We start from the raw sequence: 144,179 nt of genomic DNA on the forward strand, positions 1-144,179 counted from the left end.
ACCAGAACACACTACAAGGATCGTATCTCATTATGATCCAGCTATCAAAATTATCATTTGAGATTGGTAGATGAGGCCAACCTGTAATGCCGGTAGTTCAGGGTCAGCCTGGCAGCCTGGGTTACATGGTAAACTGGAGACTAGCCTGAGCTATGTGAGACCCTATCTCAATATATATGTAAACATGGACTCTAGGTTCATAAATTTCCTTAGCAGGTGTTCCTCTGATGGGCCGATCTCATAGTCCTGGAGAGAGAATTCCATAGGCTGTGGGGCCTCACGACAGCTGTGATTATGTCTTCCCAGAGTTGCTGTAGTCCACATTGCTTATTGTATTGCCCTTTGCTTGGGGAAGCTATTCCCCAGGATGCCTGGGCTTTCTGCTGCGGTCCTGAGGCTGCGATGGAAAAGTAGGGCGTTGAGAACAAACGGTTTGTTTTGGGAACATATCTGCCCATTATGTCCCGGAATAAAATCGCTGATTTCTCAGATGCCATTTAGTGATCTTAAAGCGACATCAGTTTATTCAGAAGGACAGTTTTTAAACTGGGTCGTCCTCTCCTGGGCCCTGAATGACCCACCTGTCCTTAAACTCTGCCTCATACTCTTCCAGGCTGGAAAAGTAATCAAGAAAAGTGGAGGGGGACTGGAGACATTAGGGATTCACTACACTTGCCTGTTGCAAAAGCTTTGCTTTTTGTTTTTAATTCTCTAGAACACAGGATTACCCCATGCTTGGCTTGCTGGAGGCAGTCTAGCAACAGGATTGATCTAATTTGAGTTAATTGCCTGGCTTTTCAGAGCAATTTCTCTAGTGATTCTGTTGGCTCTGGGTTATCACACAGCACCTTAACTTTCAGGAACTGCTGCTCTGGAGCAAGAAATAACAGCTCAGTTTCCTTCACTAAATGTCAAGTGTGAAATGTAAGTTAATGTGTAAAACAGGGAATTTGACGTCAGTCATAAAAGCCACCCACAAACAGGTGGCAAATGACAAAAAAAAAAAAAAAAAAAAACCCAAAACATCTAAATCAACAAGAGATTTCCTAACCACAAGCAAACACCGCCTCTGACAGCTGACGACTAATCTGAGTGAGCCAAACTCGCTCACCTGATCCTGCTCGGGTTCAAAAGGCTCGGCTCTCCTTGGCACAACTCAGTCAGCCCCTGGGAACAAAGAAGGCGAACGAGAAAGAGATAGGAAAGGAAAGATGTGGCCACTCAAAGGTGGGAGAGAAAGTTTATTATAGCTGTGTGGGAGAGCGCAGTCAGAGGCAGGGACATCTGGGAGAGTCCAGAGTGGACATGACCCTGAGCCATGTCAGGAGAGGACGGGGGAGAGGAAGAGAGAGGGCAGAGAGGGGCACCAGGTGCAGCGGCAGCCAGGAGGCCCAAAGAGAGGAGATGAAAGAGCCAGGTAACCAAAATGGTTGGGTTATAGAGGGAAGGGCTGCCCAGCCCCTGGGCTTAGGGTCGGGGGTAGGGTAAGCCAGCCCGAAGGACCCCATAACAGGTAGGGACTGAGGGACCCAGGAGCAAGGTCCGCTTTGATATGTTACATAGGCACCTCAACCGGTTGTCCTGGGTTCGAAACCTATCAGAATGGAAGTCAGGCTGGGCAAGGTAGCACAGGCCCATAGTCCCAGCACTGAGGAGGGTGAGGACAGTGAGTCAGGAGTTCAAAGAAATCCTCATCTACTGAGTAAACAGAAGGCCAGTCTGAGCCGCGGGAAGCGGGGTCTTGGGGGTGGGGAGTCAGGGGAATGGGCCAGGAATTAGCTAGCTGCATAGCAAAACCTTTTAGCTAAATAAAAATGTGTAGCGTCAAATAACAAAGTTTATTCTGAAATATTCATTACAAGGAGAAAGAAAACATCACTTTAAAAAGCATTGTTGTGTATCGAGTGCAGAGTATCTTTGGGGTGTCCCAGTCACTCAGTAAACCACCTGTGAGGCACCCCAGGGCTCAGAGCACCTGGCCCTCTTAGCAGGCACATGTTGGTTTCTTCAGCACCTTTCATGAGGTCCACATTTGCAAGAAGACGAGGAAGAGACTCGAAACTCCCAAGAGTGGTTTCCTGTGTGAGGCCAGAGCACTCTTTGCTGTGTGTGCTTATGACAATTGTGTCATGTGTGAAGGAGCATTCTTTAAACGTTGTCTACTGAAGGTCTGTGTAAAATATCACAGTTACTCTTTCCTGCTCACACTACACTGAATGAGTCCACTGAAGCCAGACAAACATATAAAGAGCTGTAGGAAGGAGGGCTGCTTGTTTGTTCCCGGCTGCTCAGCCCTGAAATAATCACATAGAAATGGTATTAATTAAATCACTGTTTGGTTCATTAGCTCCAGCTTCTTATTGGCTAACTCTTACATCTTAATTTAACCATCTCCATTAATCTGTGCATCACCATGAGGGCGTGGCCTACCAGCAAAATTTCAGCATGTCTGACTCTGGCAGTGTCTCCATGGCGTCTCTCTGACTCTGCCTCCTTCCTCCCAGCGTTCAGTCTAGCTTTCCCTGCCTACCTAAGTTCTGCCCTGCTATAGGTCCAAAGCAGTTTCTTTATTCATTAATGGTAATCACAGCACACAGAGGGGACTCCCACATCAAAGAACTTTCTGAAAATACCTTTTGTGATTGGGTTGATCATTTCCAGTCCAGAGAGTGCCCCTACATATCAACATTGCTAGTCACTTTCATCGTGAGCAAAGATCTTTTTTAGTGGAGCAGGAAAAGATGGAATAGAGTCATTGGGCTTGTCAGCCCGTTCAGGGTGATGGGTTGTCCATCTCCTTCGCTAAGTAGACACGCTCAGAGCTAGGACAGGGCCACAGTGGTAGATGATGGACAGCCTCCTTTGATTTGGGTAAATTCTCATCATCCTGCAGCATGGACCTCACAGATTCTGTGTGAATGAATTGCTTTTTTCCTCATCCCCGAGTCTCTCCATGCAGGCTCTGCATCTTATGGCTTCCCTAGGTCTTTCATTTGCTCCTCTCTCTCTCCTCTTCCTCGCCTCTCCTCATCATCTTCCTAGACATCCTTGTGCAATCAGGGCTATGGGGAGCTGGGAAGCCTTGGGACTGGGACATACACAGAGAGCTCAGGCCCAGCCACCATGTCAGTGGCAGTGAGCTCTAGGAGGGGCAAAGTCTGTGCAGGCTCCTTCTGTGTCCACCTCTTGTCACCAGGTGCCAGTCGTGGGCGTCTGGGCTCTGGTCTGGTTGTTCTTTGGGGTGACTAACCCACATGCACCCTGGGCAGTGGTATAGAGACATCTCTTCTTAAATTATGGAAAATTCCCTTTTTTAGACTATTTTTCACATTAATTTATTTGTCGGGATGTGTAACATGAGGGCCTGCTTGTTGGGGTTTCTGTCCCACCTGGTCCCCCAGCCATTTAGTCCCAGAGAAAATCACACAGACATCTCCATAAGTTATAAACTGATTGGCTCATTATCTCAGGCTTTGTATTAGCTCTTATAACTTATATTAACCTATTCTAGTATATGTTAGCCACATGGCTTGGTACCTTTTTCGGCAGGTCAGGTCACATCTTCCTTCTTCTGTGTCTGGGCAGGACTGGGGAAGAGCTTCCTTCTTTCCAGAATTCTCCTGTTCTCATTGCCCCTCTCTACTTCCTGTCTGGTTGTCCCACCTATACTTCCTGCCTGGCTACTGGCCAATCAGCGTTTATGTAGACTATGATTGACAGGATACAGACAATTCTCCCTCACCAGGATGTGTGCCATCACGTGTGTTGAGGTCCGAGGACAATCTGTGGGAGTTGGTTCTCTCCTTCCACTGTGTGGGCTCCAGGAATGGAACTCAGATTGTCAGGCATAGGAACAAGTGCTTTTCTCTTCTGAGCCATCTTTCCAGCATTGAAACTTTATTTTATTTATTTATCTCTTTAGGAGCCATTTTTGGTATGCAGAGAAAAGCAGCCAGCCTTCCCAGCTACCCTGCTTTTCTTTTCCAGTTTCTCACTGGCAGCTTGCAGAAGTGTGACTCATTTCTTAGAGTGGATGAATCATAGCACATATTCTTTTAATCTTTTGGGATTTTGTTTATTTTTATTTTATGTGTGTAAGCTTTTGCCTGAAAATATGTCTGTGCAGCACATGCATGCGGTACTGATAGAGGCCAGAAGAGGACTTTGGATCCCCTGGACCTGGACTGTGACATGTGGTGCTGGGTATCAAACCCAGGTCCTCCGGAAGAGCGGCCAGTGCTCTTAGCTACTGAGCCATTTCCCCAGCCACATCCTCTTATTGAAGTCTCTAAAATGAAGTTTCTGTCCCATCCGGTACTGCAGCCGTTCAGTCTCAAACACACAGATGATTATACTAATTATAATCACGTTCCCAAACGGAATGACGTCCTCGGTCAACTGTTCAGACTTATGTGTATGCAGAGTGTCGTGCGTTCCTCTGTCTCGCACACTAGCTTTTGCTTCTTCGTCTGTTCATTTCCCAGGGCTGAGGATCAATCCCGGGGCCTTCTCTTGCTAACCAAGTGCAGTCTGCCTGGGCTGCTTCCCCAGACCTCATAATAACCACAACCAAAGTTTCCTTCCCTCTCCCTAGTGAGTCCGCAGAGAACAATGCCAGTGGTGGAATCTCTTGCAGTGCCCCAGAGAACCATCATGCCCAGCTCATGCTTTCTATCTCACAGATAAGGAAACCTTTAAAAGCAAATGGAAAGCAACTGGAAAACAGAGGCCATCCAAATCACCTACAGAAAGTAATTTTTCCAGACTAGCCTTGCTCTCCCAAGCTGTGTCCACCACTCTGCTGGGAGTCCCAGTCCTTTTCTGAGCTGTTGTGAGGACATCCTCAAACCTGGGAACTTTCCCTTCACTTTAGTACTGGACAGACTCTTGCAAAGAACTCAGAAGCGAATCAAATGAATGGGCACGGTGGCAGGCACCTGCAGTTCAGGGTTTGAAAAGTCTAGACAGGAAGATCATGTGAGCCCAGGACTCAGGAAACAGCTGAGGCTGCAAAGCAAGAACAGCTGCGGAATATTTGTTTACACCATAAAAATGTGTCTCTGCCTAAGGCACCTTCTGATTGCTTTAATAAGGTGCTAAATGGCCAATAGCAAGGCAGAAGAGAATAGGCAGGACTTCTGGGAAGAGAGAGAGAAATTGGGAGGAGGATTCTAGATGCATAATTTCACCAGCAGACTGGGAGCAAGTCGGATGTACCGTACTAAGAGGAGGTAACGAACCACATGGCAGAACATATATTTAAAAATGTGGGTTAAGTTATAAGAGCTCCTTGGGAAAAATCCTAAGCTTTCATAATTAATAAGAAATCTCCATATCATTGTGGGCTGGTGGTCCAAAGGGAGCCCAACAAGAAAGCTTGCTACAAGAAACCACCACCCAAGAATTCATTGATAAATTCACCGAAGAAAGATTTTTTTTCTTTAAAAGTGAATAGTTTTTGACAAACAGAAAGCTCCATCACTGCTCTTCGAACTTAAATTGTGTGTGTGTGTGTGTGTATGTGTGTGTTGGCACACTTGTGTTCAGAGTCCAGAGTAGCCATCAAATGTCCTGCTCCATCACTCCTTGCTTTATTCCCATGAGACGGATCTCTCACTAAACCTGAAGTTCTAAGTTGTGCCGGCAGAGAGCAAACCCAAGCAATCCTCCTGTCTCTGGCCCTCCTCCCGAGCTCTGGGATCGCAGGCACTTGCAGCCACACCCTGCGTTTACACGGGTCTTGGGGACCTGAACTCGCACCCTCACTGCTTCGCAGCAAGCGCCCTTTCCCATTCCTGGTCGTCTTTATAACTCTCCACCATCAAGACTGTGTCTGGTTCCAGTGGTCATGGCTTCAGGTACCCAAGCCAAAGCCTCTACACGCCTTGGCCACACAAAGGCTTCACAGAGTCGCCCAACGACTGAGTCCTCTAAAATCTTTGCAGACTCTGGATTATTCCGCTACCGTCTCTCTGTTTCACTTTGCACTTCCTGTGGGGTTTGTACCGTCACCTTGCCTGACTGCCTCAGAGACACCGAGCCGCATCTTCACCTCACCTCCTTCTCCACAGGCGCTCTTGAACCTAAGCTTGTTCCTTCACAGTGCTTTCTACTCTGGAGATGCTGCCGCCGGCCTTTGGAGGACTGGGGTTGAGCAGGGTTATTTCTCTATATTTATGGTTGTGAGCCCAGCCTTTAACGGCTGAGCCATCTCTCCAGCCCGAGCAGGGTTATTTCTCAGGCAGCCTCATAGCCTCCCCTGACCCTTCACCTGAAATCCAGACGTGACACGGGTGGGAACTGCTCTGAATCCGAGGCCTGCCTGCTGTTGGTTCCAGCTGGCTCCCCATCTCCAGGTTCTCCACGGGTTCGTTTTCAGATGTTTCTACTCTGCATTCGTTCAGCAAGAAGAACGGACATAATCCCGCCTGGCGGCTGCTTGGACACCTCTGACCATCACATCCAGCTGCAACATTTCATATGCTTTTCCCCCCAAATTTCAAGCTACCTTTCCCGTTCAGTGCTCTCCCTGGGAGCTGTTGCTTTGTGAGGGTTTTATTTATTTATTTAGCCTCACTGTGTAGCTCTGGCTGGCCTGGAACTCACTCTGTAGAACAGGCTGACCTCAAACTCACAGAATCCTCCTGGCTCAGCCTCCCAAGTGCTGGGATTAAAGGCACATGCCACCGTCTTGTAGTGGTTTGAATGAGAATGGCCCCCATAGGCTCATGTTTTGGGGTACTTTGTCCCCATGTGATGAGACTGTTTGGGAAGGATTCAGAGGTGTGGCCTTATTGGAGGAGGTCACTGAAGGTAGGCTTTGGGGTTTAAAGAGACGAAGCCATTTCCAGTGTGCTCTGCTTCTTCCTGTTTGTGGATCCACATTCGAGCTCTTAGCTACTGCTCCAGTGCCTGCCTGCTGCCTGCTGCCTGCTGCCTGCTGCCATGCTCGAACCCTCTGAAACTGTGACCCTCAAGTGTTTGCTAAGTTACCTGGTCATGGGGTCTCATCACAGCAACAGAAGAGTAACTAAGACAGAGGTTGTTGCTATGCTTTGTCTGAGACCCCCTACTCACTGGATTTACTGTCCCTGGGACCTCTGTCAAATCCGTCTGAATATGTTTAGGCTTTAATATCGCTATCAGCACATGCTGAAAAGGAGTTGCTTTTGCAGCGGTACCAAGAAGTAGGCTGTGTAGGGGGCAGTGGGATCACAAGACCTCTGTCCTCTATGCCTGGAGTGGGTTAGATACCAGGGGAGTGGGCCCCACTCTTCCTTACCTGTCTCATTTCCTTGCTCTTCTGCCATGTGATGGCAGAACCTGGAGATCCTGCACGGACACCTGACACCTGTTCTGGGCCTCCTGGGTTTATAAATTACCCAGCCAGGTTGGAGCGCAGCTGGAAAGGAACCGGGGGCACCTCGGATAGCTCAGGAAGGTAGCTGAGCAGGTAAAGGTACCTGCAGGTAAAGCCTGCTGAGTTCTATCACCACCTCCGGAACTCACATGATGGGAGAGGAGAAGTGACTTCTGCAAGTTGTCCTTTGAGCTCTACAAACCTGACGGGATTGCGTGTGCCCCCACCCCTACATACATACAGATGTAATCTTAAAAAAATCTTAAGGTTTCTGGCAAATTGAGGGCTCCCCTGCTCCATTCACTGTCTCACGAAGTGGTGCCTTCCCTTCGGCCACTTCCTGTGCCATTGCTTCTGCATCTATTTGGAGGGCCATGGAGTTTCAGCACAGAAATTGTTTGGTTTTGTTTTGAGTTCTGGAACTCTTACTGGGAAGCAAAGGCAAACCCCTCTCAGAAATCTGAAGTGCCTGCCAGAGCCTCCTGTAGTAACAGCCTTACCCTCGGGGGCGCAGCCTGCTCACCGCAGTCAGAGGTCTGCTGATAGCTGTGGTTCCTGCGAGCATTGTGGGCCTGTCCAATGCCTGTGGCCTCCCTTTTGCTGGTGGTCCTGACTGAAAGGGGAGGTGGGACCCCGGAAGTGCGTGGTAGCTGGGGTAGCTGTTCTCCAGGAGAGGTTTACCCTCAGAATTTCAGACTTTAGTCGTGAAAGCTGAAATCAGCCCGATAAATTTGGCTTAAGTGCTTTCCTCTACGTCTCTGAGTACAACAATTTGTCTACTGCATCTAATATGACTCTGATTTCTTTCACAAAGTGAAATCAAATAGGCCAATGCCACTCCTGGGGCCTCTGGAAGTCTCCTGAATCTTAATACTTGATGAGAGTATTAACTACACACGGGGGTTGAGAGGAGCGAGAAGCAGGTACTTAGTCTTCGATCGCATCATCATGCTTGCGTTGTAATGGATGCTAATGACAGATCCAAAGGCGCAGCCAGGGCTGGTGTCCTCTACCCTCTGGCCCATAACGAAGCCCGGAGTGTCCAGAGATGAGAGCTCTGTGGTCCTCGTGACTGCAAAATAAGCAATCTTTCCAGAAGATATTTTTCCAAGAACACAGAGATAACCTATAATTTGCAAAAGCCAAATTGATAAAATCACAGGCATGATTCAAGCTTCCTATAGCAAGATACACTGTGTGTGCACATATGCAAAACGACATATTAGCTATTTGTTTAAAATCTCTTTACCAGAGAGGGTTAGGTTCACTATTTTTCAGCACAGAGAAAATCACCTTCATTTGACGGCCAGAAATAACTCTGCTATGGCTCATGTGTCGTCCAGTGGTAGAACTCTTGCCTAGCATACACAAGGCTCTGCGCTTGGTCCCTAGTAGAACTAAAAAAAAAAAAAAAAAAAAAAATCGTCTGAAAATGTTCACATATGTGGTCTCCCAGTCTTTTATATGCATTTATGTATTTTTCGACTTTTAAGTGTGTCTCTTTCTGAGACTGTCTTCTCACGGGGCTACTCTTGAGCTCATGCTCTTGCACCAGTCTCCCCAGTGCTGGGATTATAAAGTCAGTACCTGTTGACGGAGACTGCTCATTCGTTCCTGGACGCCCAGATCAGAAATAAGTCCTCAAACTGTATTAATTACAACACTGCCAATCACTTAAGCGGACTTTTGGCTAACTCTTATATCTTCAATTAACCCATTTCAATTATTTTATATTTTACCACGAGGCTTGTGGTTTATCAGTATCAGTACACAGGCCTCTTTCTCCTCCAGCGACTAAATGCCTCTCCCTGACTCTGCCTACTCTCTCTCTCTCCATCTCTGTGCAGAATTCCTGCCCGGCTTTACTCTGTTAAGCCATTGGCTGAAAGCAGCCTAATACAAAATTATATACAATAAGAACAAATATCAAGTATAAAATTTTAGAATTACAACCAGCATAATGTCAAGCAGGAAACATGTGATAAATATTTCAATAATTATCCTATCCTAAGAAGTCTAAGTCTTGTATGAGTGGAAAGTAACTGTGACTACAGTGCACTTCCTGTTAACTTAGGTAAAATTATATCCTTCTGCAGTCTTTGATGGAGCTGAAGAATAGATAGTTAAAATTATAATTTTCCTTAGTTATGATAAAAGATAAAGTAGATATAAATACTGTAACCAATTCTTACTTGATACCTGTTTTGTTTTATGTAATTTTACTATGTTAAATTTTAAGCCTTCCTTTTTATTGAGACAGAAAAGGGGAGGTGATGGGGGATTCCCCTCTGTATGCTGTGAATACCATTGGTTAATAAAGAAGCCGTTTTGGGCCTGTGATAGGGTAGAGCAGAACTAGGCGGGGGGGGGGGAACTAAACTGAATACTGGGAGAAAGGAGGCGGAGTCAAGGAGAAGCCATGTAGCCCCTCTGGAGCTGGACAGAACTTTACCAGGTTAGCCACAGCCACGTGGCAATACACAGCTTACTAGAAATGGGTTTAATTAATATGCAAGAGCTAGCCAATAAGAAGCTAGAGCTGATGGACCAAGCAGTGATTTAAGTAATACAGTTTCTGTGTGGTTATTTCGGGGCTAGGCGCAGAAACGAACAAGTGGCTCTTAGTACAAGACATCTTTGTCATCTCTTAGTTTTGGAAGCTGCGGGCTCTGCACTTAATGTTCTCTCAGGTAATATTATATTCTGGGGTCTTTGATGGGGTTAAAAACTAGACAGTAATACTTACAGTTTTCCTTGTTAAAAAATTCAGAAGAGAAACACACAAAAGAGGTATAAAGTACTTAGTAAGGTTGAGAGATATAAAAGCTTGAGTTATTTATCTAAAAAAAAATTGTCAGACTAAAAAGATTTGGGTTGGTAATATGAGTTAGGATAGGATGTAAATTAGGTGCAAAACTTTTGACTCACCAAAATAGGATAAATAAAGTAATTTCTCCAAATTTGCCAAATACAAATGGGCTAGACATTATAAATGTAATTCTTACTTGATAATTGTTCTTATTATATATAGTCTTACTGGATTAGTGTTAAAACCTTTACTTTTATTTAGACAAAAGGGTAAATGTTGTGGAATATTTGTACATTGTGTGGAGACATATTGCTGTAATTGGTTTACTAAAGAGCTGAACAGCCCATAGCTAGGCAGGAGGTGTAGGTGGGACTTCTGGGCATCGAGAGAGGAAGTAGGAGACGAACCTAGGTGCAAAGGAGACGCAGACTGAGTTGGACACACAGAATGGGATAAAGGTAAAAGCCACATGGTAGAACACAGATTAATAAAATTAATATGGGTTGATTTAAGTTATAAGAATTAGTCAAAAACAAGCCTAAGCTAAAGGCCAAGCTTTCATAATTAATAAGTCTCTGAGTCATTATTTGGGAGCTGCCTAGCGGGACAGAGAAAGACTTGTTACAAGAACTCCTAGTCTGCCCTCTGGTTACGACAGTTTCAAGTCTGTCACATTAGCGTGTTGTTGGCTGTGGTGGTGCACGCCTTTAATCCCAGCACTTGGGAAGCAGAGGCAGGCAGTTCTTTATTAATTTGAATCCAGCCTGCTGATACCGAGTTCCAGGCAGTCCAGGACTACATAGTGAGGTCCTACCCCAGGGAGTGGGGGTGGGGGAAAGTCATGTGACTATGGTTAGAGTATGTAGCTAGCCTACCAGGACTGCACTCTTTCCCATCCTGAATAAGAGAGTCTTCAGGATGTGGTGTGCTGTAACGGCCAGTTCTATGATGCAGGAAGGTCATTGGTTAAATAAAAAAGAAACTGCTTGGCCCTCATTGGTTAGAAGATAGGTGGGAGGAGTAAACAGAACAGAACGCTGGGAGGAAGAGGAAGTGAGCTCAGACTCCACAGCTCTCCTCTCGGGAGCGGACGCCTCAGAGAGACGCCATGCTCCCAGCTACCAGGCAGATGCAAGCGATGAAGCTCCAACCCAGGATGGACATAGGCTAGAATCTTCCCGGTAAGCGCACCTAGGGGCACTACACAGATGATTAGAAATGGGCTAAATTAATATGTGAGAATTAGCCTAGAAGAGGCTAGATAGAAATGGGCCAAGCAGTGATTAAATGAATACAGTTTGTGTGTTGTTATTTCGGGCATAAGCTAGCCAGGCAGCCGGGGTGCTGGGGATGCAGCCCCGCCGCCCTTATTACTACAGTTCTTTTTATTGCTGACTAATATCCTGGTTGTTTTTTGTTTGTTTGTTCTTGTTGTCAACTTGATAACAAGCTAGAGTCAAATGGGAAAGAGAACCTCTACTGAGAAAACGCCTTCATCAGATTGTCCTAAAAGCAAGGGTGAGAGGCGTGCTCTTAATTGTTAATGATAAAGGAGGACCCAGCCAGCTGGGAAGGAGGCACCCCCTCCGCATGTGGTCCTGGGTATTATTAGAAAGCAGACCAAGCACTCCATGGGGAGAATCTAGTAACTATTACTCCGCCATGGCCTCAGCTTCAGTTCCTGCCTCCAGGTTCCTGTTTTGGTTTCTGCTGATGATAGTCTGTAGCCTGTAAGCCATACAATAAAATAAACTCTTTCCTCCCCAAGTTGCTTTTGGTCATGGTCTTTATACCAGAAATAGAAAACAGACTAAGACAATGAATATAACATTATATGAATACCTGGTAGTTTATTTACAGCTTGGAGGAGACTCTGATTGTCTCCAGCTTGGGTGGTTATGAGTAAAGCCGCCACAGATATTTGTGTGTAAAGTTTTGTGCCTGGGTGAGTTTTAGTTTCTCTGGGATTTCAATGCCTACACATGAGATCTCCAGGTCACATAATAAGTGCATGTGTAACCCTGTAAGAAACTACCATTCCGTTTTATGTTGTTTGCAACAGCGCATGAGATGGCCATGTTTCCCAACCATATCATCACTTGGCTGTCCACATTCTAATAAGTGCATAGAGGTATCTCATCAGGTTTAAAATAATTGTGATTAGCATATACTAATTATGAGGCGGGCGGGTTATTATGACACTCCCCTTTATCTCACAATGAATTCTGTTTGTATTTCTGTTATCTTGTGACGCTGATCCTCTTCTCTTGAGCTTACATACCCTCTGTACACCCTTTTTGAAAACGTTATCTGTTAAGTCTTCCACTTTAAAGACAGGGACTCACTATATAGCATTATAGCCCATATGCTGGCCTGAAGCTTGCAATCCTCCTGCCTCAGCTTCCCAATTGCTAATTCCTATAGAGTTTTAAAGTCCTTTATATATTCACCAGTTCTATATTGTTTAAAAATCCACATGTATTTTGCTCCAGTTTGTGTCTTAATTGTCTTCCATTGCTTTTCTGTTTGTGTGTTATCTGGGAGTGGAGCCCAGAACCTAGGACACACCAGGCTAGTGCTCTGCCGCTGTACCACGTTTCCAACAACAAACATACTAGGACACTAGGCTAGTGCTCTGCCACTGTACCACGTTTCCAACAACACACCAGGCTAGTGCTCTGCCACTGTACCACGTTTCCAACAACACACCAGGCTAGTGCTCTGCCACTGTACCACGTTTCCAACAACACACCAGGCTAGTGCTCTGCCACTGTACCATGTTTCCAACAACACACCAGGCTAGTGCTCTGCCACTGTACCATGTTTCCAACAACACACCAGGCTAGTGCTCTGCCACTGTACCATGTTTCCAACAACACACCAGGCTAGTGCTCTGCCACTGTACCATGTTTCCAGCCCTGACAACATTTGAGCAAAGCTGGGGTGGGAATGTGCGTGCTCTTCTGACAGGGTCTTCTATGATGGGGGTTTTCATTCTACTAATTCTCCTCCATGTACTTGTGACGCCTGAAGAGTAACATTCATTGCCAACTGTGGTGCCGTACTTACTCAGCAAACCCCTTTGTTGGCCATCTAAGTGATACTCAGAGCTAGATTTCTTTCACATTCAAAATGTTTCTCAAGAAGAGATCCTGAAAGCTAGAACTATTATCCTTTCAGATTATAGTTTCATAAAGCATTTAAATAATATGCAAACCACTCTCCAGAAGCTGGGGATCACACATCAGAGTGTGACATGAGTTGAATAGTGTCATTGGTTTTTGGTTTAAGTTAATGTTGGGGTGTGCATCTTGTTAGCTTATGTCCCCACGTGCATGTAGGTGCCTGTGAAGGGCAAACAGCACCAGACTGCCTGGAACTCTAGTTCCAAACTCATGTCCTCTGCAAGAACAACAAATGCTCTTAACTACTGAGCCGTCTCTCCAGACTGCTGACATTACCTTTTAACTTTGCTTTTTAAAAATATATATTTATTCATGTTTATGTGTGTGCATGCTTTGCCTGCATATGTATGTGGTACACTTTATGTGTGCCTGGTGCCAAAGAATGCCAGAAAAGAGTGAAGTTGCAGAGGGCTATGAGACACCATGTGGTGTGCTGGGAATTGAACCTGGGTCCTCTGCAGGAGCAACAAGTACTCTTAACTGCTGAACCATCTCTCCATCTGCCTTCACCTCATTTTTTATGGTACAGTCTCATGTATTTCAGGCTGGCCTCAGGCAAACACTCTTCCTGCCACCTGAACCACATGCACAAACTTTAACTTTGCTTTCCTGGTGTCTTTTCTGTATCTTATTGGTTGAAGTAATAAGGGCGGCGGCGGGGCTGCGTCCCCCACACCCCAGCCGCCTGCCCAGCTAGCTTATGCCCCGAAATAATTACACGGACTCTGTATTCTTTTAATCACTGCTTGGCCCATTCTCTTCTAGGCTAATTCTCACATATTAATTTAGCCCATTTCTAATCATCTGTGTATGGCACCCCAAGGTGCGCTTACCAGGAAGATTCTAGCCTATGTCCATCCTGGGTCGGACCTTCATCGCGTGTGTCTGCCAGGGAGCAGGGCATGGCGTCTCTGCTGAGGCGTCTGCTCCGGAGAGCAGAGCTGTGGAGTCTGACCTCACTTCCTCTTCCTCCCAGCATTTTGTTCTGTTTACTCCTCCCACCTATCCTCTAACCAATAAAATGGGCCAGGGCAGTGCCTTTATTAGCCAATGACCTTCCTCCATCAATTGGTCTTTTTAAAAGTATGCCCGTTTTAATTGCAGTAACACTCTGGATGAATGCTTGCTAAATACTTTTCCTTGTTTTGTCTTCTGTGCATTTTTTTCCTTGTGGCACTTGCCGAGGAACCCAGTTCCCTTTATCTGCAATGTGAAGGTCTCTGAGATTGCTGCTCTTATCACTGTGTTCTAATGATGGCCCACAGCAGCAGTGGAGTGTGGCTAATGTGGATATAAGGCCCTAAAATCAGCTCATTGGCTTTCAGTGTGCTGGGCAGCCACCCACGCTATGTGGTTGATGGAGGAAGGTCATTGGCTAATAAAGGAACTGCCCTGGCCCATTTTATTGGTTAGGACATAGGTAGGTGGAGTAAACAGATCAGAACGCTGGGAGGAAGAAGAAGTGAGGTCAGAGACTCGACCGCTTTCCTCTCGGGAGCAGACGCCTGAGAGAGACGCCATGCTCCTAGCTCCTGGGCAGAAGCATGCTAAGAAGCTCCGACCCAGGATGGACATAGGCTAGAATCTTCCCGGTAAGCGCACTTAGGGGCGCAACACAGATGATTAGAAATGGGCTAAATTAATATGTGAGAATTAGCCTAGAAGAGGTTAGATAGAAATGGGCCAAGTGATGTTTAAAAGAATACAGTGTCCGTGTAATTATTTCGGGGCATAAGCTAGCCGGGCAGGCGGCTGGGGTGTTGGGGACGCAGCCCTGCCGCTGCCCTTATTACTTCATGTGGTAGCACACATTGTCTCCGTCAGGGTTCTGTTGCTGTGAAGAGACTCCATGACCCTGGCGAGTCTAACAAAGGAAAGCACTTAACTAGGGCTTGCTCATGGTTTCAGAGGTATGGTTCATTGTTGTTACAGAGGGGAGCATGGCAGCACACAGGCAGACGGGGTAACTGAGAGTTCTATATGCAGATCCGAAGGCAGCAAGAAGTGAGAGAAAGGGCCACTGGATCTGACTTGGGCTTCCGAATCCTCAAAGCCCCTCCCAATGAGATACTTCCTCCAACAAGATCACATCTCCTAATCCACCTCAAGCAGCATCATGCCCTAATGGCCAAGCATTCAAATCTATGAGTCTCTGGGAACCACTCCCATTCAAACCACTCCACACAATGAACTTAAGAACCCTCTCAAGGGAGGATGTGGGGTGAAGGGAACACTCCTGCATTGCTGGTGGGAGTGCAAGCTATTACAGTCCCTTTGGATAACAGTGTGGTGATTTCTCAGAAAACTAGGAAACAACCTTCCCCAAGACCCAGCAATACCACTTTTGGGTATATAGCCAAAGGATGCTCAATCATACCACAAGGCTATATTCTCAACTATGTTCTTAACAGCATTGTTTGTCATAGCCAGAACCTGGAAAGAACCTAAATGCCCCTCAACCGAAGAATGGATAAGGAAAAAATGTGGCACATTTACACAATGGAGTACTACACAGCAGAAAAAGGCGACATCTTGAAATTTTCAGGCAAATGGATGGAGCTAGAAAACATCATTTTGAGTGAGGTAACCCAGACCCAGAAAGACAATTACCACATGTACTCACTCATAAATGGCTTTTAAACATAGAGCAAAGAAAACAAGCCTACAAATCACAATCCCAGAGAACTTAGACAACAATGAGGACACTAAGAAAGATTTACATAGTCTATATGGGAAGTAGAAAATAGAAAAAGACAAGAGTAAATAGGTCGTATGGGGGTCTCGGGGGAGGGTTGAAAGGGGAGGGGAGAGGCAGGGAGGGAAGCAGAGAAAAATGTAGAGCTCAATAAAAATCAATAATAAAAAATAAGATGAATCACTTAAAAATCAGTAAAAGTAGTCCCAGTCTGACATTGAGTGTTGGCATCAAATCAGTGGTCTGATAGTTTGAGATGCATCAAGAAAAAGATGGGACCAGGTGATGATAGTGTCTAAGCAGCACACAAAACTGAACATTTTCCAAAGCACAAATGATCAACAAACTCCATCCCTTGTAGGCTGCTGCTTTTGGACCAATCACAGTGGCAGCCTTGGGCTCTTCTGCCTTCCATTTGGATCAGATGTGGTACTTATCATCGGTGTTACTTACTGTAGCTGGGCAAATTCCAACACTCAGCCTCAGATTGGAGTAGACTTTTAAGTGGCATACGGTTTGTCTTATTAGTCAGTCAAAGGATAATAATGTCAGAACTCTTAAAAATTACACCTATTTCCTGACAAGAGCCCCTTAAAGAATTCCCCAAGACCGTGCAGCTCAGGCTCAAATCCCGAAAGCCATCTCTAAGAGCCCTTCTTCTGTCTGAAGCTGCAGCAACACAGTTCCAGGATGTTCCAGAAGGCTGGAGGGTCTTGAAGCTGGGGATCTTTCCTCAGTTACGCTGTTTCTCACAGGCATTTTGTCACAGAAATGTGAAACAGAACTAACACTAGGATCATTAAAAGTGTGCGCCACCGCGTCCCGCCCCATTAAAGATCTCATAACTTGACACCGACCTCTCTGGTCAGTGTTTATAGTTTATTTGTTCAAAGCCAGGTTTACTTCCAAGTTATACTATAGAGAATGGATTTTCTTTTACCAACAACTAGAAATTAGCAATTTGAGAGAATACATATTTATTCATGTTTTTAATGTGTGTGGGGGCTTGCTGTGGGATAATGGTCTGTACCTTGTCACTTGTATTTTAAATAAACACTGAATAGCCAGTAGGTAGGCAGGAAGTAGAGGCAGGGCAATGAAAACAGGAGAATTCTGGGAAAAGGAAAGAATCAGTCTACAGTCGTCACCCAGAAAGAGAGGAAGCCAGACACAGAGCAAGCAAGATGTGACTGCCTTGCTGAAAAAGGTACCAAGCCACGTGGCTAACACAGACAAGAATAATGGGTTAATGTAAGATATAAGAATTAATTAATAAGAAGCTTGAGCTATTAGGCCAACCAGTTTATAATTGATGTAGACCTCTGTGTGCTTCATTGGGACTGAACGGTTGAGGGATCAGGCAGGACAGAAACCTCTGGTCAACAAGGGGCATCACAGAAAATAAATGAAAACCAAAAGAAGCAGCTGTCCTTATGAGAATTCTGCTGTTAACAAGCACACTGTGTAGACGTAGGTAGTTAGGAAGGGTTTGATCCAACAAGAAGCAGCACACTGTGTAGATGTGGGTAGTTAGGAAGGGTTTGATCCAACAAGCAGCAGCACACTGTGTAGACGTGGGTAGTTAGGAAGGGTTTGATCCAACAAGCAGCAGCACACTGTGTAGATGTGAGTAGTTAGGAAAGGTTTGATCCAACAGCACACTGTGTAGATGTGGGTAGTTAGGAAGGGTTTGATCCAACAAGCAGCGGCACACTGTGTAGATGTGGGTAGTTAGGAAGGGTTTGATCCAACAAGCAGCAGCACACTGTGTAGACGTGGGTAGTTAGGAAGGGTTTGATCCAACAAGCAGCAGCACACTGTGTAGACGTGGGTAGTTAGGAAGGGTTTGATCCAACAGCATACTGTGTAGACATGGGTAGTTAGGAAGGGTTTGATCCAACAGCACACTGGGTAGACGTGGCTGTACATTGGGACAGCAATGAAGAAATGTGGCAGATTAGAGTTGATGGCTAGAGTTTATTAGGAAGATTTTTCTCGGTTGATAATCTTTCTGGTTAGAGAAAGTACTGGTTCTCTTTGCCAAATAATTCATCTCCTGCTTGCTACTGGTGTGTGTGTGTGTGTGCGTGTGTGTGTGTGTTGTGTGTTCTAGAGGTTGGACCTAGGACTGAACACTAACACATGCTAGGCAGCACTACACCACTAACCCTGACCCTGTCTTTTTTTGTCATTTGTTTTAACTTCTTAGGACACAGCCCATTAAGCTGCCCAAGCTGTCCCCGGAGCTCAAGGATCTGCAGCTTGGGCAGTTCTTGGACTTCTGGTCCTTATCCCAGCCTCCCAAGGAGACAGGGTTAAGGCCAAGCCCATCCGGCTCCACTCCTACTTCCATAAAGGGAAATCTCTATTCTGCTTAGACGAAAGAGGAAGATGGTCCCAGGCACACTAAGTCTCGGTTGCCTTTAACCCAGAATCGTCTTTCTGCCCAAATGGTATACTTGGGTATGATATTCTGATGACATACTCTGTCAGGAAATGAATGACAATCCGTTTTTGGTTTCTTTTTCCTCCTTCTAGAAAAATCTTGAAGATGCGTTCATTTACAGATGTGTAGCTAATAATATATATTGCACACTTCTTTCAACTGTAAGCTATTTTCTTATCAATTTACACTTGACACCTGAGGAGGATGATCAGATAATATGTGTGTGCCCCACGCACTATTTAGTCACTGGTCATCTGAAATCAGAACGTTTGACATGACATGGTTATCTGTACATTTACTTGCTAAATCTGGCCGTTCTAATCATACAATGGGAGAAACTTAGAAAAAATGGACGTCTAAATTATCTCAACAGAGAAAAGCGGTGAAAAGAGGAATTCTGGATTTTTATTTAACGGTGGTAAACTATACATAATAAAATTTATGCGTTTAACCGTTTTGAGTGCAAAGCTCGGATACTGCTATGTTGAATTGTGCAGCTACTACTTAATCGGTCCCACACATTTTCCATCATTCTGTACCGAAACTCCGTGTCCATTATTAGTAAAGTACCCTTCCCTTCCCTCAGCTTCTCCGAATTGACAACTGCAGTGTGCAGCATGGGAGAAAATCACATTCTTCAGGTTTTGCTCCATCCAGAGTTATCAGTAGTCTGAGGAAAAGAGCATCACCAACCGTGGGGACAACGCAGAGGAACTTTCCCTTTATCCTAGTTTCTAAGGCAACTCTTCACTCCAACAGTGTTCGCCAACCAGGAGCTCCCCAACCCTGGATCGACCCGCCCCGCCCCGTCCCCTGGTAACCTAGGGAACCGCGGGGGAAGCGTTACTCGGAGGAGACCGGATCCGGAAGTAGGGGTCTACCAATCAAAAGGCGGCCAGGCGCGGTGACGTGTCAAAATAAAGAAATAGGTGTTGGTGCTCGAGCTCTGCGTACGCCCTGTCAGCGCTCTGGGCCATCATTTGTCCCGAATCCCGATACCGTTTCTGTTCTCTAAGACTCCGTTTGCCGTTTTTGTTTTTCCCCTGTTTACTTTGCCCAGAGTATGACAGTGGCGGGGACTGGAGGGAAAAAAGCCCACACGTCACCGTGGGTTCAGCATGACGGAGTAGCCCAGGCCACCACCGTGGAAGCCGTTCTCCGTCCTAGACTTGCTTGCTCTGTGAAAGAGGGCAGGTTAAATACATCAGGAAAACTTCAGATTTTAGCGCTGAAAGTCTGCCACTCTAAATTCAGATCTAGAGCCTATGTCGTCCGGCCATCAGGACCGTGCAATTTCTAGTTAGCTTCGTCTTTGGTTCTCCAGGCCCGGGTTATAGAGGTGGAAATTGCAGACACCAGGCCCCTGCGCCCGTGGGAAGTGAGACAGCGAATAAACACATTCCCAAAATGGATTTTGTGGGGCACCGGTGGAATCGAGGAACAACCACTTAATTTCTCTCACACAAGTAGAAGCAGAGGAGACCCGCAGAGTGGCCTGGGGGTAGTTCTGAGCTTGGGGACCACCAAAGGACTCAGTCTACAATTCGGTAGCTCCGTGAACAGCATGTGGGCTATAGGGAATGAGGTTTGAGGCAAAGGTGCTGTTATCTGAGGTGGAATAGTAATGACAAGGTTGGGGCAGAAGCTGCGAAAGTGAAGGTCAAAGTTTGGTAGTGTCAGAAAAATAAGTAATGGGAAGTTTGGTAGTATCAGAAAAATACGTAAGCCCCCTTTTGTTGATGGACACAGCAGCTGCTTCTTTCCACAATGGAAGCCATCATGACCTGCCCAGCCCAAAGTTCAGTCTGGTGGTGTATTGGAGAGAGGGCGTGTGTGGACACACTTCACGGCTCCGTGTGTTGTAAAAATAATCAGTATCTCCCGGAAGAACTATATTCCTAGGTTTTTTCACTTCCTCGTTCCCACTCGGTTGGAAGAGCATCCTTTTGTTTTCTCCCTACTTTCCTTTCTCCCTGGCTCAACTCGCTGACTTCAAGGGTCGCACAGCTAGGTCGTAGCGCTCAGCCGGTGCTTTGCTGTTAGCTCTTTCTGGTTTGCGTCCGTGTCTTTCTACAGGGTGCTAGATCCATTGAAAGTCAGGTTGGTTATAAACCTTCCTTGGGGGGAAATATGTGCACACCCACAAGGATTTTGATAGTCCATGAATTTACCTGTTTTCTGAACCCGCCCTTTCTTAATCTTGGGGATTACGGTCATGCAGGGCTGCTAATGTTTGCTTTACACTCGAAAATGACGCACTTCGGGGAGGAGTTCGATTGAAGTCTAAAGCTCCACCGCGCGGGAGGAGACAAAGGCTTTTATGGGAAAATTATTTATTCCCTGAAAAATATTCGAACTTTCCCTCGTCCACCGACTCGGCCTCCACCAGAAGTACTTATTGGTTCATCAGTCCCTAGCCGAGCGCCCGAGAAGCGCCAGGTGGGACTCCAAAACCGGACCGTGAGAGCAAGAAGCGCGGAGCCGGAAGTCGCCCTAGCCGGAGAGCTGGAAACCCGGAACGCGGATCTCCTCCCTCGTCCCGCCCCGCCCGGAAACGGCCCGCTGCGCTGGCGGCGCCCGCACTGGGCATGTGCACGCGGCGCCGCGCATGCTCCGTGGAGGCCCGCTTCGGTTTCCGTCGCGGGGCCCGCGGCGTCTCGTAGCGCAACCGGAACTAGCCGTTGCGGGCCGGCCTTCTCCGCGCTTGGGCCTGCAGGTGATCTCCGAGCCCCCCCCCGGCCCCCTCCGCCCTCGTCGTCCCCCTCGGTTCGGCCGCCGTCCTCTCGCAGCCGCCGGCATGAGCGCCAGGCCGTCCGCGTCGCCGCCCGCGCCGGGCCCGCGGCTGTTGCTGCTGTCGCTGCTCCTGCTGGGGACGGTCCCGGGCCCGCACCCGGGCAGCGCCTTCTACCTGCCCGGCCTGGCGCCGGTCAACTTCTGCACCGAGGAGAAGAAGACCGACGAGTGCAAGGTGGGAAAGGCCCGGCGGGCCGCCCGCGGAGGGGGCGTAGCTGTGGGTGGGGTCGCGTTCCGGAGCGGCGGCGGGCGGGCAGGGGCCGTGCTTCCTCGGGGCCGCTTCCCAAAGGTGCGCTGAGCGCTCGGGCTACCCGTCCTCCTCGTCCCCGCCAGGTCTCAGGCACTGCTCCGGCGGCGAGCCGATCGCTCTTGGGCTGGCCTGCCCGCAGCTCCCGGGGTGACCTGCCGCCCGCCCCGTGGGGCGCTCCCAGCCGAGCGACTACTTAGAGTAACTTTTCCTTGTATGGCTTCCCGTGTCATTGTATTTTTCTGGAATTCCTGGTTACGACGATTTATTCTCTCTAGGACTTTGGTGTCTCACTTGAAGATTAGCAGTCGCTTACTTAACCTGTGGATCGTGACATCTCCTCTCATCAAAACTGCGTTAGTAAAGAGTAGTTATCAAGACGCTTAATTCCTGGCCTTTAAATGTTATTTTTAAAAATCTCTATAAACATATTTAAGAGATCCCAAGTGGGTTTCTCCGAGATAGTTTTAAATACTTTAAAGAGGCATACGGCGAAAGAATCTGTCTTGAAAGTATTGGCTTCGTAGAACATTGGCCTACAAGTTTTTCGGTTTACCAGCTGATAGCGGTTTTTATGTTATTAGGTGTAGAGCATCACAATATACCATTATTTCGTTAAGTTACTGAAACTTAACCATTTGCAGGATCGAGGCTCTCCTTGAAACCGTTCATTTTAACAGTTCAAATAATGGTTCAGAAAACGTTTACAGTCTGCAATTGGCTCATTTACTAACTTTTTAAAGCTGGTGTTTATTTTATGACTGTTAGCTTTACCGCAGTTGTGCGTTAGGGAGGCTGTTAAAGTTTTCACTGCATTTTGCTGTTTCTAGGTTTACATGTGTCCACTATGCAGTGTCACGTTGGCACAATCACATTAGTTTTCAAAAGAAACAAACCAACCTGTGGCTGTGAAAATGCCAATGAATCTGGTTAAGAGTGCTGGCTGTTCTACCAGAGGTCCTGGGTTCAGTTCCCAGCAAACCATCTGTGGTGAGATCTGATACCCTCTTGTGATCTGCAGGCATACGTGCAGATACAACTCAGGCTAACAGTCGGCAGTATTTAACTGTGGTACTCTGTCTCTGCCTGCTTGTGGAGAGTTCAGGCCCAAAGTGAGATCCAGTCTTGTAGGCACCCTAGGTTTTGTCTTTTAGATATCTCAGCAGCCCGCCTTTACAACCGCATACCCAGCCTGTGAGTGAGTGTGTGATGTCTTCATAGTGTCTCGGAGAGGAAAGTACCTTCCCAGCCTCTCCAGCCACCGCTGGAGAATAGAAGCTTATGAAGAGATTGATGAGGTCTGATGTGGAAGGTGTGTGTCCACGTCCCTAAAGAACAGACGAGGGAGCGTTTGGGATGAGATGAGTGTGAAGGAATTTATAGGTGGTCTGTAAGCTAAATGTTTTTTTTTTTTCTCTCACGAGGTCCTTAAGTATCTTTGTGGAAAGTTTTCAGGTCCTTTGAGATTTTTAGCTTTGATAGATGTGGGGATAAACTAGGCAAGACATCACATCCTGGATGTCGGAACTTCAGCTGTTGGCCAATAGGACCAAGGGCGTGTCGCTGGTCTCCCCCTGCTTGTCGGTGAGAATTTAAGCTTCTTCCCTTTTCTCTCACTGGGGAGGTATTCTGCATAGTGAAATTTTTATTACCTCAGTCAGGATGGCAGCTACTTGTTTTGAGTGCCCCTTTCCTCTCTTCCTGACAGATTCATTTCACAGCTGGGAGGCTGGGCAGCTAAGGGTTAGGTGCCCACAGAGTCAGCGTCTGGTGAGGTCTGTATGCAGGTGTCTTCATGTGGGAAGGATGAAAGAGCTTCTTTAGGCCTCTTCGAGAACACTAAACCTTGGTGGGCGTGCCCTGCCCAGACCTGGTTATCCCCTTCATAGTACCTTTACCTGAGGGTCTTCGTTTCAGTGCAGGAATTGGGACAAGAGAGCGGAAGGTTCAGACCATCCATCCTGTGTTTCTTAAGAGGACAGAGGGACTTATTTAAACATCAGAAGTGAACAGAGTAGCCTTTGATACTGTTCTCTTACATAATTCTGCTTTTTCTGCTCTGTAGCACAGGGACAGTCGTGTTTGCTTCTTATGTTTGACTGAGAGGAAGCATCGTCTTTGCACTGGATGTGTGCAGAGTGAGGCAGCTCTCGCCCTGTGGAGCACGTGCAGAATGGCTCTCCAGTCCTCGTCCTGCATTCTCTCAGGATGGATTTTGAGACTGAGGATGTGGATACTTTGTCGACTTAAAATTGTTGTATAAGCCTTGTGGCTGGGCACACCTTTAATCGCAGAGGCAGGGACAAGCTCATCTCTTGAGTTTAAGGCCAGTCTAGCTACATAAGGAGTCAGGGCCTCCAGGGCTGTGAAGAGAGACCTTGTCTCAACAACAACAGTTTTATGTTTAATTTCCTGGCAGAGAAACAGGAGTCCACTCAACATAAAATCCTGTTTATGCTACTCTAATTTCTGATTTATGATCTTAGCTTTCATGAATACTGAATTGTCCTGGTTTACCCTGTTTTAGCATAATGCCATTCCATGTGTGTACATTTAAATACCTGTGTGATCACGATGTGTGCATTCTTGTTTCTGTTAGAGATGGGAGCTTTTTATTAACTTATGCTGTCTGTGACTTCCTAACCATTTGTGCTTGTCAGGCATTTTGTTCAGTTTCAGTTTTTTATGTTGTAATTAGTTTGTTGAAATGTACTTAGCACGGATTAGTTGTGGGTTGTTTTTTGTCAAGATTTATTTTACCTTTAATTATGTGTGTTTGTGTGCAGATGCCTATGAGTGTGGGTGCCTGTGGAGGCCAAAAGTGTCAGATCCTCTGGAGCTGGAGTTACCATTAGTTGTAGCCCCCAGATGGGTGGGTACTGGGAATTGAACTCAGGACCTGTAGAAGAACAGTGCTGGACTCTTAACGACTGAGCCGTCTTCCCAGCTCCTATTTGTGTATTCTTAAATGTAACTTTTTCCCCCTGGTTTTTCGAGACAGGGTCTCTCTGTGTAGTCCTGGCTTTCTTGGAACTCACTTTGCCGACGAGGCTGGCTTCAAACTCATAGAGATCCGCCTGCCTCTGCCTCCCAAGTTCTGGGATTAGAGGCATGCACCACCACCGCCTGGCTGTAAATCTTATTTTTTAATTTTATTGTCTGTGTATGAGTGTTTTGCCTTCGTGTGTGTCTGTGTCATGTGCATGCTGTGTACCCAGGGAGTCTACATCAAATATCTTGGAACTGAAATTACAGACACTTGTTAGCGCCTTGTGGATGTTGGATAGAACCTGGACCTTCCAGAAGAGCAGCCGGTGGTCTTAAGTCATCTCGCCAGCCCCCTCCTAAGTGTGTGTCTTGTGTGCCTGTGTGTGTGACCACCTGAGGGGACAGGGCTCAGATCCCACTCGAGCTGGAGTACCGATGGTTGTGAGCCACTGACATGGGGACTGGGAACCAAACTCAGGTCTGGTCTTCTTCACGAACAGAATCCACTGTTAATATTTATTTCTGAGTTGTTGAAATGGGATTTTGCTTTCCTGACCTCAAGTACAAAATATTTCAGCTTTATCCTACCTACTGTTGGGATTACCAGGTACAGTTATACATTTAATAACTATAATACCTGAGATACCCTTGTGTGTATGGGGGTGTTAAGAATTGAACCCAGGGACTTGTATATACTAGCCGTGTGCTCTACCACTGGTCTATAGCCCCATTTCTGGAAACATTTTTCATGCGTGGCTTTTAGTGCCGTTGAGGCATCTGGTTTTCCTTCCTCACATCTGCGCCTTATTTTGTTAGTTTTAAGACCATAACAACAAAGGCCTGCACTATGGGTTCTGTTCCTGCAGCCTCTCTTCCATGGAGGGATAATTGGCTGTGTGATCAGAGCGAGTGCATCTGCACAGGGTGAGGTGTACAGTTCCCTGTAGCGAGCAGCATAGAGCCACACCTGATGGAGATGTATAATCAACTCCTATGGCTAAAGTTTGACTTATGCCTGATCACGCAATGATCATCAGCTGCTTGCATATGCGTGGGCCTATGGGCAGTGCCCACCTGGCAATCCGGGATTGGCAGCCCATGCCTACTTAAGGGCTGGGAGAGGTTTGCCAGAGAAAGAGAGAGAGGGAGAGGGACGGAGAGGGTGGGAGAAGGAGATGAATTGCTGTGAATAAAGTCCTGAAAACTGCTGCAAGAAGAGCTCCGGGTGTTGGCGTTTTTCCTTGCTGGTCGAGGGTGGACGTGACAAGTGGTGGCCCGTACGGGGAACCTCCAAACCTCTCTCCGTGGAGCCCAGAACTTGCTGCAGGGGGTGCAGCAGTAAGATTGAGGAATCGCAATAAATGCGGGTTTTATGCTCTCACCTGCAGAAAAGAGAGAGGTGGAGAGAGAGGAGAGAGAGAGGGGAGAGAGAGAGAAAGTGAATAAAGTCCTGGAATAAACTGCAGTGAGAAGAGCTCCGGTGTGTCGCGCGTCATCCTTGCTGGACGAGGTGGGGCGTGGCAGTGTTCCCACCGTTAGGAAAGTCTTGATTCAGGTAGCTGCTGTGTCTGGTAGCTGTGGACCAGTCTCAGTGGAGTGAGTGGCTGTGCTTGAAGGTGAGTGACAGTTCACCTTCATGCTTTAACTGTCAATATCTGGCTCCTTAATGTCAGTTCAGACCTAAGAACTAAAGTAGCACAAGCTCTCAAAACATTGGAGAGATCATATTCTTAGGGGAAAGAGTAAGGTTTGCTTTGGTGGCACACGCACATCTTTAATCCCAGCATTTGGGCAGCAGAGGCAGGCAGATCTCTGTGAGTTCCAGGCCAACCTGGTCTACATAATGAGCTCCAAGACTAAAGAGACCCTGCCTCCAAAAAAAAAGACACTTGCCAGTGAGCCTGACAATCTGATTCAATCTTTGGGATCTGGGTCCCACATGGAGGAGAAAACCTACCCCCAAAAGGTCTGCTCGCGCGCGCACACACACACACACACACACACACAGAAATTTAAAGAAGAAAAATTGAAATTCTTCCCTGTACTGTAAAGAACAATGACCAACTCTACCCCCTAGTGGCTAACAACAGCAAAGCTCAGATACCATTAGTTCAGCAACCCTGATAAAATGAAGGCTTTCCCAGTCATACTTTTAAACCTTCCTTTCTTGGAGTTATTTTTAGAAACTATAGATTGTTTCAGTTTAGTTGCCTTCAAACATGGAATGAGTCAGATTTAAGAAGGCAGGCCTGTGTGTTGCTCTGAGCAGAGCAGACTGTCTCTAGCATTTGACTGAAGTAGTATGAAGATTTTGAAGTACTGAAACAAAAATCAGTTTATGTGTGTATTTATTGTTTCAATTGGGTAGCATTTACTGACTGGCATTTGGTTTCATACCCTCGTAGTTTTCTCTGGAATAAAAGTGTGGATTCTTACCTTCTGGAAACCTAGGAGTGTGTGGGTGGTATTTCAGGATTGGCGTTGGGAAGACTCAGTTAGCCACAGTAAATAAACATTTTACCAGTTCTTCCTTCCAGATCTGTATAGCTAAGCGCACGAAACAAAGTCACGGGCATTTTGCCACATTACAGCAAAGTAAACCTGCATGTGTGCCCTCGCTGGCCTGTACTGCCCTCCTCACACCGGGGTTCTCCTCACACTGCCTGTTCTCAGTCTTCTTACACACATCTGCCACCTGGGCTTCTAGTAAGTTTTCTAGTTCCTGTGGCCACCGGATCCTTCCTTCTCTGTTGCTGTTAGGTAAACTGCTAGGGCGGGGGGTGAGGGGGTGGGGGGGACACTGCTTTCATCCTAGGATTGGCAGACAGGCAGGCAAAGCTGAGTTTGAGGCCAGCCAGGGCTGCACAGTGAGAGCTTAGCTTAAAAGAAAAAAAATTAAAAAGAAAGAACAATTTCCATAAAGGGCAGGCCTACTAGATGCCCTCTGCTAATAATGGTAATGACTGCCGTCGTAGCGTTTATGTATTCTGGACACAGAGTAACTTAGTCAGTCTCCATAACCATTCTGGGTTTTTAGATGGGGAACAATGGAAACTCAGTACTTAATTTAGTGATTATACACTTAATTCAGTTCACAGAGGCAATAGAGTTCAGCCAAAAAGCAGGTAAGCCCAGGACTGTCTGACGCCACAGCTCTGGCTTCTCACCACTCTGGGATGCCCTGTGCATTTTCCTTCTGTGCTGCTCTGCCTCCTAGGAACCAAGACTTCCAGAATTGATGTTAGTCCCCCCAAAAAAGTTATTTGTCTATGTAAAGAATTTCGAATTTTTTTTCTTTTTAGGGTATTTTTAGACAGGGTGTTGTATAGTCCAGGTTGGCTTTGTAATCCGAATGTCTGAGGCTGGCCTTGAACTCTTGACCTCCTGTCTCCACCTCCTGAGTGCTAGGACTAAGGTGTGCACACCACCTGCTCCACGGTCAGATGTATACTCCAGTCTTTGATACACTCTAAAATTGGAACTTTATTTTTCAGAGATATGAGGAAATAGCCTTGAGTAAGTAATAGATCAGCTTCCGTGAACAATAAAACACTCCCACCCTTTCTTGTAACCTGAGTTTCTACTTAACAACTTCCTACTAAGATTTTTTTTTTTTATCGTGTCTGCATTAAGACTTACATCAGTCCACTTCTCTAACATTAGGCAGTGAGATCTTGTGTGGCCTTCCCCATTGTATTTTAGACCCTTTTAATACTGCCTGGCTGATGGCTTTGATCCTTATACAGTGGTGCCTCCTCTCTGAGCGCCCTTTCTCCACTGTAAGTGTTAGGTGGAGCTGATGCAGTGGCAGTGAGAAGAAGCAGAATAAAGGCCAAAGCAAGAGCGCTTCAGCCTGACCGTGTGTCTCTAGCAGTAAAACAGATCTGACTGAAACAGAAAATAGAAACATGCACTGGGAAGGTGGATTTAGAAGGGACACCCCCGCACTCTAAATCAGATTTAAAAAAATTGCCATATAAATTTTTTCCCAGGGATTCATAGAAGATTTCTTTAAGTACAAGAGTAGAGTCATTCTTGCCAAACTTAATAAGAAAAGTTAAATATTTAGTCCCATTTTCCTTCCTGGATAAGTCTGTTTTGAAGACTTGATACCAGAAAAGAAAGGGCCCAATTCCCCAGCACAGCTTCCTAAAAGTGAACTCTTGGGAGTAGGTCTGAAATTAAGATGAACATTGGCTGATATTGCATAGGTCCAATGAATGAAGGCAGTATCTTCAGTGTGCCCTTGGCATTTGGGGTCGTTGTCGAACAGCAAGCTTTTCTCTTTTTTGAGACAGGGTACCACTCTGTAGCCCTGGCTGGCTTGGAACTAGCTGCACAGAACAGGCTGGCCTCCTGGCTGGGATTAGAGGTGTGCACCACCACGCTCCACCACAGTGGCTTTTCATACTATGTACAATATATATGACGTTTCCATTCGCGTATATATTTTGATCATATTCATCCCACCCATGCCCATATCCTAAATGCCACTCATAGTGCTTGCTGTTTTAATGATGAGAAAATTAAACCCCGCAGAGACTCGGTAACTCTCCCTAACAAATGCAAATATGTCAGCACTGTGTGCATGCACTGCCTACAGAGGCCAAAAGAGGGATTGGATTCCCCTGGAGCAGTAGTTACAGGTGGTTGTGAGCCGCTGAATAGGTGGTAGGAACTGAATCTGGTCCTCTGGAAGAGCAACCCGTGCTCTTAACCTCAGCCACCTCTCCAGCCCCCATAATTTATTTTTTTATATTAAAAATGACAAGTACCTCCCCTCATGAGCATGCAAATTTGCTTTCATTTTCAGTAATTGACATAATTATATTATACCAAATAATTGTTCTGTCAATTAATGTTTGATTTATAGTCTTATTTTCTGTACCCATTACTCACTCAGTATTGTGTAAAAACTTTATTGGCTATAGTCACAAGCAGAAAAGCTTAAGAAACCCACTGAATAGCTGAGATCTGATCAATGGCTGTGCAGAAGCAATGACCCAGCATGTACAGTCATTTCCGCTTGTACGGCTAGAGGATCTCCTACAGAAACCCAGGGTTATCCATACACTAGTGAATCTCTATCCAAGCTCAGGATGTTCAGACTAACAGACAACAAATATACATATTCATTTAATTTATAATTGCACGTCAGCTATGGAGCTATGGACCATCTTCTTTATGTACCATTTTCTTTTATTATCACCTCATTTAGTCTTTACATTCAAGGTCATTACTTGTCCAAGATCACATGTTTATTGAGACTGGACCTAAAGTCTTAAGACTTAATTGTTTAATGTGTGAGTATTGCCATGGGTACCTGCAGAGACCAGCAGGCAGGTGTGTGTCACCCGAGTGGTTCTAGGAACTGCACTCAGCTCCCCTGAAGGAGAGCTTGTGCTCCTGAGTCGTGTCTCCACAGCCGTCTGGTGCTGTGCTGTCCCAGACTAATCTCGTGCTTCTCATGTGCAGTGGTAAAATGAGCTTTGTCTCTAGGCGGAAGATTTGTGAGGAATACTGTTTTTATGGAAAACTCTTGATAATAACAGACTTTTTGTATCACAAAGCAGAACCAACACATACTGCATAGAGGCATTATCCATATCTTTCCTATGTGTACAATTTGAGGCTACTTTGCTAGATCATGAAAAGTTGACAGAGAAGGTAAATTTAATGGAGGATTTGCTATTAGATAAAAATGCCAAATGCATGGTTAGCAAAAACTAGTAAGATGCACATAATTTTCGAGAGTGGGACAAGAACCGGTGTGAACCTTAGTGAGCAGCAGAGTCAGATGCGTTGAGGTGGACACAATTGGTTTAAATGACACTGTTGTAGAAACAGAGGCTTTCCTGGCGGCTAGAGTTAGTGAAAGATGGACCCTGAGCCAGTGATCTCAGTGCTAAGGAGGTAGAGGAGGAGGAACGTGAATTCAGGATCAACTTTAGCTCAATGGCTGATGTGGGATCCCTCTGTATGTTGTGAATACCATTGGTTAATAAAGAAGCTGTTTTGGACCTGTGATAGGGTAGAACAGAGCTAGGTGGGGAATACAAAACTGAATGCCGGGAGAAAGAAGGTGGAGTCAGGAGAAGCCATGTAGCCCTGCCAGAGACAGACACCTAACCTTGCCGGTAAGCCACAGCCACGTGGTGATATACAGATTAATAAAAATGGATTAAATTAAGATGTAATAGTTAGCCAAAGGGAAGCTAGAGCTAATGGGCCAAGCAGTGATTTAATTAATACAATTTCTGTAGTTTCTTTGGGGCTGAGCAGCCTGGGACAAACAAGCAGCCCTCCTACAACACATAGCGAAACCCTAACTCAGAACCAAAAAAATGTAGTTTTAGAAGGAGCTAGGCCGGATGGTGGTGGTGCACACCATTAATCCCAGCACTTGAGAGGCAAAGGCAGAGGCAGGTGGATCTCTGTGAGCTCAAGGTCTGCCTGGTCTACAGAGCTAGTTCCAGAACAGCTAGGGCGGCTACACAGTAACCTTGTCTCAAAAAACAAAAACAAAGGAAGACTAGTAAACCTGATTTGTAAGGCTATTTTAAATTGGAATTTAGACAAGTATGGGTTTAAGGAAGTGGATAGCTGTAGAATGGTGGATATTTTTTCCCGTAAACCCCAGGACTGGCACCTGAAGCTAATTAGGGTGTTAAATATAGCAAGGAACATGCAGGAAATGTTTTAACTTATTGGTAATATTAGATCTATGATAAAAATGCCAATAAAGTTTGTAGTGTTAGAGCTGTAATGAATGTAATGCTAACAGGACAACTTCAGGGTGTGTGATCCCAAGCATCCTGAGGTTCAAGGTCATCCTTGGCCCTACAGATAGGTCAAGTCCAGTCTGGGCTACATGGGACCCTGCTCCAAAAACAAGTTATATGAGAGAGCAAGGTTGAGTCTGTTAAGTTTATTTGGACTAAATAAAGTAAATTAATTTGGTCTTGGACAAATTTAGAAAGAATATTTGAAAAGAAGCAACGTATACTTGAGGATGAGCATTTAGCTTTGGGTAGAACGCACAGGAGAAATGAGTCTCTTTGAAGAATTTCTACCCGGGGACAGAGAGAGGTTGCTCAAAAGGACCTTTGACCTTCTATTATACTAGGACACTTTGGTGTTTGGACCATGAAGTTTGCTGTAGTTGTGCTTGATGACACATCTGTTGAAAGTGTTGTGTGGGTGTAGCCGAGTCCTGGGAAAACCAGCTGGCATGGTAAAGGGGGCAGCTGAAAAGATTGCAGCCTTCCGGTTTTCGGGGTTTCCTCTAAAAATGAGGCTTACAGGGAAACGGAGTCCAGCGCAGCTCACTGCCTGTTGTCAAAAGGCTGGCTCTCAAGCGACAGGTTGTTTTTTACGCTTTTAGGTGGTTGAGGAGGAAAGAAGAAAATTATTTAGTAATTATTGAGAATCCCATGAACTTCTGTTTTTATTTTAAAGACCTTTCAGCTTACTGGACCTCAGGCATGGCCTCAGTTCCCAGTTGTCTGGGCTGCTTTTACACCACAGGGTAAAGCCAGTGGGTGCTACAGGCCCTAAACGGTTTTCTCTGTCTCTTTATAGGAAAGGTTTGAAGCCCTGGGATGGAGTAATAAAATGAGGGCTGTTTTTTTTGGAACAAGGCTCTGATGACTGGAGTGAAAATGTTAAGTATACAAAGAGATTATTTATATAAACGGCACCAAGCAGCTTGATATTCTATTACTTCTGCCCAATTTAGAAGCCATTGGCCTCCTATGGCCATTTAACTTTAACTAGCATTAAATACAAGTCAAGAATTCCATTTATTTAGCTCCAGTAACTGACCACATTCTAAGTGCCCAGTGGCCTCCATGGCCTGGAGGGTGTCACGTCCAACAGTGCAGATGGAGAACATTGGGTTCTGTTGGACACCGCTGCACAGTAGGATGCCCGCAGCTTTCATCTTGGGCATGCCATTGCTGAAGCTTCTCAAAAACTGCTAGGAAACGGGATTATCGTTCTCATTCTTCAAACGAGAAAACGTAGACACGAGAAAGGAACCTGCCTGTCCACCAGGTGGGTCAGAGTGAGGACTAAAGCCTTGGCAGCCTCGCTTCCCAAGACGAGGTTGGGAAAGGATACGCCTGATGATGATAGCATTGTAGGTCTGCAGGTTTTGAAACTGAAAACTTAGAAAGTCTCAGAGAAAGAAATCTGGAGTCATGTAGGAGAAATCTGGAGATCAGCCTGAATTAGATTTAGAGTCCTTCCTTTCTTTATTAGATGTTAGAGTATTTGAATTTAGGTTTGTCTTTATAGCTATGTTAGTAAAGAGTCTTTTAACCAAGTAAACCATCAGCTACAAGTTTTACCTTCACAGTGGTTGTGTGTGTTTGACTTTAATTACTCAAACATTCTGTGATGCTGAACTCTCACGTCCTGCCGTCTTGTTTGCTGATGACCATTGGCATATTTTTATGCAGAGAGACTTATATTGTGCGGCGGAAGCCAGTGTGGGCTTTTGAGTTGCTATTTTCTTAAGTATAGAGTTTGTCTGTGAAACTTGTTTACAAAGGTTAATACTGCCTTTAGGAGCTTAGCTGATGAACTCTCCACCTGTTTGTAGTGTCAGTCTTTTTTGTCTGTATCTTCTCATTCTGTTAGCACTGTTTAAAATACAAGATGAGTATTACCACCATTGTGCCCATAAGGAAACTGAAGCATCCGTGGGGAAACTGACTTGTTAAATAATTTGTCCCAGATTACACAGTTAAGCGATTGGACAAGGTTTGTAACCCAGGCCATCTGACCCACAGTCTATACTTAGATCTGCTCTGTTTTACTCTTCCCCTAATGACAGGGAGAGGCAAGCATGTTGAATTCAGGGACAGTCCTCAGAAGTTGATCTGGATAGTGAGCAAGCAGTTTTCCCTGCTGAGCTGTCTTGTGGGCCCTATTGGCCTGTTACATTGCACATTGCGTATCTTGTTTTGCCTTTTGGTAAGTGGGGGGTAGTAGAAAGTATTGAGTACTGGTGAAATTGGAACGGCAGTGTGGCTTTATGCCATTCTTGGCACCCTCTTGATCTCATCCACAGGTAGCCACAGCAGTCTTGACTCGATGAAGATATTTGTCTCAGTATTTGGTTAGCCCCCAAAGTGTTTCAGGACTCAGATGGCTTCCCGGGAAGCTACTCTATATCTAGGAGCAATTTTGAAAGCTGTAGTAGAAAGATGTTTTCTAAGAGGTTGAGTTAGCCTTTCTCCCTTTCCTTTGTGTTGAACGGGATCTGGTTACTAATTGTAGTGCGTCATTCTCCACTGATCGCAATGGTCCAGCAGCGTTAGACCGCGTGGTCATCTCCTGGCTGCTTAAGAATGCATATAATGCATGGGATTCTATTTACAGTGTGGTTAGTTGAGAAAATCTAACCACTGTGGCAGCATTTCTTGGGGAGAAATTGCTGCTTTGTTTTGTTTGAGACAAGGTTTCTCTGTAGCCCTGACTGTTCTAGAATTAACTTTATAGACCAGTTTGGCCTTGAATTTATAGTTGTACCTGCTCTGCCTCCCACGTTCTAGGATTAAAGGTGTGTGCTCAGCAAAAGTTTTTTTTCTTATGTTTGTTTATTTATTTGTTTGGTTGTTGAGACTAGCTCTGGTTGTTCTGGAACAGAAATTACTTTCTAAGAGGTACATTTTGTTTTTATTTAGGAGCTGTGCATACGTGTGTGCTTGTTCTCCAGAGGCTGGGAGAGGACGCCTCGTCCTTTAGAGCTGGATTGAGGCTGTGAGCTGAACTTCAGGTGCTGGGGACTGAACTCTGGTCCTTGGCAAGAGCACTGCACCCTCTTAACCCTCTCCTCTTCCCTAGAAATAAACTACTTCTGTGCTGTCAAATGAAGCTGCTGAATTTAGAGAGCAGACTTTTAAAACAACGAGACAAATGCTTTTTAAATATCTTATTTAACATTATAGAAAATTTAGAATTTAAAAAGCATTAGAAATACTGGAGACACATGAGTAAAAGTTACATAGGTTTGTTTGTTTTTGTTTTTGTTTTTTTGTTTTTTTTTTTGGTTTTTCAAGACAGGGTTTCTCTGTAGCTTTGGTGCCCGTCCCGGAACTAGCTCTTGTAGACCAGGCTGGCCTCGAACTCCCAGAGATCCACCTGCCTCTGCCTCCTGAGTGCTGGGATTACAGGCGTGCGCCTCCACCGCCTGGCTCATAGGTATGTTTTAAATGCATATAATTCATTAATCGAATATTTATGATAGAGTGGTTTAATGGTTGGAGCACTTGTGCTGTCTTCAGGGTTCATGCTCTAATCCTATGCTTCCTCATTCCAGGCTGAGATAGAGCTGTTTGTTAACCGACTTGACTCCGTGGAATCTGTTCTTCCTTATGAATATACAGCGTAAGTTTCCTGCTTGGTTTTTGTATAAACTTTCATGTGACGCGCCACAATTCTGTGTTTAGAGCTTTTAATTTCCCTACAGAAATAAGTTCATACTCATTTCCTAAATGCGGAGGGTCTAAAGATTTGGGTAGAAGTGGTGGAGACGGAGTCTCACTCGTTCTGGCTTCGAACTCTTGGCAAATCTCCTGTCTCAGCCTCTCAGATGTTGGGATTGCAAGAAAACACCACACCCAGCTCAGAACACTTTGAGGTAACACCTGCTGTTCTGGAGCTGGAGAGATGACTCAGCTCAGAGCACATGTGGTCCTCCAGAGGACCCGGGTTCAGCTCCAGCACTCACGCGGTGGCTCCAGGTGCAGAGGGTCCCCTACCTCTTGGGGCCTCCATGGGGACCTGCACACATGTGGGGGCAGCATGTGCACACACAGCAGCAAATTCTGCTTGAAGAACTGGACTGCTGTTCTTGTGTCGCTTTGTAGCATAACCGATGGATTTTCCTTTTTTACCTGATTATAAAAAATTAATTTTGTTCCTTTTAACTTTTTATTTATGTGTATGGGTGATTTGACTACCTGAATGTCTGTGCAGCACACGCATGCCTGGTTTGGGGGCAGAATTATGCATCAGGTGCTCTGGAAGTGGTGTTAGAGATGGAGATAAGTCACCATGTGGGTGCTGGGCTGGAGCCCATGTTCTGAGGAAGAGCCAAGCCCTAGCTCTACTCATTCTGTAGACAACAGAGATCCGCCAGCCTCTTGCCCCCCCCCCCAAGTGCCACAACATCTGGCTTCCTAGATATTTTTGAAGAGAATTCTGCTTCACATTGTCCTCAGAAAGAACCACTATTTTGTCTCTGAGACATCTTTTCCTCGGATTTTTAAATGTATATACCCATATTTGTATAGCTTATTTTAAGCAGGAGTGAGTTTGTTTGATTTGCACCTTTCTCAGCAGGGTTCTCCTTCATGTCAGTCAGTGTGCAGTCAGTTTGGTCTTTTTTGTAACTTGTAAGAATTATGTATAGCCCAGCTGCTTAGTTACTTATTTAAAGTTATTGCTTCTTATTATTTCATGTCTGGGTATGTTTGTGGTGTCAGTGTTCTCCATCCACCACTGCATGGCTTAGCTAATTACAATGAGGTGGTCAGGCTTGTGCATGATACTTTACCCAGTGAGCCATTTTCTGGCTTTCCAAGTTGTTTTATAAAATGTGCTGCATAAAAATGCCTGTAGTCATTGAACTGCTGTATTCCATGTTGGCTGTTACATAGTTCCTAGATTCTAAAGGAGTTAAAATTGCTCTGTTTCTCAGGCTGGAGAGATGGCTCCATGGTTAAGTGTACTGCCTGCTCTCCCAGAGGACCTGGGTTCAATTCCTAGTACCCACGTGGCAGCTCACAACCTGCCTGTAACTTCAGTTCCAGGGGATCCAACACCCTCACACAGACAATACAGCCAAAACACCGGTGCTTACAAAATAAAATCATAAAATTTTTTTCATGGCTCAAAGAGTTCTAAAGCACAATTTTTGCCACACAGAAAAGTGTTTGCCCAGTAATCTAAGTGTATGTAAAAAAGGAGTGCAGAAGCCGAGTTGAGTTGACAGCCTTCTTCACAGAGCCTTTGATGCCCTTGTCTGGTGTCTGTTTGTTAAGGCGTCGGCATGTCTTCTTCAGTCTTTGTTCCTGTTGGGAGCATTGACTGGGTCTGATCTCTGAAATGCATCCTCCTCTCAGTGGCCGGCTGTCCTGTCTCCATCGTGACGCCAGTGTCGACGTGGATACGGATGCCCTGCAGTTTCTGTGGCACATTGAAGCCCAGCATCACTAAGCTAGCTCGTAGTACATGGCCATTACAGAAGAGGCTGGGGTGACTGGATGCTGCTTTCACCAGTCTGAGGTCTCATAGTGAAGGGATGGGTGGTCGCCATATCTGGGTGAGGTAGTATAAATTGGTACATCTTCTGGAAGTGTCATCCTTAACATCCATTAAGAAGTTACAAGCTGAATGGTGGTGGAGCACACCTTTAATCCCAGGAATTGGGAGGCAGAGGCAGATGGTTCTCTGTGAGTTGAAGGCCAGCCTGGTCTACAGAGAGAGTTCTAGGACAGCCAGGGCTGCACAGAGAAACCTGTCTCAAAAAAAAAAAAAAATTTACAACAAAAGATTAATCCTGAAAAATAAAGCTATATTATAAATAATTTTATAATTTTGCAAGAATAAGCTACAATGTTTAATTTTTTTCAAATTCTTAGTTATATATAATACAGAGAGTTTCTGGATCTGGTGGGACCTGTGGTGTTTGGGGTACTCCTCGCTGAACGAGCTGATAAAATACAGGGTCATTCAAGATTGCGCAGAGGTGCTTACCTCGTGGTTATCTTGTTTAAATGTTAATGCTCTTTCCTCAGGTTTGATTTTTGCCAAGCATCGGAAGGAAAACGCCCATCTGAAAATCTTGGTCAGGTGTTATTTGGGGAAAGAATTGAACCTTCGCCATATAAGGTTTGTATTTAGTGTTAAATAAAAATTATTTAGTAATAGTTTGGGGGATTCTTTTTGTTATGAGAACTGTCTTAAATAACTTGAACCTTACCAGTAGAGAGCTGCCCCCCCCTTCTTTTTAATCTTATTTTATGTGCGTGTGTGTTTTGTCTGTGTATATGTCTGTGCACCATTTGTGTGCCTGATTCCCAAAGGGATCCCTTGGAACTGGAGTTGCAGGTGCTGTGAGCCGCTTTGTTGGTGCTGGCAGGAAAACTGGTCCTTAGCACTGAGCCATCTCTCTAGCCCCAGTAGTAATTTCTTAAAGCCATGGTTTAGAAAGACCTTTCTTCTCTTCGTAGTGTGTCATTGGCAGGTCTTTCTGACTGTGTTCACACAGCGTGTACTGTGACGCCCTTGGCAGGTCTTTCTGACTGTTCACACAGCGTGTACTGTGACGCCCTTGGCAGGTCTTTCTGACTGTTCACACAGCGTGTACTGTGACGCCCTTGGCAGGTCTTTCTGACTGTTCACACAGCGTATACTGTGACGCCCTTGCAGCATACTGTCCCTTTTCTAGCCATGCGAAAGTTGTCTCTGTCACTTTCTGTCTGTTCCTTCTGTTTGAACAGTGTCTTTAGAATTCCTCTGTTTCCAAGTGTGACATGCCTGGGCTTCTCGACTGGTATTTTGAGGAGATTTTTTTTTTTTTTTTTTTTTTTTTTTTTTTTTTTTTGATTTTTCGAGACAGAGTTTCTCCGTAGCTTTTTGGTTCCTGTCCTGGAACTAGCTCTGTAGACCAGGCTGGCCTCGAACCCACAGAGATCCACCTGCCTCTGCCTCCCGAGTGCTGGGATTAAAGGCGTGCGCCACCACCGCCCGGCTGAGGAGATTTTTTAAATGTAGTTTTTGGTCTTTGTTTAGCTTGTCTTTCTCTTTGACTCACTAGAAGTGTTTTTGAGGAATGGAGTACAGCTGACTTGGTACAGTGCTTTACCATGGACAGTAGCCCGGGATCTCCCCTCAGCACCACGAAGCCAAGCATGGTAGCACAGCCTGTCATCCCAGCAGGAAAATCAAGTGTCCTCAGAGGTCTCAAAAACAAAAAGAGTAGCCGGGCAGTGGTGGCGCACGCCTTTACTCCCAGCACACAGGAGGCAGAGGCACACGCATCTCTGTAAGTTCCAGGCCAGCCTGGTTTACAGAACCAGGTTCAAGGACAGCCAAGGCTACACAGAGAAACCGTGTCTCAAAAGCTGAAAGAAAAGAAGGAAAGAGAAAGAGGTAGGAAAGAAGAGTCAGTTAGTGTCTGTGACATGAGGGCAGCAGGGGTCTCACCCTGCAGGGACAACACAGCCTTTGGCGCACCAGTCAGCTGGGAAAGCCAGGAAAAGAGAGTCTGCCTCTAGGTGGACCTCACTCTCCACATTTCTAAACGTGTGGAAGACACAGGAGAACAGAAGGACGCCCAGTGCAGAGAGTTGTGCACCTCCAGAAACGTTAGGATCGAGGTCTGTGGCGAGCAGGGCAGGATGGCATATGTTCCTGTGGGATGCTCAGGGCCGTCCAGGTCATCCTAGGCTATATAGCAAGGTCCTGTCCACAAACCAAAAGTTCAATTCTTCAGTCCCAAGTTTCAAGATCATTGAAGACTCAGGCATATGAAAACATGGTGTTGGGAGGTGAGATTTTTCTCACCAGCCATCAATGTATTGCGGTCTACACACACATTTAGTTTTTTGAGTCAGGGATTCTCTGTGTGGCCCTGGCTGTCCTGGAACTCACTCTTTAGACCACGCTGGCCTCGGGCTCAGAGGTTCATTTACTTCTGCCTCCTGAGAGCTGGGATTAAAGACATGTGCTATCACCGCTCAGCTAAGCAATATATTTTCATTTCATTTTGATTTCCTGTATTCTATTTTCAGATGTTTTTATCCTATTTAAATCTGCAGTAAAAGCAAAAGTGATAACCAGTGACAGAGGAGACTCCACATCTGTCATCTGCTCTGCCACTGTTTTCCTGTGACATCTGTTTAGGTCAGGAAAAATAGAGCATAAGACACCATGAGGATCATAAAACCTCATTCACATCTGAACACTCATTCATTCATTTACTGGGTAAAGCGTTTGTGGTTTAACTTCTTTCTGTGTACCCTGGGCACTATTCCAGATAGAGAATATGACAGTGGACAGGACTAAATAAATCTCTGGCCTTTGTGACAGGAGGAGACTGGAGACAGCTAAAGTGTTTAGTGTGCCATTTACTTGGAAGGAACTCCTGAAAATAAAACAGAATGTGGAAATAGGCTCACTGAGAGGTGACATTAAAAAATGTAAGACCTTAAAAATAAGTAAGGGACTAAGCCACACAAATGCCTAGGGAAAGTATTTTAGAAGCAGATAGCAAATGCCAGTCCCCTGTGTGAACTTGCCTGGAGTGTTCAAGGTACACAAACAAGTACAGCTGGAGCAAGTGAGTGATACAGAGCCTAGTGAGCCATGAGGGGAAAAGAGTATTGGGGCTGCATTGTAGGAGGAAGTGTTGTGTTGTACAGGTTCAGTGGTGGAGCGCTTGTTAGCGTGCCTGAACCCTTGGGTTCAGTCCTTGGTGCTGTCGGAAGCGTTGGGCCCTTTACATCTGAGCAGACTTAGAGATGTCTGCATCAGCTTGGGTCTTCCCAGGTGCTCACTGTAGGGCGTGTTGAGAACAGACTCACTCAGAGTGTAAGGAGAGAAGCTGGGAGAGCCAGTTAGGGTTATAGCCGGCCAGACAGGACTTGAGACCTTAGGCATGACTAGAAGGGAGGAGATTGTGTAGCTGGAATCTTAGAATCAGCCTGTTTTTTTGAAAGTGGAGCTAAGAGAGCTTGGAGTGATGGATCAGTGGTTAAGAGCACTCTTCTGGAAGGCCAAGGAGGTTCTGTTCCCAGTGCCCACAAAGCAGTTCAGGGATCAGACACCCTCTGCTGGCCGCTATGGGCACTGCAGGCAGGTAGTACTCTACATGTAGGCAAAGCATAGGCAAAAAGTGGAGCCAAGAAAATTGGCTAAGGAAGAGGTAAAGATGTATATTAATGATAATGGAGAGTGGCTGACCATGCATACGGCACTCCCCTCTGCATGGACATGCACCATGCAGCACTGAATTTAAGTAAAAATGGGACAAAATGGGGCTTGCGTGTCATAAAAGGGATTGGTTTTCTTGAAAGCTAATAAGATGCTTAAATTCTTGATTAAATTCTTATCAAAACTTAAGTACTGGGGGGCTGTAAAGATAGCTCAGCAATTAAAAGCACTGGCTGTGTTTCCAGAAGACCCTGGTTTGATTCCCAGTACCCACATGGCAGCTCACAACCATCAGTCACTCCAGTCCCAGAGGACTCAACGCTCATCCTCCTTGACCACTGCATGCATGTAGTATACAGACATACACCTAAAAATAAAGAGTGCCATTAAATCCACAACAACTATGAGATTTAAAATAGAGAATTTCTCACTAACATTCTTTTTATAGCTCAGCTGTCTTGGATCACATCCTGACTGGCATTTCTTAGTTTGTGTCATTTATGCCTTGGTTTTTCTAATCTCTAAAATGTGAATAAGGAGGTCAACCTTATTCATTGTTGGGTAGAACACGCGAGCCTTGATAAATATGATATGAATATGTGTAGAACATAGGAGCGTTAGGGGAATGCGAGCTCTTGGCAGATAGAGTCAGATGTCATCGGGCTGAGGAGACGACTCAGCTGACAGTGCTTGCTGATAAGCATCAGGACCTGAATTTAGGACCCAGCACCCACTTAAAAGCTGGTACATTAGTGCATGCGCCTGTAATCTTCGCCGGGAGCTGCACGTCAGTGAGCTGCAGTTCACTGGTAGACCCTGTGTCAGGACTGCAGTGGAGAGTGGTGTAAGGATGGCTGACATTGGCCTGTGACAGGCCTCTGTGTGCCGCCCCGCACACGTGTACACACGTGCATGCGTGCACACCTCCTTTGGTCTTTTCTTTTTCCTTTACAGTTGAACACAGAGGTTGGGTCAGCTGACTCCAGTTGCCAGCCGTTAGGTTGAGGCATAACTGGCAGGAGGGATAGTGCACATCTCTGTTCATTTGTGTTCCGGCTGTGCCTCTGACTCTGCCCTGTGCGTGCTTTCCCTTACTCATTGAGCCTTCAGCTTCGTCAGTGATGTGAGAATTCAACTGTCAGCTGGCAGATGGCAGCAGTGGGCTGCTCTAGTGGACAGCACTGCTGTAGCTTGCTATCACATACCACGTGCACAAGTACACGCTAGCCAGGTATGGTAGTCCATACCTACCGAGAGCCCAGCGTTTGGGAGGCTTGGGTAGCTAGAAGGAGCTTGAGCACGCAGTCAGACTGTCGCATAGTAAGACCTTGTTTCCAAAACAAACAAAATGGCAAGTCAGGTGGGCTATTTAGAAATGAAGCATAATTAGAAATAATTTTTTCATTACAGATTATTATGGTTTATTTATGTAGTTGATGTGTCACAGTCTTCTGGAAATATGGAAGTGTTTATATAGAGCGTTCTGTTTGGTTCTAGTTCTGGAGGTTGAGCGAGCCTCACGCTCGCTGCTCATCTCCTGCTCTGCCGGTGCCTTCTACCCCGCCCTACAGTCATCGTGAACCTGTCATTAATGTTCTGTGAATGTTGTTTGTTTATATATATGAAGTAAATTCTGGGCTCAAAATTGGAGGAACCTTCTAGTCTTTAAATTTGATTTAGAAAAAAATTACTGATCTTTATTTTACCTTTTTTATAAATAGAGTCCTGAAAAATGAGCTGTCTAAACTTGAGTAAAGGTCATATCTGCTTTGATTTTAGATATTCAAATATGACATTGTGGTCACTGCCTAGTCTCCTCTCAAACACTTGATTGATACCTCCACTTGGACGCTAGCACAGAAACTATCAACTCCAGAAGTTCAGAACATGCTTTAGGGGAACGGCTTTACCTTCGTTTCTTCTAGATCTTATTTACATGGAGACTATGAGTAAATTAAAGTCATCAGAAGAGAAAAGAAGAACTTGTGATAAGAAAAGTTACAGACTTAACTATGAGAATCAGATCAAAGTTTCAGTGTTACTGAGTGAGCTGTGGTGGATGTTAGATGTTTATCACCAACATTGATGACTTAAGAAATTATCTGTTATCTTAGGAAGAACCTGTGTCTTTTTGGATAATTATTGTTAATGCTTTCTTTTTATGCAGTTCACATTTAATAAGGTCGAAAACTGTAAGCTCGTTTGCACGAAAACGTACAATACGGAGAAGCCTGAAGACAAACAGAAGCTGGATTTCCTGAAAAAGAGCATGCTGCTGAACTATCAGCACCACTGGTGAGACGGGGTCAGTGGTCGGGGCTCCAAAGGTGAAGTAGGGGCTCCTGTTTCAGTGTCTGTAGATGGTAAATTGGAGGTTACAGAAAATATAGCAAATTAACTTACTTGTGTCCATGCCAGAGCATGGTTCAAAGTAGTGTTCCCCGTGCTTAGATAATGATTGTGTAGGGCCTTTACTCAGCAGGGCCTGCTGCACTGCTTCCTGTGGTTGTGTGTGGTTGAGACGGAGCATGTCTGTGCTGTGGGGAAAAGAGGAGGAGCATTAGTAAACCCATTCAGCATTTGCCAGTAGCACCTTCTAACAGATTACAGCTACTTCATGCTTTTTTTAACCAAGCAGCGTTTACAAGTTTACCAGTTTGTGTTGAAATCAAAAGCATTTTGTTTTGTTCTTAAGTAGTATACGCTTACTGTCCAGTATTCAAATGTAAAAGACATTGACGGCTCTCCAGATCCACCCTTTTCAAGATCATTTTGCTTACACACGCCTGTATTCCATGTAGATTCATGGTGTATAGAAGTTTCTCCTTTAGACTTAACAGCACACCTGAAAGCTTTAGAAAAAAAAGAAGCAGATGCGCCCAGGAGGAGTAGAAGACTGGAAATAATCAAACTGAGGGCGGAAATCAACAAAATAGAAACACAGAAAACAGTCCAAAGAATCAATGAAACAAAAAGTTGGTTCTTGGAGAAAATCAACAAGATCGACAAACCCCTATCCAAACTAATTAAACGACAGAGAGAGAACACGCAAATAAATAAGATCAGAAATGAAAAGGGGGACATAACCACAGACACAGAGGAAATTCAGAGACTCATTAGATCTTACTACAAAAGCCTGTATGCCACAAAACTAGAAAATGCAAAAGAAATGGACATTTTAAAAACCAAAAAAAAAAAAAAAATACCACATACCAAAGCTAAACCAAGACCAGGTGAACGATCTAAATAGTCCTGTTAGTCGCGAAGAACTAGAAATCGTTATCAAAAATCTCCCTTCCAAAAAAAGCCAAGGACCAGATGGTTTCATTGCAGAATTCTACCAGAACTTCCAAGAAGAGCTAATACCTATACTCCTTAATGTATTTCACAATATAGAAACAGAAGAGTCATTGCCAAATTCCTTTTATGAAGCTACAGTTACCCTGATACCAAAACCACACAAAGACCCAACCAAGAAAGAGAATTACAGGCCTATCTCACTCATGAATATCGACGCAAAAATTCTCAATAAAATACTGGCAAACCGAATCCAAGAACACATTAGAAAAATTATCCATCACACTTGGGAGGCAGAGGCAGGCGGATCTCTGTGAGTTCGAGACCAGCCTGGTCTACAAGAGCTAGTTCCCAGGACAGGCTCCAAAACCACAGAGAAACCCTGTCTCGAAAAAACCAAAAAAAAAAGAAAAATTATCCATCATGATCAAGTAGGCTTCATCCCAGAGATGCAGGGCTGGTTCAACATACGCAAATCTATCAATGTAATCCACCATATAAATAAACTGAAAGAAAAAAACCATATGATCATTTCATTAGATGCTGAAAAAGCATTTGACAAAATTCAACACCCCTTTATGATAAAAGTCTTGGAGAGATTAGGAATACAAGGGTCATACCTAAATATAATAAAAGCTATTTACAGCAAGCCGACAGCTAACATTAAATTAAATGGAGAAAAACTCAAAGCCATCCCACTAAAATCAGGAACATGACAAGGATGTCCACTCTCTCCATACCTCTTCAATATAGTGCTTGAAGTTCTAGCAATAGCAATAAGACAACATAAGGGGATCAAGGGGATTCGTATCGGAAAAGAAGTTAAGTTCTCGTTATTTGCAGATGATATGATAGTATACATAAGCGACCCCAAAAACTCTACCAAAGAACTCCTACAGCTGATAAACACCTTTAGTAATGTGGCAGGATACAAGATCAACTTCAAAAAATCAGTGGCCTTCCTATACACTAAGGATAAGGAAACAGAGAGGGAAATTAGAGAAGCATCACCTTTCACGATAGCCACAAATAGCATAAAATATCTTGGGGTAACTCTGACCAAGGATGTGAAAGATCTATTTAACAAGAATTTTAAGTCTTAAAGAAAGAAATTGAAGAGGACACCAGAAAATGGAAGGATCTCCCTTGCTCCTGGATTGGGAGGATCAACATAGTAAAAATGGCAATTCTACCAAAAGCAATCTATAGATTCAATGCAATCCCCATCAAAATCCCATCAAAATTCTTCATAGATCTGGAGAAGACAATAATCAACTTTATATGGAAAAACAAAAAACCCAGGATTGCCAAAACAATCTTATACAACAAAGAATCGTCTGGAGGCATTACCATCCCTGACTTCAAACTCTACTACAGAGCTACAGTATTGAAAACAGCTTGGTATTGGCATAAAAACAGAGAAGTCGACCAATGGAATCGAATAGAAGACCCTGACATTAACCCACAAACCTATAAACACCTGATTTTCGATAAAGGAGCTAAAAGTATACAATGGAAAAAAGAAAGCATCTTCAACAAATTGTGCTGGCAAAACTGGATGTCAACCTGTAGAAGAATGAAAATAGATCCATATCTATCACCATGCACAAAACTCAAGTCCAAATGGATTAAAGACCTCAATATCAGTCCGAACACACTGAACCTGATAGAAGAGAAAGTGGGAAGTACTCTACAACACACGGGCACAGGAGACCACTTCCTACGTATAATCCCAGCAGCACAGACATTAAGGACCTCATTGAATAAATGGGACCTCCTGAGACTGAGAAGCTTCTGTAAAGCAAAGGACACTGTCGCTAAGACACAAAGGCAACCCACTGACTGGGAGAAGATCTTCACCAACTCTGCAACTGACAAAGGTCTGATCTCCAAAATATATAAAGATCTCAAGAAACTAGGCCGTAAAAGGCTAATCAACCCAATTATAAAATGGGGCATTGAGCTGAACAGAGAATTCTCAACAGAAGAACTTCAAATGGCCAAAAGACACTTAAGGTCATGCTCAACTTCCTTAGCGATCAGGGAAATGCAAATCAAGGCAACTTTAAGATATCATCTTACACCTGTCAGAATGGCTAAAATAAAAAACACCAATGATAGCCTTATTTGGAGAGGTTGTGGAGAAAGGGGTACACTCATCCATTGCTGGTGGGAATGCAAACTTGTGCAACCACTTTGGAAAGCAGTGTGGCGGTTTCTCAGGAAATTCGGAATCAACTTACCCCTGGACCCAGCAATACCACTCTTGGGAATATACCCAAGAGAGGCCTTATCATACAACAAAAGTATATGCTCTACGATGTTCATAGCAGCATTGTTTGTAATAGCCAGAACCTGGAAACAACCTAGATGCCCTTCAATAGAAGAATGGATGAAGAAAGTATGGACTATATACATATTAGAGTACTACTCAGCAGTAAAAAACAAGGGCTTCTTGAATTTTGCATGCAAATGGATGGAAATAGAAAACACTATCCTGAGTGAGGTAAGCCAGACCCAAAAAGAGGAACATGGGATGTACTCACTCATATTTGGTTTCTAGCCATAAACCAAGGACATTGAGCCTATAATTAGGGATCTTAGAGAAGCTAAATAAGGAGAACCCAAAGAAAAACATATAGGCATCCTCCTGAATATTAACCTTCATCAGGCGATGAAAGGAGACAGAGACAGAGACCCACATTGGAGCACCGGACATAAACCTCAAGGTCCAAATCAGGAGCAGAAGGAGAGAGAGCACGAGCAAGGAACTCAGGACCGCAAGGGGTGCACCCACACACTGAGACAATGGGGATGTTCTATCGGGAACCCACTAAGGCCAGCTGGCCTGGGTCTGGAAAAGCCTGGGATAAAACCGGACTCTCTGAACATAGCGGACAATGAGGACTACTGAGAACTCAAGAACAATGGCAATGGGTTTCTGATCCTACTGCACGCGCTGGCTTTGTGGGAGCCTAAGCAGTTTGGATGCTCAACTTACTAGACCTGGATGGAGGTGGGGGTTCCTTGGACTTCCCACAGGGCAGGGAACCCTGATTGCTTTTCGGGCTGGGCGGGGGGGGGGGGGACTTAATTGGGGGAGGGGTGGGGAAATGGGAGGCGGTGGCAGGGAAGAGACAGAAATCTTTAATAAATAAATAAATTAAAAAATAAATAAATAAAATTGACTTAATAATTTAAAAAAAAAAAGAAGTTTCTCCTTTAGAGAAACTAAGTTACTACTGGTTACTAGCATTCTCTTTTCTTCACTCCTTGAACTTGTTGCTGGTGTCTCAAGCTGGAAAGTTTATAGACTCCCAGGCAAATGAGGGACTTGAACCCCAGTTCAGACTTGGGGTACAATGGCTGGAGCCTCTCACCACTCGAGTGCTCAATTCCTATGTGCCAGGCTTAGAGAGCGAGGGATTCCTAGGCAGGGCGGTCCTGGAGCCTGCATCCATTCATGTATGAACTTGTTCTGATAGCACTGGGCCTTGCGCCCTGTTGAAATAAGTGTCCTTAGATAAGCAGGCCCTGGGAGAAGAAGGAAGGACATAGTGCTGGCAGGCGCAGGCCTGGAGCACCACCCACTGGCTCTGAGAGGCCCTGAAACCAAGAGCTTTACTACCTGAGCTGCTGTGCAGATGCATCGTGAGACCAGTGTGAGCTGGGAGCCATTTCTCCTTGGTTGTTTTCTTTCCTACAAGTTATTCCTCATACTTAAAAGAATATTTCAAGTTGTGTTTCTCTTAGCCCTTTTCACCTCCATCTGTTCTAGCAGTGGCTCATTTGTTGACTGAAGCACAGACTTCGGCCTGTGGTTATTTTAGGTCTCTCGTACCGTTCTGTTCTGAGAGTACTGTTGAGACTCTAAAGACTAGGGTGGCTGTGTGGTTTGGTGGCAGAATGTGGTGGTTAGGCCTTTACTTGGTTCTATCCCGGTGCTATAGGTAGAGATAACAGGAGATTTTACTCCTCAGCAGCATCCATACAGGAAGGTACCGAGAAGTCTTTGGCTAATCTTTGCGATCACTCTAGGTCCTATCTTAATGCCAGGATATGTTATAAGAAGAAAGGCTATTTAAAGTAGTTTACAAAGTTACAAGGCATTCACTAGTATAATTTACTAAGCAGTTTATAAAGGCCGTTGCCAGCAAATGACTGCTTATAAAAGTCAACTGGAAAAGTACTGTTAAAAATAGTTTCTGCTGTTAAACTGGGAAAGTTTGATATCAAGTCGGCGTCATGAACAAGAATTTGGAGACTGTAATTCTAGGCCTTAGTCCTTAAACCCTAGGTCACTGGTTTTGGAAACATTGTTTCTCCCTGGTGGGATTACTGAAACCGAGTTGAGTATGTTTCTGTTTCAGAAGGTTTAGACTAGTAGCTTGACTTCAAGCATAATTGACAGAGAGAAAAGGTGTCCCTCAGAATTGGAAAGACCTTCCAGAGTCCTGCTGGGACTGTAGTCATTCACTGTACCACTTGCTTTAGGGAGGCAGAGGCTGTTTTCTAAATTAAGCAGTGTGTGCTTGCAGAAGACCCGCAGGTGGTACAGAAAACTACTGAGTAGTGGTCAGCGCCGCTGCCAGCCGTTCCTCTCCGCCCTCTGGGCAGCACTGCTTGTCATGCGCGCCTTTGGATTTCTGCATTTGTACTTCATTCGTTCATGCAGCTGTATGAATCCCATGATGTGAATGAATGTGATTTTTTTCTACAGAGCATTGTATCCATATACATAATTTCATCATCTTCATTATAGAGAAGGGTTAATGGGATATAGTTTTCTTAATTGAGTTGAGTACCTTTCCATTTTTATTTGGGTCATTTAAAGGTGGGTTTGAGATCTTTGGGGCTGACTTTATCCATAGCTGGAGCAGCTCCATCATTCTAGAGCCTGTTTTTGATCCCCACGCTGGTACCTGAACTCCTTCAGCTGTGCTGTCTGCTCTGTCCCTTGCCTTCTGGGGCAGGACCTGGAGGGGTGGGGCACATCGTTACTGAAGACCAAGTATAGGGTCTTACTCATGCTGAACATGCTGTGCTGCTGAGCTGTACCTCAGCCCTGTATGGTGTTTTAAAAATACAATCTTTCCCCGGGCGGTGGTGGCGCACGCCTTTAATCCCAGCACTCGGGAGGCAGAGGCAGGCGGATCTTTGTGAGTTCGAGACCAGCCTGGTCTACAGAGCTAGTTCCAGGACAGGCTCCAAAGCCACAGAGAATCCCTGTCTCGAAAAAACAAAAAAAAAAAAACAAAACAACAAAAAAATACAATCTTTCTCCTCAGCTAGTGGCCTTAGTTCTCCCAGGGTTTAATGACACAGACCTGCATATGCAGCTTATGTTTGGAAAGAGATTTGAAGCTAACTTAGCACACTTCATCTCAGAGTCTACCAGTTCAGCAAAGGAGAGCGGAGGGCAGAGGTCCTCATTGATAGAAACACACAGTAGCACTTCATGGCCAAGTTTCATTCCCTCTGGCTACAGTTTTGGTTATTGCAGTCTAATCAAAAGCTTGTGTAACTGAATTATTGGGAGAGGGGGAGCCTTCTCTACACTAAATGAGTTCCTTCTGGTAGACAGGACCAGTCGCCCCGCTGGTACCCTTGGATTCTTCTTCTGCACTCGGATGCACTGTGGCGAATTGGGGATAGTTGAGTTGTTTTATGTTAGAGATTAAGTGCTGCTTCCTGACTTAGGAAAGCATTTTAAATGATATTCTTAAATTTTCTTACATCTATTTCAAAGGGCTTCTCTTCCTGTTTAGTACATTCTAATACTTTAGCTATTAACAGCAAGGCATTAGGCATTAAATAAATTACAAGTAAGTGAAATGTTTGTTTTTAAAACTTAGTTGCCTCCTCGCTGTAAGTAATTCACTCCTTACTGCCACCAGCACTCTACTTGTATGTGGCGTTTTCTTTCTTGTCACCTGTATGTACTCACTGGGTATATTTCATTTCTGTCTAAAGCAACTGACTATTTAGTTTCCCATAAAACTCTGAATTATTTATATAGCATTGTTTTATGTTTCTAATATTTTATATTACAGTCTTTTGGGTATAATAAACAGTTTAATAGTATAGGTGATTCTAAAATTTGGTACACAGAATGCTATTAAGTAGCACTTAAATATGACAAGACATGTTTTATTATGTCATTAACATACACCTTGGGTGAATATAGAATCATAATTTTACTTCCTAGTGCACACATTAATTACAAAATAAAACATGCCCTGGAGTGTAGTCTTATGACTGTAATACAGCTAGTATATTTTGACTAATTTTTTTGTATCCTGCAGTGTGTTGTAAGCGTAGAGGACCACACGCCTGGGCTATAATGCAGCTTCACAATGCTACAGAACTTCACTGTTCTTTTAATGATTTTTCACTATAAAGTTTGAAAGATTTTCTTCTCTTGCTTTATAGCAATGTTTCTTTTACAAATCACTTGGATTTATAAGTTTTAACAGAAAATACTGTAATTTCCACTTATTTTCTGCACCCTTTAGTTAAATTTCATCCTGGAGTTGTACTCTTTGTCTTTCTATCGAGTTGCTATAATAAACACCATTTATGTCTGCCTAATAAGCTCCTAAGGAGCCAGATACAGTGCTCTGCGCCGTGTTCAAGCCTCAGGTGCTCTGCGGAAGGGGAAAGTTATGCTCGGGCACCTAGACGATGTCGTTAAGTTCACAGCTGCAGCACACTGGCTTATAGGACGCCTTTCCTGTCTGCGTTGCAGCTTCAAAGCCTCTGTAAAATCTACGCTTATATAGTGTATCATGGGTTTCATCAAAGCATTTTTTAATTTGGAATCTTAAGACATTTAAAAGCCTGGATGGTGGTGCAGAGGTGAAGGCAGATCCCTGAGTTCAAGGCCAGCCTAGTCTACAGAGTGAGTTCCATGACAGCCAGGGCTACACAGAGAAATTGTGTAGATAAAAACCAAACCAACCAAAATAAAGACATTTAGAAATGTTTACATTTTATAAAACAATGATGTTGATCTAAGCAGTACTGCGTTTTGTTTACTAGGCTCTCTCCTAACTTGACTTTTACCTCCATGCACAGGATTGTGGATAATATGCCTGTAACGTGGTGTTACGATGTTGAAGATGGTCAGAGGTTCTGTAATCCTGGATTTCCTATCGGCTGTTACATTACAGATAAAGGCCACGCAAAAGATGCCTGTGTTATTAGTGTAAGTCTGTGGTAAACTGCACTGCTTTTTAGAAGGAGAATTTGATTTTTAAACAGTATTGCTACAGGCATAGAATGAATACAGTCAGATGTTCTCGAGTATATTACTTGCATCTTAAATTTAAGGTGGATTAAAACTGCAAATTTATCTCTAGAATTAAAGTAATGCAGATTCAGTTCAATATTTACAGTCTCTTATAATAAGTTCTGTGTTAAGGTTTAAGTCTTTATTCTAACTCAGTTAAAAATTGCATTCTGTGGCTGGAGGGATGGTAATGCTTTTGCAGAGGACCTGAGTTTGAGCCTTCGCACCCATGTCAGGTGCTCACAACAGCCTAGCACTCTAGTCCTGGGAGACCTCTTCTAGCCTGCAAGAGCACTGGCTCTCAAGACACACATGACGCGTAAATACTCAGACCTGACTGCCTCTGCCTCCTGAGTGCTGGGATTAAAGGCCTGCACCACTATGCTCCCACTAAAAGTAAATCTTTAAAAGAATTTTTAATTTAAAAAAGAAGTTAGATTGAGGGCCAATGAGGTGGCTCAATAGGTAAAGGTGCGTGGTGACCTGAGTTCAGTTTTGGGGTCCACGTGGACAAAGGAGATGACTGATTCTGGAACTCCCCACACGCCCACTTGTATACAATAGTTATAGTCGGAAACTTCCGTAAAAGCAAAGGTAGTTATTAAGGAAAAGTAAGAAAAAGACTGCCAGCAATAGGAGGGGCTCTGAGGAGGAACATGCGGTGCATGAGTCATGCATCAAATCATGTAGATTCTGGAGTGTCAGAAGGCTTCTCCATAAGTTCAGAAGTTACATTGCAGAAGCTTGAGAATATACTTTTTGTAAGACCTGTTTGTCTTTGAAGCCCTACTTCAATGATGAAAATGGAATACTAGGAACAGAGATATTGATACGAAATTGTTATTAAGATCAGTATGTAATAGTTGCTGTATTGGTTTGTTACTGCTAATATTGGATATATAAGATTTTTGTGTACTCAGACAGCCTAATGGATATGATCTGATAAGTTAGCCTGAATCTCACTCTATTGATTAATCCTTGTGAAGTTGAGCAGAGGCACTTGAGTGGTCAGGATTATACAGTCTGGAGAGGGGGTGCTATTAAAATGTGGGTGATTCTGCATGTTCATGTTACTATTTCTTCTTCACATTGTATTGTAAGTGAAAAGCTAGAAACTATTAGTTACCTAGTTTTATGTAAAATTAAGACCTTAGAAAGCATCATTTACCTTCTACACTTCATTTTGGCTTATAAGGACTTCAAACTTAAAACCTTAGCATTGTACTAGGGCAAGTTTAGATTGTATCTGAACGTATTTGTTACTGTAGTCATCTGTGAGTACTGTGCTCGATTCTCCCATAGGCAGTGTTCTCCCTTTAACTGTAAGTTCTATTTCACAGTCAGAATTCCATGAGAGAGATACTTTCTACATCTTCAATCATGTCGACATCAAAATACATTATCATGTTGTTGAAACGGGGTCCATGGGAGCAAGATTAGTAGCTGCTAAACTTGAACCAAAAAGGTAAATATACAACTAGGTTTAAAAAAAAAACAAAAACATTGCAACATGTGTGGTGGCTCGCACTTATAATCCTAGCACTCTGGGAGGTGAGTCCAGAGTGAGATACATACCTCAACAACTCCCCTAAACCAATAACAGATATCAGTGAAACTTAGATCTAAATAAGTATTTTGAGACCAAGCACTTATTCCTTAATTATTATTCTGACGTTTGCGGATTAATTACAGTGAGCACTCCCTTCAGTATTCTGTTTCTGAGATGTTTGTAGACTGTACAGAGAAACAGTAATTATTATTTCTCTGTAATGGGGAACTGGTTGAATTGAGATGCCTTTCTTGTGCATTTTGTTTTGTTTTTCTTCCAGGAATCCTCACACCTTTTTGGTTTGTTTTAGTAGGCACTGAGTGGTTGGCACAATGTCCCCTTTGTAGTGGAAAGAGCATCTCTTGGGGGACAGCTTTCCTGCTCTCAGGCCCATGTGACGGTTGGAACCATCTTTTTATAGTCTCCACGGCTTCTTTTGCAAGGGAGTTTTTTAAGGTTGTTCGGGTGGCAGCTTAAAAATACCTGGTTTGATCCCGGCATAGTGGTGCACAGCTTTAATCCCAGTACCTGTGAGGCAGAGGCAGGCAGATCTCTGAGTTTGAGGCCAGCCTGGTCTACAGACTGAGTTCCATGACAGCCAGGGCTGCACAGAGAAACCTTGTCTCAAGAAAAAGAAAAGTATTTGTTTTGGCTGTGGATTGTATTTTTCCATGACTTTTCTTGCACTGAACCAGCATGCTTTGACATATTAGTGTAAAGCAGTGTGTGGCACACTGAGATGGCTGCTTGTTTACACTCCCCTGAGATTGTGTGACCTGGTGCAGTGCCTTGTGCTCGTGGTCCCAGCACATGGGTGAAGCAGGGGGGGTCGTTTAGTCCAGACATCAAAACCAGCATGAGTAGCACGGCCAGGCCCATCTTCAAAGGGAAGTAGGGCTTCAGTGTTCTTTGACGTGGAGTTGTTCAGACTTTTGCTTCTGATTGAACATGTAACCAGGCCCATTATTTCCATGCTGTGAAGTGTGACGTGAGGACCAGTGAGGTGGCTAGGTTCTAAAAGTGTTTTCCAAGGATGACCTGAGTCAAGCCCTTGATTCCACAGTGGAAGGAGGGGCCTGACTACAAAAGTGTCCCACAACTTCAAAACACACACACACACACACGCACACAGAGAGAGTCAAATTTGAGACAAGTTTTGTAGTGTGGCATGAATGATGTCATCTTTAATGGTCAACCGCATTATGAAATACAGAGAAAACTTATGACCTGTCTTTTACCTCATTTTCTAAAATGAACTTTATCATTACCTTGACAAAATGTTTCTTCCCACAGCTTCAAACACACCCACATAGATAAACCAGACTGCTCCGGACCCCCCATGGACATCAGTAACAAGGCTTCTGGGGAGATCAGAATTGCCTACACTTACTCCATTAGTTTTGAGGTGAGCTTGCTTTCAGTCTTTATGTGCTACTTAGCCTAATTAAAAATACTAATGGTCAGATAGATAAGCTTTTAATGAGCTGCATTTTAGAATAGCCTGTCAGTGCACCAAACAACATGACTATTCCTTAAACTAAAATGAAACGATAGAGGAAATCAAAGAAGCGTGCTTTGTGTGTGTTACAGCCAAGAGATGCATATAAGATGTGCTGTGGGAAACAGGTAGAAGGTGATAGGAAGTGTCTGGCGTGTCTGGAGCTGTGGGAACCTCCATCCTCTTTGTGTGGGCATAAGGGCACCAACTGAAATGGACAGTGACGTGGGGCGGGTGTCCTTAGGAAAGAGGAGGGGGTTGTCAAAAGTGTGGGAAGTATTCCACCTCTGCTCTTAAGTTTTTGTCTTCACTAGCTAATGTAGTCATGATGTTTAATGTCCCCATGTACAGTGTTTAGTTTTCAAGGCCAGTCTGTGTTTTTGGGTAAAACCCTAGTATGAGTGGCATTTACCAGATGTTGAGTGCGCCTGGGTTAGAAACGCGGTCTTATTAGTCAGCCCATGGTGCAGTGTAAGAAGAACTCAATCTGTTGTGTTATTTTCTCAAACTAAATATAACTCCAAACTTTGGTATTAAAAATCCACTTGTACGGGAGCTGGAGAGAAGACTCAGTGGTTAGGAGCCTGACTGCTCTTCCAGAGGTTCTGAGTTCAATTCCCAGCATCACATGGTGGCTCACAACCACCTATAATGAGATCTGGTGCCCTCTTCTGGCCTACAGGCAGGATACCATATAAATTAATTAATTAATTAATAATCTTTAAAAAAATTTAAAAATCCACTTGTACTAGCTATGATTTATAACTGGACTTTTAAAAACACAGACATATAGGTATTGCTGGAATTCTTGCCAGTCTTCTTGGGTTTGTTGTTTGTGTGTTTTAATTTATTGCTTGGTTTCATTCTATTTGCACTAGATTTGCGTTCTCACTAGTAATTCAGGTACTGTTAACACTGCGGGCGGTGACTGACTAGAAGAGTGAACTTGTTAATATTCCTTGTCGGGCAGTGCTCAGGGTGTCTTTCTTCCCTCCAGGAAAAGAAAGAGATCAGGTGGGCATCGAGATGGGACTATATTTTGGAGTCCATGCCTCACACCCACATTCAGTGGTTTAGGTAAGAGTGTGATCCAGCTGCCTTTCTCTCGGGTCATCCCTTGTCCCTCTCTAGCCCAGGTCAGTGTGGTCAGTAATGTAACCCTGTGCTTCAGCCTTCCTGACGCTGCGATACTCTGCGAAATGGCAGAGGCTGTGGATGTGTAGTTGAGTAGTGAAGTGCTTGTGTAGGGTGGCTCAGGAGTCAGTCTGCAGCAACAGTGACTAATGTTTAGTCACTTAGAAGACTGAGGCAGGAGGATTACAGAGTTGCAGTCAAGCTGGGTAATGTAGCAAAGCTGAGGTGGGGCTAAGGGAGAGGGGACAGGGAGGGAGGGAGGATGATGGCAGATATATGAAAATATGTCCTTGAAAGAACACAACACCTTGAGAAATTTTGGGTCAGGTGGTGGTGGCACACACTTAATCCCAGCACTGGGGAGGCAGAGACAGGTGGATCTTTGTGAGTTCAAAGCCATCCTGGGCTACAAGGCTATTCCAGTACAAGCCAAAGCCACACAGAGAAGCCCTGTCTGGGGAGGGGGGGTATTTGATTGAAGTGAGGGTTTTTTGTTGGTGGTGGTTTTGGTTTTTCAAGACAAATTTTTCCTTTTAGCCCTAGATGTCCTAGACCTCTTTTTATAGACTAGACTGGCCTTGAGCTCAGAGATTTGCCTGCCTCTGCCTCTCAAGTGCGGGGATTAAAAGTTAGCATGGCCACCACCCTGACTGAGGTGATTTAATTTCCACTGTCTGTGCCTAAGCTGCAGTTCTGTCCTGATGTGCTTGTCCCCACAGCATAATGAATTCCTTGGTTATTGTCCTCTTCTTGTCTGGGATGGTAGCTATGATTATGTTACGCACGCTGCATAAAGATATTGCCAGATATAACCAGATGGACTCTACGGTAAGTGGAAACATTTCATTTGGTCTTTAGATACCACAGAGGCTTCGGACATGGAAACCTTCAGTTGCAGAACATGAAATATATGAAAAAATAATAGCTAAAATTTTTCCAAGACAGAAAACAGAAAATTCATAGATTAAAATATTCCCCAAACATATACATGAAATGAATTCTTTGCATATTTGAACTGAGAGATGAACTGAGAGACACTTGTCAACAAACAAAAATACTTGGCCACAAACAGATCTATACAGAAGCAATTTTTGTGGCGGTGACTTAGCAGACTGTAAGTAAATGGAAACAGTTAACAGAGAGATGAGCAGAATTGACAAGGAAACACCTTCTGTCTGGACCGAGGGCTTAAAGGACATGAACACGGACAAACAGAGTATTTGATAAATGGTGTTAGGATAAAGTTGGTATTTGTCTGAAAGGGAAAGAAGAACAACATAATAAATACAGGTCTGTAACAAAACATTGGAGATGACTTGGTGTGGCAAACCGAGTTCATTCTTAGAACCGCAGCAGGAGAGATGCACTCCTGAAGGTTGTCCTCTGGTTTCCACATGCACGTACGCGTACGCACATGCACGCACAATAATAATAATAATAAATGATTAATAAGAAAATCATTCACAATTAAGAACATGCATATTGCGGTGTTCTTGGTTCACTTGGCTCTGCCTGTTTTGGACACACACACACACGATGACAAGTGATAATGCAGAGCAGTGTACCATGTGGCACGAAAATCCACACAATAGAATACTAAATACTTACTAACAGCAGTGAGCAAGCTCTGAATATAAGTTGAAAAAAAGCTTCAAGATGATCATAGAATTAAACAAAGTTGCAGGGCGTGTGTGCACACGCAATCCATTTTATAGTAAATTCTTTCTATAAGGTAATAAAAACCTAATCACAATAGGTTTTTTTTCCCAGTACAAGAAGCCTCTGTACTTTGGGCAAAATTTAGCTGTTCTTCGTTGTTGTTTTGGGGCTTTTGTCTATTGCCGCTTTGTTTGTTTATTTTTGAGACGGGGTCTGTGCCACCACACACTTAGTTGTATTTTTTTGTTTTGTTTTAGTTTTAATTTCAGGTTTTTAAAATTTATTTATTTTATGTGCATTGCTATTTTGCCATGGGTGTTGGGTCCCTTAGAACTGGAGTTAGAGACAGCTGTGAGCTGCCATGTGGATGCTGGGAATTGAACCTGGGTCCTCTGGAGGAGCAGTCATTGCTCTTAACCACTGAGCCATCTCTCCAGTAAATAAAAGGTGAACTGAAGCAGTCCTTTATTTAACACTAACTCAACTGAAAAGAGGAGCGTGTATTCTCAGCCTCTTGTTTGTTAAACAAACATTCACAGAGCAGAGACCAGCAAACCGGCCTCTGTCAGCTCGTGTTCACACAACTGATCTGTAGATCCTAACCTCCTCCTCCCCATCCTCTAGTTTTATTAAACGAATCCCAGGTAAAATTTTATTTACTCTCTTAAGAGATCATGTATGTTTTAATAATACTTCAACTTTGCAGTCTTTGTAATGTCGTGGAAGTATTAATACCAAAATGCATGTAAAGTGTTTTGTACAAAACAGGACATACCTTGGTCATAACTGTTACCTTGAACTGGAATCATACCTGCATATATGTAGAAGGAAACTGCTTTAGTTTCCCGGCTGCCAGACCCAAATAATCACACAGAGACTATATTAATTATGATACTGTTTGACCTGTTAGCTCAGGCTTCTTATTAACTAACTTTTGCATCTTAAATTAACCTATTTCTATTAATCTATGTATCACCACAAGGTTGTGGCCTACCCATAAGGTTCCAGCATCTGTCTTCTAAGCCAACTTCATGGTGTCTCTCTGACTCGGCCTGTTCTCTCTCTACATATAACTTTAAGATATTTTAAATTTCAGCTGATTTATATTTATGTAAAAACAAATTTGATGTATTAGCAGTAGCACTGTCTACTGCTTAGAAGAATAAGGGGCTTAAAGGGGATTCAGATGGACCTGGGGGACTGTCAGGAGGAACTGCCAGCAGAGGCTCATTCTCAAGGATGCAGAAGCTGTGCAGTGAAGAAACTGCTAAAGAATTTGAAACAGAGTAATGCTGCTGTGTGTATTTGTTATCTGGAGAATTGTTTGAGGCAGGGTGAGATTGGAAATGCAGAGACCCGTGCAGAGGAAGGTGGGACAGATACATCCAGGGGTATTTTAAGTGCTGGGTGGAGCAGACTGACCAGCTCACACTAGAGAATACGGACGCCAGAGAGGGCCAGTGGGTGACCCCAGGTTTCTGGTCCAGCCACTTGTGTGGTTAGAAGGGTCCCTCTGGCTGTTTTGAAGGTCTGTGGGCGTGTGGTAAGGCTGAAGCGTGACAGGAGGAGACTTGGGTTTGGAGGCTGAGCAGTTGGAAGGTGGCGTTTTCATCTGGAGGGGACTTGGGAGTACGAGAATTTTGTAGCTGTGTTCATCATGTCTGGTCAGGTAGAGCTATTGATTCAATACATACGTGTAAGGCAGGTGCAGTGGGGGCTGGCAGTGCAAACATGGTCTCCAGCTTTCTTACTCCCACAGTTAGGTAGGAGTCACGTTGTCTGTGTAAAGTCTCTCCATCCGCAGTCCCTTTTTCTTGACAGTGTTAAGGATCTCAGAGGGCTTGGGGGTGGTAGGCATTTCCTGATGACTTCAGTACATAACACTCCTTTAGAAACAATTCTAGAAAGCTGTTTAAAACCACATGCTCACGTTCTAGTCTTCATAACTGAAGTAATTAACATAAGTTTGAAAAACGTATAGCAGCATATTCAATGGGAAACTAACAAAAATGTTACCATGTGACATGCTGAACTGAGTTCTCTGTTTTTGTAGGAGGATGCCCAGGAAGAATTTGGCTGGAAACTAGTTCATGGTGATATATTCCGGCCTCCAAGAAAGGGGATGCTGTTGTCGGTCTTTCTAGGATCCGGGACACAGATTTTAATTATGACTTTTGTAACTCTGTGTAAGTTTTACATGACTATTAAAAAGAAAATTCTTTGTCTGAATAGTATTTAGAAGTAAGTTTTCCTATGTAAAGTAGCTGTGCTAAGAGCCCTTTTGACTTTCAAACTCTGTGCTTTGGCTCTGAGCACACCAGAGGCTGATGGGTATCTTCCTCCAACCCAGCTACTGATGTGCAGGCCCTGAGAGACCCACCTGGAGCCAGCGCCACTCAATTTGGCTGTTTTATCCAACTACAAAGGAAGGAACAGTCAGCTAAAAGCCAGTGGATCTCTGACATGAGGGTAGAAAATAGAAGGAACTGGGGGTGAGAAAGGAAGTTTCTGTGGTGTTTTCTCATGGGGAAGTTTAGGAAGTGAGACTTCCTTTCTGATAGTGTTCCATAATACAGGGTCTCCTCGAGCCCCCTGGGGATCTTGAGAAACTTTATTGCAGAAAGTTTTATCACTGAAATAGATCTCCTTCAGGAGGACTGGTGAGATAGATGCTGGGTCACTCTGGGACTGCTCCCTGGGGTTGCATTAGTTCCGGTTCCTCCCTGTTCTTTTCTGCCAGGGAGACTTTTCTGCATTGTCTATATTTTTAGCGGTGGGTTTACTTGTTGAGTTCAGCGACTGTGAAAAGTGACAAATACTGTTACTGAAATAATCCAGGGGGGCTGGCCTTCAGTCACAGCTGGAGGCAGAGGCAGGCAGACGTCTGTGAGTTTGAGTCTGGCCTGTGTTACAAACTGAGTTCCAGTACAACCAGGGTTTCACAGAGAGCCCATCTCAAAAAACAAACAAAAAGTCCACAGGTGACATTTTAAATTTTTTCTAGGGAACATATGATCTTGTTTGGTTACAGGTCAAATATATAATGGTATAATTTAGTCTTGTTTAAACTTACTTTTTTAAGACAGGGTGTTACTTTGTATTCTGAGCTGGCTTGGAACCTCACTATGTCAAGCATGCTAGCTCAGATTTGTAGTAGCACCTGTTCCTGCTCCCTAGTACTGGGATACAGTGTGAGCCATCATGAACAGTAGGGATTTCTGCTAGTAAAATTACTGCATTTTGTTGTTTTGTGTTTGTTTTGAGATCCACCTGCCTCTGCCTCCAGAGGGCTGGGATTAAAGGTGTGTACCACCACTACCTAGCTGCATATTTTTATAGTGGGAATAACTCATTTCTAAATGCCTGTCTTCTGAGCATGTTTGAAAGCCACAATTCACACCTCTAGGCTTTACGCTCAGGTTGCTAGGCTTATTCTGTGCACTAAGTCATCCTTGCTATTGTTACTTTAATGTAATAACAAATAGGGAGATAATGGCTTTGACAGATAGGGCTAGGATTTATAAGAGTGTTAGACGTCTTAGAATTAGTATTCTCCAGGAAGGCCTGGAGAAGACGTCACTAAAAATCTTAGTAAGCCCGAGGCTTACTAAGAGAACCAAGATGGACTCAACCCAGAAATGGCGCTTGAGGACAGAGTTGTGCTTCAGGGTTTTGTCAGGACCCATCAGACTCCCCATGGAGCTGGCTTCATGTGGGGTCATGTGCGTGCTATGTGTTAGCCGTTGCTAGCTGCATAAGGCTGTGTCTGTTTTTCATGAGGTTATAATTGTTTTCTTGTGTAAAAAAAGTTCTATCATTTCACAACATAAGAAGCAGAGTAATAACATTTTCAACTTTTAATGGTTGCTTCTTAGTTTTTGCCTGTCTGGGATTCTTGTCCCCTGCCAATCGAGGAGCCCTGATGACATGTGCTGTGGTGTTGTGGGTGTTGCTGGGCACACCTGCTGGCTATGTGGCTGCCAGATTCTACAAGTGTAAGTAGAGGCCATAGTGACTGCTACTGATTCTGCCACCACTGTGGTTCTGAAGGGGGGGTCGGGGGAGGAAGGGGGCGTGCTTGGGGTGGTGGATTGGCCCTGCCTGGACAAGTATACTGCAGTTTAGTCTGCCACCATTGGGCTAGCGGGCAGCAGATAGGCAGTCCTGGACAGGTATCCCCACGGTGTCTAGATAAGAGTCTGTAGAGTGGTTTCTTTGCTACATGGACGGCTGTTCCAGAAATACCTCTCAAATGCTTTGACAGTAGCAGAAGCTGTTGTGATGCTGCTTCTCGACTGTCCCTTCACTCTTTTCCTTTAAAGCCTTAGCCTTTTGGGTTAAACAAAACAACATACCAATTTAACATTTATAAACTACAGTAAACAAAGATGTCACTTTTGGGGGAGCCCTGAAGGAAGTAAGGTGTGTGTCATTACTTTCTGTCCCTTCTCTTCAGAAGTAAAGCAAAGTTCAGAGAACAAAGGGCCAAAGCCACAGGTGTCCTTGGCAGTTTAGGGCTTAGTTTGTCAAGGTCAGAGAATGGCAGTGGGCCCTGCTTAGGGTGCTGAAGCCCTGTCTGTACTTCCCTGTCCGTCTCCTGAGAGGAAGAGCTTCCCCAGGTGACCATGACGTGGGGATTCCATCAGGCCCTGTTATGTATGCGCAGGGGTAGGTGGGGTTCAGTTACTTCCCACGTTCTGTTCTCACTCCTCTTGTACTCTTCACTCAAGGACATAGGACATGTGAAATACAGTCAGAACCCACCTGTCATACCATGCCTGATTTTTGACCATAGAGGTTTTTTTTCCCCCTTTTTAAAATATTTATTTATTATGTGTACAATATTCTTTCTGCGTTATGCCTGAAGGCCAGAAGAGGGCACCAGACCTCATTACAGATGGTTGTGAGCCACCATGTGGTTGCTGGGAATTGAACTCAGGACCTTTGGAAGAGCAGGCAATGCTCTTAATCTCTGAGCCATCTCTCCAGCCCCCATAGAGGTTTTCTGTGAGTTCCTTAACCAGGCTCTACTCTTCTGTGCCTCTCTCTCAACCCACAGCTCCCTCGTGGTAATGTCTCTACACCCCTCACACCTCCCTCCTGGGAGGTGATGTCACATGGTCCCGGCAGAAGAACGCTGTTTGATAAAAGGACTTTTTCTTTAAATCAGAGTAATATCTTGCTATGTAGTTGCTTGTTCTTTAAAAATGTTTTGAGGCACTAGAGAGGTGGCTCGGTGGTCTTTGTTGCCAGCATCCACATGGTGGCTCACAAACACCTGCTACTCCAAGCATGAACACAGTGCACACACATGCATGCAGGCAAGGCCCTCTTACACATACAATACATTTAAAGACAAGGTATTTTGAAGTTTGGAGTTGTGTTTTTACTAAACTCCATAGTAAATTCAGTCTACAGTAACTGAATTCATACCAAATGTTTTTAATTGATATGAATTTAATTTTGTCACTTTCCTTTAAGGTAAGTATTATGTATACTTGCCTATAAAATGTACTAAAAGTTTTTTGAAATCATAAAGAGAACTCTTCACACCCAGTTTCATGGCAACAGAGGAGAAATGTCACTTTTTACTCTGCACAGCTCATAATTTGATATTTTTAAGTGGAAGAAAAAATTAGAGAGGAGCAAAGAAAAGTAGAAACTGTATGAGCAGATTCGTTCTGTCAGAAGGCTAGAGCCCTTTCTCTCGGTGTCCTGATGTCACACAGCTCCCCATGCCCCTACCCCCAGAAACCACTGTGTTGGAGAGACCTGGATATGACTTCAAAACGGACCACAGCTGAACAAGAGTCCTCCTTGTATGGCTTCCATACCCAGGCATGGTCATTGATGTTGACCTGGGCTGTAAAGGGGTTGTTCGTTTGGTGGCATCAGTAAGAAAGACCAGATCTGGGTGGCTTAGCCTTGAATACTGAACTTGCCCAAACACGGTGGAACATTAATAACAGGCGTCATAGCATAGTTATGGAGGTCTCTTGGTCTCTTCCGGGTGAGCCGCTCATGCTGCCGACAGGCATTGGGGTGTGAGCACTTGGCTTCTGTACTTATGCTTTTGTTTTCTTCCTTAGCTTTTGGGGGCGAGAAGTGGAAAACAAATGTTCTCCTGACGTCGTTTCTCTGTCCCGGGTGAGTGATGTTTTCCGTGACCCTTGATGATCTCTCTATTCCCCCAACCTTTTCAGTCCCTTAGGTCTCTAAGTCCAGTGACTAAGAAAGCATTTAAGTTTTGAAAACGGATAGCATGAATATTTAGTGAACCTGTGCTAAGTGACATGTATCTTTTATACAAAAATTACATGTAGATAATAGAAACGCTTGCTTTCTTGTAAGTTTTTGTAGTGTCTGAGGGAGAATAGGCGAGCCAGCACCTCCCTTGACCACGTCTTTCTGTCTCGGTCTATAGCAGTTGCTCTGACACGTTGTCATATAGTGTTGATCACAGGGTGGGCTTCTCCCTGAAGGGTGCCCAGACAAGCCAGTGTGTGGTTTTCATCAGATGTATTCTGATAGTTGGTATATTCCATTATAGAGAATGATGTGTCCCAAAACTTAATAAACACAGCAAATCCAACAGCCTTGACTTTCTTGAGAGGTGCTTCTGTTCTCATCTAGTATCCTCCATGATCTGCACATTTCTGGTGGACAGGCACTGGCCACCGGACATGCAGTAGCAATGAAGAGCACACACGGTGGGGGCCAGCAGACAGGGCTGTTTGGCTGGCAGGCCAGGAACAAGCGTGATGATAGCTGGTATCTTCGTAGACCAGCACTGGAAGCAGACACTCCCACACGCATGTTTGTGTTCTGGGCCAGTCTGCATGTTTCACACTCGTCATGGTTGCTTGTGACTGTTACCAAGTCAGACATCTGCTGCTCCCTCTCCTGTGTCCTAGGAGTGCACCCAGCTCTTCCCTGATACTGCGTATTCTTTTTAGAAGACTGGGTCTTGCTAGGCGATAGTGCACATCTTTAATCCCAGCCCTTAGGAGGCAGAGGCAGGCTGATCTCTGAGTTCAACGCCAGCCTGGTCTACACAATAAACACTGTCTCAAAAAAACTAAGGGGGTGGGGGGAGACATGCTCTTTCTGGAACTGCCCAGAGCTCTTATTCTGTGCTCCAGCCCTGGTGTGGAAAAATGCTGTAAAGTATGTATTTTATGATTAACAGCCTTGTTCTAAAAAAACTTGGAAGTTTTGAGCAGTGGCAGTACCATAGGCAGTGCTGTCTGTCCAAGGATCAATTATTGCTAATTGAGAACTGGGCTCAGAAAGCCTTGGTGCAAGTATAACGGCACACGCTTATGTTTAAAGTCAGTAAAAGCACAAGGGGAAGCATGGTGTTTAGTGAGGAATTGGTGACTGGAGTATAAAATAATGCACAAGTACTTTGCAGAAAACATGTAGTCCAAATGAAAAATGAGTAGGGGGCCAGCCAGTGCAGGAATGACCCAGGGCCAGCCAGCACAGAAGTGACCCAGGGCCAGCACAGAAGTGACCCAGGGCCAGCCAGCGCAGGAGTGACCCAGGGCCAGCCAGCACAGAAGTGACCCAGGGCCAGCCAGCGCAGGAGTGACCCAGGGCCAGCCAGCACAGGAGTGACCCAGGGCCAGCGCAGGAGTGACCCAGGGCCAGCCAGCGCAGGAGTGACCCAGGGCCAGCCAGCACAGAAGTGACCCAGGGCCAGTGCAGGAGTGACCCAGGGCCAGCCAGCACAGAAGTGACCCAGGGCCAGCACAGAAGTGACCCAGGGCCAGCCAGCGCAGGAGTGACCCAGGGCCAGCCAGCACAGAGGTGACCCAGGGCCAGCCAGCGCAGGAGTGACCCAGGGCCAGCACAGAAGTGACCCAGGGCCAGCCAGCGCAGGAGTGACCCAGGGCCAGCCAGTGCAGGAGTGACCCAGGGCCAGCACAGAAGTGACCCAGGGCCAGCCAGCGCAGGAGTGACCCAGGGCCAGCCAGCACAGAGGTGACCCAGGGCCAGCCAGCGCAGGAGTGACCCAGGGCCAGCCAGCGCAGAAGTGACCCAGGGCCAGCCAGCGCAGGAGTGACCCAGGGCCAGCCAGTGCAGGAGTGACCCAGGGCCAGCCAGTACAGGAGTGACCCAGGGCCAGCGCAGGAGTGACCCAGGGCCAGCCAGCGCAGAAGTGACCCAGGGCCAGCCAGCGCAGAAGTGACCCAGGGCCAGTGCAGGAGTGACCCAGGGCCAGTGCAGGAGTGACGTCAGGGCCAGCGCAGGAGTGACCCAGGGCCAGCCAGCGCAGAAGTGACCCCAGGGCCAGTGCAGGAGTGACCCAGGGCCAGCGCAGGAGTGACCCCAGGGCCAACGTAGGAGTGACCCAGGGCCAGCGCAGGAGTGACCCCAGGGCCAGCGCAGGAGTGACTCAGGGCCAGCGCAGGAGTGACCCAGGGCCAGCGCAGGAGTGACCCCAGGACCAACGCAGGAGTGACCCAGGGCCAGCGCAGGAGTGACCCAGGGCGAGTGCAGGAGTGACCCAGGGCCAGCGCAGGAGTGACCCAGGGCCAGCGCAGAAGTGACCCAGGGCCAGCGCAGGAGTGACCCAGGGCCAGATGCGCACTGCAGTCGTTCTTAGAAATTCAAGTTCCCACAGTTCCAACTGTGATGAAATCAGCTGCTGGTTGGAGTTTAAATTGGTCAAAGCTGCTAAAAAAACAATTTTGCAGTTTGTAGTAAAGTTTTAAATTCTTTGAACCCCATGACCCAGAAATCCTACTGTTTTTAATCTCTATCCCAAGTCACTAATGTTGTAACTTAAATCACAGGTTACTGTCCCTTCATTTTGTTTCTGACTGTTTGTTTTTCAGGATTGTGTTTGCTGACTTCTTTATCATGAACCTGATCCTCTGGGGAGAAGGCTCTTCAGCCGCCATTCCTTTTGGCACTCTGGTTGCCATCTTGGCCCTTTGGTTCTGCATATCTGTGCCTTTGACGTTTATCGGTGCATACTTTGGCTTTAAGAAGAATGTAAGTTTAACTTTGAGAAGAATGTAACTTCAGTGGTTTCAGCTGAGGAAACTTCTGTCTTAAAAGATACCATGAAAATGTCACAGGGTGTAAACTTACCCTTAAGATCGAGGCTTCACAAGTTTATAATGGTGTTGGGAATGTTGGGTCTTTAAAGACAGGTTCTCTACAGCGAGCCTGAGTTTTCCATTTCTCCCTCCTAATGCCTAGAGTACAGGCGTGCACCACCACACCTGGGCATAAGGTTTCTTTGGTTTCTTTCGTTTGCAGTAGTTCCCCTTACGTTCTTAAATCACTGAATGGGGGTGGTGGTTGTAATAAGGTTATTTTATTTTAGCCCACTTCCCAATATAAAATAAATAATGAAATTTTAGACTGATTTCTTTCAGTAAGTACATAATTAAAATGAAAATCCAGGGTTTGCCTTACTAATGCCATATTGTCTTCTCTTATTTCTTACTTTGAGTAAAGTCATTGGTCAGTAGATAACCACTATAAAGAGCTTTGGCCTGTTCAGAAGTCAGACCTTATACCTGGCAATGTTTAATTCATTGCTTCTAATTACATACTTCCATTTGATGACTTAAATGGACTCAAGTAGTATTAATATGGAAACTAAGAAGAAAGAAAGAAAAGATTGTGCAGAGAGTATTTTAATAGCTACTTAATTATAAATCTTTTTTTCTCCTGCAGGCCATTGAACACCCAGTTCGAACCAATCAGATTCCTCGTCAGATTCCTGAACAGTCATTCTACACCAAGCCCTTGCCTGGTATCATCATGGGGGGGATTCTGCCCTTCGGCTGCATCTTTATACAGCTCTTCTTCATTCTGAATAGCATTTGGTAAGCTGAGAACAAAGTCCCCTCCTCGTTGCCATTGCTGTGAGGGTAGAGCAGTGATGGCAGCTCACACTGATGTAAGGCTGATTCTGTCAGGATTCTGTCCTCATTTTCCAGAGAAGAAAATGAAGCTTAGGAGGTTGAGTGATTGTATTGGCTGCTCTGTGGCAGAAGCTCAGCCCAGGTCCTTCCCTGTTCTTAAGTAATTGTACTGCTCAGAGAGAAGCAGCCGAGAGCTCATGGGAAGAGGCTGGGGGTGGAAAGGAGTCTGATTTCCTTGACCTGGAATTCTATGCATCACCCAGATCCTGCATTCCCTGTTTCTTGTTCCCATGGGAGTCTTTTTTGAAATAGTGCTTCTCTATGTATCCCTGACTGGCCTGGAACTTGCTGTGTAGACCAGGCTGGGCTTGAACTCACAGAGATTGTCTGCCTCTGTCTCCCAGATGGTGAGATTAAAGGTATGTGCCCCCACGCCTTGGAAACTTATTTTGTAAGCCTCTCTATTGCAGTGTGTTTGAGTGGGGATAGTGTGTTGTGATCACCTTTATCATATGACACATTGCAAGTGTGCCAAGATCTGAGGTAGCGTGAAAGTGGAATAAACTGGAGCTTTGTAAATGGGTAGAATAACTTTCCAAATTCTAAAACCTTATGTGCTAATGTGGTTTGTTTTTTTTCTTTTTCCTAGTTTAACTGTCTTTTCATTATGTTTTTCTCAAACACTTCTGACTCACAAACACAGGCTTGACACATTTTCCTGAATAGTGGTTTCAGGGTCTGCCTGAACAGGAGGCTAAAATCTGATGGCATCGCCACCATATCCTTCCTTGTCAAACCCTCTCCATCATCAAACCTGTGCAGAATTATCTTGTTTAATTTGTTGAGAAGAAAAGAAAACCTTCCTAGTTCAAAACAGAATGAACAATGTCATTTCTTGTGTCAAAATATTTATATCATGTGTCCTGACATGTTTGATTACAGGTCACATCAGATGTATTACATGTTTGGCTTCCTGTTTCTGGTGTTTATCATTTTGGTTATTACATGTTCTGAAGCAACTATACTTCTTTGCTATTTCCACCTGTGTGCAGAGGTACGTGTTAGCAGTATTCAATGTTAATTTGTAGGCAGTATTATAACTTTGGCATATTTCAACTTGAATATTATTGAGATAGTTTTTCTACATTCATGTTTATTATCAAAGAAATTGACCTCTCCTCACAAATCAAAGGAAGGCTTCTTTAGGATTGAATCAAGGTCATATTCTTTCTTCATTGTATTTATTTAAAGGTTATTAGTAGAAATTCTAGATGGTTAATTTCCCAAGAATATTATAGTATACTGAATTTGACTTTTATGACTATCTGACTTAAAAATTAATATTCTTATAGATGTTTCTGGGTTCTAAAAATTGGTAAAAATAAGTAGTTGGGGCCTGGAGAGATGGCTCAGTGGAAAGAGCACATGCTCTTGCAGAGGACTGGGTTGAGTTCCTAGCACCCACATAAGGTGACTTAAAAACCAACTACCTGTAACTCCAGTTCTAAGGGTGCTATGCCCTCTTCTGACCTCCTCAGGCACCCGCACACAGAAGGTGCACACTTAGGCACACCGTATACATTTATAATATTTCTAAGCTGGGCAATGGTGGTGCATGCCTTTACTTTCTAGAAGCAGAGCCAGGTGGATCTCTGAGTTCAAAGCCAGCCTGTTCTACAAAGCGAGTTCCAAGATAGCCAGAGCTGATACATAGAGAAACGCTGTCTGGAAAAACCATTTTGTTTTTCTTAAAAAGATAAGTAGTTGAGTGACAGTGTTCATTGAAAAGTTTCAATAATTACCTTGTAACGAGTTGTAATTGGTAGCAACACCACAATGATAGCATCTTTGTATCTGAGCCTTTGAACATTGCAAGATGATGTTGTCTACAATTCATGCTCAAGAGCCCAGTGTTTGAGTTACTGATAGTCTGCCCCTCGGTTTACTGTTGTGTGAAGGGCTGCAGTTGCTCACAGTCATCATTAGATCCACTCTTTCCGTGTTACTTTCTATACAGATAAAATTGGTTAAACTGAGTTTTTTGTTGTTTTTATTTGTCCATTTAAGTTTAATTCATGTTTTGAAAGTTCAAAAAAATGACTGGCACTTAACATGTTTTGTGCAACTCTCTCCTCTTGTCTGATTCTAAAATATTTTTATTCTTTCTACACACAGAAACTCCATAAGCATTGACTATTTATCCATTTCCTCCTTCCACTGGTCTTTCCTCCTTACACTGGTCTGCTTTCTGTCTCTGAAAGAGAACACTGTGTGACTTGTCTTTGTAATCCCAAAGCTCAGAGGTTGAGGCAGGTGGAGCTTTGAGTTCCAGGACAGCCAGGAACTCCTGTCCAGAGAAATCCTGTCCTCCCCTCCAAAAAAATAAAAGACACAGCCTGGGCGGTGGTGGCTCACACCTTGAATCCCAGGGAGGCAGAGGCGGGCAGATCTCTGTGAGTTCAAGGCCAGGCTGGTCTACAGAGCTAGTTCCAGGACAGACTATAGCTACTGAGAAACCCTATCTCGAAAAACCAAATAAGCAGAAAAGATTCTGGAGCCAAAGAGATGGCTCAGCCAGATAAAGCATCTGACTTGAGTCCCTGAAACACAAGTAAAGGTAGGAAAAGAAAACCCAATCCACAGGGTTGTCCTTTGATGTGTCTATGTCCTACGCATGTGCTCTAGGCCCACACACAATGCATGCACAAGAAATACTTTGTAAGGTTTCTGCTCTAGCGTATTTTAGTCCTGTATTCCTTCTCCGACTGAATAATATGCACCTGATATATGACATTAGCGTAAACATTCATCCACCCGCAGGCCTGTGTTCTCCACATTTTGAGTGCTGTAAACAATGCTGCTGTAAACACCTACCAAGAGTATTTAAATGTTTTAGTTTTGGGGTGTTTTTTTGGATTGTATTGCCATGTGATGATTCTTTGCTTCAAGTCCTGGAGACTGCAGTTTGTTTCCAGCAGCCGCATATGGTTTCCAGTTTCCTAATTCTTCCTCAGCTCTGTCTGTGCCTCCTGGGCTCCATGGCACAGTCGTGTAGTGGGTATGCAGTGCTCTCTGAGCCCGGATCTTTAACCTCCTGGTAGGGTCTGCATTGATCCAGATTACTGTGGAGAATATGATCATCTTTAAATTTTAAATTTAAGTTTTAAATTTTCCAACTTAAACAAGCATGTATTTAACATTTATTTAAATTTTCTGTCATTTATGTTGTGACATTTTATACTTTTTGGCATATAAATGTTTCAAATCCTTTTTGAAAGGTATTTCTAGTATTTTTGTGTTCTTTCTTTGTCTGTTGTTAGCATATAAAAACTTATCTGCTGAGTGGAGCTTGGTGACAGAATTAGCCTAGTATGTGCAAGCCTGTGGCCTCGGTTGTGAGCACCACGCAGGTGTGCATCCTTTGCCCTTGCTGGCTTTATTTGGAGGTGTTAGCGCTCTCAAACATGGATGGGGTTAGCCATAGTCAAGTTTTGTTTAGGTGTGCTTTTATCCTGATGTTGTTTTCCTTAGTTTGTTTGTGGTCGTTTTGGTTTTTGCTTTTTTTTCCTTTTTGACATCGTCTCACTGTAACTTGTGTGGCCTGGATGGACCTGCAGACGGGCTGGTCTCAGCCTCCTGAATGTAGACATGTGCCCAATTGTAGCAGGGGTTGCAAAGATTTCTTTTTCTAAAAAAAGATGCTGTGCTGTGCTAGAGACATTTTATGTGAAGTGAGAATAGCTGTCTTAGCCACCTGCCTTGCTGGGATTATGTGTGTCATAATTGGAAATCAATGTCAACCAGGCTTAATAAGAAATTGCTCTTGCGTAGAGTTGACTGAGCTATGATAAAATGAATATTAATTTTGAACTGTCAAAAGATTTTTGCACATTGCTTTTCCTTCAGAATCATAAACTTTAAAATATAGTCTGATCCTTTGTTATTCATAAGCGATTGGATATTTTCTCATACATTTTTAAGTAGCTATACAGCAAGTAAGAGTGTGGTAGAGAGTACACAGAGTGCAGTCAGCCAGCAACTGTAACTGAGGCAGAAGTTAGGTTAGGGCTTCCAGTGAATGCTGTTACTTTGTGACTTTAGTAGCCCCATGTTGTCCAGTATTAGGAAGTAATTGTTCTTTTCTCCCCTCTCCACCCAGGATTATCACTGGCAGTGGCGCTCCTTCCTCACCAGCGGCTTCACTGCGGTCTATTTCTTAATTTATGCCATACACTACTTCTTCTCGAAACTGCAGATCACCGGGACGGCAAGCACCATCCTCTACTTCGGTTACACTATGATCATGGTGTTGATCTTCTTTCTCTTTACAGGTAAGACACAAATGATGCTTTTAATATGGTTTAGTGGGTTTATTTCTCCTTTATGAATGTTTCTGCTACCCACTGACCCATCCCCAGATCAGCATCATTTGGCACACCTGCTCGTAGTTGCAGCTCTGAAAGGTGAAAATGCAAAACTGGAAGCAGGGACACACACAGTGCAGGCTGGGCTTCGATGTGTGTCTTGGCGCCATGCGATAGCTTTAGTCCCAGAGCCTGGTTGTGTTTGAATGAGTGGGGCTGCTTGTGCTCTGAGCTGTGTTTGTAGGAAGGGGGTCTATTCGAGGCTGGGGAGGGGGGTCACTTTACTTAAAGCCCATCGTTTGTACATCGTATTAGTGAAGTAGATGTGCTTGTTTGTCTAACGTGCTATAATTCAAACATATACTCACACAATATGTTGAGAAATATTGGTAAGAAAACAACAAAAGCCTTTTTTTTCCATGATGAAAGAGTCGGATTTGTGTAAGAACAGGAAACTGTTGCCTGTGTTGGAGACGCAGCAGCTGGTAATGAGCTGTAGCTGGTGTTCCAGGCCGTGCTCATTGGTGCTGTGTGGCACCATGGCGCATGCGTGCGATACCATGAGCATGCTGTGCTTGCGGCTGTGGTGCAGGGTGCTACAGCACAACAGCTCAGTTTCGTTATGTATTTGCTCATTATACATTTGGAAACCTTTTACTGTTAGCAGATTTTTCCTAGCCTGCACTGAATTGCATGGTCACACAGAGCAGTGATTCTCACCCTCACTAACGCTGCAACCCCTTAATGCAGTCTCCTGTGCTGTGCTGACCCCAACCAGAGGGTTACTGTGTTGCTACTTCATAACTCTAATTTTCCTACTGTTAGGAGTCACAATGTAAATATCTGATGTGTGACCCCCAAAGGGTTGAAAACCACTGCCATATAGCCACAGCACACAGTTTAAGGAGCTTTTGTTGTAGCTGGTGAGATGGCTCAGGGGATAGAAGCACTTGCCACTCAAGCCTGAGTGGTCCTCAGAACCAGTGGTGGCAGGAGAAAAGTATTCCCAAAAGTTGGCTTCTGGTCTCCACACCAAACCCAGACAATATACAGTCATAATAAAGTAACTTGAAAAACTTTGATTTAAAAAAATATCACAGGAAACAGATTTGATTTTGGCCAGATTTCTAACAAGATTCCTTTGAGCTTTATATTTGTTATGCTGAAAGAATGTGTCCATGTAGCTCAAATTCTTCAGGTTTTAGGCTGATGAAGGCACGTGTTGTTATGTAACAGTGTGATTGATGCAGGCGTCTCCTGTGGTCAGGAAGTGGATTTGGAGTGGGATGGTGGTGCAGGCCTATACTCCTGTCTACTCAAGAGTCCAAGACCCAACTGGATGACTTAGTGAGACCCTGTGTCAGAGAAAAAAAGGGTGTGTGTGTGTGTAGCTGAGGATATGACTGAGTGATCGAGTCTGTCCCCATTCTCTGAGAGGCTGTGGGCTGTTCAACCCCACTTGCAACAACAACAAAAAGCACAGTTACCTTTCACCGTGCCCAGCGTGCAGTGTGTGAGCCGAGTGCTGTGCAGAGCCCTCTGCCTGTCAGCTGCTGGAACGTCTTTGTTCTTACCCTGCTGACATCACTTGCGTATGGTGCAGAAGCTCTAGATTATTTTACTGCAGCTCACTGACTGCTGTTAATTCCTAGCAGCTACACTTAGAAAACATCCCATCACCGGGTGGTGGTGATCATACGCATTGTATCCCAGAACTCGGGAGGCAGAAGCCGGTGGAGCTCTGTAAGTTTGAGGCCAGCCTGGTCTACAGAGCGAGTTCCAGGACAGCCAGACAAACCTTGTCTCTGGGGAAAAATCCTATCTTATTCTGTGACTCTGGTAAAAATGGTAGCAGTTTCTGTTAGTGATAAAAATATTCTTAAATGGAAATCATGGTATGATATACTTTTCACTTTTTAATTCATTGATATATATAGAAAGGAAAATAGCTGGACTTCTGGTAGTCGTGCGTACCTTTAATCCCAGCACTCAGGAGGCAGAGGCAGACAGATCTCTTAATTCAAGGACCACCAGAGGTATACAGAACCTCGTTTCCCACCTCCACCTCCCCAAAAAAAGGAATAATGTATGTTATGGAAAACTTAGATAATTTTACAATTTAAGAAATTCTACATGTTTTTGTAAGGAATTTAAGTGATTTCATGTTCCTCAGAAGGAAAGCTCATGGGGCTGTGTTATATTTTTGGCCATCAAAACTGAAAAGTTTTGTTCTTTTTAGAGGACCCAGTCACCTTACATCTGCTTTTTTGGTCTAAACTAATGAGTTAATGCTTAAAAGAATACAGTGTCTGTGTAATTATTTCGAGGCATAAGCTAGCCAGGCGGCCGGGGTGCTGGGGATGCAGCCCCGCCGCTCTTATTACTACAAACTTCTTTTGAAAGGGACTTAATTTTGTTTTGTTTTTCTTTTCTAGGAACAATTGGCTTCTTTGCATGCTTTTGGTTTGTCACCAAAATATACAGTGTGGTGAAAGTTGACTGAAGAAGCCCAGTGTGTCCAGTTCAAACAGAAATAAACTAAGTTTTCATCAGCAGAGACCTGTTTTGTGACTACCTTGAGTTCTCTCAGACTTGTTGGCCTAGTAATCCTTCAGACACAGCACTGCTAAGTCCACCTCTCCCCGTGCCCCTGTGCCCACATGATGTACTCAACACTAAAGCGTTCGTATTTTGATTGGGTTAGGTCTGTATCAGTTGTTCTCAATGAGGAGCAGATTTAAATATTATGTGCATTTGTAAATATGATAGCTATAAACTTTTCAATACTTCCAATGGCAGATTAGAGGAGGCCATAATACTGATGAGACTGGACAGTTTGCTGTTGTAAATAGGATTTTCTAGGCTCGGTAGGTGGAAAGAATTATTTTTCTTTGAAGGAAATAACTTTTTATCATGGTAATTTTGAAGGATGATTCCTATGACATGTTCATTGGGGGGAATGTGGCTTTAAAAAAATCTTGTATTGGTTGTAATTGTCATATCTTCTTACTCTTCTGTGTTGACTTCATTATTCCCATGGTATTGGCCTTTTAAACTATGTGCCTCTGAGTCTTCGAATTTATAAATTTGTTATCTTAATAAATATTGTAAAAATGTCTTCATTGCATTATTCCCTATTGCATATTTCAGAAGATTCTGTGAACATGAATCTCTTGACCACAGGTGAAATTTTAGCCTCTTGGGTTTTGTCAGATCTGAATTTCCACTCTAAAAGAATGATACAAATTATAGTCATGCCAGATAAACAACACATTTAGTAGAATATAATGCGGGCCTTATATTGTTACTATTAATAATTATATTCTTGACCTAGGTCCAAAGTGTAGTGATTCTTTTTTTAAGTCATCAGGTGTAATGGCGCACCTCCATCATGTCTGTAATGGAGGTGAAGGGTGATGTTGGAGGGCAGCCTGGACTTCCTTGCACACAGTGTGGGTTAGGCTCTGTGTTCTGCACATTCGCAGTAGTTAGGACGCCTTTGTCCCCATGATCGCAGTGATTTAATTTAAATTTCACAAATAATTCTTGTCCTATGCTTAGGAAATCACTAATACTTTCTTAGACACATCTGGCAAGTGTAAATCTGTTTATACAGAAATCTGAAGTAGTTTCAAATATGAATTTGTGTCCGTGAATGCCTTCTGTATTGAGGGCTTCATTGCTGGCTGCTTATGAAGACACATCAGACACCATCTTTAAAACTAAACAAAGGTTCCTAACTGTCACTCAGTTGCCAGGCTTTCCTGCAGAGATGTTACACACCAGCTAGACCAGGTGCACACTTGAATCCCAGCCTGGGAAGGTGAGGCTAGCCTGCGGTACTGGTCTTTCATTTTGCTGCAGTGAACAATCGGATACCAGCATAGTTGACTGGATGTTTTAGTCTGTCCTTAGTGTTCTGTATAAACCAGCCACATTTCACACACACTCTGAAGGAGAGAAGTGACTTTCGGGCCTAGTAACCCCTGTCTAAAGTGCTTGTTCCAGATTTAAAAATGTTTGCATTACCTTTATCCAGTTGACACTCCTTAGTCTCAGAGTCCAAAATCCAAAGCTGTTATCAGTGTTGTGAAATTTGAAACTGTGAGTTGGGTGTAGGCAAAGGCTGCTCATTCATTTCCCAGCCACCCAGACCTGAAATAATCACACACAAACTATATATTTTTAAAGATTTGTTTATTTATTATGTACACAGTGTTCAGCCTCCATGCCTGCAGGCCAGAAGAGGACACCAGATCTTATTACAGATGGTTGTGAGCCACCATGTGGTTGCTGGGAATTGAACTCAGGACCTCTAGAAGAGCAGTCAGTGCTCTTAACCTTTGAGCCATCTCTCCAGCCCCAGAAACTATATTATTTAAAACATTTCTTGGCCAGTAGCTTAAGCGTATTAGCTACCTCTTATATGTTAAATTAACCCATCTCTATTAATGTGCATCAGCATGAGGTCATGGCCTACCGGCAGGGTTCCACCCAACATCTCTCCTGCAATGGCTACGTGGCGTCTCACTCCATTTTCTTTCTTCCTCTATCTGCTTGGAATTCCTGCCTTGTTCTAGTAGGCCAAGCCACTGACCAAAACAGCTTTATTCATTAACCAATAAAAGCAACACATATACAGGACTTCCCACACCATTTCCCCTTTTCTGTTCAAATAAAAAGGAAGGTTTTAACTTTAACATAGTAAAATTACATATAGCAAAACAAGTATCAAGTAAGAATTACAGTTACAATATTTACATCTACTTTACCTTTTATCATAAGTAAGGAAAACTATAATCGTAACTATTCTTCAACACCATCAAAAACCCCAGAAGGATATAATATTACCTAATTTAACAGGAAGTGCATTGTAAGCAACTTCCAAAACTTTAGAATTGACAGAGACATCTTATTGCCTGGACAGTCCCCCAGAGTTCTGTAATGTAGCATCTATTTTCAACCTGCAGGCCCATAGTATCCAGCAGACTTTTCCATGAAGCAGGAAATTTGAAGATCTGTTCTGCCTCTTAATGGCAAAGTTCATCAGTTGCTTTCTTCTGTGTCCTGCAGAATGTCTAGCAGACTCGTGAAGCAAGAACCTTAAAGGATGGTCTCACCTTTAGGCAAGTTCAGCAGTCATTTTTCTATGTGTCCTGCATGTCTAGTTCATACAGCATAACATCAAGCAGTCCAGGCAAGATTAGTTTCTTGCCCAAATGGTTAACAAACTCCCTAAGGAGCCTCTTTGATGCTCATCATCCCCTTGAAGTAGATCAGTGCTGCCAGGAGCAGATGTGTCTTATTGTCATGAAAAATCCTAAGTTCTTAAAACATTTTAAATGACATATTTTGTAGGTCTTTGAAAGGTTTGAAGATTAAAATATATCTAAATATCTAGAAAACTTAACATGACTATATGTCTATTATAGTCATATATATGACTATATGTCTATTATAGATGACTATACATTAACCTGTATTATACATTACATTTTTAAGTGAGCTGCACAAACACAATACCTTAATCAAGAGCAGAAATATACATATAACAAAATTGACCTTTAATTTGTATCAATAAACCAAGATCTGTACCAATGCAAAGTATCTCTATAGCATGTCCCCTTTTAAGTGTAAACAAACATAAGCAATCATTTAGGGAATTTGGACATAGATCTCTCCAAACTGCTTCCTGCTTTTTGTTGGGCAAGTAATTTTGGGGGGTTCATGGAGACCTTTAGGGTGGTCTTGTTCATCAAACCACATTAGTTTGGAAGGAATCCACAGGTTCTCATCCTCTGTGGAAACAAAAGCAGAACCTCTTTTCCAAAGCAACATATCCTTAGACCCAAATTTTGAAATCAAGATACTTTAAAATATATATGTTGGATTAGCTAGCAGCTTCTCTCTGTGCTTTGCTCATTCACAGTCAGAAATTTAAGGAAAACACAATAATACACATAATCCAGACCGACATGGCCTAGCCCTGCTTGTGTCCTGGTGGAGGATTGCTGTACGGCAGACTGTCTGCCCAGTGAAGGCCGAAGTCCTTCCCTAGTCCATGTCTGTTCTCACCGGTACCTTTGATTCCATTTCACCCTCTTAACCATTCCATCCACCTCCAGCTGCAGCCGCCAGCTTGCTGGACAGCCTGAAGGATCCTCACGGCCCGCAAGCTCAGTTTACATCTATGTGGACCTCAGCCCTCCAGACCTGCCTCATCCAACAGAGGGCTTCAGGGCACTAGGACACCTCTCTCCACCTCCAGCCCCCCCCCCCCCCCCCCCCCCCGTCTGCACCGCCGGGGCCTGCGTGCACCTCCTAAGACCTCTGCAGCCAGCTGGTTCATCACACGCTCGTCCTGTGACACCTGTGACAGAATGGGCTTCAAGCACACATACCCTGTGCAGCGCTGACCTCTGACGCCCCAGCCACACCAACTACGTGTGCTCAGGAGCCCTTCGGTTTAGGAAATTAGAAAAGGCCTTCACCATAGTGAAGCGAAACCTAGTGTTAACATTCTAAAGCACACAGGCGTATTTATGAGCTTAGGCTGCCTTTCAGCCTCAGTCATGAGGATTTGTTCTGCTGCATTCGGGTTGGCGACCAGAAGAGAACCTAATAGCATTTCACACACTTCTGCCTCAAAGTTCCATGTGCCATGAATCCCATGGTATCCAAAGCACCCAGTGCTGCTGGCCTGATCCCAGATTCTCAGGAGGTGGACGAGAGGGTGGAAAAGCTGAAGACTCTCCTGGGCTACTGATGCCCAAAGCAGCCTGAGTAACTTAGTAAGACTGGGCCTCAAAATTAAAGGTAAAAAGGAAGCCTCCAGGTAGAACTCGAGTAGAGAACTCTGCATGTGATGCCACCCCAGGCTTAATTTTTTTTAATTTAATTTTTTTTTAAGATTTTATGTGCATTGGTGTTTTGCCTGCATGTATATCTGTGTGAGGCTGTTGGATTCTCTGGAACTAGGGTTACAGACAGTTGTGAGTTGCCATGTGGACACTGGGAATTGAACCTCTGTCCCCTGGAAGAGCAGCCACGGCTCTTAACCACTGAGCGATCTCTCCAACCCCCCAGGCTCAATTTGTAATGCCTTTCCTCAAAAGTCTTATTCTCAGATGTGAAAATAAACCAGCAACAGCTTTAATTACAGGTCTTTCTTGTCTGGAGGTATTGGTTGGATACGTCTGCCATAACAGGACATCAGGGACTGGATGTTAGATGACAGAATGACCTTAAGCAGTAGAGATGTTTCCCTCAGAGCTGGGAAGGTGTCAGTGAGCTAGATTCTCTCAAGATCAGACAGGACCGGGTGGATTCAGGGTGTGCGTCTGTAGATGCCTTGGTTCTTCGTGAGGCCCCTCTTGGTGTGGTCACTTTTCTGTTTCTTTCCCGTGCTGAGGAATCACACCTTCCACCCGCTAACTCCTGGGGATAGCAGTGACATTTTCTGTTAATGTACATCCCTGGTGTGCCTGTCGAGATTCCCTCTTAGACTCCGTTCTGACTAGATTAGGGCTTGTGTGAAGTAGCTTGACCTTCATTATCTCCTTACAAGCCATACCTCAAAATATCCTCACAGTTGCATCATGGGATGCAATGCTGCAGTGTAGACAGTTCGAACAGCCTGTTTTTCCAGCCCATCAAAATACACGTCATTTCTATGGTGCTACATCTAGGGAACAATGTACAAATTCTCTCTTTCGTACATGTATTTATTCTGGGCGGGGAACCTCTGTGCCACAGTACCAGTGAGGTCAGAGGACAGATCTCCTTGGGAAGCAGGTTCTCCTTCCAGCCGTGTGGATCCTGGAGATTGAACTGGAGTTGGCGTGGGTTGTGAGCCACCAGTCATTCAGATCACCCAACTTGGCAGCACACGTCTTGACTCCTCTCTGTGGGTTTTGGTTTAGATTGGTTTGGTGTTGTTGTTTGGTTTGGTTTGGTCAACACTCAGGTTAAAACTGTTCACTGAACCAGGTGTCCCAGCAGACCCACCTTTTGCTCACGCCCCAGTGACATTACCTGACCACTCCTTATAGAGACTGTTATGGAGAAAAGGTGAGCTCTCCTCTGACCAGGTTTTCATACCTAGTAGCAAACAAGGCAGTGGGGTAGCCACAATGTATCCACAGCCAGACTGCTCTTTTGGTTTTCTCACACACGTGGGCGGGTTGGGGGTGAAGAGGGAGTACTGTTGTTTCTCCGAGAAGTCCTGCTTCTTTTTTTTTTTTTTGGTTTTTTCGAGAAGTCCTGCTTCTGACGTAACCAACATTGATCAGGAAGGAGAAAAGCAGCACCGGACTGGGGAGAGAGATGGCTCCATGGTAAACGGCTTTCTCTGCGCGTGAAGACTTGAGTTTGTATCCCTAGCACCGGCATAAGCTGGCCCTGCTTGCCTGTATCCCTAAGGCTAGGAGGACAGAATAGAGGCAAGAGAACCCCGGGGAGCTCACTGGCCAGACGGGCTGTTTGGTTGATGAGCTCCAGGCATAGGGAGTGACCTTGTCTCAAAAAAATTAAGTAGAGCCGGGCGGTGGTGGCGCACGCCTTTAATCCCAGCACTTGAGAGGCAGAGGCAGGCGGATCTCTGTGAGTTCGAGACCAGCCTGGTCTACAAGAGCTAGTTCCAGGACAGGCTCCAAAACCACAGAGAAACCCTGTCTCGAAAAACAAAAAAAACAAAAAAAAAAAAAAAAAAATTAAGTAGAGGCACCAGGAAGATGGCTCGACAGTTACGTGCCCTTGCAGAGAACCTGGGTTCCATTCCCAGCATTCCACATGGTGTCTCACAACCGTTTCTAACTGTTTCTAACTGTCCTTCCAGGGAAGCTAATACCTGCCCTCTTCTGAACTCTGCAGGTGCCAGTCATGCCTGTAACGATCACCTCAAATTAACTTGTAAACCGCACCTGCCCAAGGACCAGGTAACTTTCTGGGATGCTGGGAGTTGTAGTTCTTGAAAACAAAGCCTCATGGGAATGTATGTATGGATTTTGTCTTTATAGCCTGGACAACATGTGTCTCAGGGTCAGTCTGGGGTAGCTCTAGGAGTGGTCCTGACCAACGTCCATCTTGGTCAGTGTAAAATATTTTCATAAACCTTGCATTAATTTGGCCCAAGGTCACAGTAGAACTGGTTTTTCTCTGGCGAATCTCAGGACTAACAATCCTACCCATAAAAAATATTTTTTAAAAAACAAGGTTGAGAACATCAGAGGGTGCCTGATGTCTGGCCTCTGGCACACACCACACAAAAATAACTCAGAAGAAGTCTACTTTTTTATTTATTTATGGGGGAGGGTTGCAGGTGTCCAGGTAAGAGGGCTTGGTGCTGGGCACCCTCGGCCTGCTGCCGGAGCTAGACAGCCTTTTTGATTCATTGTTGCTATTCTTGTTGTTTGCCTGTTTGTTTTTTAGAAAGGGTCTCTCTATGCAGCCCTGGTTTTGCTAGAACTCCCTGCGTACACCGAGCGGGCCTCATGCTCTCAGATCCACCTTCCCCTGCTTCCTGAGTGCTGGGATGAAAGGCGTGCCGCCACACCCAGCTACATCATTGTTTAAAATAATGAACCTTGGTTATAGGTTTGGAAATGTTTTTATAAACCCTCTTTGTAAAGATCTTTTCCTGTGGAATTCTGTGGTAGGTGCCCCTGGCAACCACCACCACTACCACCCGTGAAGGTATGAGTAAGCTCTTTGGGGACAGGGCTCTCTGATTTGCCCATTTCCGTTGCTATGGCAGCGTGCACACAGGGGGTAACCGCTTGCATTCTGAATTGAAAATACATGCCTCCGAATCTTTTCATGTCCCTTCAAAATTTTCTTAGCTATGCTATTTTAAAGCTCTCGGTTTAGACTAATAACGTAAACAATACCAGTGAGTGGAACAGACTTGACACGGAGTTAACAAAGCTCAGCTCCTGCGTTTTAGGTTTTATGCAACGCAAGGGTTTTAATTAAAGGAGCCCCCAGAGTGTGCTGATTTCAAGGAAGGTGAGCACAGACAGTGATACTTGGAAGGTGCCCCGTGTGGACACAGGTGCCACCCAGGGGCAGTCACATGACTTGAAGGTTGTCCATCCATGGCTATGCTGTCACGCCTTACAGTGTCCAGACATCTTTACAGACAGGGTTGAAAACTACAGAACACCAGTCACCACAATGCATCACAGATCCTAAAGGAGTCTTTTTTTGTTTTTAATATCAACTTTACAAAGTCTTATAAAGACCTACTTTGTGCCGCCAGCCATCTAGTTCCAGGGGATCCTGTGCCCCCTTCTGGGTCTGAGGGCACCAGGCAGGTACACATTACACATGCGTGCATACAAGCAAAACCCTCATACACATAAAAAATAAAAAGATAGACATATTTTTAAAAGCAAAGCACGTTTTCCATTGACCTTGCTGTAGGCTCAGATTATGGCCACCATCTCTTTGGATTACAGGAGGAAAAGTATACATTTGAAAAACGTTTTCTCAATGTAAAGCTGCAGGTTAGTTAAGTACAAGATTATTCCACCATCTACAGGCACAAGGCACAATTGTGTCAACAGAGTCCATTTCTTCTGCTTGTTGCAAACCAAGAGCTTTTGCTGCAGGGGCGCAGCTCAGAGGCTGAGCATTTGCTTAGCCTGCGCCAGACTCTGGGTTTGACCCCCAGCACCACAATAAACATAAACTCAAAGCGGGTCTTCCGTCAAAAATTTTAAATTACGGGGGCATGAGGGAATGGCTCAGTGATTAAGAGCACTGGCTGCTCTTTCGGACGTCCTGAGTTCAATTCCCAGCACTCACATGGTGGCTCACAACCATCTGTAACTGTAGTCCCATTGGATCTGGCACCCTCTTCTGGTGTTCAAGTGTGCATACAGACAAAACACCATATACATAAAGTACATAAATAAATCTTTTTTAAAAGTTTTGAATTACACTTTATTCTGTGTTAATATGTATGTGTTGGGTACAAGCATGCCAAACCTCAAATGTGGAGGTCAGAGGACAGCTTTTGGGGCATGGTTTTCTCCTTCCGCCATGTGAACTGTGGGGATCAAACTCAGGTTGCCAACCTTCCTAGCAAGTGTTTTTATCCACTGAGTCGTCTTGGGAGCACCTAGGGTGTGCCTGGTGCTCTCTGAGGTCAGAGGAGGACGGAGGGGCCTCCAGGGCTGAGTTGCCTCTGGCTGCTGGCACCTGGACCTGAGCCTTCTCTCCAGTTCCTGCTTGTCTGTTTTTACATAGATAGAGCTGTCTTCCTTTTGTTTGTAACCTTCCCTGTGTAGTCTTAGGTCTAAATGTTAAAGGTAAAAAGATCATTATTCTTTCAGCGCGTGAGAGTCCGCGGGCTCCCTTCTGCCTGCTCACTTGAGCACAGTGGCCACTTCTCATACCTGATTGTCGTTTCTGCTTTGTTTGTGGACTCAGTGGTTATTTGATTTCTCTCACCAGTGAGCTATTTTGCTTTATAAAGTCTTACTGTTTCTTCTGGCCTCTGATAGCAAAGACTAGTATAGGCCATATGCACTGATCATGATCAGTAGCCTTACAAAGACCATCGGTCACCGCACCTGCTGACCGGGGACTTACATAGTCAGGGTGGCAGGAAGGTCAGCAGATCCCTGTGACGTGGGTCAGAGAGAAGGTCATCCGTACCAACAGGACCGATCCTGGTTTGGAACTAACATCAGCCACTTCAGGACGTTTCTGGAGGCTCCAGAGTCTGATGATAACTCCGTAGCTTACTCTGCTGTGCTGAGAAACCATGGAGGTTGCCTCCTGGGCAATCATGGTCAATGACTCAAGATGGCTACCAGCAAGTCAACATGGAGCCCCACCACGATACATTTTCCATGATAGGCGTACATTTGATGACTGAAATTGGCATTTAAATAATTATACCGATTTTAAATAGTTCAATTAACAGAAAGGAACCCTGTCACTATTTTTTTTTAGCTCTCAGATTCCAGAACATGCCATTTTGATTCCATAAAATTGCATTGTGCATCCGGCAGCATTGCTTCGTATGCTTGCTCTACATGGGTTCACAGTTGTGAAAAACAAATCATCAGCCGCGTAACTTGGCCAGCTCCTCTCTACACTTCGTGAGAACCGTTACTCACGGAAACAGCCCGAACACAAAGCCACAAAGAGGCTAATTGAAATCAGAATGCTGGATCACTACTCACTCAAGCAAAACAGATGACCCTTCTAGCCATGCTTCTGACCAGCGTGCGGGGAGGGAGGGATTAGATGCGGTTTCCAACTCCCAAGCAGGCTTGCTAGCTCCTTAAAGGAACTGGAATGCCGAGGGTGGGGGAGGGCGCTTCAAAAAGCCAAGCTCGGTCCCTTTTCTCGTGAAGGTTTAAGGAGATGTAGTTTAACAGTCAGCTTGGATTCTTTTTTTTTTTATATTTATTTATTATGTATACAATATTCTGTCTGTGTGTATGCCTGCAGGCTAGAAGAGGGCACTAGACCCCATTACAGATGGTTGTGAGCCACCATGTGGTTGCCGGGAATTGAACTCAGGACCTTTGGAAGAGCAGGCAATGCTCTTAACCTCTGAGCCATCTCTCCAGCCCCAAATATTTTTTTTAGTTTTTTTTTTTTTAATTTTTATTATGTATACAATATTCTGTCTGTGTGTATGCCTGAAGGCCAGAAGAGGGCACCAGACCTCATTACAGATGGTTGTGAGCCACCGTGTGGTTGCTGGGAATTGAACTCAGGACCTTTGGAAGAGCAGGCAGTACTCTTAACCGCTGAGCCATCTCTCCAGCCCCTCAGCCTGGATTCTTAAATTCATTTTCCCCTTTGAGGAGACAGTTGCTGCACATGGCTCACAATTCAAATTGCACAATAGGACATAGAGAAAAGTAAGACGCCTGCCATCTCAAGGGGACACGGCTCTTAATTATCCCTGAACCTCCTTTATTTTACCCGAGGTTCTTGACACCTCTTATTTGGATACCTGTTTAACTGACAATATTAATAAATATTTATTCTCAATTTTGGTGTGCATTTTTAAGGAGTAAGTTTAAAAATTATTTTCATTTTATGTGCATTGGTGTTTTGTCTGCATGTAAATCTGTGTGAGGGTGTTAAGTGCCCTGGAACTGGAGTTAGAGGCAGGTGGGAGCTGCCATGTGGGTGCTGGGTTTTGAACCTGGGTCCTCTTGAAGAGCAGCCAGTGCTCTTAATCACTGAGCCGTCTCTCCAGCCCCTGGTGGGCATGTTTTAAAAGCAACTGTGGAAATGAAGATTTGATTGTGCAGAAAAGGCATTGCTGTCACTAAAAGACACCTCTGGGGTTAAATAAACATGAAAAGTGATAGAGGCCACCTCTTGGGACCTGTTGGGAGAAAGAAATGAGTACGCTCAGAAATTTGACTTAGAAAAGATAGCTCCATGTCTCATCTCCCCAGGATCAACTCAGATGACAAAGGCCCTAATCAAAGCATCCCTGGAGCCCAGCTAATAGACGGATCATCTCTTACCCCCCAGTGCAGCCCTTACTAATAACCTCGGAGAAACAATGTTGAAACAGCCTGCTGCCTGGCCATGGCGCGCCCTGACAGAGCCTCCCTGCTGCATTGCAGGCTGCTTCCCTGACCCCACCAGCTCCCCACAGCTTCATCTCAGGCCTCGGGACGTGGCTCGTTTCTGCTTCAGGTGAATGTCCTAGCCACCCTCCCTTTTGTCAGAGTGGGTGGTATGAGCTAGGTGTGTAACAACAGTCCATGGCTCGGTATGGACAGGATGGCAACCCACTTCACCTTGATGGGGCAGAGTGATTGCCCCACTGAGATCCACCTCCTCCCTCATCCGGACTCAGGGTTGGGGCTAAGTGGCTTTTGGAGCAATTCGTCCAGGCCTGGCTTGTAGCAATGGCTCCGTTGTAACACTCGGTACCCCTGCAGGCTCCAAGCTCCAGAAATCCCCAATGTATCTCCACACCTTCCAGGCAAGTCCCGGGAGGCTTGGCATCTCCCAACACCTGAATCAAGATGGCAGTGGGTAAAGACGCCTGTTGCGGGAGGTCCTCCCACTCCTTGAGCCTATAGCTGCTGAGATACCAGCCCATTGGGGCGTGGTCTCTCTCCCTTTAAAAAAGCGGCCACTTCCCTCTCCTCTCTCTCTTCACTTCCTGCTCCGCAGGCAACTAGACTCCCTTCCTGGTTGCGTAGAGGGCTGTTGCCTGGGACAGTGATCTGTAAGTTTTTTCCCCTTTAAATAAATACCACCCTATTAATCATAATTCCAAACTGGTGTGGCATTGTTTGTGATTTATGCGTTCAGACGCCCCTAAGGCAAGAGCAGATTCTCATGCTGTGTCTAGGAGTGGCCCCCTTACCCTGGAAGAGGCAGCCTGTCTTCAAAGCCCTGAGAAATTGGCAAAATCTACCTTTAATCCCTTCTGCCTTGCATTTACATTCAAACATTTAACCTTTGGTTGCTATAGTTATCTATGAATAAATACATGTGAAATTCTCTTAACCAAGGACAGATGCTGAAACAGTTCCCTCTGCCCCTTCCAATGTTGTAACAGTTATCCCGATCTTACCAGATGTCCTAGGTTTAGATTTTCTAGACATCATAAAGAAATAGCTTGTTGTTCTTTATTTTTTCTCAGAATCATGACGTGACACCTGTGGGAAGAAGATGCTATTGGCGGCCAGACTGACAGACAGGAGCCTCCTGTGCACAGCATCTTGCCCCCAGAACCCCAGAAGGAACTTTGAGAATTCCATCTGAGACGGTGATTGAGGGAGGGGAACAAGTTTGAGACCCTTTTCACGAAAGGAGATGGTGACCGTGACCAGACAAAGTTGCCCAAGCCGTAACTGGGCTGGGAAAGATGCGCACGGGAAGATAGAACATGCGGAGATCAAGGGTCACAGGGAACATGTCTCACTGAGCCGGTGTTCCTCTGCTCACACTGCACGGGACAAGAGGTCAAATCAGCACGGTCTCCATGAGCCTGGGGTCACTGGGAGGACTCGTCCAGCTGAGCGGCCATCCTTCAGGAGAGCTGTGCTTGGCCAAACCTCTGTCACCGAGGATTGTTTCCACTGGAGTGGGTGGAGCTTCTCAGGAAGAGCAAGTGCTGCTGCTTTGTCTGTTTTATTCAAAACTGGGGATTGGCCCCAGGAAAGGATTTCCTGTAGTTAATCTGGTGTCTAGGTGTAGATGAGTTTGACATGGATGGTGTATGGAACAAACTCCTTCAGGTTAGAAGGGACAAAGATCAGCTTCTGCAGGTAGTTGACTTTGTTGAAAAGAAACACATGCATGGGCAGTTGTAGGCGGAGGCTGCTCGGCTGTTTCCCAGGCCCGAAATAATCATACAGGAGCTGTATTAATTAAAACACTGCTTGGCCTGTTAGCTCGGGCTTCTTATTAACTAACTCTTGCATCTTAGGTAATTCTAATAATAGAATTAACCCATTTGATATTTTATTATGAGGCTCGTAGTTTACCAGTAATGTTCTAGGTGGGTGTCTTTCTCCTTCAGCCGCTACATGGCGTCTCTCTGACTCTGTCTTCTTTCTCCCAGCATTCAGTTTAGTTTCCCAGCCTAGCTATGTTCTGCCCTGCCACAGGCCAAATCAGCTTCTTTATTAACCAATGATAATAAAACATTCACAGAACACAGAGGGGAATCCCACATCAGGCAACTCTACTACAATCAGGAAAATACATAATTCAAGTTACTTCTTAAGATGAATTTTTGTTTGGGCTGCCAGCTCACAAAAGAATGACACCGAGACTTGTTATTAATGATCAAAGAGCCCACAGAGAGGACCTACAGAGTCTTCCAGCTTTTGAGTAGAGAGGAATGTCAAAAGATGCCTCCTAGCCCCAGACAAAGCTAGGCGATGATCAAGTGGAGATGACAGTGCCTGGTCTATAGTAGTACCTGCTATGATGCGGTGCGAGATTGGAGCTCGGTTCCCACGGTGGGCCAGAGACAGGCACGCTGTACAGACCAAGCTTATGTGGAAAGTTTATTGAGAGAAAGGGAATGAAAAGGGGAGAGGGGAGGGGGAGGACTGGCCACTGGGGACAGGAGTGGTGGAAGAAAAGAGAGAGGCAGAGGGATTGGAGAGAGAGAGAGAGAGAGAGAGAGAGAGCGCGAGAGCGCTGCATGCCTCTTCAGAGGAGCAGCGGGAAAGGGTGGGTGGAGCTTCACCTAGCCGGACCTCTTGCACCTGTGTACAGAGCCAGGGAACTGCCTGCTATCCTTGCAGGGGTGGCACACTCTGCCAGGTCCCCAAGCGGAGGGGCCGGTGTGCCTGGATGCTAACTTATCACGTGGAGGCCCCATCTTGTGACGCTTTCTAACGTCCAAACACGGCAGAGTCTCTGCTTTCTGCGTAAATGTAAACAGCTGACACGGGCTGCTTCCCTCCCACCCCCCTGGTTACAGCCACACGTGGAAGGAGGGCCAAGGCGTTTGTTAGTTTTTCCATTGCTGTTGACAAAATACCCGACAAGAGCGACTGAAATGGGGGCTTTAATTTGGATCACAGTTTTATGTATGGTATAGCCCATCATGTTGGAGATGATGTGGAGGCAGGGGTTGAGGGGGCTCACGTGGCACCCACAGACAGAAAGCAGAGAGCGAGGCTCAGCTCACTATCTTTTCCCTCCCCCTCCTTTGCTTCACTTTTTCCTGTATTGACTTTAGTCTTGCCCAAACTCTTTCCCAAAAGCAGTCTAGACGGAAATGCCGTCAGACTTACAGTTGTCTTTAATGCTCTTGATGTGGGAGAAGAGACCCCATGTTCACTAAGTGCTCAACGCCACCCCCAACACGGACTCCACACAGCTGGATTACAGGTCTGTCATGGCAGCAGGGCAGGTAGTGATGGGAATTGTCCCATGGCAGAGAGGCAAATCCAAAGAGAAACACGCTGTTCAGACCAAACACTGCCCATGTCCCTCCCCACCTGAGGTATAGAACCACGACCCTTGGAAGCCCTTATGGGAGTGAACATTAAGGCTCAGAGAGAGGCATAAAAGCTCTCCAGACCTCCAGGGCTTCCTGCAGTCAGTGTTTACTTTTGTTGATGTAGTCTTCTATCTGCAGAAGGTAGACTGACCCGGGCTGGGCTGGGCTCTAGGCTGGGGCAGCTGAAGCTGTTGAAACAGTTTTGTTCCACTCTGCACGGGCGTCTCTTCCTCCTGGACACTGTGGGTTTTGATGAGACAGGCTTTCCTTGCTGGAATGAGGGTGAAACGTACTGAAGCAGGTGAGGCTCCTCCAGGTCTACAGCTGGAACTGGCTCACAGTCCAAGCTCAAAGCCAGTGTCCAGAAGTGGGACAAGATCAGACAAGGCCAGACAGGAAACTCTGCCAGCCGTGAGTCACTTAGCGTGGCCCCACTTCCCCACAGCCCCGAGCGCAGGCATTGTCTGGGTCCACTTATTCATACGCGTTCCTCTTCTAGAAAGTAAGAGGAGGAAATAATTTTTTTCCTTGGGGGAAAAAAAAAGAGACCCCAGGGAACTGTTTTCTAAATAAACAATGACAACCGTTCATTTTTGTTGGCTCTGCCAGCCCGCTCCCCCGTTTCTGTCTGTCTTTCTTTTCTCTGAGTTTTGGGTTGAGAAGTTGGCCATGGAATCGAGAAAGGATACTGCCTCATTCTTTCTTGTGTTTGGTTCCTCTGGCTGGAACATAAAACCCTGCCTTCTTTCTGTAGCCAGTGCACTTCAAAGTTGTAAAAATTTGGATAAAGTACATCGGGGTTGTGGCTGTTCTAGATTTTAGTCTTTTTATAACCTCCTCATATTTCACGTTGGTTTTGACCTCGGGTTAAAGGAATGCTTTTGAAAAGAATAAGGATTTGATCCTGGCAATGGAGGTAGCAGAAATACTGAGGTCAATAAGTTAAAAGCTTTAACAAAGAAGATGAAGAACAGGAGAGAGAAGCGAGAACTAGATTTTGCAAACTTTAAGCTGAGGACTGCGTAAAACAGGCGAATGCCACAGCTATAATCTTATTTTTAAAAACGTATGGCGTGAAAATATTTTTCCAAGTTTACCAGGGTAAAAAAGTTTGAATTAGAGCCAGGTGTGGTGGCGCACGCCTTTGATCCCAGCACCCAGGAGGCAGAGGCAGGTCAGTCTCTATGAGTTCAAGGCCAACCTGGTATACAGAGTGAGTTCTAAGCTACCCAGGGCTGCTGAAGACCTTATCTCAAAGGGGAAAAATAGCTTGCATCAGATAGGGGAGCCAGCATCTCTGAAGTCTGAAGTCATTTTCTCGCTTTCTCTAGGTTTGCTGTGACTATTGTATGTGCATATTTTGTTCTTCTCTTTTGTACAAAAATCTGAACATCTCCATGCCTAAAACACATGTGTGGTGGTCGGTAGTCTTTATTTTTTATAAAGGATTTGTTTTTATTTATGTGTGCAAATGTATGCCCATGTCCTCAGAAGCCATACAGAGGAACTGGATCCCCTGGAGCTGGAGGTGGTTGGGAGCTGACTGACATGAGTGCTGGGAGCTGAACTTGGGTCTCTGAAAGAGCCGCCTTAACCACTGAGCTAGTGCCTGAGGGGGTTTGCGTTAGTTATCCACCTCACACGATCTGGGAGGAGTCATCTGGGAGGAGCCTTGGTGACGGATTATGTGGATCAGCTAGGCCTGTGGTCACGCCTGTGGGAAGCTGGTCTTGATTATGCTAACTGATTTGAGAAGCCCTAGCCCACTGTGGTGGTAGCATTGCTTTGGATCCCAAATTGTCTGGGTAGAGAGAGAAAGCCAGCTGAGTCTTAGTGGTTCCCTCTGCTCTTAACTGTGTGTGTGACCAGCTGCTTCAGTTCCCTGTCTTGACTTCCTTGGAATGATAATGGTGGACTGTAACCTGGAACTGTGAGATAAAGCAAACCATTTCTCCCCTAGACTGTTTTTTGTTAAGGTATTTTTGCTTTGTTTTGTAAAAACCTCTCCAAGACACATTGTCAGTAAGAAAAGCAATACATTGCATTATATTCTCTTTGTGTGTGTCTCTGTCTCTGTCTCCATCTGTCTCTCTTTGAGGCGGGGTTTCTCTGTGTAGTCCTGGCTGTTCTGGACCATTCTCTGTAGACCAGGCTGAGTTTGAACTCAGAGATCTGCCTGCCTCTGCCTCACCCTCCCAAGTTCTGTGGTTAAAGGCAAGAACTGTATTGCATCTTTTATATTTTTTGAGAAAGTGAAATAAAAATCTAAGATTCATAGTTTCTTTTGTGATGTTCGTTACTAATCAGAATACTTTAATTCTGCCCCCCTCCTTTGTTGAAGTAGTGTCTTATGTAGGCTAAGCACTGAATTCCTTATGTAGCTGGGGATGACCTAGAATTCATTCTTCTACTGATGGAGGAAGGTCATTGGTTAAAAAAATAAAGAAACTGCTTGGCTGGCCCTCATAGGTTAGAACACAGGTGGGTGGAGAAAATAGAACAGAATGCTGGGAGGAAGAGGAAGTGAGCTCAGACTCGACAGCTCTCCTCTCTGGAGCAGACACCTCAGAGAGACACCATGCTCCCCGCTCCCGGGAAGATGCACGATGAAGCTCCGACCCAAGATGGACGTAGGCTAGAATCTCCCCGGTAAGCGCACCTAGCGGTGCTATGCAGATAATTAGAAATGGGCTAAATTAATATGTGAGAATTAGCCTAGAAGAGGCTAGATATAAATGGGCCAAGCAGTGTTTAAATGAATACAGTTTGTGTGTTGTTATTTCGGGCATAAGCTAGCAGGCGGCCGGGGTGCTGGGCACGCATCCCCGCCGCTCCAACTACTACATTCTACCTCAATCTTCTGGGTGCTGGAATTACAGCCATGCCCCAACCTGCTCGGTTTATGCCACACTTGAGAGGGAACCCAGGGCTTTGTGCATTCTAGGCAAGCCCAAGTCCCAGCCTCATTTTCAAGTGGACAGTTCCGGGACATTGTTTACATTTTAGGGGCTCTGTGGTGATATTTTGTTTGTGATCTAACAAATAAAGCTTGCCTGGAGATCAGAGAAGCAGAGCAGTCAACCACTAGAGAGTCCTTTTACCTCTACCGAATCCTCAGACCAAAGTGGGCAAGATCCTGTCTCCATGAATCCTCAGCCTGAACGCTGTCTCTAGGAAACTTCAGCCTGAATCCTCAGACTCAATGTGTTGAGCATTTGTCTTCTCCCGCCTTATAACCCTCTCTCTGCCCAGGCTTATCCCTTCCTGTCTCCACCTCCCTAGTGCTGGGATTAAAGGTGTGAGCCATCACCATCTGGCTCTGTTTATCTTTTAGACTGGATCAATCTTGTGTAGCCCAGGGTGGCCTGGAACTAACAGAGATCCGTCTGCCTCTGTCTCCCAAATGCTGGGATTAAAGGTGTGTGTTGCTACTGCCTGGCCTCTATGGCTGACTAGTGACTTAGCTCTGCACTCTGATCCTCAGGCAAGTTTTATATCTCAGAACACAAAATGTCACACAACAGTGTTGGGAGTAGGTCTCAGGAGTAGAGTGCTTGCTTAGTGTGCACAAGACCCTGGGTTTGATCCCAAGCACCACACACACACACACACACACACACACACACACATGCTTGCGCGCACACATACATTCATATTGTTGGGTAACCATCATCAACATTTACCTGTAGAACTTTTCCATTTCTCACACTTAAAGTATTTTCCATGAAGCATGGCCTCCCCACCTCTTCTCTTGCCCCTGCCGAGAAACAAATCATTCTGTCCATTCTCAGTTTGAGATGCATATTGAGCTCAACAATGAATCACTAAGCCTGTCTTCCCCAGCTCACCACCGCTGCCTGCTGGGTTGGGCAAGTTTTAGTTTATCTATTTAGCATTGGAAAGATACAGAAAATCTGCTATGTTGACTGAGCCCACGTGTAGCAAAGGGAAAGGTCCTTGAGCCTTTGGAAGATAAGGAGTTTGAGTTGGGACCTACATTAGCTCACTGGAAAGACCGTACCTCCCGGAAGAACTCAGCCAATAAAGGATTCGGGGAGCAGAGAAACGCCATCAAGATTTCAAAAACCACAGTTCTGTACCAAATTGGGCTTGCCAGCCTTTTCTGCCTTCTCCTAGGCTGACACCCCAGCTCTGCAGTGTGGGAAATAAGCAAGCAGCTTCACTCTGCTCCGAGTCGAGTCGCCAGCACACTTACCAAGTGAGGGTTGTTGTTTCTCCTGGCCAGCCCTCACCCTACTGTTAATCTGACCACTTTAGGATTCCAAGCAAGTACAGTGTTTCTTCTCTGTGTCAGCACAGGTCTCAGTCAAACTCCCTAGGTGGGTTTTTTGTTTGTTTTTATTTTCAGTTTAGTTTTTCGACACAATGTTTCTCTGTGTAGCCTTGACTGTAGACCAAGCTGGCCTCAAACCTGGAGATTCGTTTGCCTTTTCTCTCTGAAAGAATAAAATAATTCTGAGGAAAGCCAGCTGCCAGGGGACGGAGCAACAAGTACATGGAGATAAGGGGTAGTAAGGTTTTCTCTATGTCCTTTTTTGCTACTTTTTTAAAATTAGCTCTATGTATGCATTAGTTACTTAAAACAGTACGTTTAAATCATCCAGATAATAAGATGAAATGAAGGAGACCTGAAGGGTGACCTTCAGGAAGCTGAGCTAACTAACCGGCCCCCAGCTTGGGTTGTGCAGTGTGCAATACCATCTTCCGTGTTTGTGGCTGATGAGTTCTCTGTCCCGCGATGCGTTAAGAACTCCTGAAGTCTGGCCCGTGTCTTGATATGAGCAGGGACCCGTGACTTACTTTGCACCACTGGCAGCCATCAGCCCCGGTGGAAGTGCTGCCGGGCAATAGTGCTGAGCCCCATCATGGCGGCTGCTCGGGTAAGACCCTCTGGGTTGTGTGGAATTATCTTTAATGCGCCAGATAAGAAGATTGTTAACCTCCTTATTACCAACCCTTTTCTATTACCGTCGTGGGGCGGACAGATGATTGGAGGATTAGCCTGACTCTGACAGATCCTGCGGGCTCTGCCAGTCTTGTTTGGAAGGGAATCAAATCTGCTCATTGCTGATAATAGACAGCATGATAACGCCCCCAGGTCGGCTTGTAAGATATATGTATCTTGCTTTTTATTTCTTCTTTTAGCAATAGGAGTCAAATTTGGATTCATCCCGATAAATGAGGTATTTGGGACCTCATGTGATCTAATTGCTCCAAGATGCCCTTTAATCCCCATTTGTGACTCTCTGTGCCTCTGTCCACATGGTAAATGATCCTGACCCAGGAGTGAAGCCCACCCAGCTGAGACAGCCTTGCCCCCCCCCCCCCCCCCCCCCCCCCCCCCCCCCCCCCCCGCTTGTGAGTCTGAGGTTCTCTGGGACCCTCCCGTTTTGTTTCCCCTTGTCTAAGGAACAAAGCATTTCTTGGACTTGTCACTGTGGTCAAACGAAGGCCACACCATCTCTTTGTCCATTACTGTATTTCCATCAACGGTGGCTGACACACAATGTTCTCTAAAAAATGTTTGTTTTCCTTGCAAAAGGCCAAATCTGTTTTTTAAATATTTTTTTAATTTTTTTTTTCTGAGACAAGATTTTTCTGTGTAACAGCTCTGGCTGTCCTGGAACTCACTCTGTAGACCAGGCTGGCCTCGAGCTCACAGAGCTCTGCCTGCCTCTACCTCCCAAGCGCTGGGATTAAAGACGTGTGCCACCACTGCCAAACTAATTTATTTATGCGTATGGGTGTTTTGTCTGCATGTATGTATGCACGCTAAATGCATGTATTGCCCACAGAGCCCAAAACTGGGCATCAGATCCTTTAGAAGTGGAGTTACAAGTGGTTGTTAGTGGCTACGTGGATGCTGGGACATGAATCCAGGTCCTCTGCTAGAGCAGCTAGTGCTCTTGACCACTGAGCCAATCTCTCCAGGTCCTATTTTCCCCTTTAGAAAATCCTGCTTAGTATTGCATAGGCAATGATAGATGTTTATTATAGACAAACCGAAATGCTGATGTTGGAATTAGGGGTGTGGGGAGAAACACCCCTAAAAGGTAGCCTGTCACTATTTGGGTGAGTTCTTCCTCTAGCTATGCCTTATCTCCAGCGTATATATCACTCTAAATGGGTACTGATTGCTAGGTAGATAGACAGATGATAGAAGAACACACACACACATACACACACACACACACACACACACACACAGAGAGAGAGAGAGAGAGAGAGAGATCCTAATAACTGCACTCCTATATCCTGGCTTGTTTTATTTAGTTAGGTTTTGCACTCAGGGCCTTGGCCATGCTAGTCAAGTGCTCTGCCACCAGGTTACATCTTCAGTCCTATTTCATTCCGGTTTTTGGTAAATTACCCAGACAAGCCTTGAACTTGCTATGTAGCCGAGACTGTCCTTGGCTTTTCAGTCATCCTCCTGCAGTCTGATAGCTAGGATTGTGGGAATGCATCGCCATGTCCAGTCCTAGGAGGCAGAGGCAGACAGAGCTCTGTGAGTTCCCATCAGGACTTGGAAACGGTGCTTTTTGCTCTTATGAGAGTGTCATTTTATGTACTATTTATGGTTTATTTATCATGTGTGAGGGTTGGGGAGACGCATACTACACACATGTGGAGGTCGGAGAAGAACGTTTGGAGATCGGTTCCTTTCTTTTGCACTGTAGGTCCCAGGACTTGTGAGGTAACCTCACTGTGTAGCCCTGGTTATCCTGGAACCCACTATGTAGACCAGGCTGGCCTCAAACTCACAGAGATAGCCTGCCCCTGTCTCCAGAATGCTGAGATTAAAGGTGTGCACCACAGTGCCCAGCCCCTTCAAAATTTATTTTTATTTTTTATGAGTCAAGATCTCATATATTTTATGAGGCTGGCCTCAAGCTCGCTGTGTAGTTGAAGATGATCTTGAATTCTTTAAAAATTTTTATTTGTTTTTATTTTATGTGTATGGGTGCATGCATGTTTTATCTGTATTTAGATATATTTAAGGTACCACAAGCATACCTAGGGGCATTTATCCACTGAAACTGGATTATAGATAGTTGTGAGCCACCATATGGATTCTGGGAACTAAACCTTTGTCTTGTGCAAGAGCAGCAAGGGCTCTCAATCCCTGAGCCATCTCTCTGACCCTCACCTCTTTTGGTTTTACTTTTTTAATATTTATTTTATGTATACCAGTGCTCTATCTACATCCATGTATGCCTCCACACCAGAAGAGGGCGTCCGGTCTCACTACAGATGGTTGTGATGCACATGTGGAGCAGCCGGTGCTCTTAACCTCTCCAGCCCTTGCCCCCACCTCTGAAGAGCTAGGATAACCGGCAGGTGCCATCATACGACTCAACGCCGCACTAGACATGGAACCCAGGACCTCATGCATGCATGCCAGGCAAACATTTTACACACGGAACCACACCCCAAGCCCCTCCACATGCCTTAAAAAGTCAGTCTTTAAGAGCCATTCCTTCATAGAGAAACTCCAAGTTTTATTTTTACTAGGCACTTCTGCAAGTCATTACTGCAAATTTAGTGGCTCAAAATAACCTGACAATTAGTATCTTACAGTTCTCGGGGCCAGAAGTCCAAAAGCTGTGTTTCTTCAGGGCACTGAAGGGAAGAAGTGCGTGGCTGCCTTGCCAGTTTCTCTGCAGGTCGCATTGTGCTCCCATGTCTCATGTCTGCTCAGTAATTTGACCCTCTCTTTTGTTGTTGTTGTTTTTGTTGTTGTTGTTGTTGTTTTCGAGACAGGGTTTCTCTGTAGCTTTGCATGATTTGATTCTGTTGCCTCCTAATAGGGACGCTTACAATGACATTGGGCCTCCCAAATGATCCAGGGTGATCTTCCCATCTTAAGATCTTTCCTCACACCTGCTGAGTGACACGCTCAGATTCCAGCAGTTAGGAAGCGACCATCTTTGGAGGCTAGTATTTGCCTAACCACGCTTGGAAATCCAGAAACTGAAGCTGGGGAAGTAGCTCAGTCGGCAGAGCGCTTGCCTAGTACGCACAAGCCTGGGTTCAATTGCCAGCATTTCATAAAACCAATACGCAATCCCAACATTTGGGAAGGCACAGCCAGGAACATCGGAAGGTTCACGTCCAGCCTCAACCACAGTGAGTAAGAGGCCAGCCTGGGCTGTATGAGACCATGTCTCGAAAACCCAAAATAAATAAATACAAATTAGATCGATAAATAAGTACTAGAAGAGTTACGGCGACAAAGCAAAGACCGTGGCCTAGAAGGTACCACCAATCTTCTGATTCTAGGGGCCGCTGCAGCACGACCGAGTCTGGAAAACCATGAACTCATAAAATCAGACTCCTGGCTTCCGGAGCCAAAGGATATTTTAAAGGTTATGTAGTCTAACTTCCTCAGCTTAAAGAGAGGGAGCTAAGGCCCGGCAGGCTCACGACGCGGCCCTTAGTTATTCTGCATTTGGCCTAAATCTGTGAGACGTCTCTTCCTCTCTCCCCAAGGAGCCAGCCGCAGCCGTCACCCTTATCAAAGGCAGCGCGGCCCGGGAGCGCGGCTGGGAGGGTTTTGTATCTTAGCAGCAGGAGGCAGCAATGATCTCAGAGCCAAGTTCTATCTGTGCCACTGCTTAAAAAACCATTCCACAGAACTTCTAATAGGGCTTCTTTCTAAGTGCGCCATTCTGAAGTTTGAAACCAGTGACACCGGCTGCTCAGCCTTTGAGACTCAACTTTGGTGAGAAAAATCCTACATCCGGCCAGACAGCAAAAGGAAGGAAAGAATGGATTGCGATAAAGAGCCTTTGGGGTTCCTAACTAAAGAATAAAGGGCTTCATTTTCCTAATGGGTCTGCCCTTTCCCACTGGAAAGTTATTTAAATGTTACAGCAAACAGTGAGGTGGATAAGGTATTTTCAGTCGACATGTCCTAGAAGGATGCATCCTTATGGAGCTGATACAAAAGCTAAAAATTTTGAGACAATTAGCAGTGGACTTTGATTGAGTTTTCACCATAATTAAGAGGCCTCGTGGTAAAAATAGAACTCACTTCCATCTAGCACATCTGTATTTGTGGAATACAGCGCTAAGATTTCACCAGTCTGGGGCCAGGGTGTAGCTCAGTGGTAGAATGCTTGCTGGCATGGATGAGGCCCTAAGTTCTACTCCCGAGCCTATTATTTAAAAAGGCGTTTAGATCACGTACCTCGTTTGTTCGTGTGTGTGTGTGTGTGTGTGTGTGTGTGTAACTGGAGCTTTTACGTGATTTTAGGAGACACAAGAAATGAAAACTCAGAGACGTCCAGTGTGCGTTTTTATTCTGGGATCAAGGACAAAGGTCTGCCTGCTCAGACTCTTAGTACAAAATATCGATGAGTAAATTAGAGGCAGGATGAGTGTTCCAGATATTTCTTTTGCCTCAAGCTCCAACATGACTAAAAGGGGCACAGGCTGGGGTTGCATCAGAGCCAGGAAAGTGGAGTGGACCTTATTGGATGCAGGCAGGAGAGGCCTGGGGTGGGTGTGGGGGCCTCACAGAGGGGTTGCAGTCTGCCCTGTTGGTATTACATACAATACCTCTGTTCTGTAGATATTTGGCATCCATGTTCCCCTTCTGGCTGCACAAGGCTACTCGAGTCTGTTTTTGCTTCCCTCAACATTTTGAAGTGTAAATTCAGCAGCAATGGAACGTAATGAAAACTGCAGAACTAGAAGACAGAGGAAGGGTGGAGAAAGCAACAGACAGTAGGTGGGGCACCATTGGATTAGGGAAGACTGGCCGGTGGGCACGCAGCCGCCTGCTGGAACCCTAAGCTTCTGTCGGCTTCTGGAAGCCTCTCTGCAGAATGAAGCAAGCGCCGTGTGTGAGTCCCCAGCGTGCACTAATAGGTGCCTTTCCAGGTAGCCCATTCGCTTCGACCACTCGTAGCCCGCTCACCAGGGCAGGCTCACCGGTGTCAGGGGCACGTTGAGAACGTAAATAGGAAGAAAAGAAAACTCTGGGGAATCTGTATATGTTCTGCCTAAGAAAATTCCAGTTTTCCTAACTCGCTTCAGAAGCGCTACGAGAGTCGGGTTGGGTCACCAAAGTGTCCACACAAGGCGGTGAGAAATGAGAAATCCGGGGCGTCTAGGTGAGGGATCAGAGCAAGGGAGGAGCAGGGAAGGGGCGTGGCCAGCGGTGGAGGGGCGTGGCGTTGGGAAGATTGGCGGCGCGGTGGGGGGCCTGGCAGCAGAGGTCGGGCGGAGCTAAAACTGGTGGGCGTGTTCGCGTCCCGCTGGGGCGGGGCGGGGGCGGGGCGAGGGCGGGGCGATACGTCGGGAAGATGGCGTTGTGTGTGCTGCGGAAAACGGTCCGCGGAGCGGCGGCGCTGCCCAGGCTGTGAGTTCAGGTCCCCAGTCCCCGCCACGCGGCGAAGGCGGCGGCCAGAGCGCTGTGTTGAGCCTGCACGGGCACTCTAGCCCGCAGCCTCTGTGCCTTCCGCGCTTGACCTCTGCCAAGGTCGCTACGGCTGCTGTCTCCCAGAGGGCGGGTTTTGCATGGACCCGGTCGGTGGGTACAAGTGTTGCCGGATTGGCAGGGCTGTCAGACGCGCTAACCTTTCTAGGGAGGCTCTGGAGTAGCTGAGATGCTGGCCTCCTGAGCGACAACACACCTGTTTTCTATGTGAAGCACGGAGGTTCCCTAATGTTTGGTCTCTGTACCCCCTTACCCATCTAAAGACGATTGAGGGTCCCAAAGAGCTTCTGCCAGAATTTGTTCATAAAAAACACTGACCTTTTTGGTTTTTTTAGATGGAAAGAGCATAATGTCTTGAGATTTTCTTTGGTTTAATATGAGAGTCTCATGTCACCAGCTTTGGAGTAAACATCTGAAAGGAATTCCAGAACTTTGGAAGAAGAGGCAGGAGGACCCAGGTTCAAGGCTACACGTGTCTCCATAGCAAGTTTGAGGCCAGCCTGGTCTGCATAGCAATACTAGCTGGTAAAAGAGATCAGTAGGCCGTCACAAGTCAGGCACACTCGTGTGTCAGGGACTTCCACTTTGAGAACTGCTGATGTGACCCTGGTGTGCCCATCTGCTAATCACAGATCTCCTGTGGTCCCCCTCACCACCATCTGAAGAAGTAGGGTGTCCTGTTTACAATGAGGAACAGGATCAGAGAGCCCAAATGACTGTCTCAAAGTCCCACAGAGTTACAGAGCCAAGGTTCATGATCTAGCGATTTTTACATCTTTTTCTTGTGCTTTAAGATTCATACCTGATCCATGGTAGCACCCTCATGGCCTTAGGCAACCCACTGTCTCCATTACCTGTGGTTTGCACCCTGGCTCAGGAAATCACTGTTGGAACCAGAATAGCAGATAGAGGAGTGGTCACAGTCCTGCCCAGAGGTTCCTTTTCAGAGGTGAGAAAGGGCCAGGCTCTGTGGTTTGCTCAGCACTGACCCCCTGCTGTCACCACTTCTAGGAAATGTTTATTTCTTCCTCTCCATACCACATCTTTGCATCTCTGGGTCCTGGGCTCTTTGATGACCCCAGCTGTGTTAAATAGTGTGGGTCTTAGTGAACACACGGGAGTGAGTGGACACTATCTGCCATACCTTATTTCTGTCTGTTGGACTGAGCTTCAGCTTGAACCAGTGAGCCACTTCTGGTTGTTCTGAACCATTGCTGGGCAGGCAGGGGCCATTCTAGACCTCCAGTCTTGATCCCTGTTCCCGACCCTCCAGCGTTTGCCCTGTTGAGTCCTAGACTGTCCTGTTATCCATGCTGTTGACTGGCCATGCTGAATACATATAAATTACCCTGCCTTTAAGGGAGGGAGCGGAATTCACTTGTCAGAGCCGAGAAATATAGACAGGAATGTGAATACACACACATCATACCATACACACACATCATACCATACACACACACACACCACACATACACCACACTGTAACTGGAAGTTTCTACCCCACCTGCCTGCCACTTCCTACATAACCACTCTAAGACTTAATTATAAATTGTTTGGCCTATTAGCTCAGACTTATTATTAGCTAACTCTTGCAACTTAAATGAACTCTTTTCTGTTATTCTATATTTTACCATGAGGCTCATAGCTTATTACCTCACATCTTGCTTCTCCAGTGGTTGCTGGCATCTCTGACTCTGCCTTCTTTCTTCCTCTTTCTATTTGGATTTCCCACCTAGCTATATTCTGCCCTGCCATAGGCCAAAGCAGCTTCTTTATTAACCAATGGTAATAAAACATATTCATAGCATACAGAGGGGTATCCCACATCACCACACACATACACACACATCACACATATACCACACATATATCACACACACCACAGACACATACCACACACATGCAAACACACACACACACACACAGAAGCACAAATACAAACACATATATACCACACACGCACATATAACCTATAAAAATTGATATATAGAAGCTGGTGGTACACTCCTTTAATCCCAGCACTTGGGAGGTAAAGACAGATAACTCTCTGTGAGTTCAAGACCAACCTGGTCTACAGAGGTAGTTCTAGGACAGCCAAGGCTACACAAAAAAACCCTATCTTCAAAAACAAAAACAAACAGAAAATTGTTATACAGAAATATTGGTAAACATTTATCAAACCACACACGAGTTCATTTATTTATTTATTATTTATTTATTTATTATGTATACAATGTTCTGTCTGTGTGTATGTCTGCAGGCCAGAAGAGGGCACCAGACCTCATTACAGATGGTTGTGAGCCACCATGTGGTTGCTGGGAATTGAACTCAGGACCTTTGGAAGAGCAGGCAATGCTCTTAACCACTGAGCCATCTCTCCAGCCCCCCCCCCCCCACGAGTTCTTATGTCATCTCCAGCTCTAATGCATTGGTAAAGGACCAGTTAGTTTACCACTTCCCGGGCTTGTTTGTAAACCCCACTCCTGCATTAGAAACTGGGCTCCTGCTGTCTGCCATACATTCACCTGATTGTTCAACTCGGTGAGCATTTACAGAATTGTCATCACACTCATGGGATGGGAAGGAGCCGGTCCCCTAGAGGACGGTGCCCGTTTTCTCTCCCTTAAGGGCTCCACTTGGATCAGCACCTTACCTTCAGCCCTTGTGTGTGCATTTGTGACAGTTAGTGCTTTTTCAGAGTCTGTATCCTCCACTCGAGAGTTTTCACGTTTACTTTGTTTATTGTGTGTGTTTATGTGTGGAGGTCAGAGGACAACTTTCAGGACCCGATTCTCTTCCACCATAGGCTCCAGGGATAGAAGTCAGGTTGTCACATATACTTTTTTGTTGTTGTTGTTTGTTTTTCGAGACAGGGTTTCTTTGTAGCTTTGGAGCCTGTCCTGAACTAGCCCTTGTAGACCAGGTTGGCTTCGTATACTTTTACTGCTGATCCATCTCTTTTGGAACGTCACAGAATTGGAACTACGTGGTGTACAGTCTTTTTAGGTTGGATCCTTTTACTTAATAATATGCATGTAAAATCCCTTCATGCCTCTCATGACTTAATGATTCATTTTTTTTTATTGCCAAGTGATATTCCATTGTATGCTATACCACAATTTATACCTCCTCCTCCTCCTCCTCCTCCTCCTCCTCCTCCTCCTTCTCCTCCTCCTTCTTCTTCTTATCTTATTGTTATCCGTTGAAGGACATTTTGGTTGCTTCTGGTTTTTGTTGATCGTGCCTAAGCCCTCTCTCTATATTTGTGTTCAATGTACGGACATGCTTACTTAGGAATGTGACTGTTGAGTTGTTTGGGAAGATGGTGTACGAAAATGCGATGTTTTATCAGTGTACGAGAGGCCTGTTGCTGTGCAAACTCATCAGCTGCTCTAATGGGTATGTGGTTGTAGTATCCTGTTTTCAGTTTGCTTGTTTCGATGGTTAAAGGGCATCCAGCTGTTCTGAAACCTCCTCAAACGACCTGGGGTGGTTTGCGTGAAAATGGCCCCATGAGCTCGGATATTTGAGTGCTTGGTGGAACAGTCCGGGGAAGATTAGGAGATGTGGCCTTTTGGAGGAGGTATGTCACTGGGGTCGGGCTTTTGTGCTGATTTTCCATCTGTGTATATCCTTCGTAAATTTGTTCAACTCCTTTGCCGACTTCTGAATTGGGTTGTGTGTGATTCTGTGATATAATGAGATATGTGTATTGGGTTTTGGTCCGTGTTTCCTGGAACAGAGCCCTAAGCCACTGGACTCTCCAGGGTGACTTGAGTATCTGGGGGCCCTACTGGGTTTCAGGATGTGGGCCTTCTCAGAAAACCCACAGCGTGATTGGAGGACCTGGTGAGTGTTTATCAGCTTGGCACAGCTAGAGTTTCCTGAGAAGAGGGAACCACAGTTGTCTCTACAAGATTGGCCTGAGGGCATTTTCTTAACAACTCATGTGGGTGAGTGATGCCACCCTGGGTAGATTGTATAAGAAATTTGTCTGGGGCTGGAGAGATGGCTCAGAGGTTTAGAGCCCTGGCTGCTCTTCCAGAGGACCTAAATTCAATTCCCAGCAACCACATGGTGGCTCACAGCCATCTGTAATGAGATCTGGTGCCCTCTCCTGGCAGGCAGGTGTACATGCAGGCTGAAAACTGTATACATAATAAATAAACAAATCTAAAAAAAGAAAAAAAAGAAAAGAAAGAAAGCTGTCCAAACAGTCCAGGGGGAACAAGCCAGTCAGCAGCACGCCTTCGTGGCTCTGTCCCAGTTCCTGCCTTGAGTTCCCTCAGTGATGAAGTGTGAGAGCTTTAAGAGTTTCCTCCCCAAGTTGCTTTGGTTATGATGTTTTATGACTGCCATATAAAACCTAGCTAAAACACCCACTATAGCCCATGGGAAATGTGTCACCCCCCCCCCCACACACACACACCTCTGGGGTAAGTGAAGACTGAGTTGATTCTAAGTGACCAGTAAGGTGATCAATCACGTCTGTGCAAGGATGCATCCATCAAAATCCAAAAGGCCGGGGTCTGGAGAGCATCCAGATTGCTGAACACATGCAGCTTTCTGGAGGGAGGTGTACTTAAGAGAGGGCACTGAAGCTCCCGCCCCTCCCCCACACCCTGCCCGGTGTATCCTTCCATCTGGCTGTTCGTCTGGATCCTTTCGAATGTCTCTTATAGTAACCGGTTTCCAAGCGTTCTGGGAGCTATCATGGCAAATGAGTCAAATCTAAAGAGTGGCGTCTTAGGAACCCCTGACTTAGGGCCGATCAGTCAGAAACGCAAGACAAACACCCTTAGCTTTTGTTTGCATCTGAAGGAGGGGCAACATGAGGAACTAAGCCCCAAACGTGTGGAGTGTGGTGCTCACTAGCTCGAGCTGGAAAATGTCAGAGTTGAGTTAACGGATACCTTAGTGTCTGCAGGAGGAGTGGATTTGCTGTTGGATGGGGCGGGGCGGGGGGGGGGGGAGGCTCCCTCCCCCACAAGTTGAATGAGCCAGAAAGAGAAGGACACCCTTGGGTCAGTCCTTCAGGCTGCTTGCTTGCTGTTGAGTTTCGCCTTGTTGGTATAGATCAACTACACGTCCTTCCTCAGATTTGTATTTTGGAACTATTTTCTCCAGTCTGTGGCTTTTCTCAGCATTCTCTGAAGAGTGGATTTCAAAGAGAAAATAATTCTAATTTTAATGAAAAGTCCAGTTTATCATTTGTGGATCTTGAGAGCCCCCCACCCTCATCCCCATCCTTTCTTTTGGAAGGTCAACAGTGTTGTGTATCTCTGACCCCTTCGGTTGTCCTAGCATCAGTTGGCAGCATCTGGACTGTCTTGTCTGGTGTGTTGTGGTGGTTCTTCTGGGCCCTCTTTTCTCTATACTATAGACTAACCTGCACTGAGTCCATACAGTAAGTCAGAGGAATTAACATCCTAAGATCTTGAATCTTGAAATTGGAGAGGTGGCTCAGTAGTTAAGAACACTTGCTACTCTTGCAGAGGACCTGGGTTCAATTCCCAGCACCAGTATGGTGGCTCTCAACCACTCAGTTCCAGAAATGTATCCCCCTCTCTGATGCCCTCTCTGGCCCTATTGGGCACTGCACAATGTGATGCACAGATATACATGCAGGCAAAACATTTGCACACATAAAATAAAAATAAGTCGCTTTTAGGAGACATGCATATACATGTGCATATACAGTTTTCCAAAATAAGTCACTTTTAGGAGACTTCTGCACATACGTGTGCATACAGGTTCCCATTTTAGCCATTTTAGTGCAGAGTTCATAGCTGTGTTGGTATGTGCAGCCGTCAGCCCTGTTTGCTCCCAGCATTTTCTGTTGCTTCCATCCCTGCTGAGTGGGGATCGCCTGGTGTCTGGATACACTTGTGTAGTGCCCACCCCTCTGCGTGTGGCCTCCTTTGCTTGGGGTGACATCTGAGGCCTCGCCCCTGCTGCAGTGTGCGTCAGAACTCTTTTTAATAGATGGTCATATGCCGCTAACTGTATATTACCGTTTACGTCATCATGGATCTAATCTACTTTCGAATCCTACTACTTCCTTCAGGGAGGTACAGAGATGTCACTTACTGCCCCCAACTTCAGAAGCGGCGGGACTTGGGAGAGCGGAGCCGATAAGTGAGGCTGACTAAAGTCTCACGAGATAGCCAGCTTTATTCCGAGCATCAGATGGTTTTATCCTCTGGGGATTAGTAGGGTCACCTGAGTAAAGCGTACAGTCACAAGGCCAAGCCATACATGTGTAGCAAAAACATGCTTTTCCATAGTGGCATATAAACAACCATAACAGGCTATAATTGGTAATCTGAAGTAAACTCACTCCCCTCTACTCAGATTCCAAGAACAATTCTGTGTTTTGAAGTCATTGAGGCCGCAAGATTCTTGTTTTAGAGTTTTCCCACAAGCCCACACGACTCTGTTCTTGGACCGTGTTCCAACGGCTTCTATGTATCTGTCTTTATTTTTCTCCTTTTGCTGGCATCGTTGTTTTAAATGTGTGTGTGTTGCAAACTCAGTAATACATCGCTATAATTTATGTAAATTTATGTAGGCAAGGCTGGCCCTGAATTCACAGAGACTACCCTGCCTCTGTCTCCCAAGAGTTGAGCACTACCATAGCAGGCCAGAAATGTGGGTTTAGAAGATGCAGAGAGAAAGCTGGGGTACGCTGGGCTCCTTGGGAAGGGGCCCTTGGTATGTCTGATGGATTTTATTAAGGGGAAAAAGAGTTGCTAATTGTAAGACAAAATCTTTTGGCTGCCACGGAAAGCAGTGGCAGCGGCGCTTGTTCTCAACAGGTTACACTTAGAATTTTATTAGGTAATAAAGATATTATAGAGGAAGTGGTATTTGTGTTTTCATATAGGTCACTTGGGTATGAATATAAATCCACTGCCATTCAGCAGGTTCAGTTTATTTCATGTTGCTTTTATAGCTTGTTGCTGTGGTTTGAATGTGTCCCTCAAAGTCATGTGCTGGGAATGAAACCAATCCCAAAGCAACCATGTTAAGAGTGGGACCTTTAAGAGGTAATTAGGTCATGATGGCTCTGCCCTATGAATGGATTGATGCTGATATTTTGGGAGTGTGCTCATGACTGAGAGTAGCTTTGTTATAGAAATAAGTCCGGGCAGCGGGGGAGGGGGCTGGGAATATAGCTCGGTTAGCAGAGTGCTTGCCTCACATGTATGAAGCCCTGGGTTCAATCCCCAGTGCCACATAAACTGACCATGGTGGTACAGATTGTATGTAATACCAGTACTCCGGAGGTGGAGGCAGGAGGATCAGACATTCAAGGTCATCCTTGGTATACAGTGAGTTTAAGGCCTGGTCTGTGTAAGACCTAAATATCTACATAGATAATGTCAATACATAGTTAAATAACACACTCACACACAGACACACACACAGACACACACACAGACACACATAGACACACACACACATAGACACACACACTCACACATAGACACACACTCACAGACACACACAGACACACACACTCACACACAGACACACATATACACACATAGACACACACACTCACACACAGACACACACACATATACACACACAGACACACACACATATACACACATAGACACACACACAGACACACACACATATACACACACAGACACACACACATATACACACATAGACACACACACAGACACACACACATAGACACACACACTCACACACATATACACACATATACACACACAGACACACACACACACACTCACACACAGACACACACATAGACACACACACTCACACACAGACACACATATACACACAAACACACAGACACACTCACATACAGACACACACACTCACACACAGACACAAATAGACACACACACTCACACACAGGCACACACATATACACACAGACACACACTCACACACAGACACACACACACAGACACACACATATACACACAAACACACACAGAGACACACACTCACACACAGACACACAAACACACAGACACACACACTCACACACAGACTCACACACTCACACACAGACACACAGAGAGACACACTTATACACAGATACACACACAAACACACTCACACACAGACACACACACTCTGCTCCTGAGCCGTTGCCCCAGCCCATCCTTTAGAGTTCTCCTCCTGATTACTGTAGAAAACACTATCATGTGTGCGTGTGTGTGCATATGACCACAGTTGTTTGTTTAGTCTGTTCCCAAGTTTTCTTTCTTGGGAAATGCAGGGGGAAGGAAATGTTTCTCTCTTCAGCTTTCTCAAGATCCCTGGAGGCAGCTTCTGACATGTGAGCTTGCAGGTTCAAAGCCTGTGTTCTTTGCAGCCTTTTGGTGCCTGCTGTCAATCACCGTCTAGAAGGTGTTGCTCTGGACTACAGGCTGCCTTGTAGCACTTACCTGCCCCCTCCCTGGGTTTAGCAGGCCCATACTTGGTAAAATAAGCTCAGAATGTCTTGTGGGTTACAAAGCTGGCAGTGGCTGCATACAAAGACCCTGCCCTCTGGCTCTCTGGCTGTCGGCCTGGGCTGGCACTCTGACCTGCCAGGCAACTACCCAGTAGGCCATGTCTTACTCTTAGCTAAGCTTTTAAGATCCACAGAGATCCAGACCAGGGACATTTGCGGAAGCAGGAGGACTGGGCCAGCGACCTAGGCCAGAACAGGCTTGAGGCAGTGAGCTCCGTACCAGGAGTGCTAAGTGACTTCCAGGAACACGGAGTGACCAATGAGGTAGCTAGAACCATGGCACTCAGATGGTTGATGAACAACCGTCTGAGCCTTGGATCCTCTGGCACATAGAAGATCAATCACCAGAGTCACAGACAGCCCCAACCACACCAATTAGAGGAAAAGATGAGTAGATAAGGTAAGAACACACGTAACACCACAAAGAGCAACGTGATACCAGTAAACTCTAGAGACCCTACAACAGCAAGACTTGAACAACCAAATATAGATGAAACAAAAGAAAATGACCTGTACTCCACGAAATTGGAAAACTTAAAGGAAATGGACAACTTCTGGATAAATATCACTTACCAAAATTAAATCAAGACCAGATAAGCAAATTAAACAGACCTATAAATGCTGAAGAAATAGAAACAGTCATCAAAAGTCTCCCAACCAAAAAAATCCCAGGACCAGATGGTTTCAGCTCAGAATTCTACAAGACTTTCAAAGAGGAACGAATACCAATATTCCTCATATTATTCCACACAATAGAAACAGAGGGAACATTGCCAAACTCTTTTTATGAGGCTACAATTACCCTGATAGCCAAACCACAGACAGAAAATACTAAGAAAGAGAATTACAGACCAATCTCACTCATGAACATTGATGCAAAAATACTAAATAAAATACTAGCAAATCAAATCCAAGAACACATCAGAACCATCATCCACCATATGACCAAGTCAGCTTCATCCCACAGATGCAGGGATGGTTCAACATATGAAAATCTGTCAACGTAATCCACCATATAAACAAGCTGAAAAATAAAAACCACATGATCATCTCAGTAGATGCCAATAAAGCTTTCAATAAAATACAACCTTCATGATAAAGGTCTTGGAGAGAGCAGGAATATAATAAGAACATACCTAAACATAATAAAGGCAATATACAGCAAGCCAACATCAAACTAAATGGAGAGAAACTCCCAGCAATCCAGCTGAAATCAGAAAAAAGACAAGGTTGTCCACTCTCCATATCTATTCAATATAGTTCTTGAGGTCCTAGCTAGAGCAATAAGACACCAAAAGGAGATCAAGGAGATATAAATCAGAAAAGAAGTCAGGCTCTCACTATTTGCTGATGATATGCTAGTTTACATAAGCAACCCCAAAAATTCTACCAAGAACCTTCTACAACTCATTAACACTTTCAGTAATATAGCAGAATTCAAGATTAACTCAAAAAATCAGTAGCCTCCTGTACACAGATGATAAATGGGCTGAGAAAGAAATCAGAGAAACAACATCCTTCACAATAGCCACAAATAGCATAAAATATCTTGGAGTAACTTCCAAACAAGTGGAAGACTTGTATGACAAGAACTTTACATCTTTGAAGAAAGAAATTGAAGAAGACATCAGAAAGTGGAAAGATCTACCATGCTCTTGGGTAGGTAGAATTGACATAGTAAAAATGGCAATCTTACCAAAAGTAATCTACAGATTCAATGCAATGCTCATCAAAATCCCAGCAAAATTCTTGACAGACCTCAAAAGAATGGTACTCAATTTCATATGGAAAAGCAAAAGACCCAGGATAGCCAAAACAATCCTGTCCAATAAAAGAATTTCTGGAGGCATCACAATCCCTGACTTCAAACTCTACTACAGAGCTATGCTACTGGAAACCAGCCTAGTATTAGCATAAAAACAGACAGGAGGATCAATGGAACCAAATGGAAGACCCGGATATTAATCCACACATTTTCGAATACCTGATTTTTGACAAAGAAGCAAAAAATATCAAATTGTAAAAAGAAAGCATATTTAACAAATGGTGCTAGCATAACTGGATATCAACATGTACAAGAATGAAAATAGATCCATGTCTATCACCATGCACAAAACTCAAGTCCAAATGGATGAAAGACCTCAACATAAAGCCAGTCACACTGAACCTGATAGAAGAGAAAGTGGGAAGTACACTTGAACACATTAGCACAGGAGACCACTTCCTAAATATAAGCCCAGTACAACAGACATGGGGAGAAACAATTAATAAATGGGACTTCCTGAAATCGAGACGCTTCTGTAAAGCAAAGGGCATGGTCAACAAGACAAAACAATAGCCTACAGAATGGGAAGAGATCTGCACTAACCCCACATCAGACAAAGGTCTGATCTCCAAAATATACAAAGAACTCAAGAAATTGGTCATCAAAAGAACAAATAATCCAATAAAAAATGGGGTACGGACCTAAACAGAGAACTCTCAACAGAGGAATCTAAAATGGCTGAAAGACACTTAGGGAAATGCTCAACATCCTTATTCACCAGAGAAATGAAAATCAAAACAACTCTGAGATTCCATCTTACACATGTAAGAATGGCCAAGATCAAAAACACTGATGACAACTTATGCTGGAGAGGTTGTGGGGTAAAGGGAACACTTCTGCATTGCTGGTGGGAGTGCAATCTGGTACAGCCCCTTTGGATGTCAGTGTGGCGATTTCTCAGAAAATTAGGAAACAGCCTTCGTCAAGACCCAGTAATACCACTTTTGGGTATATACCCAAAGGATGCTCAATCATGCCACAAGGACATGTGCTCAACTATGTTCATAGCAGCTTTGTTTGTCATAACCAGAACCTGGAAACAACCTAAATACCCCTCGACCGAAGAATAGATAGGGAAAATGTACATTTACACAATGGAATGCTACACAGCAGAAAAAAAGAATGACATCTTGAAATTTGCAGGCAAATGGATGGAGCTAGAAAACATAATTTTGAGTAAGGTAACCCAGACCCAGAAAGACAGTTATCACATGTTTTTAAACATAAGGCAAAGAAAACCAATCCTCAAATCACAACTGCAGAGAACTTAGACAACAATGAGGACTCTAATAGAGACTTACATGGATCTAATCTACATGGGAAAGAGAAAAAGACAGGATCTTCTGAGTAAATTGGGAGCATGGGGACCTTGGGAGAGGGTTGAAGGGGAGAGGAGAAGCAGGGAGAGGATTAGAGAAAAATGTAGAGCTCAATAAAAAAATATATACACATATATTTGATATATCCACGGAGAATATATATACACACATATATGATATGATCCATAGAGAATATATATATATGATCCACAGAGGTCCCATTAATAATAAAGAGCCAAAAGTCAATGTCTCAGTGGCTTTGAGACGCACTCTACATGCTGCTGGGAGTGGCTAGTGTCCTGCAAGTGGCCGCAGGACACTTCAGATATTGACTCCTGGGGCCTTCCAGTACTGAAAACTTTAAATGACAACAATTCCTCTCCATTTTATTATCTCATGGTTCCTCCATGAGAGCCATATTTAATTTATTCATTTTCTAAGAGTTACAATTCTTTGGTTTGGTTTATGAGACAGGTATAGCACCACTGGCCTGTAGACCAGGCTGGCCTCAAACTCACGGAGATCCCCTGCCTCCCAAGTGCTGAGATTAAAGTTGTATACCACCACACCTGGCGAATTACAATTCTTATTTAATTGTATGTATCTGTGTGAGTCATGTGCACAGGTGTTGATGGCAGAGCTCAGGGGTGGAGGTCAGAGTTAATCCTTGGGAGTCATTTCTCTTTTCCCGCCACGTACGTTCTAGGGCGTGAACTCAGGCCACCGAGCTTGGAGGCAAGCATGTTAATCATGTTTATGTACTAGCCATCTTGATGGCTTTCTCTTTTTAAATGATATTTTAACAATTCAGTATGTGTGTGTCTCTGTGTATGGTGTGGGTATGATTGTGGTGTGTGCCTATGTCTGTGTGTGTAGTGTGTGTGTCTGTTTTGTGTGTTGTGTGTCTGTGGTGTGAGTGTGTGTGTAGTGTGAATGTAGTGGTGTATGTGTGTGTGAGTGTGGTGTAAGTGTGTGTGAGTGTGTGGTGTGTGTGTATGGTGTGTGGGGGTGTGGTATGAGTGTGTGGTGTGTCTATGTGTGTGGTGTGTGTGTCTGTGTGTGGTGTGTAGGTGGTGTGAATGAGTACATGGTGTGTATGTGTCTGTGTGGTGTGTGTATGTGTCTGTGTGCGTGGTATGTGTGTCTGTGTATTTGTGTGGTGTGTGTATATGTCTGTGTGGTGTGTGTCTGTTTGCGTGGTATGTGTGTGTGTCTGTGTGGTGTGTGTATGTGTCTGTGTGTGGTGTGTGTGTGTCGGTGTGCATGTGTGTATCTGAACACCTACACGGGAACCCTTCTGTGAAAATTAGAGGCTATGGAGCTGGAGAGATGGCTCAGAGGTTAAGAGCATTGCCTGCTCTTCCAAAGGTCCTGAGTTCAATTTCCAGCAACAACATGGTGGCTCACACCATCTGTAATGAGGTCTGGTGCCCTCTTCTGGCCTGCGGCATACACACAGACAGAATGTTGTATACATAATAAATAAAATAAATATTTTTAAAAAAAGAAAAGAAAATTAGAGGCTAGTTTGCAGGAGTGGCTTCTGTCTTTCTGTGTAGGTGGGTGGGGACATTGGACTCAGAGCAGCAGGCTTGGCCGTAAATCCCGGTACCCGCCAAGCCATCTTTACTAGCTCAAGCCACAGTTTAGTTGAGACTGCATTTCCTACTTAGCTCAGTTCTAATTGAGGCACCAAACACCTGCAGTCTCATCACTGGGAAGTTAGAAACAGGGGGATCAGGAGTTTGAGGTCAGCCTAGCAAAAAAGCTTGAGGCAAGCTTGAGCTGCATGAGGTCCTGTCTCAGAAAGCAACAACGAAACGGAACCGTTCTTTATTTCTAAGATGGCCTCTTTCCCTTTTCATATGTGCCCCTCTGTAGACCTTTTTATACGGGTCTTTAAAACATCGTCAGGCACATACGTTATTGCTTTGGTTAGAAGGAACGGAGGCTTGTGTAAAGGCGTGTAAAGTTATCTTGTCTTCTTATATAATCCCACACTGGCATTTGTGAGCAGACTGACGTGCTCATATTAGTTTTGGATCCAAACTAAAAGTTTAACATAAAAAAAAAAGTTCCCAGCCCCCACTCGACGTGTAGTTCATTCCTAAGACACTGGAGGGCGCTCTAGCAACGGGACATGTAGCGAATCTCTGCAGTCGTGGGCCGCGCCCTCGCAAATAGGCTGCTTTTCCTAAGATAGGGATGAGGTTTTTCTGTTCGTTCTTTAAGACAAACGAAAGACACACGGAGGGGGAGAGGAATGGGTCTACACTGGCCTGTAAACGGTCCGCTTAAATTTTAAGCCTTAAAAGTTGGTAAGAGACTTGAGTCGCCCTTGGTACCCCAGGACCTTCCGTCTAGCTAGGGTCCTGGGCTGCCCCGCTGTGCTGCGTGCGATCCTGGCTCATTTTGCTTCTTAGGTCTCAACGCACACCAATCAGGGAGGTCTTCCTGATTGACAAAGCTCCTTTCCCACCATCCTCTGCTGCTGCCTCTACCCTCTCCCTATCCTGCCTCGCTTTCCCGATCACTTCCTCTTTCAGAAGTATCAGGTGTTTGTTTCTTGCTTGTCTGTTTGACCTCCCTCCAGAACACAAATACCCACAACATCAGGGATGTAGCCTGCTTATTCTGTTGCTTTTAAAACTCCCGAAACTACAAAGTGACATTCCGTTCTTAGGAAAGCATTTGCTGGGTTAGGCATGAAGTTGAGTTGGACTGCTTGCCTGGTGGGACTGACAGTTTGGTTCAGCAGCGTCTACCCATGTGAACCAGGAGTGTTCCGGTGACAGTGCCAACTACTCTGGGCCATGAAGAAGCCTCTCCCTGCAGCTTCGCTGCTCCCGGCGTTAATATGCACACGTCAAAAATCCTCTTCCCCTGCTCCCCCACCTCCTGTGTGCTGGGGTGCTGTGGGTTACCTCACCTTGCACCCTGCTCATCCAACCACATGCAGTCGTCCAACCACACACCTGTGGGGGCACATTCACCCATCCAGCCACACACTCCTGGGGGCACACTCACCCATCCAGCCACACACTCCTGGGGGCACACTCACCCATCCAGCCACACACTCCTGAGGGCACACTCACCCATCCAGCCACACACTCCTGGGGGCACACTCACCCATCCAGCCACACACTCCTGGGGGCACACTCAGCCATCCAGCCACACACTCCTGGGGGCACACTCACCCATCCAGCCACACACTCCTGGGGGCACACTCAGCCATCCAGCCATACACTCCTGGGGGCACACTCACCCATCCAGCCACACACTCCTGGGGGCACACTCAGCTATCCAGCCATACACTCCTCAGGGCACACCTAGCCATCGTACCGCACACTCCTGGGGGCACACTTAGCCATCCAGCCACACACTCCTGGGGGCACACTCAGTCGTCCAGCCACACAATCCTGGGGGCACACTCAGCCATCCAGCCACACACTCATCATGGCACACTCAACCATTCTACCACACACTCCTGGGGGCACACTCACCCATCCAGCCATACACTCCTCAGGGCACACTCACCCTGGTCCCAGCTGTGCTGAGGAGTAAACTCAGGGCCTCACACATCGTAGGTAGACACTTAACTGAGAGGCCTTTTGGGGTGTGTAGGAGTAGAATTCCTGGGTCATGTGGCATCTTTGGGAATAACTCATGAGGAACCATCCAACTTGTTCACTTCGGCTCCACTTTCTGTCATACCCACAATGCTCTGTGGCCCAGGCCTCTCCATCCTTAGTAGCTCTTGCTACTTCCCGCTGTCTCATATAGCTGTTCTGGCTGCTGCGAGGTGAGCGCCATGCTGTCTCTCCAGATCACTCATAAATGCACGCTTCATCCCTCTGCGCCTCCCGTGTTCTCCAGCTGCACCCGTGACAACCCTCCCCGTCCCTAGTAGCTCTTGAGCATGTGCAATCTTGCCTTTCGGCCCTTCACACCCTGCCCCTTGGGTCCTCCTCACACTCCACGCGCCATACTTCCCAGGTCTCCTCCTTCCGGAAGCTAGACCGTGGCCTTTGAGGTCTGGGGATAGCAGGGTTCACATCCAGTGTCCGCTTAGACAGGAAGAAGCACCGGATGGTGGCTGTGGTGTCTGCGCATGAGAAGAGGCTGGAGACATGGCTCAGAGGTTAAGAGCACTGGTTGTTCTTCCACAGGACTCGGGTTTAATTCCCAACACCCACATGGTGGCTCACAACCATCTCTAAACCAGCTCCAGGAAAACTGATGCCCTCTGGCCTCTGTGAGCAGTGCACAGACACACATGTAGACACAATACCCATACACATAAAATAAATAAACAAATGAACCCTATTAAAAATCAACAGAACGTTCATACGCAAAGGGAAACTAGACACCTGTGTAAAAGCACCACCCTTGGGGCAAGTCCTCCCCTCCCCTCCCATCTCTCTTCCCTCAGCACCACCCTTGGGGCAAGTCCTCCCCTCCCCTCCCATCTCTCTCCCCTCAGCACCACCCTTGGGGCAAGTCCTCCCCTCCCCTCCCATCTCTCTCCCCTCAGCACCCCACTCTGCCTCACTCCAAGGTTTACCCTGAGGTGTGAATTCTGCACTTCCTTCTTATTAATATATCGTAAACTCAGGGTTCACTCCTTCGTACTTGTGCCTAGTACACAGCGCCAGGCACACAATGGGCACGGGTAAAAGACTTCTTGAATGAACACCTCCTCGTATGGCCACAGTAAGCAGAATTCGTTACTAATTATCGGCTCGACGTGAGAAGGTGGAGAGGCAAACTTTCTGTGTATGAGTGTGGGTGTCTGTATGTTTTCCTAGATTATAGATTTGTCTAAACATTCCTGGTAATTTAAGATGTCAAATCTGAAGTTTCTTTCTTGGCTTGAGTTCTTGAACACTGGCCAGGGCTGTTTTCAGATTCCACAGTATTCTTCCTTTTGTCAAAGAGTTTTCCAAAGAATAAATCAGAGGTCTGTACAAACTACGCTGTTGATCTGCACAGCTGAGCGATGGGACCTTTAGAAATGCCTCATGTGACTTACCACAGCCCAAGGTGTCCATGAAGATACGCTGGCCATCTGACTCTGTGAACTAAGGTGCCTCCTTGTCGCTCTCTCCAGCCTTCCTGTTTGTTTCAGAATTTCTAGGCAGCTCTTCTGCCCTTCACGGCAGGGCCCACTTGGTGTCTAGAAGGTGCACCAACAATGGTTGTGATGTGAGCTTGGTGCGTCTCAACGGCAGAGCGAGCTCTACACTGGCACTAAAAACAAAACAAAACAAAAACAACAGTCTTTCTGTGGAGCCGTGTCTTAGTATGGTGGGAAGAGGGTTCGCTTTCATTGTGAGATTGCCATTTGTGTGTGTGTGTGTGTTCACACAAGTGTGTGGGCACGCATTTGTATGTATGCAGGGACCATCATTGGACTGGAGCTCACCAATCAGGCTAAAGCCTGCTGGCCAGCAAACTCCAGGGAATGCTGAGATTCCAAGTGTGTGCCACTCCGTGTGGCTACATGTGACACTTTGACGTGGGGACATGGGATTGAACTCTGGTCCTTATGCGTGAGAGGCAAGCACTTCGCAGACTGGCGACCAGCCCCCGGGGTTGTCTCCTCATTGGTTTGCCTTCTTGGTTTCTGGAACGGGGCACAGTGGGGAGTGTGGATGGATGACTTTGTCCATTCCTGTTTTTGAATCCCAACTGTGGCTGTGGAAGAGGCCTGCACTGGTGTGGGTGGCGTGGCTGGGCCCGAGGCCCCGTGTGGGCTTATGCTGTGTGTGTGATGTTCATTGGGCGGTAAGCGCATTGAGGACAGGACATCATATTGACACAGCTGTCCCCTCCCAGGACTAGGCTGAGCCACTGCTGACCAGCCTGCCTCTGAGCCTGGCCTCCTGAGCCTGGCCTGGTGGCTGCAGCCAGCCAGGGATCAGCAGGGATTAGCAGGTTGTAGGCTGCACAAACATCTAAGGTGTGAGAACAGGGATCCCAGGCACCAGCCCACGGAAGGCTTTCGGAGATGGAAATGGCGCTGTTGACCCAGGTGCACGCTACTAATGAGTATCCTGTCTGGGGAGGAGTTAGTGAGAATTTGAGTATTTCCAGGATTATTGTTAATGGGGGATAAGAAATTTATCTTTTCATCTTTGCAACCATATGGCTTCTTGCTTGATGTGTTTTTTTCTCTCGAAAAGCAATTTTTAAACTTGTTATATTTCTAAGGACAGCACTGTTTTTTTTTTTAAGAACTCATTATTGGTTTTATTGTGCAGGAGAATGAGAACAGTATTTACTTCCTAAAACAGCTTGTCACAAACAATTCTAGAACACATCTGCAGGGAGAGCTGTTTTCAGCACGTGTCTCTTTTTCATTCAGGCTCTCATTCATACATTCTCTCTCTCTTTTTTTTTTTATTTTTTTATTTTCGAGACAGGGTTTCTCCGTAGCTTTTTTGGTTCCTGTTCTGGAACTAGCTCTTCTAGACCAGGCTGGTCTCGAACTCACAGAGATCCGCCTGCCTCTGCCTCCCGAGTGCTGGGATTAAAGGCGTGTGCCACCACCGCCCAGCCCATACATTCTCTTAAAGGAAGAGAATTGAAGAGAATTGTGCCCCAGGTTCTGGTCACTCTTGAGGCGGCTGCTCAGGTGGAGAGCAATGTGCAGAACCTTCTCTACGGACACCAGAAGGCTGTGTCTCGTGTTAGATGTTTCCTTTTCGACGGCTTTCTGATGGTTGTATGTGTGTGTGTGAGCACGTGTGTTTGGGGGGGAATATGTGTGTGTGAATATGGGTGTGGGGGGCATGTGTGAGTGTGTGTGTGAATGTGGGGTGGCATGTATGTGTGTGTGTTTGTGAATATGGGTGTGTGTTTGTGAGTGTGTGTGTGTGTGTGTGTGTGTGTGTGTGTGTACCACAGCACACATATGAAGCACAAGGACACTTTGGGGAGTCAGTTCTTACCTCCGATCTTGTTTTGATTCTGCCTCTGCCTGAGGCTAGCCTCAGACTCACCACGTAAAGCCAAGGATGGTGTTAAACTTCCGGCTCTCCTATCTTTGCTTCCCACAGACTTCTAGCCGGCCCACGGGCTTCCAGGTGTTTCTCCTGTCTTTGATTCCCGTCTCACAGTGGGAGCTTCAGGCTGACAGTCATGTGCTACTGTATTTGGGTCTTCCTGTGGGTCCTGGGAATCTGGATTCAAGCGGTGAGCGCAAGGCAAGCACTTTGCCTACTGACCAATCTCCCAGCTCGCAGGGTCTCAGGAGTATCCCAGAATGCCTATGAGCTCACGGAGATCTGCCGGCCCCAGCCTCCTGAGAGCCACCCACCACTCCTGATTTACCGCTGACCTTTCAAGTGTGCTGTGAGGAGAGGAACTGTTGAGAAGAACTGGCTGTCCAGGAACTCATTTTTAGACCAGGCTGGCCTTGAACTCACAGAGATCAGCTTGCCTCTGCTTCCCAAGTGCTGGGACTAAAGCCGTGTGCCGCTACACCAGCTCCAATGAGTACATCTGTCGTGATTGTTTTTTAGTCTCCCAGCAGCCCACGTAGCTCCTTGGCCTGTGGGTAGGTCTTAGCAGTGTTGACTAAATTGGCTGCGCTGGGGCATGTGGCGAGAAAGAATGACTCCATTGCTGTTCCTGTTGCTGCAGTAGAATGCCCCTGCCATAGTAACTTACAGGAGAAATGCTTTGTTCTGATTCATACTTTGAAATGGCAGTCATCATGACAAAGCCAGCAGCCGAGTTTTAGGGCTGTAGCCACATTGCGCAGTGAAGAAACAGGGGAGCTGGGGAAGTGGCTGAGCAGTCAAGAAGACTGGCTGCCCTTCCAGGTGACCCAGTTCAATTCCCAGCACACCATGGCATCTCACAACCAGGGGATCTGACACCTTCTTCCGGCCTCTGTAGGTACTACACACATGGTGTGTGTACAGTTGTCATACATGTAGGCAAAACACTCACACACGTGAAAAGATAGACGATTTTTAAACAGAGAGAGAGAGAGAGAGAGAGAGGAATGCTTCCGTTTACTCATTTTGTTTTCATACAGTTGAGGTTCTCAGCCCAGAGGATAGCGCCATCCACAGACTTCCCACTCCATTAACCTAGTTAACCTAGTCCCTCATGGGTGTGCCCAGGGGCCTGCCTCTTGGGTGTTTCCAGATGTCACCAGGTTGACAGTTGAGATGAACAGTCACACAGGGATAAGCTCAGATGCTGTGGGGACACAGAGGTGGGGTTTCTGGACTATCCTCTTGGGAGCTGACTTTAAAGGCTGACAGAGAGGGAAGGGTAGCTCCTAGAAGACAGAACCACGTGTCCCACAGGAGTTAACACAGGACAGTGTAGTGTGGTGGTGACTCAGCCCAGGGCTTGGCTGTAACGTGGAGCAAGCAGACTGAGGTTACATCACCGAGCTTCTCTGACCAGCACAGGACTTCTGCCAGGCAACAGAGGGGCGGGGAAGATGATTCACCCCCTCACCCACCCCACCAGGCTGGCTCTTCATTCTGAAGCCTGGTTGAGGCGCTGCCTTGTCATGGCTGCGGCCAGCGAGAAACAACATGAGGAAGGGTTTGTCTGGGTTCGCTGTTTGAGGGGACCACCTATTATGGCGGGGAAGCAGGGTGAAGTGTCTGGTCATCTTGTTTCTAGTCAGGAAGCAGTGAGAGGTGGAGGTTAGTGCTTACCTGACTTTCTCCTTGTGATTCAGCAGCTGACTCCAGCCCTCGGAATGGGCGCTGCTCCACCTCAATTAATCTGTCAAGAAACAGCCCTGGGTGTGCCCAGAGGTTGTTTCACGGTGACCTGGGGGCTTGTCAAGTCGACAGTCTGTTCTAATGGGCGATCTAAGTGGTATTTGCACGGCATTTCAGTCTGGTGCCTTTCTCTTTTACCTTACATTCATAGCACTGGGGATGCGGGGATGCTGTGCAGCGGTAGAACATCCCCTAATACGCAGGAGGCCCTGAGTTCCAACACCTCAACGCTCAACCTCCCATGCTCTGGGGAAGCTAAATGAACCAGCGCAACAGTGTTTGCACCAGGAGCAGCAGGCTCATTGCGCTAATGAGCTCGCTGCATTGAACTGGTTCTAGTTGCTTGCAGCTCTCAGGTGACTTCGGATCTCTGTATACTGCACAACCGCCCACTTAACTTCCTGCATCTGCAGTTAATTTGTTAAGAGGCCTTAATTAGGAACTTCAAACAGTTTAAATGTCAATCAGCAAAGCAGCGAAGTTCTCAGGTCCCAGCGTTCTGCCGGTGTTGGTCATCGGGACATAATCCCAGGTGGACGTAATTCAAGACAGATGACATTCCTGGGCTGTAGTTACAAAGGGCTTCTATAATAAGCCAGCCCCTGTCGTCACTCTGCCAGAAGGATCATCCAGTTAGGACTTGGGACTTACTGCTCATGGCTCCGTGGTTGGGTTGGCGCTTCTGAATGGCAAAAGGCCCCTGGAGCTACGCTGTGAATTAAAAAAAAAAAAAATACGTGGAATACTTAGTGTGTGATGATCCCGACTTTAACACTAATCGTGGGCTGGGTATGGCATTGGGATGGACCACGCACGGGTCTAAAATGTTCAAAGTCCCCAGTCCTACTAACCACCAAAACCTAACCGAAACTCAGTGTTTATGTTTTTTTTTTAATTCTTACACTTAAAGGCACTAACAAATTTGGGTTTCACAAATGTTGGCTTTTTGCCCTTTTCTCCTTTTCTCTGTTCTTTCTTTTGTCTTTTTCAAAAGTGTGCGAAGAAAGGGTTAAACGTGGCAACAAGTCTTGTTTGAGCAGAAGGTAAAACCCAAGGCGGGCAGAATAAATTAACCCTGCCTTTTCCCTGCAAGTCGGTTAGTGGGTGTTACATCCTTAGTCGTTTGTGCTACAAAGTAAATAATTTCTGGCAGCTGGGTTACTTTTCACCACTTGTAAGTTCATGACTAATGATGCTGGAAGATCTGTGGTCATAAAGGGAGCCGTGTGAGAGTTTAAGTTGTGTTTTGGAAGCTTAAGGATGTGTGTGCCAAGACATATACATATATAAGTGACTTATATGGCATTTTGTTGTATGTGAATTTGAGATTTTTTTAAAGTTTTAAAACTAGTTCAAATATGCCATACTGAACTGTTTTGTTTTGTTTTGAGATGGGATTTCTCTGTGTAGCCCTGGCTGTCCTGGGACTTACTATGTAGACCAGGCTGGCCTGAAACTCAGAGATCTGCCTGCCTCTGCCTCCTGAGTTCTGGGATTAAAGGTGTGCACCACCACCTGGTCATTTCTTAGAAATAAAGATGTGACCTTAAAAGTGTATGTGTGTGAGCTTGCGCGTGCGTGTGCGTGTGTGTGTATGTGTGTGTGTGAGAGAGAGACAGAGAGACAGAGAGACAGAGAGTGAGAGAGAGTGAGTGTTCCAGGACAGCCAGAAACCCTATCTTAAAAAAAAAAAAGGGAAGCGTGTGTGTATGAGAGCAGGGGTACTCTGTGTGTGTGCGAACCCTCGTGTTTGCAGGTGTGTGCTTGCACACACACGTGTGGTGGTCAGAGGACACTCACTCTGAGCTCTCTCTCTCCTGGGGATTCCTGGGATCCACGTCAGGTGGTCAGGTCTGCAGGCGCCTCTGCGGCCGAGCCTCTCAGGGGGGCTGTCAGCTGCTTTTGAAAGTTGAAAACTTATTTTTACTTTGTATGATTTTTAGGTTTCCTTTTCCCAAAAAGTATGTTGCTAAATGGTCTCTGGCCAGAAACAGCTCTCATAGCATATAGTCTACAAAAGTCAGATACATCCAAATTCAAGATTCCGTGTATTTTCTGGTAGTCAGCTTTGTTTTAAAGGCTTCTAGGAGGTGTTTTCTTTTGAAAGCGCTCATTGGCCCTGTGTTCGGTGTGTTATGTGTTGTTAAAGCTTCATATAAATGTACACATATTAAAACACAAGGTTTACAGAACCACTGGGGCCGCTTTCACTTGTGAGTTACAGCGCTTCTTGGGCCGGGAGCACGGGTACAAAGCTGCCTTATGCGGTCAGAATGTACACTTTAACGTTTTCTTCTAATTACTTCTCAAAACGCAAGATCAGCTGACATCCGCCCACCTACTTAAGTGGGAATACAAAGGCCCAGTGACTCCCTCAGCTTTACAGCCTTCGATTTAGGAAGTGAATTCAAACCCCCTCTCTCTAGAGAGGGCTTGCTGATTTTCTCCTGGTCTCCCCAAGTCACAGGGTAGAGCTCCGTGCTTGTTACCCAGAGGCCCAGCGATCAGTACATCTGACACACCAAATGGAAAAGTCCCTGGCACTTGGGGAGGTCAGAGACCAGGCGGAGAAGACATGTCCTCCTCCTTTCCCCATGGCCTGTCACCTGGGAAGTCGCAGCAGGGTGGCTGTAAAATCGTGGGAGCTCATTTTATGTGAAACCGTTAGCAGCCTGGGAAGTGAGGACTAGCTGCCTCTCCTCCTGAACGGCATCCTTTATAAGCATGGAGGGCCAGCAGGAAGGAGAACAGGCTTGTGAACCCGAGCTTCAGGCCCTGGGCAACAATCATTTTGTAACAGCGTTTCAAGTCTTAGGTTATCTGAACGGACCTTTAAGTGTGGCGGGCACAGGGCCCATTATTTACTGCTTGTTGTGACAAGGTGATTTCTCTGTTTGCATCTCTGGGTGGGGAATGGTGTTACCAGCATAAAAACTATTTAAAAGTATGGTTGTTTTTGTTAGTGGGGGAAGAAGCAACGGTTTTAAGTGTTGTAGCTGATAAGGTTTTTAATGTGAAAACAGCACCTAGGGTACTCATTGCTGTGTGGGACCAGGAGGCCAATCCTGAGCCTGGGGCAAGGGTGGCCCGCAAGGCCTTGGAACTAGGGGAGTGGAGAGCTCCCTGAAGTGCGGACAGGACCTGCGGGCTGGCAAATGGTCCTGACAGTGGCTAACCGAGTTCCAGGTTTTTAAACCCAAGAGGGGGTCTTATAAGTTCTTGTGTGTCCGCGTGCGTGTGTGCGTGCCCATGCCCAGGCAGGTCAGAGGTCAACCTGCAGGAGTTGGTTCTCTCCCTCCTCAAGCCCAGGTTCAGGCGTCAGGCTTGGCAGTGAGAGCCTTCACCGGCTCGGCTCATCGTGCCAGCTCCGTGGTTCATTAACTGAAACCATGAGGAAAACCAAAAAGATGACGTGAGAATCCAGGGCTCCTCTGCGGGTCAAAAGCAGGGCCTCCACAGTAGTTCTTAACCCGTGGGTCGCGACCCCCTTTGGGGGACACATATCAGATATTTACATTATGACACACAACAGTAGCAACATTACAGTCAGGAACTAGCAGCGAGATAATTTCATGTGGGGTCATCACATCGTGAGAACCACTGATCTAGAAGCTAACTGGCTGTCAGGACGCCTGTCTATGCAAATCTCTGCCTACGTGGTCCCTACCCACCCCTGTCTGTCCAACTCCCTCCTCCAGGGGGTGGGTGGAAGGGGGCTAGGTGTGTTAGCAGTGTTACCCCTGCCTGGCCCCCACTGTCTCCCCTGAGGTCCTGCTGTGTGGTGGGATGTCCCTTTGCTTCCAGGTCCATTAGCAGTGAGTGGCATTGGCTTCCCTGTAGCCCCTTCAGACCTAGAGAGACATCACCCCTTGTCCTTTTCTGGCTGTGGGTTCTGGTGCATGGCTGCAGGGGGCTGGCGCAGAGCAGCTGTAGGCTTCTGGGTTCTGGTGCATGGCTGCAGGGGGCTGGTGCAGAGCAGCTGTAGGCTCCTGGACATAGGGCTGCCCTTAGTCTCCAGGTCTGATGCTTCTCAAAGCACACGCATGGGATGGTGTAATCTGCATTAGGAAGTGTGTGTGTGTGTGTGTGTGTGTGTGTGTGAGCGTGTGTGTGAATGGTATTGTACATGTGTATATGTGTGTATGTGAACGTGCATGTGTGTGTGTGAATGGTATGTACGTGCATGCATGTGTGTGTATGTGTGTAAACTGTATGTACATGGGTATATGTATCTATGTGAATATGTATGTATGTGTGTATGTGTGTTTAAGATAGGGTCTCTTGTAGCCCAGGCTAGCCTCAGACTAATGTATCTATGTGAATATGTATGTATGTGTATATGTGTGTGTGTTTAAGACAGGGTCTCTTGTAGCCCAGGCTAGCCTCAGACTCACTATGTAAAGCCAAGGATGGTGTTAAACTTGCGATTCTCCTACCTTTTCTTCCCAAATGTTGCCATTACAGCAGTGCACTGGATTTACATAGTCTGGGAGTCAGACCTAAGGCTTGATGCACAGCAGACTAGCACACTACCAAATGAGCTACACCGCTATCCCTGAGGGCAGTACAATATGGTTGAAACCACTGTGCCCCCGGGCTTTACCATCTCTGCTGCAGGTCCCTGTTTTAAGTTTCAAGCCCAGTTCCTTGTGGGGACCTTGCTTTCCACTGGGCTTTTATGATCCTCCCTTAGGTCTCTGGAGTTCAAGCACCCTCTCGCTTAGAGGTGCTTTTAAGGCTTCGAGGGTGGCTTGCTCTGACTCTTGTTCAGAGTAACCGGGTCAGAAAGGTCACGTGCGAGTCCAGTGCAGAGGTGCTCGGACAGCACGGGCAGCAACTCGGGCAGCACGGGCATCTGAATGCAGGGAGCAAACCCACCGTCTCTGCTTCAGGAGCAGGGCCCTTTTCAGAGGGATATTGTCCTGATAAAGACTAAAATGCTGTTCTAAAAGCCTGGCCTGAGGCTTTTAGCACTTAGGAGGATCACAAAGTCAAGGCCAGGCTAGGCTACACAATGAGTTCTAGACCACCAGCCTGAAATGCATGGTAAACCCTTGTCTTCAAACAACAATAATAATGATAATGATAATAATAATAATGAACAGTGAAATAACTCCGTGGATAAAGGTGCTTGCTGCACACACCCGAGTTCGATCCCCTTAACCTATGCAGAGAGGGAGAATCAACTCCTCTGACCCACTATATGGCATGCACTCACATTACACAATTACACACAGAAAATAATAAACACATAATGAAGCCAAGTAATGATGCTATTATTGATAAAATAAAACTTAAAAATCTCCTTAAACTGCTTAGTTTTTCCTTCTTCCTCCTCTTAATTTCCTCATACAGTGTGGACAACGCCACATTTGTGAGAGTTGGGGTCTCTGGCTCGTATGCTCCCTGAAAAGCAGGTCTGGCTGTAACTCAGGCTCCAGGCAGGAGCCGCCATGGCTCAGAGAAGTGCTCAAAGCCACAGGGTTGGGGCAGAGAGAGTGCCAAGGATGAGCTTCGCGGTCTCCCCAGGTTTTCACGAAGGTAGTTCTGAAGCCAGCAGTGTTTGATGGAATCTTACCTAGTTCAAAGACATTATTTTTGGCCTCTCCTTTCTCTTCTTTCCTTTTTTTCTTGCCCCTTTCCCCTGTGACCTCCCGTTCCAGCTGAGTGCTCCTGTCCCCGGGTGCCCTGTGCTGTTCTTCTTGACCCCCCCTGCCCTCCTCCCGGATCTATTCTTGTACCTGGAAAGACTCCACGAGTCTCCGGATATGCCAAGCACCCTGTCTTACATTCGTCGATGCTCTGGAGAGAAGGGGATTTCTTTACCCATTTTACAAATAAGGAACATTAGAGTCTAGTCTGAACTTACGGACAAGGGAGGGGCAGGAGCCGACCCAACTCCTGTGTCTGAGTCCTGTTCAAGGAGCCACAAGCCTTGTAGCCCTTTAGTTCGGCACCTTCTGGAAAGAGGATTCTTTTATTGCTCTCAAAAAGGCCACTGTTGGGCCTGGAGAGATGGCTCAGTGGTTAAGAGCACAGGCTCCTCTTTCAAATGGACCTGAGTTCAATTCCCACACGGCAGCTTGTAACTGTCTGTAATTCCAGTTCCAGAGGATCTGACACCTCCTGTAGACATACATGCAGGAAAACACCAATGTGGATTAAATAAATAAAGAAATCATCTAAAAATAAAGTTTAAAAAAGGAAACTAACTCTTCTTTAAATTGTTTAAAGAAATCATTGTTACTTTATGCATAGGTGTTTTGCCTGCAGGTGTAAGGGCACCACGTAAGGAAAGTATCCTTGGAGACTGGACGAGGACATGGATCCCTTCAAACTGGAGCTGCCGAACCCTGGGACCTCTCCAAAAGCAGCCACTGTTCTCGACTGCTGAGCCATCTCTACAGCCCCTAAAGAGAATTTTATAAAACACACACAAGTACACATAAAACATGGTAACGCTGTTCACAGTTGGTGCTACCCCAGAGCAGCATGGGAGACCGTTTGCCACATTTTAAAAATGAGGAGTAAGGCTGGGAGATGGCTCAGCAGTTGAGAGCACTGACCGCCACCCTCCCAAAGGACCTGGTTCAATTCCCAGCACCCACATGGCAGCTCAGAACTGTCTGTAACTCCAGTTTCACGGGACTCAACACTTCCCGTGGCAAAACACTAATAGACACAAAAAATTAAAATAAAAATGAGTAGTCATATGGACTAAGATGATTTTTAAATGAATCTAGGTGAAAACCCAAATAAAAGCTATTTATAGTTTGGCATTGACAGTATATATATTTTTCCTTTATTAGGCTGAAAAATACAAGTTTGTTTCTTTAAAAATTTGGTCAGACAAAAGAGGAAAAAAAATTACAGAAAGTGAAGGCCAAACTGAGTGTGACTGTGGTCCCAATTTTTGGCAGACCAAAGTGGGAGGTTACAAGTCAGAGGTCAGGCTGGGCGACATAGGCAGACCCTGTTGAAGGACAGGGAAAGAGAAAAAGAAAAAGAGAATAGGGACGGGGAGGAAGGAACGGGTAGGCTGGATTCTCATTGTTGGCTGAGGTTTCTGTCCTGCCTGGACCTACAGCTGTTTAGTTCCAAAGAATCACACAGAGGTCTACATCAATTATAAACTGGTTGACCCAGTAGCTCAGGCTTCTTAATAATTAATTTTTATAACTTATATTAACCCATCATTTTTGTCTGTGTTAGCCACGTGGCTTGGTGCCTTTTTTGGCGAGGCAGTCACATCCTGCGTCCTCTGCATCTGGGTCATGACTGCAGACTGTGCTTCCCTCTTCCCACATTCTCGTTGCCCTGCCTCTACTTCCTACCTGGCTACTGGCCAATCAGCGTTTTATTAAACAAGTACATAAACCAAATCTTTACAGGGTAAAACCATTGTCCCATAGCATCTTATTACTTAAACATCTGTGGATCGAATGCCATCTTAGAGTGAGAAGCCAGAGCTACAGCTCATCGTTGGCATCTTGAGCTGTGCTGCTTCCTGGGCACAGCCCTCTTCGGGTCTGCTTAGGAGACTGCTTTTGAGACCCCCCCCACTATCCCTGGAGCCACCATAGCTGCCCCCTCTTCCAGAACCTATTGATGTAACTTCATAGCAAAAATGCAATATGTCGTCTGCTCAGAGGCTGGAGGCTTTGGCATCTCCATTCTCTGGTGTTTCTGGAGGTGACCAGTAATGACTGCTTCACATCACCAGCAGTCTACACTATTGCCCTGCGTGCATTCCGGACAGCCAGAGTCTCTTCTGGAGCGTAACTTGAATTCTCCATCTTTGGCACCTACATTATTAATTACCCGTATCCTCGTATTTTCTGCCAATAAGGTTATTTATTTATTTTTCTTTTTAAGGACTTGTTTATTTTTATTTTATGTGCATATGTATGCCTGGTGTCCACACAGGCTAGAAGAGAGCTTTGGATCCCTGGATCCCTGTACTGGAGTTATAGGTGGGTTATAAGCCATCAGGGAGGGGCTGGAAACTGAACCTGAGCCCCCTTCAAGAGCAGTGAGTGCTTCTAACCACTGAGCTGTCTCCCCAGACCCACAATTCTGCTTCTTTCCTTCCTTCCTTCCTTCCTTCCTTCCTTCCTCCCTTCCTCTCTCCCTCCTTCCCTCCCTTCCTTTTATTCATTCATTCATTCATTCATTCATTCATTCATTCATCCATCCATGCATTCTGACAGGGTCTCACTCTATAGCCTTAGCTGACCTGGAATTCACTATGTAGACCAGGCTGGCCTTGAACTCATAGAAAGAGTGCTGTGATTAAAGTCCGGGAAGGGATTTCTCGATGAAATAGTTTGATCACTTCACACGTGTTGTGTATGTAGCGGTAAGTCAGATACACTCTAAGCAGTCTGTGTGCCACCCTTTCTGCCATTTTAATTGATGATTTAGAGCAGGGAGCCATGGGAGCTCACAGTGTGCAAAGTGTGCTTCTCAAGGCAGAGGAAAGCCTCAGAAAGGACGTGGGCCAAGTGCCACGCTGGCCCCAGAAGGGCATCCTCCCTCATCTATGGTGATTTGCCATCGGAAGCGTTTGCTTAATTGTTCTGTTAAATAAAACTCAGGAGTCAGATATTGGGGTAGAAACCTGATTGATCAGAGAAGAGGCAGAGAAGCGACTGGTGACCTCTCTCTCTCCTTCCTTGATCCAAAAAGACTTTGACCCTCCCTACTACTTCCTGTGTCTGTCTATATGTATCCTGGGTCCTCCCAAAACCCCTGTGGCTAATTCTGGTCAGTCTGTCGCTAACTCCACTCTGATTCAAGACTAAACTTTATGGGCAGTTTTGGAGTGTCAGTGCAAACCAACATCTCTAAACAGTAACCTAGCCTTTGCCGGGTTGACCCCACACCAGAGCTAGCTGCTTGTCTCACAGTCGACTTGTGTGACCAGGTGGAGGTGCTGTGTGACCACCTGCACATGCTGGCATTTGGTCCCTTGGGCAGGAATGTTAGCACCATGCTGCACACATGAGCCTTAGACCTCTCTGTCTTCCCTTATGTTGAACCAGAGGTTCAGGGCCTAGGAGGCTCTTGTGAAACACAGAGCAAGTTCCTGGTTTTTGTTTTCTTAAATCTTTGCACGTGTGTGCATTGTCTGTGTTTGTGTATGTGAATGTGGGTGTATATATACCACAGTGCACCACATATGGAGGTCAAAGGACAACCTGGGTATCAGCCCTAGCCTTGTCTGAAATGGGGTGTTGATGTTGCGTATCCCCATTTGTGATCTCATGGGAGTTCTACCATGAGTGCTGGGGACTTTAACTCAGTCCTCCTGCTTGTGTGGCAAGTACTTTACCCAGTTTTGGGGTGCCTTCAAGAGAAACACTACAGATCCCTTAACAACCAAAACCAAGCACAAAACCCTTAGTATAATTTGGAGTTCAGCAAAATAGTTGACGGGGACAAGCTTACGGGGAGGCAGCATGAGAAAGGACAACGTGTAACAAATCAAGATTTTTGTTCAGCCACAAAGCTGAGCATTGTGGCACATGCCTGTAATTTCAGTAGTGTGAGGACTGTCATGAGTTTGAGGCCATCTTTGGCTACAGAGTGAAATTCTATTTAAAAACAACTAACCAAACAAAATAGATGTATTGCTCTTGGTGTAGGGGTAACTTAGTGGGAAAGTATGTGAGGCTCCAAGTTCATTCACACAAACACACACACACACACACACACACACACACACACACACACACACGCACACACGTATTTCCTACTCTAAAAAGCCTGCTTAGGGAAGGCAATCTGTGTCTCGGTTCAGTAGTCTGTAACTCTTGTGCAGTCAGCGCGTATCATACTGCAACTCCCCAGAAGCAACCCCGAGGAGGAAGAAGGTGCCCGGCGCCCCTTTTCCCTAAGGGTCGTAAGAACAAATGTAGGCAAGGGCATATACCGATTCTCTTGGGACCAATTAAACAGATTCTGAGGAAGAAAGCAGAGAAGACTCCTCAGAGTTAAGATGAGGAGAAAAGTGATTTTGGGGATAACAGCCATCAATTATTTTCCTGTTCGAGTGTTTTCCCGAAGGGCAGAGGGTAAGAAATATCGTGCATCCTCCAAAGCCGAGACACATTTCATCATGGAGACATTCGAAGCAAATTTGGCGCCCAAGACAGGTGCCAGATTTTAATTACAGTTGGCATTTCTGAGCATGCTTTTGGCAGAGGTGGCCATCCTGTTGGAAAAGCCATAGATTTTGACACTAGCAGTATGGGTGCCCAGTTGAGAACGGTTGCAAATAATTTCCCTCCGTTTCCCATCCTATTGGTTGTGAACAGACCACTTCATCGGTTCGTGTTTAAACAGGGTGTTCTCTGCTCAGAGAAAACAGTTGTTGGTTGGGAGTGTGTTGGGAATTGTGTTTGGTACACTGGATCTTGGGATAGTAATTTCTATCTTAGAGCCAAAAAAACAAACAAAAACAAAAAACACAATAACAACGACAACAACAAAAAGCCCAAACACCAGTTAAAACAATAAAATAGGATGTTTCAGTACAAGAAATGAAGTTGGCATGCGTTGGGCTTTCTGTGAAGTTCCAGGTCACAGACAAATAAAGAAAAGTATGTTATGGGGGAAAAATCCTTTTCAGAAATAATTAGGGAGCTGTCTGTTTTGTTCACCAGATGGAAAATCCATGGCTGTGGGTGGTCTGTGTGAGAGAGGGCACCTCACAATTGGCAGGACTATGCCTTTAACTCTACAGTCCAGAGACAAAAATCCCATCACCACGGACTGTTCCACAGGCTTGAGCGCACAGTAGCTGTGCATGGCTTGGCTCTCCTGGATTCTACCTGGATTCGAAGGTGACTATGTAGCTGACAGGTACTGAGGCTGTAGCTGGTTGTCCATTGTTCTTTGTGTTCTAAGCAGCATTATCGTCAGGACTGCCGTCTGAGACTGCTCTTACTATCTCCACATTATGATGATGATCTGATTCATGGGACTGCCCATGTTCCCTTTTGGGGGCTCTAGTTTATTACAGATATATGTCTCAGAGCGGATCGCATGGCCGGAAGTGCCGACAGGCTGAAAATTTCATAGAAGTTGTGTGTAGCTACTCACACTTGTGATTCCAGCATTTGAAAGGTTGAGTCTGTGATCTCGAGGCCAGCCTGGGCACTTGTGTGAGAGCGGAGCCAACCAGGGCTCCATAGCATGACCTTGTCTTGAAGAGGAGGCAGGTCTGCTGGAAAGACAATGGTTAGGGGTGTGTACATCTCTTGGAGAGGACTTATTTCGTTCCCCGCACCCACATAAGTTAACACAACCATCTATAACACAAACGGCAGGGAGTCTGGCACCCTCTTCTGGCTTCTACAGGCAATTGTACTCACATGTCTGTACAACACCCCCACCACAGACACATTCTTATATGTGCACTTAAAAACCAAAAAATAAAAAAAATAAAATAAAAATAGATCTAGCCAGGTATGGTGGTACATGCCTCTAATTCCAGCCCTTGGGAGGCATAGGCTGTCTGAGAGTTCAAAGCCAGTCTGGTCTACAGAGTGAATTCCAGGACAGCCAGGGATACACAGTAAAACCCTGTCTCAAAACAACAGCAGCAGCAACAACAAAAATAAATAAATAAAAGTAAATCTTAAGGAAAGAGTGTCTAGGGATATGGCTCACTCGTTAAGGTATACAAGCGTGAGGAGCTGTGTTTGGTCCCCAGAACCCCATGTGAACGGTTACAATCCCAGCCCTGGGAAGCCAGGCTGCGTAGCCAGCCTACCCCACTTGGCGAGCTCTAGGTCAGAGAGAGAAACTGTGTCAGAAGACAAGGTGCCTAGCTTCTGAGGAATGACAGCTAATGGTTCTCTGGCCCCTGCAGATACATGGAAGCCTGGTTAGACTCTCGATAAGCCTGTACCGACGTTCTAGCAAATTCGCTTGCACTACTTCCTTCTATTAATAACTGAAAATGAGTCATCTAGCTATTTTTAAAAATGAGCAGTTTTTAGGGATCCGTGGAAATAACACCCCCCCCCGTTCCGTCTTATATGTCACATGGTTTTACATTTGCAGGCTGAACTTTGAAATGTTCAGTGTTTGAACATAAGGATGTATATATGTTTATGTTCATATTTCATTCATAAAATCTAGCCAACCTCCCCAATTAAAGCTGTTGATGATTAGAGGAGAGTTAAATGAGTAAAGCAAATTTCCAGGAAGCCCAAATGCACATATTTTCAAGCTGAATACAAATTAAAAGCCCAGGGATGGGGTGACTATTCTCGGACGGTAGCACTGTGTCCGGACGGACATGGATTCTGCTCGCGTAGCAAGATGCAGTGATGTATCAGCCCCGTGTCCTCACACAGATGCTCCACAGTCTGTCCTGTTTCTGGGCACTCAACAGTGGTTGTTTTTTTGTTTTTTTCTTTCAAACCACAGTTTCACTCACGTTTTCCACCTGCGTTCTGTGTCGTTCAGTTTATAGCACCCCACAAAATTATATATGTGTGTGTAGAGTGTATATGTGCATATATAGTACATATATGTATATAGAGTGTATATGTGCATATGTAGTATATATGTATATAGAGTGTATATGTGCATATGTAGTATATATGTATATAGAGTGTACATGTGCATATGCTGTATATGTATAGAGAGTATATATATATAGTTTATATGTATAGAGAGTGTATATGTGCATATGTAGTATATATGTATATAGAGTGTACATGTATATATGCTGTATATGTATAGAGAGTATATATATAGTTTATATGTATAGAGAGTGTATATGTGCAGACCTCTCTGACAAGAACTGGGATCCCAGTGTTGCCACAGCCACTGGTCTTAGATGAGGGCATAGAGTAGACACAATAGGTGCCGTGGGAAAGGGTGTAGCATAACATGAGTAGTTGAGGTGGGGAAGGGGTATAGGGTAGACTTGAGTGGATGCGGTAGGGAAGGGGTATAGGATAGACATCAGTAGATGAGGTGGAAAAGGGTCCTAAGCATCCTAGCAATGCCACCCCTGCCGTGCTTCTGCCTTGGAACAGACAGGCTCTAGGGTTGCCCTTGGAACAGCTTCTCTGTATAAATCAGTCACACAGCCAAGCGATGACTACCTTTCTGCAAGCAGGACTGTGCTGGCCACCGACATAGACGATCGGAACATGGATGCAGTAACAGGCATGGGTTACAGGGTGATGGGGGTCTGTAGACTATGGACAACACATAGAACCCTGGTCCCATAAGTTAAATCACCTTGGGACAGTGTAGTAACCATAGGTGTATTCATATGAGGTTTCGAACAACGATGAAGTAGCTAATGGCCCGTGTCTTACAATGTATCTCCATGAAGTGACATGTGACTATAACACTCTCAGGATGAGTAGATTCTGCACATGCTTACAGTAGAGGGTGGCCCTGGGGAAGATGGGCCAGTGTAAGCCAGTGACAGGGGCCTGGGCTGTTGAGAGAGAAAATCCTTGCTGAAGGGAAAGGGTGTGCGTGGGGAAGGGGGAGGGGTGAGAGTGGAAACCTTCATGGGATCAGGTTGTGAGGAGCCTTGGGTTCTAGACTCAGGGTTTTTAGATACCTATGAAGGCAGCTGGGAGTATCTGTAGGTGTTCCGAAAAGGATGTGGATGTTTCAGAATGGGTGTGGGTGTTTCAGGATGGGATGTAGATGTTTCATAATGGGGTGTGGGTGTTCCAGAGTGGGGTGTGGGTGTTCCGGAATGGGGTGTGGGTGTTCCAGAGTGGGGTGTGGGTGTTCCAGAGTGGGGTGTAGGTGTTCCGGAATGGGGTGTGGGTGTTCCAGAGTGGGGTGTGGGTGTATGTTGCACTTCCACATTCTCATTGTCTAGGGAACTGGAGATAGAACCCAGAATTTTTGATCCTGCAAATGCTCTGTCTGAGTTAAGAGCCAGCCTGCACGAACCTTTCTTTAAAGAGCAGGGATAAGCAGCCAGAAGTTAAGAAGCCTCTGTTCTAACGCTGGCACCAGGAATAAAGAGTACTGCCTGCTAGAAGCAAGGCATGAGATCAGGAAGCATGAGAACCCTGGGGTCCCAGACCTGTTATCAACCCTCCCTTAGTTCCCACTTCATGATGTCCAGCTGAGGCTTCATTGCTGGTCCTGTCGTGGTGCCTGAAATAATGAAGTCTCTCTTTCAATATTGGGGCTGGAGAGATTGGCTGAGCAGCTAAGGACACTGGCTGCTCTCCCAGAGGGCCCGGGTTCAGTTCCCAGCACCCACATGACGGCTAATAATGGCCTGTAACTCCAGTCCTAGGGGATCCATGCCCTCTTCTGGTTTCTTTTTCTGTTTTAAAGATTTATTCATTTATTGTATATACAGTGTTCTGCCTGCACGTATGCATGCAGGCTAGATGAGGGCACCAGATCTCTTTACGGATGGTTGTGAGCCACCATGTGGGTGCTGGGAATTGGACTCAGGACCTCTGGAAGAGCTGCCAGTGCTCCTAACTGCTGAGCTATCTCTCTGTGTAAGGTACATGGTGTACAGATATTATGCAGGCAGGGCACCCATATACCAAAAAATAAAAATTAAGGAAGAAATTTTAAACAAAACAAAACAAAATAAAGCATCCAAAAGAATGCTGGAAGATGGATGTTAGTTGGTGAAGTCTTGTAGTCCACCCAGGTTTCATCCCCAGAACTAGTTAGTTGGTGAAGGCTTGTAGTCCACCCAGGTTTTATGTATATGTATATGTATGTATATATATGTGTGTATATATATATGTATGTATATGTATATATGTATATATATATGTATATGTATAGTTAGTTGGTGAAGGCTTGTAGTCCACACAGGTTTCATCCCCAGAACTAGTTAGTTGGTAAAGGCTTGTAGTCCACCCAGGTTTCATCCCCAGAACTAGTTAGTTGGTAAAGGCTTGTAGTCCACCCAGGTTTCATCCCCAGAACTAGTTAGTTGGTGAAGGCTTGTAGTCCACCCAGGTTTCATCCCCAGAACTAGTTAGTTGGTAAAGGCTTGTAGTCCACCCAGGTTTCATCCCCAGAACTAGTTAGTTGGTGAAGGCTTGTAGTCCACACAGGTTTCATCCCCAGAACTAGTTAGTTGGTGAAGGCTTGTAGTCCACCCAGGTTTCATCCCCAGAACTAGTTAGTTGGTGAAGGCTTGTAGTCCACACAGGTTTCATCCCCAGAACTAGTTAGTTGGTGAAGGCTTGTAGTCCACCCAGGTTTCATCCCCAGAACTAGTTAGTTGGTGAAGGCTTGTAGTCCACCCGGGTTTCATCCCCAGAACTAGTTAGTTGGTGAAGGCTTGTAGTCCACCCGGGTTTCATCCCCAGAACTAGTTAGTTGGTGAAGGCTTGTAGTCCACCCGGGTTTCATCCCCAGAACTAGTTAGTTGGTGAAGGCTTGTAGTCCACCCAGGTTTCATCCCCAGAACTAGTTAGTTGGTGAAGGCTTGTAGTCCACCCGGGTTTCATCCCCAGAACTCATGTTTAGAAAACAAGCCAGCTGTCGTGGTGCACCCTTGTAATCCCAGCCCTGGGGAGGGAGGGCTGGCAGATTTCTGGGGTTCACTTGCTAGTCACCCTGTTCTGCTTTCCAAGCTCTGGGCTAATGAGATGCTTTGTCTCCCATGTCCCCCCAAAGATGAATGTCTCCTGAGGTTTGATTCCTCAGGTTGTTCTCTGGCTTTCAAATGCACATGCCCCTCACAAAAATAAAAGCAAAAATAATTAAGCACTAGCCTAGAGGAAGAATAAACCAAAGAGCCCGTGGAACACCAGACAAAGGAGAGAATGATAAGACAGCTTCTCACATAGTGTAGCTGAACAGCCAAGCTAGTGTCCGTGATTGCAGGGGCGTACACATTGTTTTAAAGGCTTAATTATTTTTATTTTATGTTTCTGAGTGTTTTTCACACATGTAGGTGCTTGGACTTGAACTCTGATCCCTGGAAGAGCGAATCACTCTCTGCTGAGTTGTCTCCCAAGCCCTGTTTTTCCTTTTTGAGGCAGGATTTCACTGAGCAACTGAAGCTGGCCTTATCTTGCTCTGGAGCTCCAACTGGCCTTGAACTCTTGACCCTCATGCCTCTGCCTCTTCGGTTGCGAGGTTACAGACACATGCTACCTCTGGCCTTTTTACCTTGGAATTTCACTGTGGCAAGGCACAGCTGTCATAGATGGGCTTACGGTTTTGCTTCCCCTGGGCAGGTTCAAGTACAATGCACTAACCATGTGAAACTACCCATTTCATCCATACAGATAACTAGTACATAAACCAGGACAAGTGTCTGAGGGCTGTGATCAAAGGCCCCCAAATACAATGACTTTAATGATTATTTTTTTGGGCTGAAGAGATGACTCAGAGGTTAAAAGCACTGACTGCTCTCCCAGAGGTCCTGAGTTCAATTCTCACAACCATCTGTAACAAGATCTGATAACGTCTTCTGACATGCAGGCAGAACACTGTATATGTAATAAATAAATAAAATCTTTAAAAAGAAAAAAGATTATTTTCATCACTCAGACACGGGAGGAGGTCCAGTCCAGTCCTGGGCTCAGTCCGCTCTGCTCACAACACGCTCTACTCACAACACGCTCTGCTCACAACACGCTCTGCTCACAACACGCTCTGGGTGATCTTCTCCATCACATGGGACCTGCACCATACTTCAAAGCCCCAGAGTCCTTCCCTTCTCCCTGACCACATCTCCTCAGCCAGGCACGGTCTGGCTGCATCCAGAAACAGGCATGGTGAGGAGGTGCCTCACTCAGCAGAGTAAGGATCCATTCCTGGCTCCATCGACGCCTGAGAAGCTGGCTGAGGGGAGCGGGGCTGTGCTGGAGTGTTGCACCAACGTGGGTCTGAGGTAGACACTAGGAAAGGAGGGACCTTGGGACCTGGAGCCTTCACCGTCTTATCACCCCAGGGTCTGTCCGATGCAACCCTTCTGCCTTCGAGGGATCTCTCCCACTGTGTTCTGTCTCTGCATAGTGGTAACTGTTCACTCTGACAGACTCGAGGCACATCAAGTATGTATTGTTTAAGTGCTGTGTGCAGGACATTGAGTGGACTTGAGTGGGCGGGACACGTGACTCCTTCTCCACCAAGGATGAGCCAGAAGGGATGGCCTGCCACCATTTTAAAACTGAGTAGCATTTTAGGGCCCAGTGTGTATAGTCTTGCATCTATAATCTTAACACTTAGGAGGCGAAGGCAGGAGAAACTCCAATTGAACGAAGACAGAACCGTGGTCTCTAGTGGCTGGCAGGGGATTCTGGGGCCACCTGCTACCCAGTGATGAACCACACTCAGAGTTGGGCTCGGCAAAGCTGGGGGAGAGGGTCCTGTCATCCCAGGAAAGGACATATTGGTGGTTGCTCCACTGTGGGGCTTACAGCCTAGGCATTTGGAGTAGGAGAAATGGCTGAGTTTCCTTCCTGGTTGCCCGTGAGTCCAGCTGCATGAGTGGTCACTGTACCTTTACTGTGTGGAGGACCCTAAGAGGTCTGTGTATGAGTGCCCAAGAGGGAGCTTTTCTGCAGGATGTCAGAAGGCAGCTGGGTATGCCAGGGCTCTATTTTCAGAGAGTCGGTCCTTCAGGTGTGGCCAAAACAGTTCCTTCGTAGACGTGGCCGATTTAGCCTTCCCGGTGTGGCTCTCAAGCAGCTTCAAGTTTATTTTGTAATCAAAACAACAAAAGCTGCAAGGAGTGCACGCGAGGACTGGGAATGCAAGAGAGTCAAATCAATGCGGAGAGGTCAGCCTACCCTAGGTGCGGCGACCATGATGTAGTTCGAAGCTGGCCACTAGATGGCACTCACACACTGGTGTTCAGTCCTCGCCACCTCCCACTGTGGAGCCTGTAAAAATCTCAAGAGGGACTGGCCAACGCTTTGTATCCGTCACGTCTCCCTTCATCCGTCGCCCTAACCGCTGTCTGTAGAGATGTAGGTAGACAGATACACGTCTCTTTCCAATTCATTTCACCCAATGATCTTAAGAACATGGCAAAAATACCTTCCAAGGGCTTAAAAGCCTGTCCGTTTCTTTGCTGTGAGTTCGCTCCTCTCTGGAGCTCTCTCGTACCCGGCAGTGAACCAACCCATTTTTGCATACAGAAACTAACTTGTTTCTATTTTGGTCATTTCAAAGATATGGCCAGTGAAAAGAATGGGAAGTGAGGGCGAGGGGGTTATTAAAAAGAATAACAGGTCGGGGGGATGTCTGAGAACATTTCCATTCAGAACTATAGCTTAGGAAACGTAAGGTATGATATATTTGAGATTAATATTATTTTTCTGTTGTTAGACAAATTCGAATGAGCCAAGCGTTAGTTGCATATTCTTGTTGCATGATGGTGAAAGACCGCACGTGGTTTTCTTCCTGCGAGTTGGTGTGCAATCAAAGCAAAACCCATCCCAACTTCATAAATCTGTTCTGACGTTTGAGGAGAGGAAAAAATTCATTTCTAATGTCACCTAAAATGGATTCGGCTCCTGTCTGGCTCAATTCTCTCTGAGCGGAGTGGACATCTTGGGGAGGGGCTCTCGTTGGCGCATGCTGGCTTGCCTCATCTCTGCCCTCCTTAGCTGAGATAGCAGGGCTCCGAGCCCCACTGCTAAGGTTAACCTGGGTGCTGCAGGACAGCAGATGGGAATTCTGGTTTGCAGCCACTGCGGAAAAATAAAAACATGTTCCAGAGGGGAAAGGGAGCTTGTATTTCTGCGTTTGAACCTTTGATCAGCATTCGCTTCTGAAGGGAGGGCTAAACCTTTTGGTGGAGACACATGGCTTGGCATCTGTGAAAACACAGCTGTATGGAGCAAAACAAAAGTTGTGGAAAATACAATGGTTTTGCTGTGTCGGGGTCGTTAGTGCTAGGATTCTAGACAAATATTGTCTTTTGATAGCTCTCTCAGAAGGCCTTCTAGATTTCCCATGTAATTGCTTAGTAATGTTGTTCTTTGAAATTCAGATTTTGATCCACCTTTTAAGAAACAAGACATAGGTCTCTCCCATCTCACGGTAAAAGAAATGGATTGTCGTGGTGGCATTGCGTAGGTTTAGTCTGAGAGGTGGGAAGAAATTAAACCCAAGGAAACAGATTAAGGTAAACTTACTGTGCTTTGCCTTGGTTTATTTATTTTTTAATGGAAATACTGGATGTGGAGCTTTGTTCTGCGAGTTACAGGCAAAGATGGGGCCTTGGAAGTGCCAGGCCCTTGGAAACCTGCTTTGTTTTGAGCAATTAAGATTTATCACTGAGAGAATTGAGCAGCTCCGCTGCTATTCATCTGTAAATAGCGGTTTTAGCACCATCTCCGCAGCCCACTCCTTACCCCTCAGCCAAGTGAATGTGTTTACTGGGATCTCCTCCACCGCCACGTTTGCTTGGGTTTTTCTCTTCCCCTTTTCCTGCTGTTGAATGGAGGGACCTTGGAGCTCACATCCCTTGGTAAGAGGTCATTTCAGACCCTCCCAGCCCTGCTGTACCAGGGTGGCCACCAAGACATCTTGGGATGAGGGTTTGAATCGTGAATCAGAAGCCTGGACAGTGACTGTCCCATCCCCCTCCCTACTCTCTCTTTTTCAACACCCAGCCGTTTATCCAAGAAGTGAAATTTCCGTGGGGTTTCTTTAAAAGGGAAGCTACAAATATCCACCTTCGGGGGCCATCTTGCTGCCAGGAGTGTGAACTAGAGAAGTCCCTCCAGGCACCCCAGAACTTTCCCCTTTGAGGTCCTGGTCCCACCTCCCCTTTCGGAGAGAAGACAAACAAGGAGGAGGCTTGGTAGGAATGCCGGCCTCTCCGGTCCTCCTTCCACAGACACATCCTCCTGCCTCTCAACTGTTCCTTTGGAAGCTACGGAGTTGGGTGGCCAGGCCTTCCCACTGTGCCCCCACCAGCCTCCTGCATCCGCCACAGGCAGGGTAGGGAGATGACGGCGGAGAGAGGAGGCAGAGGGAAGGTGGGAGGAAGACGTGGGGAACGGTTGGTTGGCCCTTAACGTGTCAGAGGAAGGTCTAATCTGCCTTGTGGAGGAAAGAATAACAAAAACAAAAACTACCCTTCCCCAAATGAAACAACCGAACCCTCCACTGCAAGCTCCCTCTTCTCGGCTGCATTTTGTCCCCGGGACTGTGGGTGTCACCACGCTTCCTTTTTTTGCACTTTGAGATTTTTGCAAGTCGAGCTTTTTGCAATTCGAGGACTTGGTAAAGCCTATTAATTTTTCAGGCAAAACAGATCAAGGGAAGTCTTTGATGCGGCTGTTCCCTCATTTAGTATTCAAAGGTAGAGAACCTACCCCCTTCTCTTTGCTTTTGACATAATTAAAAGAGATCCCCCCCCCTCAGTGGCCACACCAAAAAAAAAAAGTCGCCAGTATTTTTTGAAGTAAAAGTTCTAACTTTTTATATTGAGTCAGTTTGGGGCCCTTCCTTAAATATAAGCAGTATTTATGTAGTTGCATGTTGTTTACCCTGCATTTTAATTTTGGTATATATTAAACTGATAGGGCCAGTAGAAGATTGAAATATCCTTGGACACCCTAACTTCCTGGCCCTTATTTCCCCATTTGATTTTACACCGGAGTATTCTAAAGTTCCATGAAGCTCTCACAGGTTCCCATCTGCTGTATTTAACCCCAAATTGTGACCCGAAAACCCCCAGCAAGGCCTTTTGTCTTCTTATCTGTGTATTTCCCTGCTCGCTAGGGAAAGGCCTTAGGTTTCACTACATATGCAAAGAGCCTGGCTTGAATTTTTTTACACCCCCCGTCCTGCTTGTTGTTGGTGTCCTGTTTTCCATTGTTTTGGTGGTTGATGTTGGCAAAAGTAATTCCTTTGCGGATGCCAGGGCTGCTGTGCTTTCTTCTCTATTGGCCTTGCCTAAAACATCTCAGAATAGCTTAAAAATTCATTCACGAGAGAATTAGTTACACGTGATGATGGTTTTATTTTCCTATTTGAAGGTAGGGTAGTATCTTAAAGGTTCTGTGTGTCACCAGAAGCCAATTAAAACTGCCAACATTCTATCCAAAAACCTGTTTGGTGGCATAAATAATTGGTACTGGGGAATACAGCTGTCTGGGCAGGGCCTACTGCACAGGCCAACATAGCAGCAGTGTCTCTCCCCGGTGAGCCCCCCCAAAACCAGTTCACCTGGGTTTAAAAACTCGATAATAAGGCCATGTACAAACACATTTTTAAAAGAGTCTCTCTTTGGCCTGTGGAGAGGGAGGAGAAAGTGGCCTTACAGGTGCTGGAGAGAAAGAAGCCAATCGCAGGCTCCTCGCGAGGCAGGTAGGAGTGGAGTCGATTGAGGCCCTCCACGGAAGCATCCAGCTCTTTAAAAATGGTATGATTAAAAGGGACATCTGAGGACAAATTTATGAAGTTGTTATAGCAACTGAAATACTCGGATTGAAATGTGTGTATCTAAAACATGAAAGATTGTCGGAAGCCTGAGAAGCAAGGCCAGTATTGTGTTTGGGAAAGGCAGTGGGCTAGAGGCAGTAGCTAAATATTATTTCGCCCTGGTCCTCCTTCAGGGTAACTGCCTCAGTTTCCCCTTCTGCTTCCCACTGTCACCTGAGTCCCTGGCCTTGTACCAGCTCTTGTTCACTGTTCCTCCGACCTGTGGGGAACACAATCGCCGAATTGTGTGTGATGCGGGGAGTGGTTTTGGAGTGGCCTCCAAATTCACCCTTGGGTTTATGCCCCTGTGTTCTCTCATTAATGTCTTTGTGAGCAATCTCCCCCGTCTTTTCATTCAGTCTCTACCACACCGCTGGCCATCTACCAACAGCTGTGCTCTACAGTTCAAATATTTAAATACTCCTAGAATTTTTCTTTTAAACCCTCTTTCTAAAAGCTCTATAACTCTCCTCTGTGATTTGACTTTGAATTTCTTGTTTAAAAAAGTGATGTTTTTAATTTTCCTCTGCAGTGCTGGCAAGAGTTATTAAATTATCATTGCTTTAAATCACGGGCTATATAAAATTAACACATACATGTAACAGTATATTTTGCTGTGTTAAAGCTGTTTGGAAAATCCATGCCTTGAGCACAATCCCGAAAGCCCCCATTCAGTTTTTAGACCTCAGATACTTACAGTGTTAGAAATTTCTTGCAGAGCATTGTGGGTTTTTAAGGTAGTTTTCTTTTATTATTTTTTTTACAATGAATGAATTGATAGCTTACTATCAATTATAAATTTACAAGACCATCATGTGAGAAGTTTATTGTTTGAATAGAAAAAAAAAGTTAAGTAAAACTTTTGTTTCAACAACAAAATTCAAATGAAGCGATTTCTCCTTTAATGATATTTATTGTCAAATATTGACTATCAAGCTGGGTCTCCTAATTTTAGTCACAAACATTTTATTTTGTTGTAGTCTCAATTCCTAATGTTGAGCAAAGGAAAAAGTTTTTTTTTTTTTTTTGAAGTAAGTCTTGGATTAGGAGCTTCTCTTATATAGTGGATTGCTTCCTAATTCTGAGATCAAAAAATTGTTTTGTTTCCCAACAGAATTAACTATTCTTAATCTGTCAGGCCAAATATTCATTTTAAATATTCTATCAAGCCTGTCATGCTGTTTTGCATATGCTCCTCCGAGTTGTTTCTTCTTGATATAACTTCTTGATTCTGAACACCTGCAACCCAGAGACAACATGATCAAGATAATCAAACAGAAGAGTCCCAAGATTCGAGGACTTTGTACACATTTTCAGCCAGTTCTTCCTTTTCCCCCCTTTCTTTGGCCGTTTTCATTTTAAAGGACTTTATTTCTTTCGTTCTCATTATGATTTCGAGCTTTCTGAGGTGGATACTATTTTATTTCAGGTGGGTCGTTTAAATAGTTTGTTGGTGTTTTCAAGGTCCCTAAAACAAAGTCTGATGTGTTAACAGCCTTATTAACGACGTTAAGATAGAACCGACAGCTTGCTGATGCCGCGGGAGCACAATAGCGGGGCAGCCTCCCCTGCCCCCTTATAAACGGCGCCCCCGCTGGCTTCCCTTTGTTTCAGACCCAATCAGCAAACTAAACTTCTGTGGAACACCGAGGCCGTCCGAGTGTTTCCGAGGCAGCTGAAGGGAGGAGCTAGTGTGGAATTTATTGGGAGACCAATCAGCGCTGGGGGGAGAATGACCCCAAATTGGGAAGAAGGGCTTTGCTGGTCTGTTGGCTCCCTGACCTCTCGGGTTTTGTGCTCAGAAAGCATTTTGTTCTGGTTGTGTTGTGTTTCCTAAAAGCCCCAGAAGTTTGAGAGGTTCTGGGTTATGGAATGCCTAGCCCCACACAGATAGAAAAACTGTGTGTGTCTTATGGTTTTCAGGAGCTTGCCTAGATGTGAGTGTTCATGTTTTTTAGAAGTCTTATGTGGATTCTTAACAGTTTAAAAAACTTTTAAAAATTTTTAAAAGGAATAGAATTTTATCAATTCTCTTGAGCCAAATAGCTTCCAGCTTTCTTCTGGTGTCTTGGGAATTACTAGGGTCACAGAACTGGATTAGCTGTGTCTCTTCCATTTGGTTTTACAGCAATAGATGTGTGTGTCCAGTTCATTAAGACAATAGTCACAATAAGACAAAGATTTTTAAAGAAAAGGCCTACTTTTTTCATCAGTATTCCTAGTAACAGATTTGAGAAGGAAGCCACCTTATTTCGAAATACAGATTATTGGACACCCTGACGAATGGCTAATGCTACCGTCTGATAATAATTTGTAAAGTACAGCACATTTACAGACTCTTTGCCCCACGAACCCTGAGTGTTGCAGGAGTTTGGGTAAGGATTAAGGAGACACTGTTAAGATTTTTTTAAACCAGGTTGCAGGGATGCTTCTTTGTTTGCTCATTGTCCTTAATTGTAATGTACATTCTTGCTTCTTTTTGCTTCCCAACAGCTGCTGTTCAGTGACTTGAGATATAGTACTAAGACCTAAGGTGGTACCCTGTAGGTACAAAGAAAAAAAACGTTGGGCAGCACGCGGACGCGAGAATTTTCTTTAGAGTTGGGTTCCACAGAATTGCTCAACTACACCGAAATACAAACTGCCTGTCAGGGAACACGCTAGCTCCCCGCTTCTCTTAGCTCACATGGAGTTGCTTAGGCAAAACCCCAAGGGGAATATTTTCCGCTACTTTGTAAGCCCCAAAACTATGCACCACTGATTGAACAATGTATGAAACTGAAGCAAACAGGCGTCATTTGATACCAGCCACACGCACCGGCACAAATAATACCGTTTTCCAGTTGGCATCCTTGAGCGAGGGCTGCGTGATTGGGGCATTTTACCTGAGCAAGGAAGAAAGACTCTGCGGTGGCTTTCCCTGCCTCCTTGCTGCTGTCACTCTCTCCTGCAGCCTGCATTACTGCCCACACTCCATCTCATGGCCGAGTGAGTCCTCACGTTCCACTGCTGGGCCACGGAACCAGCTCACGTCCAGCGGAACTGACCTCTATTCTCGGGTGCCCACTGAAAGGGGCTGTGCCATTGGGAATATGCCTAAGGACGTGGGCACCATGCTGCCAGCGTCAATACTGTGTGTCCACCTGATGGAAGTGCCCCGTGTGTGTCTGTGTGACTTAGGGACACTAAGTAAGCCAAAAGGATTAGCAACAAACAAAGAAAGCTTGTCACCGTTGTGCAGAAGCCAGCTGGCACCTCTCAGAGACAACCTAACCAGCTCCATTTTCACTAAAGCCAAGCTGCAGAGTGTTGCAGGCCTGAATATGGTAGGAAATGGGGGACGGAGCCAGGAGCATGAAGGAGGAACCCATTTTTTTTTTTTTATTGCGGGTGACATACAGAGGGACAAAACCCACAAATGTGAAGAAAGTTTAATAAACAGCACAAGTTCACTCTTCAGGGATGTCTTGAATAGCTTTGGTCCTTCTAAAGCCCTTTCTGATTTATTTTCCAAACTTAAAGGGGAAAGAAAAAGTCAATGGTTCCAGCATTTGCTTTAGTTAAGTGACATAAATGGATTGTAACTCTTGGCCACCAGCACTTAAGATAAATCAATGTCCTACGTGTGAGCCGGATGCTGCCGTGACTCTGGGGCCAGTCGCCCTATGCAAGAGTTCTCATGTCTGTCTAGGGCTCTGACTGGCCAGAGTAGCTTTTTTTGGGAAAACAAAGTTTCTGAGTAATTTTAACGTTTGCTTTTGCA

The 144,179-nt window shown here is 45.4% G+C and overlaps 2 protein-coding genes across 4 annotated transcripts in view; both read left to right on the top strand.

Moving 5' to 3' along the window:
• The first annotated feature begins 21,212 nt into the window (after positions 1-21,212).
• Tm9sf2 (transmembrane 9 superfamily member 2) lies at positions 21,213-74,266 on the top strand. The gene is made up of 17 exons (XM_041673391.1): positions 21,213-21,463; positions 34,851-34,918; positions 37,333-37,426; positions 42,639-42,766; positions 50,846-50,975; positions 52,400-52,524; positions 53,902-54,013; positions 55,104-55,183; positions 55,960-56,068; positions 58,953-59,085; positions 60,775-60,894; positions 62,989-63,046; positions 65,743-65,902; positions 66,596-66,747; positions 67,729-67,840; positions 70,946-71,117; positions 73,586-74,266. Exons 1-17 carry the CDS (start codon positions 21,293-21,295, stop codon positions 73,651-73,653), a joined length of 1,992 nt encoding a protein of 663 aa, XP_041529325.1. The 5' UTR covers positions 21,213-21,292; the 3' UTR covers positions 73,654-74,266.
• Positions 74,267-98,430: 24,164 nt separating this feature from the next.
• Positions 98,431-144,179, top strand: part of Clybl (citramalyl-CoA lyase) — a 217,975-nt gene continuing 172,226 nt past the window's right edge. For all 3 annotated transcript variants that reach the window (XM_041663598.1, XM_041663608.1, XM_041663617.1), the window contains exon 1: positions 98,431-98,500. In XM_041663598.1, the coding sequence (XP_041519532.1) occupies positions 98,445-98,500 (56 nt within the window). In that variant the 5' untranslated portion in view covers positions 98,431-98,444. The remainder of the gene's footprint in view (positions 98,501-144,179) is intronic.

The sequence above is a fragment of the Microtus oregoni genome, unplaced genomic scaffold (genome assembly GCF_018167655.1).
Source record: "Microtus oregoni isolate MIOR12 unplaced genomic scaffold, Mior012 000001F_ref0000356, whole genome shotgun sequence".
NCBI classification, from domain to species: domain Eukaryota; kingdom Metazoa; phylum Chordata; class Mammalia; order Rodentia; family Cricetidae; genus Microtus; species Microtus oregoni.

Coding starts and splice junctions, on each gene's coding strand:
- Tm9sf2 (XM_041673391.1), top strand. CDS start 21,293: ATGAGCGCCAGGCCGTCCGCGTCGCCGCCCGCGCCGGGCCCGCGGCTG. Junction 66,748..67,728: donor TTCATTCTGAATAGCATTTG/GTAAGCTGAGAA, acceptor GTTTGATTACAG/GTCACATCAGATGTATTACA. Junction 67,841..70,945: donor ATTTCCACCTGTGTGCAGAG/GTACGTGTTAGC, acceptor CTCTCCACCCAG/GATTATCACTGGCAGTGGCG.